This window comes from Hyperolius riggenbachi, chromosome 9, assembly GCF_040937935.1.
Source record: "Hyperolius riggenbachi isolate aHypRig1 chromosome 9, aHypRig1.pri, whole genome shotgun sequence".
Lineage (NCBI taxonomy): Eukaryota > Metazoa > Chordata > Amphibia > Anura > Hyperoliidae > Hyperolius > Hyperolius riggenbachi.
The window spans coordinates 63,284,170-63,416,855 of NC_090654.1; the positions used below are offsets into that span (position 1 = coordinate 63,284,170).

General features: G+C 45.8%; 1 protein-coding gene and 1 pseudogene across 1 annotated transcript; both read left to right on the forward strand.

The window, feature by feature from the left end:
• Positions 1 to 11,584: 11,584 nt before the first annotated feature.
• Positions 11,585 to 52,552, forward strand: LOC137532444 (E3 ubiquitin-protein ligase TRAIP-like). Its single transcript, XM_068252932.1, has 15 exons — positions 11,585 to 11,723; positions 21,239 to 21,296; positions 25,140 to 25,223; positions 26,301 to 26,340; positions 33,514 to 33,641; positions 33,723 to 33,817; positions 33,896 to 34,009; positions 35,329 to 35,408; positions 39,134 to 39,231; positions 40,977 to 41,065; positions 41,204 to 41,344; positions 41,434 to 41,488; positions 43,005 to 43,109; positions 50,776 to 50,826; positions 52,350 to 52,552. The coding sequence occupies exons 1-15, from the start codon at positions 11,626 to 11,628 to the stop codon at positions 52,467 to 52,469; spliced, it is 1,356 nt and encodes a 451-aa protein (XP_068109033.1). The 5' UTR covers positions 11,585 to 11,625; the 3' UTR covers positions 52,470 to 52,552.
• Positions 52,553 to 71,867: 19,315 nt separating this feature from the next.
• LOC137531615 (E3 ubiquitin-protein ligase TRAIP-like) lies at positions 71,868 to 118,003 on the forward strand (annotated as a pseudogene).
• The last annotated feature ends 14,683 nt before the right edge of the window (positions 118,004 to 132,686 follow it).

Below are 132,686 nucleotides of genomic sequence, written 5' to 3' on the forward strand. Positions count from 1 at the left end.
GCTGGGTAGTGGCTGGATAGTGTAGTGACTTGGCCTCTGACACAGGAGACCTGGGTTCAAATCTCGGCTCTTCCTGTTCAATAAGCTGCACCTATTCAGTGAGGAGACCTTGGGCAAGACACTGCTACTGACTATAGAGCATGCACTAGTGGCTTCAGCTCTGGTGCTTTGAGTCCATCAGGAGAAGAGCGTAATATAAATGTTATTTGTCTTGTCTATTATAAATTGGAAGTCGTCTTTAAAGACCATGTCCAGTCAAACTTTTTATAATACGTACGACTTCAAATGGAAATGATTATTTTCCCACTCTTTTCTCTCCAAGTTAAACTGCACTTTCAGTCACTATTCACATCTAGCTATCTTCAACCTAAAAGCATTTCCTACATTTGTCCATTCTTCATATGTGACAACCGAAATGCTAGTCCATGACATTGTTATATACCATTATATGGGGGTAGTACGGTAGCGTAGTGGTTAGCATTCTCACCTTACAGCGCTGGAGCTATCTGAAAGGTGTTTGTATGTTCTCCCTGTGTCTGCGTGGCACTTTGGTTTCCTCCCACATTCCAAAAACATACAGATAAGTTAATTGGCTTCTCCCTAAATTAGCCCCAGAGTACGATACATACTGTATATGTTAGAGTATAAGTCTAGAAATGTAGGTCTGATTCACTTCATAAAAGTATAGGGGTCGACTTATACACGGGTCACAGGCAACACTAAGCACACTGAGTTATGTGTGTACTGTTCTCTGGTTGAACTCAATGGACGCATGTCTTTTTTCAACCAAAATAACTATGTAACTATATGTAATAGTGACATTCCCATTTGCAGCAATTTACCCAGTGGTAAGTGATATGTTGAGGAGAGGAAATGCCAGGAAAACACAGGTCTGAAAGTCCTGGCCACAACAATTAACAAGGAAAGGGGCAGGGGGAAATACTTGGCTACATAAAAGGGAGTAAATAATGGAGCACTTGGGGGCTTGGAGGAGTTATTGGCTGCACTTAAGGGAGAGGAGGGGTTAATGGCTGCAATACTGTATGCAGTGCAGTCATTAACCCCTCCTGGGCCCCAAGTGCAGCCATTAACTTTGCTGAGTAGACTTATACTTAGAGTTCATAAAAAAAATCCAGCTTAAGTGGGTTGAATATTGGAGTCGACTTATACACGAGGTCAACTTGTATTCGAGTATATACGGTACATAGACATATGACTATGGTAAGGGACAGTTACAGTAAGTGACAAGACAATATACTCTGTACAGTGCTGCAGAAGATGTTGGCGCTATATAAATACCAAATAATAATACCACCTTGATTACAGTCAACTTCTGCTTTGTGGCCTTCTTCCTCGGAGAATTGCACAACTTCAGTCCATACTGAAACTGACTGCACTACTCATCCACCTCTCCTCTCACTCCTCAAGTTCTGCTCCGCACTGTCGAGCTCACCACTGGCTATGATTTGCCTAACAGATCAAGTTCAAACTTCCAACTCTAACCTACAAAGCTCTTCATGACCTTTCTCCTGCATATATCTATTCACTAATTTCCAGGGCCGGACTTGTACTCTTTACCGCCCAAGGCCGCTGTCACCAGACGCCCCCTTCTGTATAGGTAGCCAGATGACCCCTCCCCCTTCCCTCCAGTATAGGTAGCCAGATGACTCCCTTAATACCCCCCGACCCCCCCCCCCCTTCAGTATAGGTAGCCAGCTTTCCTTCACACCGCAGCAGCCATCAGTGTCACTCATTTCTCCGCTCGTCTCCAGTGCAGAAGCTTCCTCTTTCTTTCCGTCTCCAATGCTGCCCAAGTCCATCGCCGCTGGCCACAATGCAAACATGCACAGAGAGCAAGGAGGCTGCTGCACAGGCCGCTGGCAGCAGAGTACTGATATCCCTGCATTGCAGAATTTGCAAGCTTGCATGAGTTTAGCCTGCTGCTTTGGTGCCCTTACTCCTGTGGTGCCCTAGGCCATGGCCTAGGTGGCCTTGCCCTAAATCCGGCCCTGCTAATTTCCAAGTATGACCACCATCCAAAACATACGTTGTGAAATATCAGGGCTCCCTTTACAATTGTTTCTTCCAACTGCTGTATATTTATAGGGCACTAGTCTGTAGTAATCTTCTGAGGTAGGCATCCCACTTGAGTACACGGAAAACTGCTGCTCTTTTCTACAGCTGATCATTTGCAGTCTCAGCACACTTGGCCGACAGCGATGGACTTGTCTAGTATCAAGTCTAGTATCTAGTCTAGTATCAAGTATAGGAAAAGTGGAAAATCGCTCTGAAAAGCGCTGAAGAGCATTTTCAAAAAGTTTTTTTGCAAAAAGCTGTTCACTTTCAGAACAAAGTTTACAAGAACTAGAAAATCACTACAACACAACGCTCCAAAATCGCTAAGTATAAATAGGAAATCGTTAGGCACATGCCCAATTGTCCGCATCACAGGGGCTCCCGGCATACCCGTACGCGTGCCGCTGCATACTGCGCAGCCGCACGCGTAAGGGTATGGAGGGAGCCCCTGCTCATGCGGACATTTGGCCGCGTCCGCCGGAAGTGACGGGATCCAGGAAGCGGAGGATGGCGGCGTGGGAGCGATGCAGGCTTATGGGGCTGGAAGAAGCCCCAGGTATGTATAAAATCTTTTTTTCTTTTTAGGATTCCGGCGTCTCTGGTTCCCTTTAATATACAAGCAAGAAAAAAAGTAAAAAAGCGTCACGTCAGCACAACTGAGCTGATAGTTCTTCTCCCTTTGGCGCTGCAGGATTATACTTAAAGGACACCCCGAGGCGAAAATAAATGAATGAAATAAACAATTATATCTATCGTTCTTCTCCTAAAAATGACTTAAGATATTCCACAGTTTTATTTTATGTTTAAATCTACTTTTGAAGTTTTAACTGTTTTATAGTTTTTGCTCAATGACACATTCATTAAAGTATGCCACAGCTAAAATCTATGAACTATTGACCCTTTTTATCTCTTTCCTGCTCTCATAAGCTATTTTCTGCTAGGAAAATGTTTTATAGATGGAATTTCTTATCAGTGAGGGTCACACTGTAGTCATTTCCTGTCTGAGGCCCAGTGCACACCAAGCGGTTTTTGGAGCGATCCGCCGACCGCATCCGCCTCTAAAAATGCTTGTCTAATGTATTGCAATGGGATGGTGCACACCGGCGGTTTGCGGTTTTTGCCAAGCCGCAAACGCGCCTCCTGCTGCGCGTTGGCGGTTTTCGGAAGCGTTTCGTCCTCAATGTAAAGTATAGGAAAAACGCAAACCGCTCTGAAAAACGCTAGTTCAGAACGGTTTGCCAGGCATTTTTGTTACAGTAGCTGTTCAGTAACAGCTTTTACTGTAACAATATGTGTAATCTGCTACACAAAAGCGCACGCAAAACCGCTAGGTATGTTTAGAAAACCTCTCTAAACATACCTAGAATCGCTCTGAAATCAGCTCCCAAAACCGCTAGCGTATTGCGGATCTGCTAGCGGTTTTGGTGTGCACTGGCCTGAGTCAGGACTGAGTCAGCCACTTACATACCTGATATTTAACTCTTTTAGGCACAGAAAGAAAAAAATGAACACAACATAGTTATTTGTGTGCTAGCCCTGTACATACCCATGTCCATCTCATCATGTCACATGTCACCTCGGGTATCCTTTAAAGTCAATGGGAACAGTGTGTAAAAAAAAAAGAAAAGAAAAGCCAGGTCCTCTCCTGGTGACCTCGGTGTAGTGCTGTCCCTGGAAGCAGTATTTGACCAATTTGGTCAAATACTGCTCTCTCCGTTGCCGATGGGGGCTTCGGAAAGTCTTCGGGAGCCCGAGTGCTCCCGAAGACGGGCCACACCATATTGCGCATGTGCGAGCGCCCACTCACGCGTGCGCAGAATGGAAGCGCCTGTGTTCAGGAGGGCTCGGCTCCCGAAGACTTCCAAAGTCCCCCGCGGCGGGGGATTTAACCACGGGAGCCAGCGCTGCACCGAGGGCACCAGGAGAGGAGAGGCAAGGCTCTACAGGACCCAGAGCCTTCCCTCTCCTTAGGTAAGTATCAGTTTTTGTTTTTTTGTTTTGTTTAGATGGTTCCGATTCACTTTATTTGTACTGTTTCCGTAACAAATTATGCTTGCAATTATGCATTCGTTTATTGAGGTACATCAGCAGACATGTATGTAGTGTCTGGAAAACCGCCACCAGGCCCTAAATGGAAATTCAGCTGTTCTGTAAACTAACAAAGAATATCATATTCTTCCCATCCAAGCAGAATCTCTTGTTCTTCAATGTGATACTTCACTTTAGATCTGTTAGTCAAGCAAAGACTAAAGTTGGCCACACATCAGGCGACTTGGCAGCCGATCGATCAACCGGTTCCGCCAAGTGCATGCCCAACCGAAAAAGCAACCAACTTCGGAACGAATTTTGGTTCGCATTGTCGATCACACATGCTGCAAGATGTCGGGCCAAATTTGGTTGGTAGGGTTTGCGGTGGTACGGCAGCCGATTCGGAACAAGCGACGAAAACCCCAGCGCTGCCACTGTATTGTATAAATGTGCCCTCCCAGTGTATGCATTTTTTACATTACCTGTCCTGTAGCAGCCTCTGCACTGTCTGTCTGGGTTCTGCATCCACGCTGGCAGCGCATTTTGTCTGACATCAGACGCTATGCGCCAACGTCTACGAAATGTATGCAGCTGTTCGAACCCGGAGATATGGACGGACACCACTTGGAGGCTACTACAGGACAGGTAATGTATAAATGCACACACTGGGGGGCAGCGGCGGGGTGTACGGGGCAGGCTCAGCCGATTCCCTGAAGATTTCATGCTGAAATAGGATGGGAATCGGCCTGTAGTAAATGGGCAGCTTTGACAAAGAGACAAATTTATCTCTTATCAGATTTGATTAGAGATGAATTTGTCTCTTTGTCGAATCTGCCCATAATCGTCAGGTGTATTACTACGTTAAAGCCTGGTACACACTTTCAATTATAATTATGACAGTTTACCTACACAATCTACTTACTGCTGACCCTCAAAAGCATTGAGGTGGTAAAATTGGTCAGTGACTGGTAGGGCTGATCGGAACAGCTGAATGCCAATTTTGTCGAAATTTCGTGTACCGCATGCGAAAACCGAATTTCGTGTTCCGAATTTTCGTGTTCCAAGTGCATTTCTATTGAAGTCAATAGTGCCAACTTCTGCGGTTAATTGTCAAGCCCCCTTACATGCTATCATCACCAAATTTGGCATGTATATTAAGCAGGTGAGTAGGAACATGGTAAAAAAAATATTTTGTGAAAAGACCTTATTGTTTTTGAGCAAATAGATTTCAAAGTTTCATAGGAAAAATGGTTTTTAAACTGTGTAAAATGACACTGCTGCAGAACAGGTTACTGCATTCTGAGTTCTGTATACATATTGTATACATTTCATGAAAACAGACAGCATGGGGTCCCCCCCCTTCCAAGCCTCCTTAACTCCTTGTCTCCCATGCAGGCTGGGATAGCCAGAATGCGGAGTCCCGGCCACGTGGGGCTTCGCACCATGAGCTATACCAGCCCGCATGGTCCATGGTATGGGGGGGCTCTGGAGGAGAGGGGCGGTCAACCTCCCCTTCTCCCCCAGAGCCCTTGTCCAATCCATGGACAAGGGGCTCTTCCCCACCTCCGGTGCCCCAGGAGGAGGTGGGGGCCGCCGACGTCCTGAGGGGTTCATGGTGCCATTCGGGGTTCCCCTTTAACAAGCGGACCCTGGAGGCCGCCCCCCCCAGGAGAAATTAGTATAGGGGTACATGGTACCCCTTACCCATTTCAGCAGAGTTAAAAAAAGAAATAAAAACATGACAACGAAAAAAGTCCTTTATTGTTCTAAATTAACCAGGGATACTTACCTTGGGATAATCTCACGCCAGTAACCTCAGGAGTGGTCCCACGCCAGTATCCTCTTAGGACATCTCACCACCCTCCTACACCGACGACTTCCTGCCACTGAATGGTCACAGTCAGCCTCTGTCTGTGGCTGTCTATAGCCATTCAGCCCCAGGAGTTGGGCGGGTGCCTGGGACCACTCCTGAGGATACTGGCGTGGGACCACTCCTGAGGATACTGGCGTGGGACCACTCCTGAGGATACTGGCGTGGGACCACTCCTGAGGATACTGGCGTGGGACCACTCCTGAGGATACTGGCGTGGGATCAGTGGCGGCTCCAGGAATTTTTTTTAGTGGGAGCTATGCAGGTGCTGGACCAATTTCTGGGGGAGCTGACGACCTGTGGCGCGCAAAGTGCGCCGCGGCAAAAAATGGGTGAGGCTACAACCTGCGGCGCGCAAAGTGCGCCGCGGTGAAAAATGGGCGTGGTCATGACCGGATGAGGGCGGGGCTAACTGTACTTTAAAGTGAGCCCAGGGTGAGAGTGATATGATGGATGCCATATTTATTTCCTTTTAAACAATTCTAGTTGCCTGGCAGCCCTGCTGATCTATTTGGCTGCAGTAGTGAACTGAATTACACCAGAAACAAGCATGCAGCTAATCTTGTCAGTTCTGACAATATTGTCAGAAACCCCTGACCTGCTGCATGCTTGTTCAGGGTCTATGGTTGAAAGAATTAGAGGCAGAGGACCAACACGGCAGCCAGGCAGCTGGTATTGCTTAAAAGGAGATAACTATGGCAGTCTCAATATTATTCTCACCTCGGGTTCCCTTTAAAAGTGCAACGCAAAGACAGAGGGCCCAAGATTTGGTGACCCTTTCCCCAGAAAATTCACATCATTGTGCAGGTTTTCTCAAGAAAATACACGAAATGTGAGCAGATTTGAACAAAAAACACGTTCAATAACCCAAATATGCACAATCGTTATCAGATATGACCCCAATATGCACAAACGTTATCAGATATGACCCCAATATGCACAACCGTTATCAGATATGACCCCAATATGCACAACCGTTATCAGATATGACCCAAATATGCACAACCGTTATCAGATATGACCCCAATATGCACAATCGTTATCAGATATGACCCCAATATGTACAATCCTCAGCGGTTCTGACCCCAATATGCACAATGCTCAGCAGTTCTGACCCCAATATGCACAATGCTCAGCAGTTCTGTCCCCAATATGCACAATGCTCAGCAGTTCTGACCCCAATATGCACAATGCTCAGCAGTTCTGACCCCAATATGCACAATGCTCAGCAGATTTGACCCCAATATGCACAATGCTCAGCAGTTCTGACCACAATCAGCAGCACCACCTGAAAAAGAAAAGAAAAACCCATTTACTCACCTAGTCAGAAGACCTCCTGTTCCGACTTCCTCCTCTCCCGACCTCCTTGTGGCGCGCAGCTCCCACGATCCTCTTCCTTCACCTGACTTCCTGCCTGCAGCCTGCATTACCCGGCGAGCAGGGCTACGGGAAAATGGCCGCCCGAAGCCCTGCTCTGCAAACTCCAAGTCTGCAGAGCAGGGCTTCGGGCGGCCATCTTACCGTAGCCCTGCTCTGCTGCTTCGGAGCTGCCGCTGTGAACTGACTCGGCGTCTCTTAGACGCCTGAAGTCAGTTCACGCCAGGTTGTGCTTTGGGGGTGCTTGGACAAATTTAGGGGGTGCAAGCACCCCCCTGGCGCCGCCACTGCGTAAAGGACTTTTTTCGTTGTCGTGTTTTTATTTCTTTTTTTAACTCTGCTGAAATGGGTAAGGGGTACCGTGTACCCCTATACTAATTTCTCCTGGGGAGGGGGCGGCTTCCGGAGTCTGCTTGTTAAAGGGGAACCCCGGATGGCACCATGAACCCCCCAGGACGTCGGCGGCCCCCACCTACTCCTGGGGCACCGGAGGTGGGGAAGAGCCCCTTATCCATGGATTGGACAAGGGCTCTGGGGGAGAGGGGGCGGTTGGCCGCCCCTCTCCTCCAGAGCCCCCCCATACCTAGGACCATGCGGGCTGGTATAGCTCAGGGTGCGAAGTCCCATGTGGCCGGGACTCCACATTCTGGCTATCCCAGCCTGCATGGGGGACAAGGGGTTGAGGAGGCTTGGGAGGGGGGACCCCACACTGTCTATTTTCATGAAATGTATACAATATGTATACAGAACTCGGAATGCAGTAACCTGTACTGCAGCAGTGTCATTTTACACAGTTCAAAAACCATTTTTCCTATGAAACTTTAAAATCGTTTATTTCAAAAACTATAAGGTCTTTTCACAAAATTTTTTTTTTACCATGTTCCTACTCATCTGCTTAATATACATGCCAAATTTGGTGATGATTGCATGTAAGGGGGCTTGACAATTAACCTCGGAATTTAGCACTATTGACTTCAATGTAAACGCGAATTCGGTACTCGGAATTGCCGAATTTTCGAGTTTTGAGTGCTTACTCAGAACTGCCAAATTCTGCTGGCAAACTTGAAATTCGGAATCCGAGAGCTCAGCCCTAATCGCTTCGGCCATAGGAAGTGAGTGTCATTTCCTGCTTTGCCGGCTGCCAGATAGGAGTTACTGCGTACTAACACAGTAATCCCCGAAGTATGCTGGCGGCAGTGCGGCCGCCAGGCTTCCGCCAACATTCAGAGTGAAACCGGCCTGAATTTGCCAGAGACTAATACTGCACTTTGGAAGCCCGATTGATTTACGTTCAGACTGGCATCAATCTGGCATGCTCGAAAAGGCTCGGTTAGATGTGTGGCAGTAGCGGCTTCCTGACTCCCTGTGTGTAATGCGTACCCACAAAACGCACAAAATTAAAGTCAATGGGAACGCAATGGTATGCGTTTTTTCCCCAAAATATTTTATTTTGCTGTATTTTGGTTTCTTGCTGTCTTCCAAGTGATTTGCATGAATGGAAATCTAAAAACGCATGAAAAACGCATATGCGTTTTGTATATGCAAACGCATTAAAACACATGGAAAATGCATTGCAAACGCACCACAAACACCGCACACAACATTAACTTACAACATGACATAAAACGCAGTGTTTCACGCTATGTCCTATGTGAACCCAGCCTTACATGTGCTGTCAGTGCAGATTAAGGATTAGTGCATTAGGGCCTGTACAAACAGACTGCGTTGCGCTGTGTTCTTATAACATCATGCATTTTTTTTCAATTGCAAAGCCTTTTTAAAAATAATGAAAATTGTGATGAATTGTACACAGTAGTATGATGCGATTTTAGAAACTTGCAATCGTAGTGACTGCATTAGAAAATCGCATACAAAAAAGGCAAGGAGATCGCATTTTTTCGAGGTCAAATCCCAGGAGACCTTGCAACTTCCTGTCGAAGGACTTTAAAGAGACTCAGAGACGAACAATACTAAAACTCTGATAGTTACCCGGGGATTCCTCCCGCCCCATAAACACGTCTAAGTCCCACGCCGTCCTTCCGCAGTCAGCCGTTCAGCTGCGGTGAGCCCCGGTAACAGGCTCAGTTACATCAGCCGCTCTGCTGGACGCGTAATACAAAAGTACCTTCTCCATCATTATTTCATTCATACATAGATTATATACACCATGGGTTTGAATCACAAAAGAGTGCTAACTGTTAGCACGGCCGTTTTCGCACAAATTTTCGCGTTTGCGCGCAATCGCGAATTTTCACGTGCAATTAAATGTTTTCACGCGCAAGCGTGAATTTTCGCGTGAAATCGCTATTGTTTTCACGCGCAAATTCGAGTTTGCGCACAAAACGATAACGATTTCGCTGAGCGCAAAAACGTTTAATTGCGCGCAAAAATGCGCACACACGTGAAAATTTGCGCGAAAACGGCTGTGCTAACAGTTAGCACTCTTTTGTGATTCAAGCCCCCGGTATTTGTCCAGATCCTGACAAGCAACGCAACATGTGAAAACAAACATGATGTATTGATATAGATCCACAGGGTAGCATCAGGAGGAGGCGGGGTTATGCAAAATAGTCACAGGTACATTGCTCTGGCCAGTTTTGCCTGTTAAGGGCCATCGTTTCTAATTTTCATTAGATTTAGGCTACATATTCAGGATCAAGACTTCTTTAATGAATCTGTGTAGCCTGGGGGTTGTAAAACTACGTGTGGGTTGTAAAACTAAATATCTCGCCATAAGGTGAAAACTGCAGACATATGGGGGTATAAATAGCAATTGACTCGTCATAAAAAGTAGATATGTGGGTGTGATGGGAGAGGTGCGTCACTGGCAACAGGGATGTCTCCCATCCAATGGGTCCCAAAAAAAAAAAAAAAAAAAAAAAAAAAAGGGACTACATCCACATACGTTTTTTTTATACTGACGCAGTGCGACTTTATGTGACGGAAGTGACGTTTTTGCTGCAGCCCTCACTTGACTGCATACGTTTGTCACCACGCGGTTCCTGCGGAGGACCGGAAGCCACGCAAGTCACGTTAGGCACGCAAGTTTTATGCATTGCGCGGAAGCGTATTTTTGATTACGCTTCTGAGCAGGTGATCGCTTGACTGGCCAATTATAATTGAAAGTGTGTAGCAGGCAAATTCAAGTTTGGTGGGCCAGTTACTATTCCTCCATGTTAGAGTACGGCCACACTGCGGAGGCGCCAGTAATTTTTGCACATGCACAGTAGCAGAGGAAAAAGCCATGCACAAGTGGTTCCGTGCTACTGCGCAGACGGCACCTTGTTCGCCACGCTTACTCATAAAGGTGAAACACGGCTGCCAGCAATATTCAACATTGATGTAAAAGAGGCAGGGAACACACTTGCAGGGCCGTTTTCCCCTGCGTTTCTGGGTTTTGCGATCGCATCTAACGCGTGCGTTTTTACGCGTGCGTTTCCGCGATTGCATGGCGTGTACTGCCATGCAACGTGCGGGAAAAAGCAGAAAACTGCGTTTTGAAAACGCGGAGAAAATGCGAATGCAAACGCGCAGAAACGCATGCGGCACAGCGTTTCCTGCGCTAGGCTATTAATTTCAATAGCCTCTAAAATCGTGCGCGTTATGCCGTTCGCGGCAAAACGCGCAAAAACGCATGTAGTGTGTTCCCTGCCTCAGAAGGTCCCAGCGCAGGGTCAGAGGGGCGTAAGGAGATCCGAGAACACTGAGATATCTATCCTTTTTTTTTTTTATGCACTTTTTTTGAGATACACTTTCAGTCAGTCTGAACACTATTCAGAAGTTCTTGTGCTGACATCGGACAAAACCAAAAGGCACACATGACAAACGGTATCTGATGTAATTCCCAGTGCAGTGACACGTTTCATACTACCTCCGTCACATAACGAAATGGAATATAGGATAGTCAATCTGGAGGTGACATAACAAAGTTGCACCATGAAGACAGTCCCTTCTGCGTGAGGTAGTACTGTGTACTCGCCGTGGTAACATATGTGCGCCTGCGCTGCGCGCCTTTCAGCCTGTCAATACACGCTCAGCGCGTAACGCTCCCATTCACCAGCCTCATAACTCCGCCTCCCTATGCAATGAGAACTACTGTCGTCTGTCAGTCGCTGCTGCGCTTGCGTACGGGACATAGACGACTCTTATTGACCAATAGCTTGAGACGTTCTGTGCCGTCCTGACGTAATGACTCCTATGGATGGTTCACATCGCGGTAAATACAAACGGGAAAGTCGCAATTGTGGAGGCTGAAGTTGCTGGAGGGCGGCGCTATGCCGATCCGGGCCCTCTGCACCATCTGTTCCGATTACTTTGATCACCAACATGATGTGGCGGCCATTCACTGCGGGCACACCTTCCACTACCAGTGGTATATATATAGATCTCTTCCATTGTTTGCAAAGCATTGCTTTCTGTTTTATTTTCATTCATGTTGTGTCCCAGTTTCCGTGTGTAAGAGAAGGTGTGTATATACATTATTGTTATATGCTATCCCTTATTCGCTGAGGGTAACTGGTATAAACCGGAAAATTGTATACTTACCTTCCGTAATTTTCCTTTCCTGGATCAGATAATGGCGGCATACTCCTGGGTTCAACTCCACCCCCTGAACCCGATTGGACAGATCTTTATTATAAATTAAAGGAATCCAGGCCCCCCTGCCATTCTCGTGAAAATCAGTCCTCGAATGGACAAGAGGGAGGGATTCGTATGCCGCCATTATCTGATCCAGGAAAGGAAAATTACGGAAGGTAAGTATACAATTTTCCGGTTTCCTGGACAGAAATGGCGGCATACTCCTGGGACATAACAAATCAGGAGCCGAGGGAGGGAAATGCAAAAATTTATTTATAAGAAGCAGATAGAACAGCTTTTCCAAACTCTAATGAAGTCAAACATGCAGGGTTGACATGATAATGGGCTAAGAATGTGTGAGGTGACGACCAGCTAGCTGCTTTACAAATTGTTTCGACAGAAACTTTTGAGAATGATGCCCATGATGCTGCCATACCTCGAGTTGAGTGGGCACTGACCTCTCTTGGTATCTCTAGCCCTTTCATCTTATAGCTTAGCTGTATCAATTTTACTAACCAGCTTGCAATAGTTCTTGTAGCAAGAGGCTGGCCTTTCCTTGCTCCCTGAACATTGATAAAGAGATGTTCTGACTGTCTGAATGAGGCTGTTTTTTTCAGGTAAGCTTTAATACTGTTGCCTACATCAAGCGGATGACAACCATTTTCTACAGAAAAAGTGGGTAAGGTTAGTTCCTGGTTAATATGGAAGGATGATGCAACCTTTGGAATATGTGATAATACAGGCCTGATTACCACTCTATCGGGAAAAAACTGTAACAAATGTTCTGTACAACCTAGCGCTTGTAAGTCTGACACTCTTTTTGCGGATGAAATAGCGGTTAAGAACAGGGTTTTTAAAGCTGTATTCCATATTGAAGATGTTTCTATCGGATGAAAAGGAGCATTGGACAGTACTTCTAATATGACACATAAATCCCATTGGGGAAAAAATGGTTTCCTCGGCGGTCTTAATTTCTGCACCGCTTGTATAAACTGAATTATCAGCGGATGAAGAGCCCATTTTTCATTAGTGAGGGCTGATAAAGCTGATACTTGTACTTTTATTGCCGATAGGCTTAGTCCCTTGTCTACTCCAGTCTGTAAGAAACCTAAAACATCTTGAACTTGAGGTAAAAGTGGTTCAATTCCCCTGCTTGCTGCGTAGGTTATAAATCTTTCCCAGACTCTATGATATGTCGAGTTGGTTGACATCTTCCTTGACTTTAGCATAGTAGAGACCACTTCTTCTGAACACCCTAATGCTATCAGCTTCCTCCTTTCAATTTCCAGGCCATTAAATTCAGTTTGTCGACCTCCGGGTGTAATAATTTCCCTTGATGTAACAGATCCGGAATCGTTGGAAGTACTAGTGGATCCTCGACACTCATCTCTTTCACCAGAGTGAACCATGGTCTTCTCGGCCAGTAAGGCAGTATAAGGATGATCGTGCACGATTCTCTCAACAGTCTGCGTAGCAAATTCGTGATTAATGGGAATGGGAGAAATGCATAACCGAGATTGAACTTCCACTTCTGCAACAGACAATCCGTCCCCTCTGACAATGGATGTGGGCACCTCGTGAAGAATCTGCGTACTTTCGTGTTCGATTGTGACGCACATAGATCTATCTGTGGAATTCCCCATTTGTGGACTATTTCTTGAAAGACTTTGTCGTTCAATGACCATTCGTGTGGGTCCGCAAATGTTCTGCTTAGGTGATCTGCTAATATATTTCGGACTCCCGGCAGGTACACTGCTGTCAGATTCTGCAGATTTTCCTGAGCCCAGGACATCATTTGCGATGTTTCTCTGAGCAATGACCGACTCCTGGTCCCACCCTGTTTCTTTACATAAGATACTGCTGTGGTGTTGTCTATCTGTAAGCTGACTGCTTTCTGGACTACAAGGTGCTTGAAGCCCCTTAGAGCTAGATAGGCTGCTCTTAATTCTAGAATGTTCGAGGATACCCCTGTCTGAGGAAGCCTCCACTTTTCCTGGATCCAGGTGTTCTGACAGTGTGCTCCCCAACCAGTTAGGCTGGCATCGGTTGTCACTTGTATCGGCTCCTCCTGTTGTAACTGATGACAGTTCTGCAAATGGTCTCTCCTGAGCCACCATTGTAAGGAGATCTTCACATCTATTGGTAACACCAATTTCTGGAACATGTTCCTCTTGTTCCAATGAGAAAGAAAGAATGCTTGCAACTTCCTCAGATTCCAGTGGGCCCACTTGACCAGAGGGATTGTAGATGAAAAGGTCCCTAGCAAGCTCAAGATTTGTTTGACCGAAAGCGTCCTTTGTGATAAAGCTGTCTTTACTTTCTTTTGAATTAATGATAACTTCTCGTCTGGTAGGCAGACTTTGTTCTGGTAAGTGATAAACCGAGCCCCCAGGAAGATCATGTCTTGTGACGGTATTAATTGACTTTTCTGATAATTGATTATCCATCCTAGCTTCTGTAATTCGTTTAACAGTATTTTTAGATGATGTTGTAGCGTTGATTGATTTTGGCTTACCAACAGAATATCGTCTAGATAATGGTATGTTCTTAAACCTTTCTCTCTCAGATGAGCTATTACAGGCAATAGTATTTTCGAAAAAGTCCGAGGAGCTGTAGATATTCCGAACGGGAGACTTTGGAACTGAAAGTGTTGATTGTTGAATGCAAACCTCAGGAATTTCTGGAAAGACTTCTTTATTGGGATGTGTAAGTAGGCGTCTGTTAGATCTACTGTTGTCATCCAATCTCCCACTCTTACCATCTTTATGATTGTTTGCAACGATTCCATCTTGAAATGGCGTATTATTATGAACTTGTTCAGAAATTTCAGGTCCAACACTGGTCTCCAACCGCCTGACATTTTTGGAACTAAGAATAATGGAGAATAAATTCCCATTCCTCTTTGATTCAATGGCACTGGAACCACTGCATTCATTTCCACTAAAGAATCTATGTATTGCTGTAGGATTTGACATTTTTGAAGATCCTGTGGAGGACGAGTTTCTCTGAATCTTGACAATGGGGGGGATTTTCTGAATTTCCAAGCATGTCCTTTTTTTATTGTTTTTATCACCCATGGATCTTGTACTGTCTCCACCCAGACATTCCAGAAGGCCTGTAGTCTCGACCCCACTTGTATTGTCTGTGTGGACGCACCCTCAAAAAGGCCTGGACTTCTGCTGTGCTCCTCCTGTAGCCTTTGACTTATTGTTCTTGAGAAAGGAGGACTGTGTTCCCCTCCAATTTTTATTGAATTGCCTTCCCGGCTTGTATGATCTAGCCTGTTGAAATCTATTCGGGAACGATTTCTTTACCGTTTGCTGATTGGATGATCGTGTCTTCCTGTCTTGGGGAAGCAGACCTGATTTCCCTCCAGTCACCTTAGCAATGGCTCCATCCATTTTGCTTCCGAAGAGATGGACCCCATCGTATGGAATACGGCACCAGTTATTTCTAGAGGATTGGTCAGCTGACCAAGGTTTCAACCATAATGCTCTTTTTGCCGTTATATTATGTAACATGGACCTTGCTGATGCCCTAATCGTGTCAATGGCTGCCTCTCCAATAAAATCTCCGGCCAATTTGAGCTCATCCAGTGCCTTTATAATTTCTGACTTGTCTGTATTGGCGTTAATAGCGGTTTCTATATTTTCAACCCAGACCTTAATAGCCTGGGCTAATGATGTAAGGGCCACTGCCGGCTTGCATGCTGCACCAGACGACAAAAAGGCTTTCCTCATATCCGCATCTATTTTTCTGTCTAAAGGATCCGCAAATAATACACCATCATCCATGGGTAACGTCACATGTCGGGCCAATCTCATTATTGAAGCATCCACTATAGGAGCTGATTCCATCAATTTTGAATCTTCTGTACTTAACGGATACATTTTTGAGAAACGATTAGATAGTGAAGGCTTTTGATCCACCTTGGCCCACTCCTTGATGAAGATATCCTTAATAATATTCATTAATGGGAAGTTATTAGGTTGCCTATTTAGGTGAGGGTAATATTTATCAGGTTGTTGCTCTGATTCTTCACCCTCCTCCCAACCTATTGCTTCTTTAATTGCCGAGATAAATGCTGGTACTAAGGCAAAATCAAAACCTAGAGCAGTAGCTCCTCCATGTTCCCCAGATTCCTCTGCGATTGTTAGCTGAGCCGATAAGGTAGGTTGTGTGGAGGCCATTTTAGAAAAAGTTTCTTGAACTGCCTGCTGTATATATGACATAACCTGCTGATTATCCACTTCCTTATCTCTGCCTAGTTCCGCAAAGCAGGATTCGCACACCATCTTGTCCGGCAATGCTGGCTGTGCGCATGACCAACATAAAGATTTTGCCGGTTGCTGATATCTCTGCTCCCTGATATCTTGCTGTTTTGATGGAACTGGGGAATAACGTCTCTCTGACCTGTAATATCTGTCAGGAGAGTAATATCTACTACTTTCATAGTGTCTTCTCCTAGGAGATCTACTCCTATGAGGGTTATAATCATCATAATGTCTTTCATGAGATCTTTCTCTCCTGTGCGGGGAACGGCGCCTGGAAGACTGTCTCTCAGGAGACTTCTTCTTCCCTTTGCATGATGATTTCTTATGTTTCTTTGGTGAATCTCTCCTAGATGATCTTGCATCCTGAGAGGAAGTATTAGCCTTGGATCTTGATTTAGATCTTGAGTGATGCTCTGCTGAGGATGTATGTCCTTTAGACATATCACTCTCCTCTCGTCTCTCTTGCGGACTGTGGAGACATAAAGAAAAAAATAGATATGTTCCACAAAGAACATCCGCATCTTCTAAGAGAGATGGCACTCTTTTTAACTAGAAAGACCTGACACCAGTGATCAGTCAGCTTTAAATTACACACCCATAGTGTAATAGGTAAATAATGGTGTCCTTTAGACCCCAGTTACCTGTCCACCTCCTCCACACTGCCTTCCCCTTGCCTAGAGTCATCCATCCTGTAATACATATGTATACATTAGGTCTGCCTCTACTATGTTTAAGCACGTAATGAATATACATCCAGTATATCGGATAGCATCCCACACATACCTGCTCCTGCAGTCTTAGGGTTTATGTTCCCTCTTGCTGAGCCTGACGCTTACTGCCGCTGAATCCAGAGCGGTCCCAACAGCTGAAACGCTGTCACCACGCTCCTTGCCGCTTGCCACTGAACGCTCTTCCGTGTTTGGTATATCCGTGTTGGGCGGAAATGACGTCAGCCGCCCTCTCCGCCAATCCAACTAGTCTCCCGACGTCCCGCGAGATTTTGGCCGGCGAAGGGGGATGAATGAGATGGAGGAAGCCGCTCCGAGTCCTAAGGAGGCATAAAGGCAGAGGAGTGGTGGTAAGATGCATTTTTAGCCACTATTTAAGCAGCGCAATGCATTATAAGCGGGAGAGGCTGAACCCGCGGATAAAAAATAAAAACGGGCGCCAAGTACCTTCCAAACAAAAAACGGACACCCAAAACCATAAGAAAAAGTTAAAGACCTTGTCCATCGAGGACAGAAAAAAAAGAGAATGGCAGGGGGGCCTGGATTCCTTTAATTTATAATAAAGATCTGTCCAATCGGGTTCAGGGGGTGGAGTTGAACCCAGGAGTATGCCGCCATTTCTGTCCAGGAGGGTAACTGGTATAAATTGTATTCCAATGCATATATGCTATAACCTTTTGGCATCACTACCTGTAGCTCTATCAGTGCCAATGCACACTTTTCCTTAAAGTGGACCTGAACTCAGAACGTCCTCTGCTCTAAAAGATACACAATAGCAAACGTTCTTTAAAGGGAGTGGCCAGGCAAAAAATAAAATAAACAAAAATCAACTTACCGCGTGCTTACTCCAGCCCCTGGCAACCGTCATGTGCCCTCGCCGCAGCTCCGGTGGCTCCCAGTCTCCTCTGATGTAGATGTCGACCTCGCCGGGTCCGCATCTACTTGCGCTTTAATGTGCGGCGCATTGACGTCATCCAGATTGTACTGCGTATGCGTAGAACTACTGTGCCTGTACAGTCCGGATGATATGAGACGCACAGTGGAACGCAGCGTGGCCTGTGATACCAGAGGGGAGCCTGGGCCACTGGCGGGAAGCGGAGCTGCGGCGAGGACACAGTCCGGCAGCCAGGGGCTGGAGGAAGCCCGAGGTAAGTTGATTTTTGTATATTTTTTAGCCTGGATGTTTCCTTTAAACAAAATGCTGCGGACAACGCCATGTTGATTGACACTAGCGCTTCACGGTTGTCCTCTGCACCGTGCGGGGAGCCTGGGACGGTGGCGCAGAGTGGAGCTGTCAGTGTGGGACAGTCTGCTGCAAGGGGCTGGAGAAAGCCCCAGGTGAGTAAAGCTGATTATTTTTAGCCTGATGATTCCTTTAAAGGTTATTATGCTGTTGTGTATTTTTTAAAGCAGAGAGGACATTCTGAGTTCAGGTCCGCTTTAACATCTAGTGCTTTCAAATGAGCTTATCTGCTGTGGCAGTCATGTCGTTAGAAGCCCCAGATAAGTGACACTTTTTGTTTTTATAAACAGCAATAGAACTCCTTTAACACTGAATTAAATTATGTATCCTTCTGTACAGTGGGGTAGCTAGAGATCATGGGGCCCCATAGCAAAACTTTCATGGTGCCCTCAGATGGAGGCACTCTCAAGAAATGCCACCTGCCCCTACCCTATGGGTATGAGTTAATTGGGCAATTTATAATCAACTCAGAAAAAGTTGGAGGGTGGAAGAACGCAAAGTTAATGGTGAATACATTAAAGCATACATCTCAAACTCCAGTCCCTCAGAGCCATGACATTTGGCCCTCAAGTGGTTTTCCCACTTTGCATTATGCTTGGCCCGCTCTACACAACCAGGGAAACTATATTGGAGGTGAAGCACTAGAACACTAGGAAGCCATATGGGCAGGTTAGGGAAAAGCACTAAACCTTAGGAAACTGTAAAGGGGAGGGTGGGGGTCTCTAGACACCAGGGAACTGTATAGGGGAGGGAGGACTACTAGACACCAGAGAACTTTATAAGGGAGGAAGGTGGCCAGTAGACCTTGAAGTTAGCCCACGACTAGGTCCCAGTGTACAAATTCGTCTCACAGCTAGGTCCCTTTGTACAATTTGGCCCTCTTTGTATGAGTCTGAAGCGGAATTAAAAAAAAAGAGATGCCTAAAGAGAGGGAAGGAGTCCTATAGAACCTTCCCGGGCTCCTGACAGTGTCCTCGTTCCCCCGTTGCCCCCCCCCCCCCTATTTGAATCTCCTGCCACGGGAGACTTCGGCAGTCTTTGGAACACTCGAGCCCCTGAAGCCTGGTGGCTCGGTACTGCACGTGTGAGTGAGCGAGAGAGTGCGTTTGTGTGTGCGCTGTACAGAGTGGCCTGTCTTCGAAATCTCAAGTGCTTCCGAAGACTGCCGAAGCCCAGGGGAAGCAGAAAAGGGCAGTCTACAATGGACTGGCTGCAGACTGCTAACGGGGGAGCCTGCGGGAGAACGCAGAGAACGGGAAGGCTCTATAGGACCCAGAGCCTTCTCTTTCCTTAGGTGAGTATCTGTTCTTTATTTTAATTTTCGCTTCAGGCTCGCTTTAAGTACCACCTGGCCCCCTATGCTCCAGGGACCCATAGCAGTTGCTATTGCTATGCCTCTGCTTCCATATACACTATGAACTTTATTCATTGTGAGCATGTCTGCCATTACTAGTATAGGTACTTGCGTAATATGCCGTCCATGCAGTTAGGGCCTGTTTCCATTAGCGCGGTTTCCGCTGCAAATCCGTAGTTTCAGGCGGGGAAACTGCCATAGGAAACAATGGCACCTCTGGCCGAATCGCTTGCGCTAGCGATTCGGCCGACATTGGCATCCGTTTCCATGCTGGAGGCTGGAATCCCATAACAAATTGCATGGCTGATGGGATTCATCTGCCTACCCGCAGACCAGGAGGAGCCGCCTCGCGCAGCACAAGTGGAAACGGGCCCTTACACACTCAAGTAAAGCGTATACAATATTTCAATCCCTTCGGCGTCAATGTCTGATTATAGCCTGGAATCTTTCTTTTCTTGCTGTGGCTGTGCACAGCGAACACATTTACTCACATAATAAATTACAGTACATAACTAAAGTATCAGGAAAAAAAAAGTTTACGTAAAATTAGTAACCATTAACCCCTAACCTTAACCCTTCACATTCCCCCTCCTTAACTCCTAACTTTAACCTTCATCCTCCTTAACCTTCCCCTTAACTATCCCCACCTTAACCCCTAACCCTTCACCTCCCCTCTCAGCACCTAACCTTCCCCACTCCTTAACCACCCCCTCCTTAACCACAAACCTTAGCCCTGACCCTTTACTTCCCCCTCAACTCCTAACCTTAACTTCCCCCCCTCTCCTTAACCCCTAACCTTAACCTCCTTGCCTCCCCTCCTTAACACTTAACCCTAACCCTTAAGTTCTCCTCCTTAAAGGGACACTTAAGCCAGGAATAAAAAAATCAGTTTTGCTTGCCTGGGGCTTCTACCAGCCCCTGCAGCCATCCTGTGCCCTCGCAGTCACCCATGGAGCCTCCGGTCCCCTGCCCGCCAGCTAGTTTTGTTTTCCCTGACAGGCCTTGACAGGGAGTCAGCGGGCTTTCTGCGCCTGCGCAGGCCTGGCCACGCATATCCTTCTTCATGTTCCCATCCTCAATCACATCCTGCACAGGCGCAGGACGCTGTTGCGGACAGGAATGCAAAGAAAATTACGCGTGGCCAGGCCTGTCGGGCCTGTCAGCGAAAACGAAACTAGCTGGGGACCGGAGGCTCTGTGAGTGACTGTGAAGGCACGGGATGGCTGGAGGGGGTAGTAGAAGCCCCAGGCAAGTAAAACTGATTTATTTTTTTTATTCCTGGCTTAAGTGTCCCTTTAACTCCTAACCCTTAACTTATCCCCCTTAACTCCTAACCTTATCCTCTCTGTCCCTCTCCTTAATCCTAACCCTAATACCACCTCCTTAACTCATAAACTTAACCCTAACCTCCTCCCCAAGGTTAGGAGCTATGGAGGGAGCGAAAGTTAAGGTTAGGCGTTAAAGGACAACTGAAGCAAGATGAATATGGAGGCTGCCATATTTATTTCTCTCTAGACAATACTAGTTCCCTGGCTGTCCTGCGGATCCTTTGCCTCTAATACTTTTAGCCATAGACTTTATATACAAGTTACCACATGCGCTATTTTATTTGCTGCACTTCTTAGTTTGCTTTGTTTCATAGCCATTATAACTGCTGAAATTGTGTGTATTGCATTTGGACATCCAGTGTAACATTTATTTCCTCTTCAGTCTGCAGCAATGGTTCAGCTCTGCTCCAAACCGCACATGTCCACAGTGTCGCATCCAGGTAAATAAATTATGATTCACACATGGCTTCTTTTATTTCAGTTCTTGGCTTACACTTTAGTGCAGCTTTCCCAACTGCAGATGAAGAAGGAATACCGCTTCTCCCCAAACAATCCTAGGGCAATGCTTGACCAGGTCAGCAAAACCTATGCAATGTACAAAAGAGAGGATGGTCTGCACATAACCACAAGGGCTGCTTTATTTCTGGACGTATCCAGGTTCCACACAAATCAGACAGATGACATTTTTCGGACAATCTAGTTCATAATCGTAGTTCCTGATTAAGGACCAGATTGTCCGAAACATGTGAGCTGTCTGATTTGTGGGGATCCTGGATATGTCCAGAAATAAAGCAGCCCTTGTGGTTATGTGCTGACCATCCTCTTTCTCAACTGCGCCTTGCAGAGAACATTGAGGCTAGGCTTACAGTGGGATGATATGGTCCAGCGCTATAAAGTCTTATAACGTTGCTTACCGCACTTTACGGTGTAATGTGTTGCGTTATGGTAACGCACTGTTTTTTACCACTTCAGGTTACCAATAAAAGCCCATATTCACTCATTCAGATTCACTATGGATCTTTAGTTGGAGCCTGGATATGATCCCTGTGTTACAAATACAAGTGCCAGGGAGTACACAGATTCCACCCCCCAAAAAAATATATAATAGTGTTCTCCCTAGCCACCTGACTATTTATGGTGAGCACCCGGCAGTTGTCAGCTCTCCTCCTCTGTTGTAACCCGAGTTGTGCAGAAAAGCACCAGCTTTGAGTGACTATGCTTCCTCCTTCAACCCTCCTTCAAATCTCTGCTAAGACTCTCTAAAGCTACCTTCACACTATATCTGTTGCAGAAAATTAGGATTGCAGCTATTCTGTAACGTTGCATCACACAACTTCAGTGCGATGTGACACAGTGCAGCATACAGTCCATAGACTTATGCTTGCACCGCACCCAGAATCGGGTGCTTCGCCTGGTAACGCAGTGCAACCACTGCATTGACAGAATGCACCACACCACAAGCATTACAGCGTGAAAGTGACATTGTAATGTAATTGCATCGCGTTTTGATGTGATATTTTCATTGTCTGCACTGCTCAGAGGGAATCTGGCATCTTGTTACTGGGGGTATTTATACTTACCTGGAGCTTTCTCCAGCCCAATGAGATGCGTCCTCCCCGGCGGCTCCATTACCTTGTAATCTCCTCTGGAAATCTTGCCAGCTCTTCTGCGCTTACACCCACTGCCGCGTTCTGTGCTTGCATGGCCACACATGCGCAGAATCGCACAACTAGCCAGATTACCGGAGGAGATTACGAGGCAAAGGAGCGGCCACAGAGGACGCACCTCATGGGGCTGGAGGAAACCCCAGGTAAGTATAAATACTCACAGTAACGAGATCTCATGTACACTTTAAAGAGACTCTGTAAATAAATAAATAAAACCTCTGGGGGATACTTACCTGTGGAGGAGGATGCCTCGGGGTCTCAGTGAGGCTTCCCCCTCCCTTGTACAGTCAGGGAATCCAGTGATGACTTCCCGGAATCCTCCCCAACAAGCTTGACAAGGAATGATTTATTTACCTCTCTGGGATCCAGTGCAGTAGCAGCTCTTTGTTCGGGCTAGGCGGAAACAGCCGAGCCCGATCGTATCCTCTCTACTGCGCAGACGCAAAAGGACTCGCACCTGTGTAGTAGAGCGGATCAATCGGGTTCAGCTATTTCCGCCTTAACCCAAATGAAGAGCGGCTAGTGCGCCTGGGCAGGATCACGGTGGGTAAATATTTACCTCACCGCACTTCGGGGGACCCTGGCATTTGAACGGAGGGACGGGGGAAGCCTCTTTAGGATCCAGAGGCTTCCCGCTCCAAAGGTAAGTATCCCCCAGAGTGATTTTCTTTTATTTTTTTATTGCAGATTCTCGTTAAGTGTCTTCTACCACTACAAAGAATATATAAAGTATCCCTTTATTTTATTTTGAACGTAATAGTAAAAGGGGTACAACAATTGTTTGCAACCCTGCTATGCAAGGAGAAAGGTGGAGGTTTTTATTCAATGGTGTTTCTAGTGAAAAACTAAACATAAAAACATACCTATTCACTCACGGACCCACAGTTCTAAGTGGAAATGGAGCAATTTCTGTCTACTGGTCTGTTATTGGACTTTCTTCGGCTCCCAGGATTTTTACAAATCTGGGGTATTGACTCCATTCAGAGACCAAGCAATTCAGGTAATTCCATACCCAGAAGACTTATGCTACATACACATTTGAAAAATTAATGAAAGATCTTAAACCAATTTTACCACCTTCCATGTAGTATGAGGGTATACTCTACACAGTCTATTCTATGGAGCTGAACTCCCCATCAGATAAAAAAAATCTTTGCAAAATGCTGCACACAAAGATGCTGTACACCTGCAACAGATCAGTATCTGCAAAAGATCTGTTCCTGCAAAAGATCCGTTCCTGCAAAATGCATTCATAGTCTATATCTGCAGATCCTCATACACACCTTGTTTAACAGACATTCATCTGCAGATCTGAAGATCTATCCTGGTGGATCTGATCTGCAGGTAATCTGCAGATGAATGTCTGTTAAACCTCCTGGCGGTCTATTAAAAACCGCCAGGGGGCAGCGCAGTGTTTTTTTTTTTTTAGTTTGTTTTTTTTTAAATCATGTAGCGAGCCTAGGACTCACTACATGATAGCCGCTGTGCAGCAGCATCCCCCTATCCTCCCCGATCGCCATCGGCGATCAGGAAATCCCGTTCAAAGAACGGGATTTCCTGGAGAGCTTCCCTCGTTGCCATCGTGACGGGGCGGGATGACGTCATGGGCGTCGTGATGTCTAAGGGAGTCCCGATCCACCCCTCAGCGCTGCCTGGCGCTGATAGGCCAGGCAGCGCACGGGTCTGTGGGGGGGGGGGCTCTGCGGCGCGGCGGATAACGGTGAATCGGCGTGGGGCGGCGGCGATCGGTGTGCTCATGCAGCTAGCAAAGTTACGCAAATCGTCCCAGCAGGGCCTGAGAAAACCTCCTGCACGGCCAGGAAGGTTAAACAAGGTGTGTATTAGGATCTGCAGATATAGACTCTGAATGCATTTTGCAGGAACGGATCTTTTACAGGAACGGATCTTTTGCAGATACTGATCTGTTGCATGTGTACAGCATCTTTGTGTGCAGCATTTTGCAAAGATTTCTGTCTGATGGGGAGTTCAGCTCCATAGGATAGACTGTGTGTAGAGTATGGCTCTTATACTACATAGAAGGTGGTAAAATTGGTCTAAGATCTTTCATTAATCTTTCAAGTGTGTGCACACCATTATTTTTGGCCGAGCTTTAGGAAACTCATAGAGTTCACCTGGCTGTGGAGATAAATCATCTAGAATCTCTGGTCTGAATTTCTCAAAATCCAGTTTATCCCCCTCCCAGAGAGTATGTTATGTGGGGATAGAGGTGGTCAGTGAGATGCAGATAATTCCAGCTTGCATGCAGAGTTAATGTAAATTGTATTTTGCAATTGGGCCAATCTAAAATGTTTGTTTTTATTGCCCTACAACCAAGCTGCATACAAATTACATGAAATATGCATGTAAGCCAAAATTATGAGCATTTCATTAATGATGGTAGACGTGCACACTGCAATTTTCCTGTAAAAGGAACAATGTAAAGAGAAGCTAAGGATTTTAGGCAGCAGTCACTAAAAGATCTTTTTGGAAACATAACATATTTGGTCAGTCCTTCAGTTATGCTTTTCTCCTCCCACAATGCACTGGGAAAATAAAAATGGGGCTTCTAATTCACCAGCCGTAACAGCTTTAACAAATATTGTTTGATTATTGTAGGTGAGCAACCGGCAAATTATCAACAAACTTTTCTATGACGTTGGCTTAGAGGAGGACACAACGCTAGATGCGGAATCGCTGAAGGTAATGGTTCTTATTGTAGTTTGTTTCTGTGTCAGTGTTCCCCCTGCTTCCCATCATGAAAGGTATGGGTCGGTCCACACTAGACCCGGTTGCAGAACGCAATCTGTGGTCCGGGCTCATGTTTTCAGAAACCGGAACGCAACCGGATCTGTGTTGCCCTTTTCCAGCTAAGTAAGGTGCTTCCCTGCTCGCTTATTTTACTTTTTCCGCACATAGCTGGAGGGGATGCGGGGATGGGTGGACCCAGTAGAGGGGAGGCCCAGTTGAGGGCGGGGGGCAACCCCTCCCCCCCTTCCCAGCCGCTGTGCCAGCAGCCCCCCCCCCCCCCCTTGTCCTGGCTGCTACCCCCTCGGGCTACCTGGCGGGACACTTATAGGGGGAAGGGGCAGGCAGTAGGCAATGTGGATCTCCCTCCGTTTTGTGTGCAAAGTTTTCTGTGTAGAGGGAGATCCGTTTTTGCATTGCCCGTCGCTACTTCTCTGTGTATCAGGGATCGATCCAGATCTGCACGAGTTGGGGACACTCCGTTCAGTTTTTGTATCCGGATCCGTTTTTGAAGTATGTAAAGACTGCTGCTATTTAACATAGGTATCCGTGTCTCCGGTTTTGATCCGGGCCCAAAGACAGAGACACGGATACGTATTTAAAACAATTGTGAACCGTCACTAAGGCTGTACATTGAACCTGTCGCTATTCAAAATATGTTCCTAATCACCAACAATGTGAGGAGCACATATACTGAAATTTCTCACTACAAACTAGTGGTAAGCGCTGACTACCAAGCAGCACCTAGCTTATACATTGCTGTCGGGAACAGCCTCCTGGCAAATTTAAAGGCACGGAACGTGCAACTGCGGATGCGTGGCCCACAGAAGCCTGTGGTAGAAACGCATCTGCTCTTAAATGCAAGCAGATGCACAATGTCATTGGAGCAGACACTGCACTGTCCGCTCCGAACATGCTGTTTGTGTTCCAGCTCAATGTGAACTGAGCCTAACTACAATGAAGAAGGTGGTATATTCTGTTGTGCTTTTAGATTTCCTTGGAGTCATGTTCTGCTGTCTTCTCTTGCTGCAGAATGAAGTGGACAGAGTGAAAGCCAGTCTTCACATAAAAGGTGAGTAACATTTTTTTTTTATGGTTTCAACATTCAGGCTCTAGCATGGAAATCTCACCGTGTGGGCGGGGAAAATACCCATACTAGTGCAGGGATACTTCATTATTCCCCAAGCCAGGGATGTCAAACTTTAGTCCACAAGGGCTGAAGTCCTTGCCTTTTTTTTTGGCACAACTCAAATTGATGGGACTGAATCAGGAAAGGTGTGGTTCATGAAGTAGAACACATCTCCATTTCTCGTTCCATCCTAAACACTGGCATGGCTGTGACCCTTGAGTACTAGGTTTGACACTTGTGGCCCAAGGTGTGAAGGTATACGTTACTGCAGGAAAACTTCACCAGCGTGGGATGGGAGGAGACTCAAAATACTGCAGAGTAATCTCTTCATTGAGGAAGTGGAGGGGACTCAAACTAGTGCAGGGAATTCTCACTAGTATGGGTAGGAATGAGACTGCTGGGATATCTTATTGCAATAGAGGTAAAGATTCAAGTAACTTCAGGACAACTTCATCTCCGGGATGTGAGGAGACACAAACAACTGCAAAGATATATCATTATGGGAGGAGACACAAAGCAAACACGGGGGTTGCTGAGCTGGGCCTCACCACCAGGTATGTCACCTGGTCTGCCGGTGCACAATCCCTCCGTGGGTCACCACTCCACCATATAGATGCAAACAGCTGAAATGAAGGAGGCACTCAATTGGCGTATAAACTTGCGTTTATAAAATAAGTAGTAAACACGACATGTTTCGGGGTTTCCCCCTTCCTCAAGTGTACCTTGAGGAAGGGGGAAACCCCGAAACATGTCGTGTTTGCTACTTATTTTATAAACGCAAGTTTATACGCCAATTGAGTGCCTCCTTCATTTCAGCTGAGGAGACACAAAGCCAGCATTCACAAAGCTTTACTGCTTGCAGGAATGCAGAAAACAGCTGATTTCACAGATCAGTCAGTAAATGATTCACTAAGGCTGTTACTGCATGGCAGGCTGAAATCTCCCACCAGTGAGGTAAATTACCGACTTGTGTGGTGAATACCTCAACACGTCAGTAAATGTCAATTCATAAAGATTAGAACATGCGGTAAAGCCAGGAGAGATGTTTGGTAATTACCTCCAGCTCTGAGCTATCGAAAAATAGCAAGTACCATTGGCTAGCACATGATGGACAACAGAGAGCAAATAGGAAAAGCGTCCCCCACATCCTCCTCACCCTATTTGCTCCAACACACGCAAGACAAAGGTGCCTGGCTCTTCTACTGTCCACATATGCTATTGCTCCGTTGTTATTGCCTGATGAAGTGGGATTAAACCTGCGAAATGCGTTGCATTGTCCTCCGGAGTATGTAAATGAACTTGTTGTATTTGACAAACACATTGGCAATTTTTGTGTCTGCTTGGAGGGGGTAGGTCCACCACTGCCTCCTTATGTTTTAAACTTTTTAGATTATTTTATCCTTTTGGCACCTCTGTATCCATACTACACTATATTAAGTCCACCCCTGGTGGAGGGGTGTTACCCCCTTTTTTCCTTATCTACGGAGAGCGACTTCTTAATCCTGAGTGAGGTCAGGTCTAATTTCCCCACCTGCTATTACAGTGGTTGCCTTGGAGGTAACGCTGATTTGTGAGTATAGCTTATTACTCATTATTGCAAAGACGAGCAACAAAATTGATGCGTGGGATGGAAGGTCTCACTTATCGAGAAAGGTTAGATAAACTGGGTTTATTTAGTCTAGAGAAAAGATGCCTTAGAGGGGATCTATAATACCTTGGCAGATGAGCTTTTTGTCCCTAGGCCTTCTCAAAGGACTAGAGGACATGATCTGCGCATGGAGGAAAAACGTTTTAGCCATTTATTTAGGAAAGGGTTCTTTACAGTTAGAGTGATTAAGATGTGGAATGCATTGCCACAGGAAGTCGTTATGGCAAACTCTATACCTGCATTTAAAGGGGGCTTAGATGCTTTCCTTGCGTTGAAAGACATCCATGGCTACAATTACTAGGTAATGCCTAATGATGTTGATCCAGGGATTTTATCTGATTGCCATCTGGAGTCGGGAAGGAATTTTTCCCTTTAGGGGCTAATTGGACCATGCCTTGTAAGGGTTTTTTCGCCTTCCTCTGGATCAACAGGGATATGTGAGGGAGCAGGCTGGTGTTGTACTTTATACTGGTTGAACTCGATAGACGTATGTCTTTTTTCAACCAAAATAACTATGTAACTATGTAACTCTATCATACTTCATTTCAACTACCAGTACATACTACACTATATTTGGCTCTTGGTGTCCCTACTCTGTGTTCTATTTGCTCCAACACTCTGGAAGTGTGTTCTTCCGAGCGGCAGAGGAGAAGGAGACAGGCTTTTCTGCATCACTTTAGATGTGCAGAAATATATATATATATATATATATATAGTATTATAGTCCATGAGTAATAGTGAGGGCACAGAGCTGGCACTGCAGGAGGCGCAGAAAAACAAACAACGTGGATTAAATAGGGGTAGTAAACAAACTGGCAGTGCTTCTACTCCTATGAGTCGATGATTGTGCTCAGGATCTCAGTAGCAAGTAAGCAACATTACCAATCCAAGAAGAGAAAGCTGTCCGGCACTATTCCAAATCTCATAAAACTGCTTTATTACAAAATCTGCTTAGTGCTGATAATTCAGTACAAAAAGTCCATAAAAGCAGGAAAACATACCAGTTGTGATGAGACTGCGGGGCAGCGTGGCAGTAGATCCCGCCTAAAAAATGTTTTGCGTATCCTGCGTCTTCAGAGACTTTGCAGCGGGGCGCAATCCCTAATGGGTGTATTTATACTTTGGACTCCCTCCAACATCATGCGCCACGCCCCGTCGCTCACTCAACTGCACTGCAAGAGACTTCCTGGTTAGATCGCATCTCTAATAATAGCAGATTTATTTTAAAGGGACACTGAAGCAATAAAAAAAAATTATGATTAGTACAGATAATAAAACATTAGGACTAGAGACATAAGTCTAATATTGTTTCCAGTACAGGAAGAGTTGAGAAACTCCAGTTATCTATGCAAAAGAGCCATTGAGTATGGTCTGGGCCTGCGCAGTATGCTCCTGGTGACATCAGCAGATGCAAGGACACAGCAACGCAGGCGCAGTGGTTTTCAGACTATAAAGTCTGAAATTCCTGAAGTGAACCGAAGGCGGGGCCGAAGCATCAGTGAGTGGCTGCGCGGGCACAGGATGTTTGCGGGGGACCATTAGAAGCCCCGGGTAAGTTCAACTCATTTTCACCCTTTTTAAGCCTCCTGAAGCATATGGTTTTAAATACTTTTGTTTTTGAGCAGCGGTTTTGACAGACTGGTTGCTAAGCAACCATGTGTGGACAGGTTCATTAGTATGCGTACCCTATAGCGATGCATCTCATGGCTTTGTTGATATGCATCGCTAGGGGGAGCCAGCGTGGACGTGCGTGTAATGACGTAATTAGTTTCAAAGAATTTTATTAAGCAATTCAATAGAAAACTTACAGCTTTTAGTTTTTTCCCTTAGCAAAGGGTATATTTCAGTTTAGCAACATAACATACAAACATATAAACAAACAAAAAATAGTGTGCAGGTCAGTTTGTTATCTAACAATGCAGGACAACCGCAAGGGCGGGCATAGCCCCTAGAAGGTGAGAGCACAGGACCTCAGTCCCAGAGACCCAGAGGCTGAGAGCCATGGTTGCCACGTGCGTGTAAAGGACAACGTTGTATCATTTATTATTGCTAGCAATCTTTCAGATATAAGTATATCCATAGTGATGGCATCCGTCATTTCGAATGAAAGATTGGGTTTTAACCACTGGCGAGCTACGTGTAGACGAGCCGCCTTTGCCACATGCTGAGCCAATCTGTGCTGTGGGTATTTCCATCTCTGGGGTTTATGTCCTAATAATAATTGGAGGGGATCTGGAGGTATGGATATCTCAAGAGCTGTGCCTATGGCTGAAGCCACCTGGGCCCAATACTTCTTTGCTGTTGGGCAGAACCACCATATATGCGCAAAATCGCCTACCTGTCCACACCCTCTAAAGCATAAGCGGGAGTTTTCCTTGGATATAATATGCAGTTTCTGAGGGGTTATATAGGTTCGATGTAAAATTTTATAATTGGTCTCAATGTGTGTGAAGTAATTACTTCCCCTAGCCAGTGTAAGACAACATTTGGACCATTGTTTTAACTTAAGTTCCTGTCCCAGATCCTCCTCCCAGGCTATCATAGATGGAAGTTTGTATATTTCCAGAGGTTGGGATATGATGGAATATAGATAAGATATAAGTCCGCCCTCCAGCGGTCTCCGACCACACCAGTGCTCATATATAGTGCGCGTTGTAGGAATAGGGTTCGATTGTATGAGAGCTTTTAGATAGTGGTAAATCTGAACAGCTCTAAAGCTTTCAGTAGGTGAAAATGTAGTGTGCGAGCAGAATGTAGACCAATCTGGAAATTTTTCGTTGATAAGAAAATTTGCCAATGTGAGGAAGTTATGGGAGACCCACCAATGGAATGGACGTGGGTCCCATCCCGGCGGGAAATCCGGATTGCCAAACACTGGCATTTGGGTAGGAATCACAGATTGCAGTTTTTTATTAAATCTCAGCCTTTGCCAAATAGAGAGTGAATGGGCTGATAGGGGTGATTGTTTTTTGTATTTTACCGGAGATAGGCGTGGAGACCACTGAAGGGCCGCTAGACTAATTGGTGATAATAGATCATCTTCTATTTCAGCCCAGAGTGGCCTGTTATGGGTAGCATGTATCTGTGCCATCTGGGCTATTTGAGCCACTCTATAGTAACTGAAAAGATAAAAAAAAAGACACACGTCCATCGAGTTCGACCTAGAGACCAATCTCTTTCTAATCGAATCTGATTAGAGAGAGAGATTGGTCGGCTGCCCATATACCGCAGGCCGATTCCCAATCGATTTTAAACAGTACCGATCCTCCCTCCGTATAAATAATACTGGAGTTGTGCGGGAGGGGAGTCTGTGGAGATCACTAGATGGAGGCTTGGTGAGTAGTGGCTGGATCAGGGGTGGGGGGCACCTATACTAGATAGCCTATTACTAGCGAACATCTACTGCAGCCCCTACAATGAAGAAACTTTTACTGGTGAACACCTGTGCATCGCAAAACTTCCTGAGCGGCATGCCTGACACTGTCGGGGATATCACTTTTTGCATTTTCTTGCCCGACAGTGTCTGGCATACCGCTGAGGAGGTTGGAAGCAAATCTGAAGTGAATATAAACTTGAGAGTAATTATATGTGTAGCGCGTATAATAAATAGAACATTAGTAGCAAAGAAAAGTTGTATTTTCAGTTCTATAGCTTTATTCATAACATTGTATCACTGTTACAGTTGCAGCGTAGAATCCACACTCACTCTTTTTAAGCTGTGAAGCAAAGCAGAAATAATGACCCTTTGAACTTTCCTGCAGTAGAACCTTATCTCGAGGTCTATCATGCCTGATGCACACCATGCAATTTCCCGTCAGGTAAAAGGGTGAATCGATAATTTCCGACAGGTTTGATCATTTTTCTCATTGATTTTTGTATAGAACTGACCGGAAAAGTGATCAGACCTGTCGGAAATTATCGATGTGACACCTCTACCTGACGGTAAGTTGCATGGTTTCTTGGCTGTTTAAGCTCTTCGGAAAATGGGACTAAGTTAACCAAGTTGGTCGACAAATCATAAAAGTTCTTTCTCCATAGATAACCGCACCAATTTTTATTTTTAACTCCCTATACTGGCAAACAGAAAGGGACTTCACATAATTTCTTAGTAGGGCTAGTATCATGTCAGTATGTTTATGTCATCATGTCACATGTTGCTTCACATTCACTTTATGTTCTTGGTCCAGAATAGGCATGCAGATCAAATGCAACTAAAGCCGAATTCTCAGCATGACAGCCAGGCAGCTTGCGTTGTTTATAAGGGAATGAGGATGGCAGTCTCCATATTCCTCTCACTTTAACTCTTTGGGGACCGGATGCCTAATTTCCCTTAAGGACCAGGCCTTTTTATGTGCAGGTGAGAGGGTTCATTTGGGTGGGGGTGGGGGGTAGTCAGGCAGCTGGATCCCTAGTATGGCTAGTTAGGCATGGTTTCCCCAGTGTGGCCGAGTGTCCCCCGTATTGCCAGCAGCCTTTACTTCCCTCCCAGGCTCCAGCAATGAGCAGCTCTAGCCCCCTCCGCTCTGGCAGGTATCCTCGCTCGCACCGCCGTTAAGTTCCGGGTCGCAGCTTGATGACGTCATCAAGCCGGGACCCGACACTTAATGCAGAGCGAACGGGGATGCTGGCCAGAGCGGAGTGATCATGAGCCAATCGCGATGGCTCCTGATCACTGAGGGGAGATGTCAGCTGTCATATGAGAGTTTAATCTCCCCTCTCGGGTGCGCACGATCACGCCGGGAGTGGATATGGCAGGTGGTATAACTCCTAAGTGCGGCGTAGGATTTACGATCAGCTGTCCCCAAAAGGTTAAAGTGAGAACTCATGTGAGCCGATTGGCGTGAAAGCGGCCTTAGGACCACTCCATTCCGATTGGCGTGTATGGCTGTTTATGGGGCTTGCAGCGCGCATCTCCGCTTCGAAAGCGGAGCGATCTCCGCTCGGAGACTGGTAGATGACAAAACCGCTGTCTAATAACCCTGTACAGCGCTGCACTCTAAGGCCCCTCTGTAGATATTTTATATCGCTCCCTCCCCCCGCCAGCCAATCGGCATGCCTATGACAGTCGATCACGCTGATTGGCTGGTGGGGGGAGGGAGGGTGGGATATAAAATAAATTAAAAAGGTTACATTTATTAAAAAAATCATCAGATATTCATAAATAAATAAAAAAAAAATAGGGAGCGATCAGACACCACCAACAGAGAGCTCTGTTGGTGGGGAGAAAAGAAGGGAGGGGGTGAATCACTTGTGTGCTGAGTTGTGCAGCCCTGCAGCGAGCCCTTGAAGCTGCAGTGGCCCAATTAGTAAAAAAATGGCCTGGTCACTAGGGGGGGGTTTAACACCGCGGTCCTCAAGTGGTTAAACCAGCCAGCCATTACCAAAGCCATAATGTTACTTGCACTCCTTTTCATAAGAATTTAGACACAAGATGTAAGAAATAAATGCATCTTTCCATTTCCTGGCAGAAAAGGAGAAGCGAGAATGCCAGACATTGGTGGACTCCCTTCGGGACATGCTGGATGTCAGAAACGTCACTATAGAATGTCTGGAGAAGAAGATTGGGGACTTGGAAATGCTGTGCACATCGCTGAAGGTTTGTTGCTTGGAGATAGAGAGGGCTGCTTTTATTATTTCCTTCCTGACTGACCTTTTCATATGATCCATTCACTTTTAGAAACAAATGAAATTCTTCGATCTGCAGCAGATAGAGGCCGAAACTGCCAAAGAAGAGGCCCGGAAACTGCGAAATAAACTGCGGTCCCTCGAGAGGTCAGTGTGATGGAGCAACTGGTAGGATGGGGGGTTATGATCCGAGCTGTAACTTGTACTTTCTTTATTTCATTTCAGCGTTGAGGTTCTGCTTCAGTCTCGGCGGCAGGAAGTGGAAGAGATGATTAGGAATATGGGGTCCGGACAAGCTGCGGTGGAGCAACTAGCCATATATTGCGTGTCTTTAAAGAAGTAAGCTATGGTTGTTCCCATCCTGGCTGGAGAGGGCAGCTTTCTATAGTCAGATATAAATCGGTAATGTCTGCATCTTATGAAGGTGCATAAGATAGCCATTCAAGGGTCACTCCACACAGAATTCGTTTAGAGTTTGCCTAGGCAAGCCAATGAGGAATGGGGGGAGGGGGGGGGGTTATAGGTGTGTGTAGTTTTGATCATTGTAGAATAGGTTAAAACCTTTTTAGCGGGATTTATTGCAATCTCTGACCAGGACTCCTGACCGGGTACTTTAAAAAGTGAATTATTTGATGGCTTATTGCAGAACATCTACACTAGCGCTGGGCAAATTATGGCCCACGGGCCGATGGGGTTAAAACCCCTGGTGCACTATCTTTTCCTCCCTCCCTGCAGAGTTGCGAGCGGGCGATGAGTGGGTTAAAACTCACCTGATTGCCGATTCCAGCATCTACATAGCATCACGTGACCTGCTGTCAGCATATTACACGCTGGCACGTCCTGACGGCATGTCATATCACGCTGGCACGTCCTGACGGCATGTCATATCAAACATGCCATATTTCTTTCATTCAAACAATACCAACTGCCTGGTGAGCTTTCTGGCATCACACACCTGGAGCAAGCATGCAGCTAATCCAGTCAGAAAGATCTGAACTGCATGCTTGTTCAGGGTCATTGGCTAAAAGGATTAGAGGCAGAGGATCAACAGAACGATCTTCATTGTCTAAAGGGAAATAAACACCTCAGCCTCCATATTCCTCTCACTTTAGGAGTTCTGTGGATTTCCACAAAACATGCTTTGCAGGTGGGCCTAGAGGAGAGGGTTGGTGAACACTAAGCTAGAGCTATGATGATGACTTTAGGTAAAACTCTAGAAAACGCTGTGAATGTTCTTTTGCACTTTCGCGAGTTTCATCTTTGGTGAGTGATTGTGAGGATAACATAGGAGGCCACACATGTGTGCCAGCGCCCGTGTCTGTGTAATATAATAACCAAGAAATATACTCTACCAGGTTTATATGCTGCTGGTCTCTGCTGTGTGTTCAGCATACAGGTGGCGAGACTGCACTCTATAAACAGTTTATGTTCTTTCCTCGCCGCTGACACCCGATAAAACACTTGTGTCTGACACTTGTGGGGTCGCTGGGGTCACCAGAACCTCGTTTAAGTAAATAATTTATATTAGAGCGCTAAGCTCACATCCCATCCACATATACTCTGTGAGAGAGAGCGGAAGCAAGGTGTGTAGGATGGAACGCAGCCGGGGCCAGGAGGATGTAACTGCTATTAACCCCGTCTGAACCTTCTCTCCCCAGAGAGTATGAGAACCTGAAAGAGGCACGCAGATCCACCACAGAAATGACAGAGAAGCTGAAGAAGGAATTATTCTCCTCCACAGGGCTGTGGAGTCGGAGTCGTGGAGTCGGGCAATTTTGGGTGCCTGGAGTCGGAGTCGGGAAAAAATGCACCGACTCCGACTCCTAATGAATTTGTAACTGTAATTAAAATAGAAAATATGATAAAATGTTCTATTTCTCAGATAATAGTCATTAAAAATAATGTATATATACAGTATATATACAGTAATAGCTGTGCTTAGTCCACAAAAATGAAACAAACCAATCAAAATTAGTTACTTGTGCTGCTTCAATAAAGTATTCCCCGTATTTTTAAGGTCAGATCTGATTGTGACTGTATGTATGATGTGTACACAGGAATCTCTTATATATACTAAATAACATCTATGCTGTAAGAGTAAAGCCTGATGTGTAGCTGTGTCACTAATAGAGATGGTCAATGAGATGGAAATAATTCTGCACTGATGCTGATTTATGCAAATGTATGCACTCCCTTTGCTGATGAAATAAAATAATTTGATATGTTGTTAAAATTTGGTTTGGTGACTACAAATTAAAGGGTACCTGAGATGGATGAAAAGTAAAGTTTTATACATACCTGGGGCTTCCTCCAGCCCCCTTCAGGCTAATGAGTCCCTCGCTGTCCTCCACCACCCGGATCTTCCGAAATGAGTCCTGGTAATTCAGCGAGTCAGCGCTGTCTGGCCGCATGCCGCTCCCACAGCCAGGAACATTCTGCACCTGCGCAATAGTGCTGCACAGGTGTAGTATGCTCCTGGCGGCATGCGCACTACGCCCGACTGGCTCAAGTACCTGGACTCATAGCAGAAGATCCAGGTGGTGGAGGAGGACAACGAGGGACTGATTATCCTGAAGGCGGCTGGAGGAAGCCCCAGGTATGTATAAAACTTTAATTTCATCTGTCTCAGGTTTACTTTGTTACACAGTAGTACTATACTCTACATATGCACTCCCCACAGAGCTGCAGGGAATCCACTGAGAATGCTGTGCACATTGAACACAGAGGTGTTGTCTGTCACCCATAAACCTTGTTCAGATTGTGCATGAAGAATGTGTAATAGAGGAGGAGTCTCCTCATTCCCCTGCAGAGTACCTGCACATCATTCTTACATGCACCCACACTTACATTGCCTAGGGCCTGATAGATGTTCTTTGTTCCGGTTTGTACCTTTTTACAAGTACTCTTACCAAGGACTAGTTTTAGTCTAAAGGGAATAAATATAGTAGTCTTCATATCCTTCTCACTTCCGTTGTCTTGTAAAATTCCTAAGCGTTGGCAGTTAAGAGACGAATTTCATGTTACATACTTTTAATCAACAAAATTGTAATATGCAAATTAGAGGAGTCGGAGTCGGTGGAATCCTAAACTGAGGAGTCGGCGGATTTTTGGACCGACTCCACAGCCCTGCTCCTCCACCCACAAGGTCGGCACAATCATTTTAGTTTTTGGTTTAGGTGATTATTTTTATTTTTTTTTGTGTGAATCGCATAGCTGTCCTGATTCTAGTTTAAAGAGACTCCGTAACAAAAATTGCAACCTGTTTTTTTTATCATCCTACAACTTCCAAAAGCTATTCTAATGTGTTCTGGCTTACTGCAGCACTTTCTACTATAACAGTATCTGTAATAAATCAATGTATCTTTCCCCTGTCAGACTTGTCGGCCTGTGTCTGGAAGGCTGCCAAGTTCTTCAGTGTTGTGGTTCTGCTATGAACTCCCCCTTCCAGGCCCCTCTATGCACACTGCCTGTGTATTATTTAGATTAGGGCAGCTTCTATCTTATCTTTTACAAGCTGGATAAATCGTCCTCTGAGCTGGCTGGGCTTTCACATACTGAGGACTTACAGACAAGGGCAAAGCTGTTTGCAGGATGAAACGAGCAGCCTGAAACTTCAGTGCATGAAAGATGCAGGGGGAAAGAAACACACAAATGATCTCTTGAGATTCAGAAGGAATGCTGTATACAGCCTGCTTGTGTATGGATTTATTTTCTATGTGTGGACATACTGTACATCATCCTACTTCCTGTTTTGGTGGCCATTTTGTTTGTTTATAAACAAATTTTTTAAAACTGTTTTTAACCACTTTTAATGCAGCGGGGAGCGGCGAAATTGTGACAGAGGGTAAGAGGAGATGTCCCCTAACGCACTGGTATGTTTACTTTTGTGCGATTTTAACAATACAGATTCTCTTTAAAGGACCACGATCGCAAAAAAAGTTAAAAATGTAAAATGCTTGTTATACATATGTGTAATATATGCATTTCTGCAGGCACTTTAAATTACTTTTCACCTTTGTCGCTGTCACTTACAGTAATTAGGAAAATGCTGACAGGGTTTGGACTTGTCCATCTCCTCATGGGGGGATCCTTAGGATTTCCTTTATTTTCATACTGAACAGCAGTTGTTCAGTCTAACTGCCATAATAATGTGCAAATATGTTGGGAGGCTGGCTGACTGACTGATGAATAAACGGGACAATGGGAAAATCGTGATCGAGCGTGACATTTGCACATTCATTTGAATGGGCAGTGCTTAAAGGGACACTTAAGTCAAACAAAAAAAATTAGTTTTACTAACCTGGGGCTTCCAATAGCCCCCTGCAGCTGTCTGGTGCACTTGCCGTCTCACTCCGATCCTCCTGGCCCCGCCAGAAGCCACTTCCTGTTTCGGTGACAGGAGCTGACAGGCTGGGGACGCGAGTGATTCTTCGCGTTCCTGGCCACAATAGCGCCATCTATGCTACTATAGCATATAATATATGCTATAGTAGCATAGATGGCGCTATTGTAGCCAGGAACGCGAAGAATCACTCGTGTCCCCAGCCTGTCAGCTCCTGTCACCGAAACAGGAAGTGGCTGCCGGCGGGGCCAGGAGGATCGGAGGGAGACGGCGAGGGCACCGGACAGCTGCAGGGGGCTATTGGAAGCCCTAGGTGAGTAAACGCATTTGTTTTTGTTTGACTTAAGTGTCCCTTTAAGTAACGAGCTCTATAGCTGTCGTTTAGCGCCCGTGTGAACTGGCCCTTACTTCCCATCTGCTGGAAGCGACCATTTTCGAATTCACAAACTGCATGCTCAAAGTAATGCAGACAGCTATTAGCACTATTGCAGCTTGGGATACAGACTTCTGCTGTTTGTCCTTTAGGGCTCAATCACACTTGAGTTTGCAAAACGGCAGCGATTTTTGCCGGTGTTTTGCAGGAGTGATTTTTCCGCAATTTCACACGGAAAAATCGCTGAACACTGCGGCAGTTTTTCCGCGATCGCAATTAGCGCTTCTATAGCACTGAAATGCAAATCGCCTGAAAATGGTGCAGGCGACGCGTTCGCGTTTCGTGGTTTTGGCCGCTTTGTGGCGATCAGCGCAAATTGCCCAAGTAAGAACAGGTCCAGAGACTTTTATTACACTAGCGCTTTGAAAAGCACTAGCGTTTGAGCGTTTTGCTGAAATCGCCGGCAAAACGCTCAAGTGGGAATGGGCTCTTAAAGTGATGCTAAAGTGAGTAGACAGGTACTCCATAATTTTAAGCATTTCCAACTTGGCATCCTTGCCCTCTGTTACTAGCGAGGGTTTTCTAAGGCCCAATAGCTCACTGAGGGTGGAAGATTTAACAGCAGACCTGATATTTTCACCCCCTCCCCGCTGTTACCCCAGTGTGTCCACTTTCTGGACTTTGTAATACAAGAATTAACTTTAGTTGTATTCATACTCCGTTCATGCGATCTAAACATTTCACTTTCATTCCCAGGCCCAGAAAACTGAGCTGGAACTGCAGAAGGTGAGAGAAGAGCTGAACGCCTCCCAGAAGGAGCTGCACAACGCTGACAAGGAAATAATGGTGAGGACCAGTGCTGCCCCCTGGTGTCTGATAACACCGTATGTAAAGGCGGACGCACATGATACCATAAAATCATCCATTTTATGGATTTCCTAAAAAATCAAAAGCCTTTATCGAGCAAGAAATTCAATCGGACTTCCTGTTTTTTATTCGATAAATTGATCAGACGTGGTGGATTTTTCTGATCGATTTTTTTTTTTTTTTTTTATGAAAATTGAATGGTGTGTGGTAGATTGTCAATGTATTACTATGTACACCTAGGCAGTTTTCTCAGTTTTTAATTATTATTTTTTTTCCATAATTGGGGAAAGATTGAACGTGTGGTACATTGGTCATATTTTTGAAATGTTAGTCAAAAAATGTATTGTAATTCTTGAATTGGAAAGATATTTCAAAAATTGTGTAGTGTGGGGCCACCTTAAAGTAATGTAACCCCCTTACAGTAGGGGGGAAAAATAGTTGAACTTACCTGGGGCTTCTAATGGTCCCCCGCAGACGTCCTGTGCCTGCGCAGTCAGTCACCAATGCTCCTGTCCCCGCCTCCAGTTCACCTCCAGAATTTGGGACCTAAATGTCGCAAACCACTGCGCATATACAGCCGATTCCTCGCTCCTGCTGACGTCACCGTCCGCGCATGTCAAATACAGTGACCAGTCTCTATTGGTGCCACTGCGCTGCCTTCTGCTCTCTCGTTCCACTGCTCCCGCTGCCGATCCTTAGATCAATGAATGGGAACATTTGTTCCCATTCATTCATCTCCCCTCTAGGCCTCTGATCGCAGGCATCAATGAAATGCCTGCGTCACTTCCGAGTAACACAGCTACGCATTACTTCCTATTAAGTATACTTCTTGTCCTCGCGCATTATTTCCTATAAGCGTACATTTTATTTGGAAATAAAGGTGCATTTTTTTTCAGTTTTGCGTCCATCCCTAATTACAAGCCCATAGTTTATAAAGTAACAGTGTTATACCCTCTTGACATAAATATTTAAAGAGTTCAATCCTTGAGGTAACTATGTATTTTTTTTTTTTTAATTGTAATTTTTTTTTTTTTATTACAAAAAAAAAAAATTGGGGAGTGTGGGAGGTAATGAGTTAATGTATAATGTAAAACTAGGTATTTATATATGAAAAATGTTTTTGGATGTAGTTTTATTATTTGGCCACAAGATAAGTAATTTTTTTGTGCATGCGACCTGTAAGCGTAGGAAGTACGCTTACAAGGACGTTCAGGGAGGCTGGGAAACTTATTTTTTTAAATTTTATTTATTTTTTTCTTTACAATGATCGCGCTGCTTCTCATAGAAGTAGCCGATCATTGCTGGGGGGCTAAGATCAACGAACGGGAATGGTTTTTCCCGTTCATTGTTCTCCGAGCGGGCAGCGTGCGGGAGCGCGGACAGCAGCGGTAGGGGCGGTACGTGTATCTACGCCTTTGGTGGGGAAGTGGTTAAACATTGCAATAACCGGGACAAATGGGCAAATAAAATGTGTGGCTTTTATCCACCGTAGAACAGTTTATTTTAAAACTATAATGGCCAAAAACAGAGAAATGATGAGGCCATCAGTCTGTGAAAGTGCTGTACAGTACCTACAGGACAGAGGCCATCAGTCTGTGAAAGTGCTGTACAGCTGTTCTCGATGTGCTGTTGTGGATAAACTCACATTTAGTTCTGAACTGGCACAGTTGTTACTCTAAACCTAGTTTGTTATTTTATAATCAGTAACACACTTTGTTTTTCAGAGTCTGAAGAAGAAAGTGGAATTCTTGCAGAAGACTCTGAGTACTCCAAATGCAACAAATGAAGCCATCAGCCGCCTAATATTTGAGAGGTTTGTTCCCATGATGCTTGATCCCTCCATATAAGGAATTCATTACATTACGACATAATACTCCGTGTCGCAGTTTGGTTGTGTATTCATGAATGAGTTGATTTCTGATACATCTTTTCATTTTTTTTTCCCGATTAGCCCAGCCCCTCTTGGTATGGAAAGACCAAAACTCCGCCCGCCAATGATGGGTAATGATGTTAATCTGGACATCACCTTTGATATTGACACACCTGAACCAAACTTGCCTCCCTTTAAGAGATTGAAGCTTGATCAGAGCGTGTAAGTAATGATGGTCTGTCTAACAGGTCTTTATCTGTGTCTGATGCTGTTTCTTCATCTCCTTTCTTTTTTATAAATTGTGCTCACAGTTCCCCTGTGAAAAGTCAGGCTAAGAACACATTACTGGAATCCAAAGGGTTAAAGGTGAGTTGAGTTTCCCATAAGTTTAGAAATGTAATCTTTTTGTTTTGTCAGCTCTGTTGAAAAATCCCGATTATTGCTGCTGCCTCCGAATCACGTAGCGCCACATTTTGAAATTTATCACAAGTGGTGACCTCTTTATTCCTGTCAGGTGCAGCTCTGTGGAATGTTTGTATACTCTGTTTTCCGAAAGCTAGTACAAATAATTCCTGGCCTCCCAGAATGCTTTGAGGGGGATAATTACGCATAACTAAACAGCCTAGACTAAGCATCACTGGGAGGGTGGGATTTCATACACTATACAGTAAGGCTGCATTTCCACTTGTGCGGTGTGAATCGCCGCGATAAAAATTCGCATGCGGATGCAAATTTCGCATGCGGGTCTATGCGAATTCGCATGGATGACGATGTATGCGAATTTAACCATGGCAGTGCTGGTGTGCTTTTCCATTGTTTCTATGCGAATTCGCATGAAAATTCGCATACCCAAACCTCATGCGAATTTCCTATAAAATACATTGTATGCGATTCGCATAGCAGTATGCGGTATGCAAATTCTGATGGCTCTGCCATGCGAATATTTTCTGCACAGAAAAACGCAAAGGAATCCTGACAAGTGGAAACAGTCCCATTCACTTGTATTGCTATGCGAATTTGCATGTGAAAAACGCATAGTGGAAATGAGCCCTAATACATAGAGGAAATATTTCTGATCTTAAAACCAGGATAAATAATGTAAAATTGTGTATCCTGAATAATTTACTACATTCTACTATTTATCACTATGCTTCCTCTTTAACTACTTTAAAAGCCTTTTTATAATTCTCTACTTCCTGACCATTGTGATTGGCTCACAGTGATTAGGGGGTCAGGAGCCAATGAAAACTGACGGATGTATGGAACTCAGGTGGGGATGCGGTATTGCATCCCGTGCATGGGAGCAACCAGCGTTAAATCTACGCCGCACAAGCAGCCACAAATGCAGCGTAGTTTTAACTAGAGGTGGTCCTGAAGTATGAAATGTGCTTGTAGGCAATTAAGCGGTGTGGTATTGCATGTGCAACAGCTCAAATGTAGCCTGTGTGTACATCAGTGCCAGTACATGCAGAGTAGTGTACAGTGTGATTGTGTGCAGAGGATCATGGGAGCCAGAGACACTGGGAGTCGCAGTGGGCACCTAATTGCATAGGTCACACAGGGAGAGCCATTCACATTGTCCAAGTACTGGTGAGGCGCTAAGAAAAATTGCTTTAAATCCAGGGAGCATTTTAATCACTTCTCACCAAGAAATCAGATAGAATGGATGTTTGGCTGAGAAGTTTTAAACTTAATTTTATCTGAATTTCAAGAAGAGCTAGTGATACATGGCTGCCTTTTACTGCCACAGAAGGCTAAAAAAAAAAGAGCCCCAACCTCAACCCTTTTCCTTCAGACAGGATTTCTTGTGTTGTGTTTAGTACAGCTGTAGTACCACTATGTTGTCTATTTGACTTTCTCTTTATCTGTCATGTGTTGCCAGACATATGAGGAAGATGATCCGGTCTTGCCATCATTTATAAAGAACTCGCTCCTGCGCAAGAAGCCCATCGGAAGCATGTTATCAGCTCATCACAACACTGGGGTAGTGAGTATCTCCTTGTAATCTGCTGCGTTTTATGCTGATCTCTCCGCCCACTCCATCACCAGATCCCAAATCACTACAGCTGGTGATACATGCTACATTTATTATTATTATTATTATTATTATTATGATTACTTTTTATTGTGATTTCAAAAAGAAAAAATTTAGTATAACATATTAATACATCATTCAAGGGCTAAAAAAACAAAACAAAACAGGTGCTACAACATTTAAAGAGACACTGAAGCGAAAAAAATATGATATAGTGAATTGGTTGTGTACTATGAATAATTATTAGAAGATTAGCAGCAAAGAAAATATTCTCATATTGTTATTTTCAGGTATATAGTGTTTTTTCTAACATTGCATCATTCTATAATATGTGCATATTACACAACACTCAGCATTCAAAATGATTCAGAGCAGTCTGTGAACTAATGACCTCTCCTCTGGCAGAGAAAAAGTAAATAGTTCAGGAACAGTTGAGATAATAAAAGTCAGAAAACAGCCCTCTCCACGACTTTGAAAGTCATAGAGATTAATGGCTTTTTTGCATAGAGATAACAACTGGAGTTTTTTAACTCTTCCTGTACTGGAAACAATTAGACTGATGTGTCTGATCTTAATGTTTTATTTCTTAGCTGTACTACACATACAAATCATAATATCATAATATTTTTTTTTGCTTCAGTGTCTCTTTAACCACTTCAGGACCACAGTCTTTTCGCCCCTTAAGGACCAGAGCCTTTTTCTCCATTCAGACCACTGCAGCTTTCACGGTTTATTGCTCGGTCATACAACCTACCACCTAAATGAATTTTACCTCCTTTTCTTGTCACTAATACAGCTTTCTTTTGCTGCTATTTAATTGCTGCTGCGAGTTTTAGTTTTTATTATATTCATCAAAAAAGACATGAATTTTGGCAAAAAAATGACTTTTTTAACTTGCTGTGCTGACATTTTTCAAATAAAGTAAAATTTCCTATACATTTGAGCGCGAAAGTTATTCTGCTACATGTCTTTGATAAAAAAAAAACCATTCAGTGTATATTTATTGGATTTGGTAAAAGTTATAGCGTTTACAAACTATGGTGCCAAAAGTGAATTTTCCCATTTTCAAGCATCTCTGACTTTTCTGCGCACCTGTCAGGTTTCATGAGGGGCTAAAATTCCAGGATAGTACAAATACCCCCCAAATGACCCCATTTTGGAAAGAAGACATTTCAAAGTATTCAGTGAGAGGCATGGTGAGTTCATAGAAGATTTTATTTTTTGTCACAAGTTAGCGGAAAATGACACTTTCTGACAAAAAAAAGAAAAAAAAAAAGTTTCCATTTCTTCTAACTTGCGACAAAAAAAAATGAAATCTGCCACAGACTCACTATGCTCCTCTCTGAATACCTTGAAGTGTCTACTTTCCAAAATGGGGTCATTTGTGGGGTGTGTTCACTGTCCTGGCATTTTGGGGGGTGCCTAATTGTAAGCACCCCTGTAAAGCCTAAAGATGCTCATTGGACTTTTGGCCCCTTAGCGCAGTTAGGCTGCAAAAAAGTGCCACACATGTGGTATTGCCGTACTCAGGAGAAGTAGTATAATGTGTTTTGGGGTGTATTTTTACACATACCCATGCTGGGTGGGAGAAATATCTCCGTAAATGACAATTGTTTAATTTTTTTTTACACACAATTGTCTATTTATAGAGATATTTCTCCCACTCAGCATGGGTATGTGTAAAAATACACCCCAAAACACATTATACTACTTCTCCTGAGTACGGCGATACCACATGTGTGGCACTTTTTTGCACCCTAACTGCGCTAAGGGGCCCAAAGTTCAATGAGTACCTTTAGGATTTCACAGGTCATTTTGAGAAATTTCGTTTCAAGACTACTCCTCACGGTTTAGGGCCCCTAAAATGCCAGGACAGTATAGGAACCCCACAAATTACCCCATTTTAGAAAGAAGACACCCCAAGGTATTCCGTTAGGAGGATGGTGAGTTCATAGAAGATTTTTTTTTTTTTTTGTCACAAGTTAGCGGAAATTGATTTTAATTGTTTTTTTTCACAAAGTGTCATTTTCCGCTAACTTGTGACAAAAAATAAAATCTTCTATGAACTCACCATACTCCTAACGGAATACCTTGGGGTGTCTTCTTTCTAAAATGGGGTCATTTGTGGGGTTCCTATACTGCCCTGGCATTTTAGGGGCCCTAAACCGTGAGGAGTAGTCTTGAAACCAAATGTCGCAAAATGACCTGTGAAATCCTAAAGGTACTCATTGGACTTTGGGCCTCTTAGCGCACTTAGGGTGCAAAAAAGTGCCACACATGTGGTACTGCCGTACTTAGGAGAAGTAGTATAATGTGTTTTGGGGTGTATTTTTACACATACCCATGCTGGGTGGGAGAAATATCTCTGTAAATGACAATTGTTTGATTTTTTTTACACACAATTGTCCATTTACAGAGAGATTTCTCCCACCCAGCATGGGTATGTGTAAAAATACACCCCAAAACACAATATACTACTTCTTCTGAGTACGGCGATACCACATGTGTGACACTTTTTTGCAACCTAGGTGCGCTAAGGGGCCTAACGTCCTATTCACAGGTCATTTTGAGGCATTTGGATTCTAGACTACTGCTCACGGTTTAGGGCCCCTAAAATGCCAGGGCAGTATAGGAACCCCACAAGTGACCCCATTTTAGAAAGAAGACACCCCAAGGTATTCTGTTAGGAGTATGGTGAGTTCATAGAAGATTTTTTTTTTTGTCACAAGTTAGCGGAAAATGACACTTTTGTGAAAAAAAAAACAATACATATCAATTTCCGCTAACTTGTGACAAAAAATAAAATCTTCTATGAACTCATCATACACCTAACAGAATACCTTGGGTGTCTTCTTTCTAAAATGGGGTCACTTGTGGGGTTCCTATACTGCCCTGGCATTTTAGGGGCCCTAAACCGTGAGGAGTAGTCTTGAACCCAAATGTCTCAAAATGACCTGTGAAATCCTAAAGGTACTCATTGGACTTTGGGCCCCTTAGCACAGTTAGGCTGCAAAAAAGTGTCACACATGTGGTATCGCCGTACTCAGAAGAAGTAGTATAATGTGTTTTGTGGTGTATTTTTACATATAACCATGCTGGGTGGGAGAAATATCTCTGTAAATGACACATTTTTGATTTTTTTTACACACAATTGTCCATTTACAGAGAGATTTCTCCCACCCAGCATGGGTATGTGTAAAAATACACCACAAAACACATTATACTACTTCTCCTGAGTATGGCGATACTACATGTGTGACACTTTTTTGCAGCCTAGGTGCGCTAAGGGGCCCAACGTCCTATTCACAGGTCATTTTGAGGCATTTGTTTTCTAGACTACTCCTCACGGTTTAGGGCCCCTAAAATGCCAGGGCAGTATAGGAACCCCACAAGTGACCCCATTTTAGAAAGAAGACACCCCAAGGTATTCCGTTAGGGGTATGCTGAGTTCATAGAAGATTTTATTTTTTTGTCACAAGTTAGTGAAAAATGACACTTTGTGAAAAAAACAATAAAAATCCAATTTCCGCTAACTTTTGACAAAAAATAAAATCTTCTATGAACTCATCATACACCTAACAGAATACCTTGGGGTGTCTTCTTTCTAAAATGGGGTCACTTGTGGGGTTCCTATACTGCCCTGGCATTTTACGGGCCCAAAACTGTGAGTAGTCTGGAAACCAAATTTCTCAAAATGACTGTTCAGGGGTATAAGCATCTGCAAATTTTGATGACAGGTGGTCTATGAGGGGGCAAATTTTGTGGAACCTTTCATAAGCAGGGTGGCCTCTTAGATGACAGGATGTTTTGGGCCTGATCTGATGGATAGGAGTGCTAGGGGGGGTGACAGGAGGTGATTGATGGGTGTCTCAGGGGGCGGTTAGAGGGGAAAATAGATGCAATCAATGCACTGGGGAGGTGTTCGGAAGGGGGTCTGAGGGGGATCTGAGGGTTTGGCCGAGTGATCAGGAGCCCACACAGGGCAAATTAGGGCCTGATCTGATGGGTAGGTGTGCTAGGGGGTGACAGGAGGTGATTGATGGGTGTCTCAAGGTGTGATTAGAGGGGGGAAATAGATGCAAGCAATGCACTAGCGAGGTGATCAGGGCTGGGGTCTGAGGACGTTCTGAGGTGTGGGCGGGTGATTGGGTGCCCGCAAGGGGCAGATTAGGGTCTAATCTGATGGGTAACCGTGACAGGTGGTGATAGGGGGTGATTGATGGGTAATTAGTGGGTGTTTAGAGGAGAGAAGAGATGTAAACACTGCACTTGGGAGGTGATCTGATGTCGGATCTGCGGGCGATCTATTGGTGTGGGTGGGTGATCAGATTGCCCGCAAGGGGCAGGTTAGGGGCTGATTGATGGGTGGCAGTGACAGGGGGTGATTGATGGGTGGCAGTGACAGGGGGTGATTGATAGGTGATTGACAGGTGATCAGTGGGTTATTACAGGGAATAACAGATGTAAATATTGCACTGGCGAATTGATAAGGGGGGGTGACAGATAGATAGATAGTGACAGGGAGTGATTGATGGGTGATTAGGGGGGTGACTGGGTGCAAACAGTGGTCTGGGGGGTGGGCAGGGGGGGGTCTGAGGGGTGCTGTGGGCGATCAGGGGGCAGGGGGGGGGGGAATCAGTGTGCTTGGGTGCAGACTAGGGTGGCTGCAGCCTGCCCTGGTGGTCCCTCGGACACTGGGACCACCAGGGCAGGAGGCAGCCAGTATAATAGGCTTTGTATACATTACAAAGCCTATTATACATATGTGCAGCGGCGATCCGGGTGCTAGTAACCCGCCGGCGCTTCCGAACGGCCGGCGGGTTACTACGAGCGGTGGGCGGAGCCAGTCCCCGGCGGCTGATCGCGTCACGAATGACGCGATCGCCGCATAGCCACTCCCGCAGCCGCCCCCGCCGATGGGCGTATTGCGGTCGTTTGGGCCCGGACTTTGCCGCCGCCCATCGGCTGGGGGCGGTCCTCAAGTGGTTAAAAGAATTGATTTAGCAATTCAATCAGTAAATAGTGATTAGTGAGGTATCTGCAAGCAATAGTAATTTTCTAGCAGTTTAGACATGTTTGCTGGAGAGGCAAGGGTGATCGAAAGATCGTTCGCCACCAAAGGTATTCGCTTTAAAGCGGACCTGAACTCAGAACCTCATCTCTGCTATAAAAGATATGCAACAGCATAATAACCTTTAAAGAAAAACATTTGTTACAGCTGATATAAATCCTGCAATAAATCTGCAGTGTTTCTACTTACTGCTTTCATGGAAGCAGACATATTAACATCCTGTGCTTTCAAAAGAGCCTGTCTGCCATGGCAGTCAGGTGACACAGGGGAGAGATCAAATTACAACTTGTGATTAGTCACAGATGAGGGGGAATCAGGCTAAACTCGCTAAATACATACAGGGTGCAATTCTCTGTTTTCCTTGTGCAAGAGTTCAGGTCCACTTTAATATTGAGCCAATGGAAATATTTAATGGAAATATATTCTTGTCAGTTTTTGAAAACTGGGTCAATACACAGCACTGGTTAAGTTGGGGAACATGGATAAGAAGTGGATGGAGATTCAATGTGAGCAGGGCGTAAAGTACTCCTGAATTGAAAAAATAAAAACGACCAAACACCTACAACGAATACTTGCCTTCCGTAGATTCAAACCGCACATTTTCTTTGTCCTTTGGTGTCCCGATTGTCCGCTGTTCGTCAGAAAAAGAAAATTGGCGTATTACACTGGATCTGCCCAGCCACTTGCTCTTTTGTGCAGACTTTCATGAACTTGTTTTGGACTTAGAGCACTCCAGTGAGCTGACATAGTGTATCCTGTGCACAGCTTCTCTGCTTTACTACGGATTTAAACTGCCTCTTCCTTTTCGCTCATATTCAAGGGAGGAGCCAGTCGAGTACTTAAAGGAGTCATCAGGCAAACAAAATATTCCCCCACTCTACTTACTGGAGGCTTCCTCCAGTCCCTTGCAGCTGACATGTCCCACGCCGCAGCTCCGCGCTCAGCTGCCGCCCCGGGAGAGGTCGTCTCTACTACACCTGCATGAGCGCTGCTGTCAATCAAGTCCACGGTGTACTGCGCCTGCCTGCAAACAACATTAACTTGATTGACAGCGGTGCTCGCACAGGCGCACTAGAGGTCGGGCTCTGCACCAGCGGGGACCCCGGGCCGACAGCTGAGCGCAGAGCTGCAGTGTGGGACATGTCAGCTGCAAGAGGCTTGGGGAAGCCCTGAGTAAGTAGAGCCGGGATTTTCCTAATGACTCCTTTAATGTGCCGATTGTGTGGGGGGGCACATGCTGAAGAGGAGAGGTCACAGGAGCATAAAAGGGGTGTGTAATGCATCAGAAAGGGGTGTGTTATGGGCAGAACGGGGTGTCAACAGACTGCGGGGGGGGGGGGGGGTTGGCTTCGGGAGGGTACTGTCAGTTCAGGACACATACCTGTATGCTGAAATTGTATTGTGAGACCTCGGCTCAGGGGTACTTTATCTGGTTCTGGACCACCTGTACTTAACACTACACTGCACTTGTCCCTGCTTAAAGGGATCCTTAAAGAGAACCCGAGGTGGGAATTACTAATACTATTGGGGCACAGAGGCTGGTTGCGCACACTAAGACCAGCCTCTGTTGCCCCATTGTGTGCCTCCATGTCCCCCTTGCTCGCCGCTATAGACCACGCAGTGCTGGCGACACGCAGCGTGTCGCCAGCACAATGTTTACCTTAGAGCTGTCTGTCAGCGCCGCTCCTCCGCCTCTTCCGCATCGGCGCACCCGCCCGTGTCCCTTCCCTCCCGCTGATAGGAGGGAAGTGACGCGGGCGGGGGAGCGGCGCTGACTGACAGCGCTAAGGTAAACATTGTGCTGGCGACACGCTGCGTGTCGCCAGCACTGCGGGGTCTATAGCGGCGAGCAGGGGGGACATGGAGGCACACGATGGGGCAACAGAGGCTGGTCTTAGTGTGCGCAACCAGCCTCTGTGCCCCAATAGTATTAGTAATTTCCACCTCGGATTCTCTTTAACTAAAAGGGGATATGGATGTTTCTTCTTAAACAATACCAGTTGCCTGGCAGCCCTGCTGGTCTATTTGGCTGCAGTAGTGGCTGAATCTCACACCCGAAACAAGCATGCAGCTAATCCAGTCTGACTTCAGTCAGAGCAACCCATCCGCCCCAAAACGCTGACATTACTTGTCGCCGTCTTGGAGGTAGACACAGGGGAGAGGGAATCCCTGTTCAACAGGTCCGCCAGGGGTGTTCCTACAGGGTTTCACAGTTCTCTCCCTGGCTGCGCCCCCTGCCACTCCCCCGCCTCCCTGCACGCTGTGAAGGAGAGACGGTCTCTCATTCCAGCGTCATGATCCAGAGGTCACGAAAGTGAAAGTGGGCCATTGCAGCCCACAGGAGCTGTGGATAGCTGCAGCTTTTGCTGCTACCTGACCCGCTCTGCCCCCCTTAGCCTACTTTTTTTCTTTCTTTCTTCTTTTTTTTTTTTTTTTTTAATGAGCCCTCCTCGGGCTCTCTTTAATGAAGGGGGGAGCATCTTTTTCTTAAAAAAATTGGGGTATTATCACTAATTCCATGTTTGTTTGTTTTTTTTCTTTTTCCAGGTGAGGACTGGATTTGATGGTTTAGGTTGGCGAACAAAGTTTATTCAGCCTGTATCCTTTATATTGCTGAGCAATCTGTAACTCTCTAGGTGTTTAATGTCCTACCCCATAAAGACATATTAATCCATGCCATGCACTGATGATCAACCAGTCCGAAGCAGTCTGTATGCATGTTGGATAAGTTTGGCTCTGTAATATTAACAAGCTGACACATCGTTGCATTTCTGCGGTCATGGAGGCGTAGTCAGCTATCCGAGACAACAAAGATGATTTGCATATTCAGCAGTGATGCATTGTGGGAGGTCTCATAACTCACTTCAACCTGAATAATCGCAAATACCTTCTGTTTTAAGAAGGCAAACTTCTGTTTTGCTTAGTATTTTAGTAAGGAGGCTTTTTGGTCTCTTTCAGCCCTTCACAAACTCCTGGGAGTTCTGGTTCACCATGAGCTTGCTGGGCAATCTGTAACTCCTTTTCTCGCTAGAATAGAGATGAGCCATAAAAATGCAAATTTTATCAAGTTGATGCAAATCTGGTTGCAATTTATGTATGCTGAATGCAATGGCGGACTATTTTCATCGGTACAATTTCAACCTGTATATAAATTGCAGCATCATTTGCATGAACTCTGAAAAACTAGCATCTCATGAATCATCTCTAGAGATGGTCAATGCCATGCTCACTAACCACTTGGGGACCGGCCAATTTATCCCCCTTCGGGACCAGAGCCATTTGCCTGGCTCAGGTCCCTCTGGTTTAGATAGCCAGAGATAGGTATTCCCTGTATAGTCAGGCAAGGTTGTCCCCCGGATAGGTATGTGTCCCCAGCGCAGGCAGCCTCCATCACTGGAGGTTGTGGGTTTTGCTGCCCGGGAGAGGCATGGCTTTGCGCTGTAGCTCTGCCTCCAGTTCTCCAGTCAATCTCTGCGGATTTCCGCCTCTCCCTGCCCCTCTCAGTGAAAGAAGACTGAGATGGGCGGGAGGAGGCGGAGATTGACATGACTGCAAGCCGAGCTACTGCACAAACTTCTGCCTCTACCAAATTTTGCCCCGGGGATTTCGGGAGTATTAATTGATCATTCTGTCGCGTCAATGCAGTGTTTCAGCTATGACCTTATTGTTGAACAGGACTGCCTAGTAAAAGGAGGTATTTTTTTGTAGGCTTCAGACTCTTCCTGTAGTTTTGCCTGAGGAAGCAGGTGACAGACCTGCGAAACGCAGATAACGGTGTAAGAGACACTCACACACACTGTCACTACTTTATGCGCCTCTGGAATTTTTAGTCCCAAAGAGGTTAATTTTGGCCTACCTACAAATGTAATGTAACGTGTATCTGCTTAGAATTGACCCACTCAAGAACACTTCCTGTCGCTTTTCGTTTGGCCTAGGAGCTCACAGCATCATAACATTTGCATGCAATTTGGGATTATTTGCATCTCATTTACCATCCTAACCATCTGTGCTGGAGAATTGACCCCCCCCCCCCCCCCCCCCCCCCCCCCGGGGTCACATTTCAGATGCTGTATGTACAGCTTGTATTTGCACACTTTGCTTTCCATAACTCCCCTCCACAGAGTTCTATGTCTGACATCCGGCCTTTACCTCCAAAGCTGAAGAGGAAGAAGGTTTCCAGACCGCCCGCTACATCTACCAGCACTTTCAACCAGCCCCGGCTGGAGGACTTCCTGAAGTGACAAATCATTCTACTCCTCCCCAGAACTGAGACACACGGGTCGCTGTTACGGCCGACGATGAATTAAACGTCTTTTTATTGAAATGCCATTATGTTCCTTTTGCTTCCATTCTATGGGGGTGACTTTTGAAACCTTTAACCCCTCTCCGTATTGGTGAAGAGTGTGATACTCACAAGGAGCTTTTACCCTGTGGTAATTCTTGGCAATGAGGAGCCTGTAGGTGTCGCTCTACATTTTCTGTGCACCTACACTATGACTGCCGGAGGTCTCCCCGCTATGACAGAGTACAGTGGTGACTTGTGATATTGTGACTGGCAAGCAACATGAGAGCCATGCATGCTCTCGCCTTTCTTTTTTTGTGGCTCTCGGACAGTGACAGGATATCTTTTTGTTCTTTGTAACACAACACCATAATTCATATTTAATTTTATCTTTCAGCTTTTTCTGTATAGGAAGAAATTATGAGTTTTGTGTATTGGTGACCTTCACTGTGTGTGATTTTTGTGCCAATAAATGTATGTATATGTGGGATGTGTGCACCTACCGCCTGCTGTCGCTCACTGGGGGATGTTTAAGGGCTTCTGGAGACCTTGTTCAGCTCCAGGATTAGCTGGGGTGCTTCATCTGACTGACTCAGGAAATTGATCAGGTCAATTGGGCACTACAATTGGCAGGTGTCTAGCCTAGGTAGTAGTCGATCGCCTACTACAAAGTATTTAATGGTTGTACATTGTCGGCTACAACTGTCTATCGTTTGGGGGACTGGTTTTAGGTTAGTGTTGCTCACCGGGGGGATTAAGGATAGGCGGGGGGGGGGGTTAATTCTAGGCTCTTACAGAAGAGGGAGAGGCATTAGGTAGGGGGCCTTCTTTTTAGGCACTTACAGGGGAGGCTAGGGTTACGTATTAGGTGGGCACATTAGGGTTAGGCACCTAGAGGTGGGGCTAGGGTTAGGTATTAGGTGGAAGGGTTATGCACTTAGAGCAGAGGCTTGAGGTCAGAATAGGTGCTGGGTAGTGCACAGTAAAATATCTGTTTTTGTCATTTAAAATCTGTAATTTATATCACCAATATTTTACTACTGGTGGCGCCCAACTATTGTGGCAGCGCCACAATGTTTTACTTGAGGAACTGATTGACTGTCTTGTTTAGTTCCAGCCAAGTCCTTTCAGCAAGCTATAGTTCAGTGTGTCAGGGCAGCCTCAGGTATGTTTTTTTGCCTCTCGCTCTGCCTCCGCCGGAACAGAGGCGGAGAAGTGGGGGAGGAGACAGCGCGGGAACACATGGAGCTGGTGAGTGAGCCGCCACCAGCACATGCTTGTGGGGGCACCTATAGCTGGCTGCCTATACTGAGGGCACCTACGTCTGGCTACCTATACTGGGGTCACCTATAACTGGCTACCTATACTGGGGTCACCTATAGCTGGCTGCCTATACTGAGGGCACCTACGTCTGGCTACCTATACTGGGATCACCTATGCTTGGATTTTTATACTATGGACACCTACACCTGACTTCCTATACTGTGGGCACCTATACCTGGATACCTACCCACCTTTACTGAGTCTCTAAAGCCGTTTTTTGGGGGAGAGGTGCAAATTGTCTGCTGTGCAATCATTCCAAATTGGGGGGGGGCAGCTAACTGTCCCGCTGATTGTAGGCTGCTTTTATTTTCAGCAGATTCGACCATCAGATTTCTGTCAGATGCCTGTCAAGTCGAATCTGACAGTAATCTATCTGATGTACCACACACTAGGAACAGATTTCCAATAGATTTCAGAATTAAATCTATTGGGAATAGATCTAAATAACTATTACATCCAAAGCAACTCTATGTGCCATCAATCTGCTGCCAGCAGCAGACCGATCTTAATTTTTCTATCGAGTTAGATAGATCAAATCGATCTAAATCAGCCGCAAATCGATGGATCGGCTGATTTGATATAATCTATTTCCAGTCGATCGATTCTATCAAATCGATCGATTGATGGCTGAAATCTGCCAGTGTATGGGCCCCTTAACTTTATGTGCTTGACTGCTTTCTTTATTTGATGTTAGTTCTGTTAACTCTCCCCCCATGTTGTAAAGTCAGAGCAGGCCCTATGCTTTTGCCTCTTGGAGGTCACACAATCATTGTGGCACACACATAACACCTTGGATTGGCCAGACCTCCTCATCGCAGACGCTAGACCCAGAATAATAACAAAGGCTCAGTCATAATGACATAAAGCAAACACTGCAGTGCCGTGTCTGAGCGTGCTCTGTCTGTCTTCCTCTTTTTGAATCCTGACTCCCCCCATCACCCCTCCAAACATTGCCAACGTCTGCCTAAGTGCTGTGTGTGTTTGCTCAATAATTTATTTGCAACTCAAGTGGACTTTAACACACATGACTATTGTCTTGTTTAAATTTTCCGCCAGGAAAAAAAAAGGGAAGAAGTATGATTATTGGCTGTGTGTTCTGCCATCTGTCAGCTCAGCCCACACCCACCTCTACCTGCCAGGCAGGGCCTCACCTGTGCTGACAAAGTGGAGGGTGCGGCAGCCATCTGCCCAGCACAAGAGGCAGTTAACCCTTTCTCACAGAAAGACGCTGCAGAGTCTGGACGCCCAGCCTGAAGAAGCTGTGCAATGTATGTCCTAAGAGCTTGTCACTGCGAGTTCTAGGCCCCTGTGGATGTACTGCAGGCCACACTGTACAATGCAGTGTTCCCCAACCCTCTCCTCAGGGCACACCAACAGTGCATGTTTTGTAGAAATCCAAAGAGGTAGTTAATCAGCTCTGCTGCAACTTATTACCTTACCTGTGCAGGTTTGTGGTTTCCTGCAAAACATGCACTGTTGGTGGGCCTTGAGGACAAGGTTGGGGAACACTGAATTTTCTAGAGGACATCAGACCTGAGTTAAAGTGGATCTGAACTCTAGCTCAGGACAGAAGGAAAACACAGAAATTCACCCTGTATGTATTTAGAGAGTTTAGCCTGTCTAATTCCCCCTCATCTGTGACTAATCACAAGTTGTAATTTGATCCCTCAGCTGTGTCCGCTACCTGCCGCGCCAGAGAGCTAATTGGTAAACGCAGAATGTTGACAATATGTCTGCTTCTGTGAAAAGCAGGAAGTAGACATTCTACAGATTTATTGCAGGATTTGTATCAGCTGTAACAAAAATGTTTTTCTAAAGGTTATTATGCTGTTGTGTATCTTATAAAGCAGAAAGGAAGTTCTGAGTTCAGGTATCCTTTAAGTTAAAGTTTTGAAGCTATAGACACACATTCCAGTATTTCCCTCTGAAGGGATCATTGGGGATCGCTTTCCATGAACAAGTTCAGACTTTACAGATGTGTGGCTGGGTTCCCAGCCAAGCTGCATGTTCTGCTGTATGTAGAAGGTCCAGGGTAGGATGCAAAGAGCAGTGTCTACTGTATAAACATTAAAGGGATCATCAAGCTAATTAACGTACCCCACAATCTACTTACCTGGGGTTTCCTCCTTCCCCTTGCAGCTGACATGTCCCACGCCGCATCTCCACTCTGCCGCTGGCCCGGTTGCCCGCCAGTGCAGAGGGTGACCTCAAGGTTGTCCTGTACTGTGCCTGCGCGAGCGCCGCTGTGAATCAAGTCTGTATTGCGCAGGCTCCATAGTTCTGCGCCTGCACAGTACAGTCCGGACAACATAGACTTGATTGACAGTGGCGCTCGCGCAGGCGCAGTAGAGGACAGCCTGGCAAGACACTGTGCATGGACCCCGGGCCAGCGGCTTACAGCAGAGCTGCGGCGTGGGACACGTCAGCTGCAAAGGGCTGGAGGAAGTCCCAGGTAAGTAGATGAGGGGTAGGTTAGTCATTAACAATCCATCCTTTTTGCTCGGCTTAGGGCTCATTTCCAAATAGTGCGCTTTCGTGCGCCCATATGGAAACGCGATCGCATGGACAGCAAACAGTGCATAGACTGCACTATCTGCCATTTCCATTCATGCGTGACGATTCACCGCTGAATCGTCGCGCAAGGTTTGCTGCATTTCCGGGCGCTTCAGTCTGCGATCCCATTCAGTTTAATGAAGGTGATCGCAAGTCCCACCCCCCGGCCGGGAGTGACATGCAACACAGATCTACAGCATGGAAACGAGCCCTTACACCTCCTTAGAGAGCCAGGGTTTGTGGTCTGTACCATTCAGGATCTTAATGTGAAAAGTTTGTATAAACTTTATCCAGACCTGCTGCTGTGATTTTTTTTTTTTTTGGGGGGGGGGGGGGGCTTTTAATGTTTTTTTGTTTTGTTTTTAATCATATTTAATTGATGGTTTTGATTCATTTTTGAACGCTAATTTCTAATCAGAATATTTTCATATTCAAACATCCTTTTAAATATTATGCGAGGGTTCAAACACTATTTATTTATTATACCTACTGTATACATTAATTTCAATGAATTTGGTAAGGTAAATGACTGTGAGTGGTCTGGTGTATCCCGCTCAGGACTGTACTGGGAAGATGTGACAAGCATACTATTATGCTGCGCAATGTCCCATGTAGCTCTCCTCATATCTGGCGTTCATCCCCCCCCCCCCCACCTCCTCCTCCCAGCCAAATCATCAACACTCAGGTTGTGCTCAGCGTGTTAGCTTATCTGTAATGCATTTCCTGCCTAGCTTCCTGCCACTGCCTGGAGCAGATAAGAGGCTGTAGATTGTGACACAGCTCAGCGCAGCGGTGCTAACCCACGTCTGAGGAATTGCTAATCGGTCCCCTTAGATTGTGTTCTCTGCTATAGCTGTGAATGATATGGGGAGGGTTCAATCTGGGGCCCTTTTCAGCAGCGTTTCAGCATTTTACTGATCGCCAATGTAGTGAAATATTTTGAGACCCCGCAGATTTTGCAACTTGCCATTCGGCGCAAGCACGCTGTACGTACTGCACATAACTGCACATGCCTGGCTTCTTTTCGTAATCCCGGCTGTAATTATTTGCAACTGATATTTTTTGTTTTTTTGGGTGTGTGGATGGGAGTGGGGGTGGTTAAGGTTAGATGTTGGTAGGGGAAATTTTAAGGTTAGGTGTTGGTGGCGAGCTCTTCTAAAACAGCGCAGGAGATTTGGCCGCAGCCAGCGACACCATAGGCCATAATAGGAATTATGGCAATAGCAGTGCTCAGTGAGTAAAGGGGAATAGTAATTAACGCCGCCATGACTTGTACAGGAGCAGGGTAAGCTGTATATCGGCTTTATCTTGCGCCCAACACTCCCGGCGGCAGATTCATAGGTATGTGTTAGTGTGTGTGTGTGTGGGGGGGGGGGGGGGGGGGCGGTTAAGGTTAGGCATCAGCAGGGATGGGATGTGGTTAGGGTTATGCATAAATAATTGCAGCTGGTTGCAAAATCTGACAAAGTTGCAAAAATCTCCACTACACCAGCGATCAGCAAAGTGTTGTTTCAATGCATCCCTATGGGACCATTCTCACTGCTACGATTTGTATACATGGCAAACAAAACAAACAAGCAGAGCCTTCCTATGATGCATCTGCGAGGACATTTGTATAGCTCATAAACTAAAGAAAAAAGTGTCCATGACATAATAAATATACTGTACATCAACACTGGGTAGTCAAAAATAGTAACACCGTTTACTAGGGACTTATCCCAAAAACATGAATATAATTTCACATCATATAGTATACAGTGGTTTGCAAAAGTATTCGGCCCCCTTGAAGTTTTCCACATTTTGTCACATTACTGCCACAAACCTGAATCAATTTTATTGGAATTCCACGTGAAAGACCAATACAAAGTAGTGTACACGTGAGAAGTGGAATGAAAAGCATACATCATTCCAAACATTTTTTACAAATAAATCACTGCAAAGTGGGGTGTGCGTAATTATTCAGCCCCCTGAGTCAATACTTTGTAGAACCACCTTTTGCTGCAATTACAGCTGCCAGTCTTTTAGGGTGTGTCTTTACACATCTAGAGACTGAAATCTTTGCCCATTCATCTTTGCAAAACAGCTCCAGCTCAGTCAGATTAGATGGACAGCGTTTGTGAACCACAGTTTTCAGATCTTGCCACAGATTCTCGATTGAATTTAGATCTGGACTTTGACTGGGCCATTCTAACACATGGATATGTTTTTGTTTTAAACCATTCCATTGTTGCCCTGGCTTAATGTTTAGGGTAGTTGTCCTGCTGGAAGGTGAACCTCCGCCCCAGTCTCAAGTCTTTTGCAGACTCCAAGAGGTTTTCTTCCAAGATTCCCCTGTATTTGGCTCCATCCATCTTCCCATCAACTCTGACCAGCTTCCCTGTCCCTGCTGAAGAGAAGCACCCCCAGAGCATGATGCTGCCATCACCATATTTGACAGTGGGGATGGTGTGTTCAGAGTGATGTGCAGTGTTAGTTTTCCGCCACACATAGCGTTTTGCATTTTGGCCAAAAAGTTCCATTTTGGTCTCATCTGACCAGAGCACCTTCTTCCACACGGTTGCTGTGTTCCCCACATGGCTTGTGGCAAACTGCAAATGGGACTTCTTATGCTTTTCTGTTAACAATGCCTTTCTTCTTGCCACTCTTCCATAAAGGCCAGCTTTGTGCAGTGCACAACTAATAGTTGTCCTATGGACAGAGTCTCCCACCTGAGCTGTAGATCTCTGCAGCTCGTCCAGAGTCACCATGGGCCTCTTGACTGAATTTCTGATCAGTGCTCTCCTTGTTCGGCCTGTGAGTTTAGGTGGACGGCCTTGTCTTGGTAGGTTTACAGTTGTGCCATACTCCCTGAATAGTAATCAGTGTGACAACTCGGGTGGAAGAGATGGAGGGCACACTTTAGTGTCTCAGCCTTGGGTGCTGGAGGACCTTGTCCTGGCTCTGGCGCCTGATTTTTGGTCCTGTTAATTTTGAAAGACTTGAACCAATGTAGCCCGCTGGCATTGCTAGACCCCCCCCCCCCCCAAGTTACTTTTGCCCCGGGGCCCTGTTGTAGCTAGAACCGGCCCTGCAGGGAGTATGCAATGGCATAACTCCCAACCTTTTGAGATCAGAAAGAGGGACACTCCCTCAAAAAAAAGGGACAGTTGGGAGCTGTGTGCAATGATGCACAAATGAGTGCTGCATGTGACTGTGTATACTGTATCTGCCATTATCAGGGATCAGTGGTGCAGCTCTGCGTATGGTGATATCTTCCCTCCCCCTGATAGGCAGCACAGGATATGGTGAGCAGAAAACAGCCAAACATTGTTATTTCTTCTTTTTTTAAATAATGCTTCCTCTTCGACATTCTCTCTCTGCCTTCTGAAAGTTATTTTGTCACCATCAACGGCCAGAGAGACGCTTTCCAAATTCCTGTGTATATGTTCTCTGCTCCCCTTCCCCGTTCTGCAACTTTCTCCCGTATACCCCCATTGCCTCCCCCCACCCCACTTCCTCTGTAACTATATACAGTGGCAGACTTGCGCAGGCCGCCCGCAGGGTTACCCTGATTAGTAGCAGATGGGGAACCTCACTGCTGCCAGAGATGGCCTTTCCCTGCTCACTTCTCTCTCTATAAATGTATATCATTGTATTTTTACACATACCCATGCTGGGTGGGAGAAATATCTCCGTAAATGACAATTTTTTGATTTTTTTTTTACACACAATTGTGTATTTACAGAGATATTTCTCCCACTCAGCATGGGTACGTGTAAAAATACACCCCAAAACACATTATACTACTTCTCCTGAATATGGCGATACCACATGTGTGGCACTTTTTTGCACCCTAACTGCGCTAAGGGGCCCAAAGTCCAATGAGTACCTTTAGGATTTCACAGGTCATTTTGCGACATTTGGTTTCAAGACTACTCCTCACGGTTTAGGGCCCCTAAAATGCCAGGGCAGTATAGGAACCCCACAAATGACCCCATTTTAGAAAGAAGACACGCCAAGGTATTCCGTTAGGAATATGGTGAGTTCATAGAACATTTTTTTTTGTCACAAGTTAGCGGAAATTGATTTTAATTGTGTTTTTTCACAAAGTGTCATTTTCCGCTAACTTGTGACAAAAAATAAAATCTTCTATGAACTCACCATACTCCTAACGGAATACCTTGGGGTGTCTTCTTTCTAAAATGGGGTCATTTGTGGGGTTCCTATACTGCCCTGGCATTTTAGGGGCCCTAAACCGTGAGGAGTAGTCTTGAAACCAAATGTCGCAAAATGACCTGTGAAATCCTAAAGGTACTCATTGGACTTTGGGCCCCTTAGCGCACTTAAGGTGCAAAAAAATGCCACACATGTGGTACCGCCGTACTCAGGAGAAGTAGTATAATGTGTTTTGCGGATCGCTCCCACGCCGCCCTCCTCCGCTTCCTGTATCCGGCGGTACCGGGTCAGGACTGAGTCAGCCACTTACATACCTGATATTTAACTCTTTTAGGCACAGAAAGAAAAAAATGAACACAACATAGTTATTTGTGTGCTAGCCCTGTACATACCCATGTCCATCTCATCATGTCACATGTCACCTCGGGTATCCTTTAAAGTCAATGGGAACAGTGTGTAAAAAAAAAAGAAAAGAAAAGCCAGGTCCTCTCCTGGTGACCTCGGTGTAGTGCTGTCCCTGGAAGCAGTATTTGACCAATTTGGTCAAATACTGCTCTCTCCGTTGCCGATGGGGGCTTCGGATAGTCTTCGGGAGCCCGAGTGCTCCCGAAGACGGGCCACACCATATTGCGCATGTGCGAGCGCCCACTCACGCGTGCGCAGAATGGAAGCGCCTGTGTTCAGGAGGGCTCGGCTCCCGAAGACTTCCAGAGTCCCCCGCGGCGGGGGATTTAACCACGGGAGCCAGCGCTGCACCGAGGGCACCAGGAGAGGAGAGGCAAGGCTCTACAGGACCCAGAGCCTTCCCTCTCCTTAGGTAAGTATCAGTTTTTGTTTTTTTGTTTTGTGTAGATGGTTCCGATTCACTTTATTTGTACTGTTTCCGTAACAAATTATGCTTGCAATTATGCATTCGTTTATTGAGGTAGGTGAACAGAGGCGCCAGTAGAATAAAAGTACATAAAATTTTTTAAAAATTGCTGGGAGGAAGTGGTGGACTTGCCTCCGTTAAAGCAGACACCAAGGACTGTGATTAAATAAATAAATACACATTTATTGAAGATACCCCAAGGATGCAACGCGTTTCGCGGGCACAGCCCACTTCTTCAGGCAATAAACGGGATAAACAACAGCAATTCTGTTACAGCAAGCAGAGCACCTGTTTATCCCCTGTTTATTGCCTGAAGAAGTGGGCTGTGCCCGCGAAATTTTATGTACTTTTATTCTACTGGCGCCTCTGTTCACCTACCAGTATATTCAAGTCCACCCCAGGTGGAGGGGTGATCTACCCTTTTTCTCCTATCTACAGAGAGCGACTTCTTAATCCTGAGTGAGGACAGGTCTAATCTCCTCACCTGCCTATTGAGTGGTTACCTGAGCGATAACCCATGTTTGTGAGTATTACCATCTCACTGTCTCAATTATTCAATCTGTCTTGACATACTACACCATATTGGGCTCTCGATTTCTTTTCAATTCGTTTATTGAGGAACATCAGCAGACATGTATGTAGTGTCTGGAAAACCGCCACCAGGCCCTAAATGGAAATTCAGCTGTACTGTAAACTAACAAAGAATATCAAATTCTTCCCATCCAAGCAGAATCTCTTGTTCTTCAATGTGATACTTCACTTTAGATCTGTTAGTCAAGCAAAGACTAAAGTTGGCCACACATCAGGCGACTTGGCAGCCGATCGATCAACCTGTTCCGCCAAGTGCATGCCCAACCGAAAAAGCAACCAACTTCGGAACGAATTTTGGTTCGCATTGTCGATCACACATGCTGCAAGATGTCGGGCCAAAGTTGGTTGGTAGGGTTTGCGGCGGTACGGCAGCCGATTCGGAACAAGCGACGAAAACCCCAGCGCTGCCACTGTATTGTATAAATGTGCCCTCCCAGTGTATGCATTTTTTACATTACCTGTCCTGTAGCAGCCTCTGCACTGTCTGTCTGGGTTCTGCATCCACGCTGGCAGCGCATTTTGTCTGACATCAGACGCTATGCGCCAACGTCTACGAAATGTATGCAGCTGTTCGAACCCGGAGATATGGACGGACACCACTTGGAGGCTACTACAGGACAGGTAATGTATAAATGCACACACTGGGGGGCAGCGGCGGGGTGTACGGGGCAGGCTCAGCCGATTCCCTGAAGATTTCATGCTGAAATAGGATGGGAATCGGCCTGTAGTAAATGGGCAGCTTTGACAAAGAGACAAATTTATCTCTTATCAGATTTGATTAGAGATGAATTTGTCTCTTTGTCGAATCTGCCCATAATCGTCAGGTGTATTACTACGTTAAAGCCTGGTACACACTTTCAATTATAATTATGACAGTTTACCTACACAATCTACTTACTGCTGACCCTCAAAAGCATTGAGGTGGTAAAATTGGTCAGTGACTGGTAGGGCTGATCGGAACAGCTGAATGCCAATTTTGTCAAAATTTCGTGTACCGCATGCGAAAACCGAATTTCGTGTTCTGAATTTTCGTGTTCCAAGTGCATTTCTATTGAAGTCAATAGTGCCAACTTCTGCGGTTAATTGTCAAGCCCCCTTACATGCTATCATCACCAAATTTGGCATGTATATTAAGCAGGTGAGTAGGAACATGGTAAAAAAATATTTTGTGAAAAGACTTTATCGTTTTTGAGCAAATAGATTTCAAAGTTTCATAGGAAAAATGGTTTTTAAACTGTGTAAAATGACACTGCTGCAGAACAGGTTACTGCATTCTGAGTTCTGTATACATATTGTATACATTTCATGAAAACAGACAGCATGGGGTCCCCCCCTTCCAAGCCTCCTTAACTCCTTGTCTCCCATGCAGGCTGGGATAGCCAGAATGCGGAGTCCCGGCCACGTGGGGCTTCGCACCATGAGCTATACCAGCTCGCATGGTCCATGGTATGGGGGGGGCTCTGGAGGAGAGGGGCGGTCAACCTCCCCTTCTCCCCCAGAGCCCTTGTCCAATCCATGGACAAGGGGCTCTTCCCCACCTCCGGTGCCCCAGGAGGAGGTGGGGGCCGCCGACGTCCTGAGGGGTTCATGGTGCCATTCGGGGTTCCCCTTTAACAAGCGGACCCTGAAGGCCGCCCCCCCCCCCCCCCCCAGGAGAAATTAGTATAGGGGTACACGGTACCCCTTACCCATTTCAGCAGAGTTAAAAAAAGAAATAAAAACATGACAACGAAAAAAAGTGATGCGACCAAAATGGCCACTGGGAAATCCCGGAACACTGGAGGCCACACTAGAGTGGCGAAACCAGCCATTTTTCACATAGATGGTGGGTCCAGGTGACCAGAGCAGGAGGTGCCCTGGTCCCCTGGACCCACCTATTTATGTGAAATAACGCTCAGTCTGACACTCTGAGGTGGCCTCCGGGGAACGGGAATTCCAGAGCAGCCATTTTGTTTATGACACTGTTTGCCGAAAATTCTTGTTTTAGCAAACAATTTTCGTGTTTCTAGCTTATGCAATACAGATTGCAGAGGCTGTCTATAGCCATTCAGCCCTAGGAGTTGGCCGGGTGCCTGGGACCACTCCTGAGGATACTGGCGTGGGACCACTCCTGAGGATACTGGCGTGGGACCACTCCTGAGGATACTGGCGTGGGATCAGTGGCGGCTCCAGGAATTTTTTTTAGTGGGAGCTATGCAGGTGCTGGACCAATTTCTGGGGGAGCTGACGACCTGTGGCGCGCAAAGTGCGCCGCGGCAAAAAATGGGTGAGGCTACAACCTGCGGCGCGCAAAGTGCGCCGCGGTGAAAAATGGGCGTGGTCATGACCGGATGAGGGCGGGGCTAACTGTACTTTAAAGTGAGCCCAGGGTGAGAGTGATATGATGGATGCCATATTTATTTCCTTTTAAACAATTCTAGTTGCCTGGCAGCCCTGCTGATCTATTTGGCTGCAGTAGTGAACTGAATTACACCAGAAACAAGCATGCAGCTAATCTTGTCAGTTCTGACAATATTGTCAGAAACCCCTGACCTGCTGCATGCTTGTTCAGGGTCTATGGTTGAAAGAATTAGAGGCAGAGGACCAACACGGCAGCCAAGCAGCTGGTATTGCTTAAAAGGAGATAACTATGGCAGTCTCAATATTATTCTCACCTCGGGTTCCCTTTAACCAGTTCACCCCCAAGGGTTTTTATCCTAACGGACCAGAGCAATTTTCAGTTGTCAGCGCTCCTCCCTTTTATTCCCTAATAACTTTATTACTACTTATCACAAGAAAATGATCTATACCTCGTTTTTTTCGCCACCAATTAGGCTTTCTGTGGGTAGTACATTTTGCTAAGAATTTTTTTATTCTAAATGCATTTTAATGAGAAAAAAAGAAAAAAAATCATTATTTCTCAGTGTTCAGCCTTTATAGTTTTAAAATTAAACATTCTCCTGTGGATAAAACAAACACGTTTTATTTGCCCAGTGGTCCCGATAATTAAACCGTTTAGATTATGTCCCTACCACAATGTATGGCGACAGTATATTATTTTGAAATATAAGTGGTTATTTTTCTGTTTGTTCTGGCCATAATTACAAGCCCCTATGTAATAAATTAAAATTAATTTTCCCCCATAAAATATAGAATAAAAAAAGCTGAGTCCCTAAGGAAACTATTTATTTTTTTTAAGCTGATTTTTTTTTTTTTTTTACAAGTGTTTTTTTTGGGGGGGAGGGTTGGAAGGGTAATTTTATTAATGATGTGTATATACTTGAAAATGTATGTATTTTGTAGGTGTAATATACTTTTTGGCCACAAGATGGCGCTAGTGAACACTCATAGGACGTGTTCACTTTTTTTTTTTTTTTTTTTTTTTTTTACACTTTATTAAACTGTTACATTTCCTGTTTATGTGAATGGACGTAGCCGCTCTTCGCGGTCACGTCCATTCACTCCAGGCACTGCGATTGGGTAGAGGACCGTTCGGTCCTCTTCCCCAATCACCCAGCACGGGATCCCGACGGTAATGGCGGCGGTAGCGGCGGACACACGGCGGTAGCAGCGGCGGGAATGCGCGACGTATTAAAACGTCATGTTGCTGTTAATAGCGGTAAGCATGACGTTTTAATACGTTAGGATGGCGGTAAATGGTTAAAAGTGCAACGCAAAGACAGAGGGCCCAAGATTTGGTGACCCTTTCCCCAGAAAATTCACATAATTGTGCAGGTTTTCTCAAGAAAATACACAAAATGTGAGCAGATTTGAACAAAAAACACGTTCAATAACCCAAATATGCACAATCGTTATCAGATATGACCCCAATATGCACAAACGTTATCAGATATGACCCCAATATGCACAACCGTTATCAGATATGACCCCAATATGCACATCCGTTATAAGATATGACCCCAATATGCACAACCGTTATCAGATATGACCCCAATATGCACAACCGTTATCAGATATGACCCCAATATGCACAACCGTTATCAGATATGACCCCAATATGCACAACCGTTATCAGATATGACCCCAATATGCACAATCGTTATCAGATATGACCCCAATATGTACAATCCTCAGCAGATCTGACCCCAATATGCACAATGCTCAGCAGTTCTGACCCCAATATGCACAATGCTCAGCAGTTTTGACCCCAATATGCACAATGCTCAGCAGTTCTGACCCCAATATGCACAATGCTCAGCAGTTCTGACCCCAATATGCACAATGCTCAGCAGATTTGACCCCAATATGCACAATGCTCATTAGTTCTGACCAGGGCTGTGGAGTCGGAGTCGTGGAGTCGGGCAATTTTGGGTGCCTGGAGTCGGAGTCGGGAAAAAATGCACCGACTCCGACTCCTAATGAATTTGTAACTGTAATTAAAATAGAAAATATGATAAAATGTTCTATTTCTCAGATAATAGTCATTAAAAATAATGTATATATACAGTATATATACAGTAATAGCTGTGCTTAGTCCACAAAAATGAAATAAACCAATCAAAATTAGTTACTTGTGCTGCTTCAATAAAGCAGTCCCCGTATTTTTAAGGTCAGATATACATATCTGATTGTGACTGTATACATGATGTGTACACTGGAATCTTTTATATATACTAAATAACATCTATGCTGTAAGAATAAAGCCTGATGTGTAGCTGTGTCACTAATAGAGATGGTAAACGAGATGGAAATAATTATGCATTGATGCTGATTTATGCAAATGTATGCACTTCCTTTGCTGATGAAATCAAATAATTTGATATGTTGTTAAAATTTGGTGTGGTGACTACAAATTAAAGGGTACCTGAGACGGATGAAAAGTAAAGTTTTATACATACCTGGGGCTTCCTCCAGCCCCCTTCAGGCTAATCAGTCCCTCGCTGTCCTTCACCACCCGGATCTTCTGCTATGAGTCCTGGTAATTCAGCCAGTCAGCGCTGTCCGGCCGCATGCCGCTCCCACAGCCAGGAACATTCTGCACCTGCGCAATAGTGCTGCACAGGTGTAGTATGCTCCTGGCGGCGGAGTGTGTGCATGCGCACTACGCCTGACTGGCTCAAGTATTTGGACTCATAGCAGAAGATCCAGGTGGCGGAGGAGGACAACGAGGGAATGATTATCCTGAAGGCGGCTGGAGGAAGCCCCAGGTACGTATAAAACTTTAATTTCATCTGTCTCAGGTTTACTTTGTTACACAGTAGTACTATACTCTACATATGCACTCCCCACAGAGCTGCAGGGAATCCACTGAGAATGCTGTGCACATTGAACACAGAGGTGTTGTCTGTTTACAATCTCCTCATTCCCCTGCAGAGTACCTGCACATCATTCTTACATGTACCCACACTTACATTGCCTAGGGCCTGATAGATGTTCTTTGTTCCGGTTTGTACCTTTTACAAGTACTCTTACCAAGGACTAGTTTTAGTCTAAAGGGAATAAATATAGTAGTCTACATATCCTTCTCACTTCAGTTGTCTTGTAAAATTCCTAAGCGTTGGCAGTTAAGAGACGAATTTCATGTTACATACTTTTAATCAACAAAATTTTAATATGCAAATTAGAGGAGTCGGAGTCGTGGAGTCGGAGTCGTGGAGTCGGAGTCGGTGGAATCCTAAACTGAGGAGTCGGAGTCGGTGGATTTTTGGACCGACTCCACAGCCCTGGTTCTGACCACAATCAGCAGCACCACCTGAAAAAGAAAAACCCATTTACTCACCTAGTCAGAAGACCTCCTGTTCCGACTTCCTCCTCTCCCGACCTCCTTGTGGCGCGCAGCTCTCACGATCCTCTTCCTTCACCTGACTTCCTGCCTGCAGCCTGCATTACCCGGCGAGCAGGGCTACGGGAAAATGGCCGCCCGAAGCCCTGCTCTGCAAACTCCAAGTCTGCAGAGCAGGGCTTCGGGCGGCCATCTTACCGTAGCCCTGCTCTGCTGCTTCGGAGCTGCCGCTGTGAACTGACTCGGCGTCTCTTAGACGCCTGAAGTCAGTTCACGCCAGGTTGTGCTTTGGGGGTGCTTGGACAAATTTAGGGGGTGCAAGCACCCCCCTGGCGCCGCCACTGCGTAAAGGACTTTTTTCGTTGTCGTGTTTTTATTTCTTTTTTTAACTCTGCTGAAATGGGTAAGGGGTACCGTGTACCCCTATACTAATTTATCCTGGGGAGGGGGCGGCTTCCGGAGTCTGCTTGTTAAAGGGGAACCCCGGATGGCACCATGAACCCCCCAGGACGTCGGCGGCCCCCACCTACTCCTGGGGCACCGGAGGTGGGGAAGAGCCCCTTATCCATGGATTGGACAAGGGCTCTGGGGGAGAGGGGGCGGTTGGCCGCCCCTCTCCTCCAGAGCCCCCCCATACCTAGGACCATGCGGGCTGGTATAGCTCAGGGTGCGAAGTCCCATGTGGCCGGGACTCCACATTCTGGCTATCCCAGCCTGCATGGGGGACAAGGGGTTAAGGAGGCTTGGGAGGGGGGACCCCACACTGTCTATTTTCATGAAATTTATACAATATGTATACAGAACTCGGAATGCAGTAACCTGTACTGCAGCAGTGTCATTTTACACAGTTCAAAAACCATTTTTCCTATGAAACTTTAAAATCGTTTATTTCAAAAACTATAAGGTCTTTTCACAAAAAATTTTTTTTACCATGTTCCTACTCATCTGCTTAATATACATGCCAAATTTGGTGATGATTGCATGTAAGGGGGCTTGACAATTAACCTCGGAATTGCCGAATTTTCGAGTTTTGAGTGCTTACTCAGAACTGCCAAATTCTGATGGCAAACTTGAAATTCGGAATCCGAGAGCTCAGCCCTAATCGCTTCGGCCATAGGAAGTGAGTGTCATTTCCTGCTTTGCCGGCTGCCAGATAGGAGTTACTGCATACTGACACAGTAATCCCCGAAGTATGCAGCCGGCAGTGCGGCCGCCAGGCTTCCGCCAACATTCAGAGTGAAACCGGCCTGAATTTGCCAGAGACTAATACTGCACTTTGGAAGCCCGATTGATTTACGTTCAGACTGGCATCAATCTGGCATGCTCGAAAAGGCTCGGTTAGATGTGTGGCAGTAGCGGCTTCCTGACTCCCTGTGTGTAATGCGTACCCACAAAACGCACAAAATTAAAGTCAATGGGAACGCAATGGTATGCGTTTTTTCCCCAAAATATTTTATTTTGCTGTATTTTGGTTTCTTGCTGTCTTCCAAGTGATTTGCATGAATGGAAATCTAAAAACGCATGAAAAACGCATATGCGTTTTGTATATGCAAACGCATTAAAACACATGGAAAATGCATTGCAAACGCACCACAAACACCGCACACAACATTAACTTACAACATGACATAAAACGCAGTGTTTCACGCTATGTCCTATGTGAACCCAGCCTTACATGTGCTGTCAGTGCAGATTAAGGATTAGTGCATTAGGGCCTGTACAAACAGACTGCGTTGCGCTGTGTTCTTATAACATCATGCATTTTTTTTCAATTGCAAAGCCTTTTTAAAAATAATGAAAATTGTGATGAATTGTACACAGTAGTATGATGCGATTTTAGAAACTTGCAATCGTAGTGACTGCATTAGAAAATCGCATACAAAAAAGGCAAGGAGATCGCATTTTTTCTAGGTCAAATCCCAGGAGACCTTGCAACTTCCTGTCGAAAGACTTTAAAGAGACTCAGAGACGAACAATACTAAAACTCTGATAGTTACCCGGGGATTCCTCCCGCCCCATAAACACGTCTAAGTCCCACGCCGTCCTTCCGCAGTCAGCCGTTCAGCTGCGGTGAGCCCCGGTAACAGGCTCAGTTACATCAGCCGCTCTGCTGGACGCGTAATACAAAAGTACCTTCTCCATCATTATTTCATTCATACATAGATTATATACACCATGGGTTTGAATCACAAAAGAGTGCTAACTGTTAGCACGGCCGTTTTCGCACAAATTTTCGCGTTTGCGCGCAATCACGAATTTTCACGTGCAATTAAATGTTTTCACGCGCAAGCGTGAATTTTCGCGTGAAATCGCTATTGTTTTCACGCGCAAATTCGAGTTTGCGCACAAAACGATAACGATTTCGCTGAGCGCAAAAACGTTTAATTGCGTGCAAAAATGCGCACACACGTGAAAATTTGCGCGAAAACGGCTGTGCTAACAGTTAGCACTCTTTTGTGATTCAAGCCCCCGGTATTTGTCCAGATCCTGACAAGCAACGCAACATGTGAAAACAAACATGATGTATTGATATAGATCCACAGGGTAGCATCAGGAGGAGGCGGGGTTATGCAAAATAGTCACAGGTACATTGCTCTGGCCAGTTTTGCCTGTTAAGGGCCATCGTTTCTAATTTTCATTAGATTTAGGCTACATATTCAGGATCAAGACTTCTTTAATGAATCTGTGTAGCCTGGGGGTTGTAAAACTACGTGTGGGTTGTAAAACTAAATATCTCGCCATAAGGTGAAAACTGCAGACATATGGGGGTATAAATAGCAATTGACTCGTCATAAAAAGTAGATATGTGGGTGTGATGGGAGAGGTGCGTCACTGGCAACAGGGATGTCTCCCATCCAATGGGTCCCAAAAAAAAAAAAAAAAAAAAAAAAAAAGGGACTACATCCACATACGTTTTTTTTATACTGACGCAGTGCGACTTTATGTGACGGAAGTGACGTTTTTGCTGCAGCCCTCACTTGACTGCATACGTTTGTCACCACGCGGTTCCTGCGGAGGACCGGAAGCCACGCAAGTCACGTTAGCCACGCAAGTTTTATGCATTGCGCGAAGCGTATTTTTGATTACGCTTCTGAGCAGGTGATCGCTTGACTGGCCAATTATAATTGAAAGTGTGTAGCAGGCAAATTCAAGTTTGGTGGGCCAGTTACTATTCCTCCATGTTAGAGTACGGCCACACTGCGGAGGCGCCAGTAATTTTTGCACATGCACAGTAGCAGAGGAAAAAGCCATGCACAAGTGGTTCCGTGCTACTGCGCAGACGGCACCTTGTTCGCCACGCTTACTCATAAAGGTGAAACACGGCTGCCAGCAATATTCAACATTGATGTAAAAGAGGCAGGGAACACACTTGCAGGGCCGTTTTCCCCTGCGTTTCTGGGTTTTGCGATCGCATCTAACGCGTGCGTTTTTACGCGTGCGTTTCCGCGATTGCATGGCGTGTACTGCCATGCAACGTGCGGGAAAAAGCAGAAAACTGCGTTTTGAAAACGCGGAGAAAATGCGAATGCAAACGCGCACAAACGCATGCGGCACAGCGTTTCCTGCGCTAGGCTATTAATTTCAATAGCCTCTAAAATCGTGCGCGTTATGCCGTTCGCGGCAAAACGCGCAAAAACGCATGTAGTGTGTTCCCTGCCTCAGAAGGTCCCAGCGCAGGGTCAGAGGGGCGTAAGGAGATCTGAGAACACTGAGATATCTATCCTTTTTTTTTTTTTATGCACTTCAGATACACTTTCAGTCAGTCTGAACACTATTCAGAAGTTCTTGTGCTGACATCGGACAAAACCAAAAGGCACACGTGACAAACGGTATCTGATGTAATTCCCAGTGCAGTGACACGTTTCATACTACCTCCGTCACATAACGAAATGGAATATAGGATAGTCAATCTGGAGGTGACACAACAAAGTTGCAACATGAAGACAGTCCCTTCTGCGTGAGGTAGGTAGTACTGTACTCGCCGTGGTAACAAATGTGCGCCTGCGCTGCGCGCCTTTCCGCCTGTCAATACACGCTCAGCGCGTAATAACGCTCCCATTCACCAGCCTCATAACTCCGCCTCCCTATGCAATGAGAACTACTGTCGTCTGTCAGTCGCTGCTGCGCTTGCGTACGGGACATAGACGACTCTTATTGACCAATAGCTTGAGACGTTCTGTGCCGTCCTGACGTAATGACTCCTATAGTACTATGGATGGTTGTACATCGCGGTAAATACAAACGGGAAAGTCGCGATTGTGGAGGCTGAAGTTGCTGTAGGGCGGCGCTATGCCGATCCGGGCCCTCTGCACCATCTGTTCCGATTACTTTGATCACCAACATGATGTGGCGGCCATTCACTGCGGGCACACCTTCCACTACCAGTGGTATATATATATATAGATCTCTTCCATTGTTTGCAAAGCATTGCTTTCTGTTTTATTTTCATTCATGTTGTGTCCCAGTTTCCGTGTGTAAGAGAAGGTGTGTATATACATTATTGTTATATGCTATCCCTTATTCGCTGAGGGTAACTGGTATAAATTGTATTCCAATGCATATATGCTATAACCTTTTGGCATCATTACCTGTAGCTCTATCAGTGCCAATGCACACTTTTCCTTAAAGTGGACCTGAACTCAGAACGTCCTCTCTGCTCTAAAAGATACACAATAGCATACGTTCTTTAAAGGGAGTGGCCTGGCAAAAAAAATAAACAAAAATTAACCTACCGCGGGCTTACTCCAGCCCCTGGCAACCGTCATGTGCCCTCGCCGCAGCTCCGGTGGCTGCAAGTCTCCTCTGATGTAGATGTCGACCTCGCCGGGTCGGCATCTACTTGCGCTTTAATGTGCGGCGCATGGAGTCGCATTGACGTCATCCAGATTGTACTGCGTATGCGTAGAACTACTGTGCCTGTACAGTCCGGATGATATGAGACGCACAGTGGAACGCAGCGTGGCCTGTGATACCAGAGGGGAGCCTGGGCCACTGGCGGGAAGCGGAGCTGCGGCGAGGACACAGTACGGCAGCCAGGGGCTGGAGGAAGCCCGAGGTAAGTTGATTTTTGTATATTTTTTAGCCTGGATGTTTCCTTTAAACAAAATGCTGCGGACAACGCCATGTTGATTGACACTGGCGCTTCACGGTTGTCCTCTGCACCGTGCGGGGAGCCTGGGACGGTGGCGAAGAGTGGAGCTGTCAGTGTGGGACAGTCTGCTGCAAGGGGCTGGAGAAAGCCCCAGGTGAGTAAAGCTGATTATTTTTAGCCTGATGATTCAAGGTTATTATGCTGTTGTGTATTTTTTAAAGCAGAGAGGACATTCTGAGTTCAGGTCCGCTTTAACATCTAGTGCTTTCAAATGAGCTTATCTGCTGTGGCAGTCATGTCGTTAGAAGCCCCAGATAAGTGACACTTTTTGTTTTTATAAACAGCAATAGAACTCCTTTAACACTGAATTAAATTATGTATCCTTCTGTACAGTGGGATAGCTAGAGATCATGGGGCCCTATAGCAAAACTTTCATGGTGCCCTCAGATGGAGGCACTCTCAAGAAATGCCACCTGCCCCTACCCTATGGGTATGAGTTAATTGGGCAATTTATAATCAACTCAGAAAAAGTTGGAGGGTGGAAGAACGCAAAGTTAATGGTGAATACATTAAAGCATACATCTCAAACTCCAGTCCCTCAGAGCCATGACATTTGGCCCTCAAGTGGTTTTCCCACTTTGCATTATGCTTGGCCCGCTCTACACAACCAGGGAAACTATATTGGAGGTGAAGCACTAGAACACTAGGAAGCCATATGGGCAGGTTAGGGAAAAGCACTAAACCTTAGGAAACTGTAAAGGGGAGGGTGGGGGTCTCTAGACACCAGGGAACTGTATAGGGGAGGGAGGACTACTAGACACCAGAGAACTTTATAAGGGAGGAAGGTGGCCAGTAGACCTTGAAGTTAGCCCACGACTAGGTCCCAGTGTACAAATTCGTCTCACAGCTAGGTCCCTTTGTACAATTTGGCCCTCTTTGTATGAGTCTGAAGCGGAATTCAAAAAAAAGAGATGCCTAAAGAGAGGGAAGGAGTCCTATAGAACCTTCCCGGGCTCCTGACAGTGTCCTCGTTGCCCCCCCCCCCCCCCTATTTGAATCTCCTGCCACGGGAGACTTCGGCAGTCTTTGGAACACTCGAGCCCCTGAAGCCTGGTGGCTCGGTACTGCACGTGTGAGTGAGCGAGAGAGTGCGTTTGTGTGTGCGCAGTACAGAGTGGCCTGTCTTCGAAATCTCAAGTGCTTCCGAAGACTGCCGAAGCCCAGGGGAAGCAGAAAAGGGCAGTCTACAATGGACTGGCTGCAGACTGCTAACGGGGGAGCCTGCGGGAGAACGCAGAGAACGGGAAGGCTCTATAGGACCCAGAGCCTTCTCTTTCCTTAGGTGAGTATCTGTTCTTTATTTTAATTTTCGCTTCAGGCTCGCTTTAAGTACCACCTGGCCCCCTATGCTCCAGGGACCCATAGCAGTTGCTATTGCTATGCCTCTGCTTCCATATACACTATGAACTTTATTCATTGTGAGCACGTCTGCCATTACTAGTATAGGTACTTGCGTAATATGCCGTCCATGCAGTTAGGGCCTGTTTCCATTAGCGCGGTTTCCGCTGCAAATCCGTAGTTTCAGGCGGGGAAACTGCCATAGGAAACAATGGCACCTCTGGCCGAATCGCTTGCGCTAGCGATTCGGCCGACATTGGCATCCGTTTCCATGCTGGAGGCTGGAATCCCATAACAAATTGCATGGCTGATGGGATTCATCTGCCTACCCGCAGACCAGGAGGAGCCGCCTCGCGCAGCACAAGTGGAAACGGGCCCTTACACACTCAGGTAAAGCGTATACAATATTTCAATCCCTTCGGCGTCAATGTCTGATTATAGCCTGGAATCTTTCTTTTCTTGCTGTGGCTGTGCACAGCGAACACATTTACTCACATAATAAATTACAGTACATAACTAAAGTATCAGGAAAAAAAAGTTTACGTAAAATTAGTAACCATTAACCCCTAACCTTAACCCTTCACATTCCCCCTCCTTAACTCCTAACTTTAACCTTCATCCTCCTTAACCTTCCCCTTAACTTTCCCCACCTTAACCCCTAACCCTTCACCTCCCCTCTCAGCACCTAACCTTCCCCACTCCTTAACCACCCCCTCCTTAACCACAAACCTTAGCCCTGACCCTTTACTTCCCCCTCAACTCCTAACCTTAACTTCCCCCCCTCTCCTTAACCCCTAACCTTAACCTCCTTGCCTCCCCTCCTTAACACTTAACCCTAACCCTTAAGTTCTCCTCCTTAAAGGGACACTTAAGCCAGGAATAAAAAAATCAGTTTTGCTTGCCTGGGGCTTCTACCAGCCCCTGCAGCCATCCTGTGCCCTCGCAGTCACCCATGGAGCCTCCGGTCCCCTGCCCGCCAGCTAGTTTTGTTTTCCCTGACAGGCCTTGACAGGGAGTCAGCGGGCTTTCTGCGCCTGCGCAGGCCTGGCCACGCATATCCTTCTTCATGTTCCCATCCTCAATCACATCCTGCACAGGCGCAGGACGCTGTTGCGGACAGGAATGCAAAGAAAATTACTAGTTCCCTGGCTGTCCTGCCGATCCTTTGCCTCTAATACTTTTAGCCATAGACTTTATATACAAGTTACCACATGCGCTATTTTATTTGCTGCACTTCTTGGTTTGTTTTGTTTCATAGCCATTATAACTGCTGAAATTGTGTGTATTGCATTTGGACATCCAGTGTAACATTTATTTCCTCTTCAGTCTGCAGCAATGGTTCAGCTCTGCTCCAAACCGCACATGTCCACAGTGTCGCATCCAGGTAAATAAATTATGATTCACACATGGCTTCTTTTATTTCAGTTCTTGGCTTACACTTTAGTGCAGCTTTCCCAACTGCAGATGAAGAAGGAATACCGCTTCTCCCCAAACAATCCTAGGGCAATGCTTGACCAGATCAGCAAAACCTATGCAATGTACAAAAGAGAGGATGGTCTGCACATAACCACAAGGGCTGCTTTATTTCTGGACGTATCCAGGTTCCACACAAATCAGACAGATGACATGTTTCGGACAATCTAGTTCATAATCGTAGTTCCTGATTAAGGACCAGATTGTCCGAAACATGTGAGCTGTCTGATTTGTGGGGATCCTGGATATGTCCAGAAATAAAGCAGCCCTTGTGGTTATGTGCTGACCATCCTCTTTCTCAACTGCGCCTTGCAGAGAACATTGAGGCTAGGCTTACAGTGGGATGATATGGTCCAGCGCTATGAAGTCTTATAACGTTGCTTACCGCACTTTACGGTGTAATGTGTTGCGTTATGGTAACGCACTGTTTTTTATCACTTCAGGTTACCATTAAAAGCCCATATTCCCTCATTCAGATTCACTATGGATCTTTAGTTGGAGCCTGGATATGATCCCTGTGTTACAAATACAAGTGCCAGGGAGTACACAGATTCCACCCCCCAAAAAAATATATAATAGTGTTCTCGCTAGGCTCTTTTAGCAGGGTGCTCCACCTGACTATGGTGAGCACCCGGCAGTTGTCAGCTCTCCTCCTCCTCTGTTGTAACCCGAGTTGTGCAGAAAAGCACCAGCTTTGAGTGACTATGCTTCCTCCTTCAACCCTCCTTCAAATCTCAGCTAAGACTCTCTAAAGCTACCTTCACACTAGATCTGTTGCAGAAAATTAGGATTGCAGCTATTCTGTAACGTTGCATCACACAACTTCAGTGCGATGTGACACAGTGCAGCATACAGTCCATAGACTTATGCTTGCACCGCACCCAGAATCGGGTGCTTCGCCTGGTAACGCAGTGCAACCACTGCATTATCCTGACAGAATGCACCACACCACAAGCATTACAGCGTGAAAGTGACATTGTAATGTAATTGCATCACGTTTTGATGTGATATTTTCATTGTCTGCACTGCTCAGAGGGAATCTGGCATCTTGTTACTGGGGGTATTTATACTTACCTGGAGCTTTCTCCAGCCCAATGAGATGCGTCCTCCCCGGCGGCTCCATTACCTTGTAATCTCCTCTGGAAATCTTGCCAGCTCTTCTGCGCTTACACCCACTGCCGCGTTCTGTGCTTGCATGGCCACACATGCGCAGAATCGCACAACTAGCCAGATTACCGGAGGAGATTACAAGGCAAAGGAGCGGCCACAGAGGACGCACCTCATGGGGCTGGAGGAAACCCCAGGTAAGTATAAATACTCCCAGTAACGAGATCTCATGTACACTTTAAAGAGACTCTGCAAATAAATAAATAAAAAAACCTCTGGGGGATACTTACCTGTGGAGGAGGATGCCTCGGGGTCTCAGTGAGGCTTCCCCCTCCCCTGTACAGTCAGGGAATCCAGTGATGACTTCCCGGAATCCTCCCCAACAAGCTTGACAAGGAATGATTTATTTACCTCTCTGGGATCCAGTGCAGTAGCAGCTCTTTGTTCGGGCTAGGCGGAAACAGCCGAGCCCGATCGTATCCTCTCTACTGCGCAGACACAAAAGGACTCGCACCTGTGCAGTGGAGCGGATCAATCGGGTTCAGCTATTTCCGCCTTAACCCAAATGAAGAGCGGCTAGTGCGCCTGGGCAGGACCACGGTGGGTAAATATTTACCTCACCGCACTTCGGGGGACCCTGGCATTTGAACGGAGGGACGGGGGAAGCCTCTTTAGGATCCAGAGGCTTCCCCCTCCCGAGGTAAGTATCCCCCAGAGTGATTTTCTTTTATTTTTTATTGCAGATTCTCGTTAAGTGTCTTCTACCACTACAAAGAATATATAAAGTATCCCTTTATTTTATTTTGAACGTAATAGTAAAAGGGGTACAACAATTGTTTGCAACCCTGCTATGCAAGGAGAAAGGTGGAGGTTTTTATTCAATGGTGTTTCTAGTGAAAAACTAAACATAAAAACATACCTATTCACTCACGGAGCCACAGTTCTAAGTGTAAATGGAGCAATTTCTGTCTACTGGTCTGTTGTTGGACTTTCTTCGGCTCCCAGGATTTTTACAAATCTGGGGTATTGACTCCATTCAGAGACCAAGCAATTCAGGTAATTCCATACCCAGAAGACTTATGCTACATACACATTTGAAAAATTAATGAAAGATCTTAGACCAATTTTACCACCTTCCATGTGGTATGAGGGTATACTCTACACAGTCTAATTTATGGAGCTGAACTCCCCATCAGATAAAAAAAATCTTTGCAAAATGCTGCACACAAAGATGCTGTACACCTGCAACAGATCAGTATCTGCAAAAGATCTGTTCCTGCAAAAGATCCGTTCCTGCAAAATGCATTCATAGTCTATATCTGCAGATCCTCATACACACCTTGTTTAACAGACATTCATCTGCAGATCTGAAGATCTATCCTGGTGGATCTGATCTGCAGGTAATCTGCAGATGAATGTCTGTTAACCCTCCTGGCGGTCTATTAAAAACCGCCAGGGGGCAGCGCAGTGTTTTTGTTTTTTTTTGTTTGTTTTTTTTTAAATCATGTAGCGAGCCTAGGACTTGCTACATGATAGCCGCTGTGCAGCAGCATCCCCCTATCCTCCCCGATCGCCATCGGCGATCAGGAAATCCCGTTCAAAGAACGGGATTTCCTGGAGGGCTTCCCTCGTTGCCATGGTGACGGGGCGGGATGACGTCATGGGCGTCGTGACGTCTAAGGGAGTCCCGATCCACCCCTCAGCGCTGCCTGGCGCTGATAGGCCAGGCAGCGCACGGGTCGGGGGGGGGGGGGCTCTGCGGCGCGGCGGATAGCGGTGAATCGGCGTGGGGCGGCGGCGATCGGTGTGCTCATGCAGCTAGCAAAGTTACGCAAATCGTCCCAGCAGGGCCTGAGAAAACCTCCTGCACGGCCAGGAAGGTTAAACAAGGTGTGTATTAGGATCTGCAGATATAGACTCTGAATGCATTTTGCAGGAACAGATCTTTTACAGGAACGGATCTTTTGCAGATACTGATCTGTTGCATGTGTACAGCATCTTTGTTTGCAGCATTTTGCAAAGATTTCTGACTGATGGGGAGTTCAGCTCCATAGGATAGACTGTGTGTAGAGTATGGCTCTTATACTACATGGAAGGTGGTAAAATTGGTCTAAGATCTTTCATTAATCTTTCAAGTGTGTGCACACCATTATTTTTGGCCGAGCTTTAGGAAACGCATAGAGTTCACCTGGCTGTGGAGATAAATCATCTAGAATCTCTGGTCTGAATTTCTCAAAATCCAGTTTATCCCCCTCCCAGAGAGTGTTATGTGGGGATAGAGGTGGTCAGTGAGATGCAGATAATTCCAGCTTGCATGCAGAGTTAATGTAAATTGTATTTTGCAATTGGGCCAATCTAAAATGTTTGTTTTTATTGTTCTACAACCAAGCTGCATACAAATTACATGAAATATGCATGTAAGCCAAAATTATGAGCATTTCATTAATGATGGTAGACGTGCACACTGCAATTTTCCTGTAAAAGGAACAATGTAAAGAGAAGCTAAGGATTTTAGGCAGCAGTCACTAAAAGATCTTTTTGGAAACATAACATATTTGGTCAGTCCTTCAGTTATGCTTTTCTCCTCCCACAATGCACTGGGAAAATAAAAATGGGGCTTCTAATTCACCTGCCGTAACAGCTTTAACAAATATTGTTTGATTATTGTAGGTGAGCAACCGGCAAATTATCAACAAACTTTTCTATGACGTTGGCTTAGAGGAGGACACAACGCTAGATGCGGAATCGCTGAAGGTAATGGTTCTTATTGTAGTTTGTTTCTGTGTCAGTGTTCCCCCTGCTTCCCATCATGAAAGGTATGGGTCGGTCCACACTAGACCCGGTTGCAGAACGCAATCTGTGGTCCGGGCTCATGTTTTCAGAAACCGGAACGCAACCGGATCTGTGTTGCCCTTTTCCAGCTAAGTAAGGTGCTTCCCTGCTCGCTTATTTTACTTTTTCCGCACATAGCTGGAGGGGATGCGGGGATGGGTGGACCCAGTAGAGGGGGGGCCCAGTTGAGGGTGGGGGGGCGACCCCTCCCCCCCTTCCCAGCCGCTGTGCCAGCAGCCCCCCCTTGTCCTGGCTGCTACCCCCTCGGGCTACCTGGCGGGACACTTATAGGGGGAAGGGGCAGGCAGTAGGCAATGTGGATCTCCCTCCGTTTTGTGTGCAAAGTTTTCTGTGTAGAGGGAGATCCGTTTTTGCATTGCCCGTCGCTACTTCTCTGTGTATCAGGGATCGATCCAGGTCTGCACGAGTTGGGGACACTCCGTTCAGTTTTTGTATCCGGATCCGTTTTTGAAGTAAGTAAAGACTGCTGCTATTTAACATGGGTATCCGTGTCTCCGGTTTTGATCCGGGCCCAAAGACAGAGACACGGATACGTATTTAAAACAATTGTGAACCGTCACTAAGGCTGTACATTGAACCTGTCGCTATTCAAAATATGTTCCTAATCACCAACAATGTGAGGAGCACATATACTGAAATTTCTCACTACAAACTAGTGGTAAGCGCTGACTACCAAGCAGCACCTAGCTTATACATTGCTGTCGGGAACAGCCTCCTGGCAAATTTAAAGGCACGGAACGTGCAACTGCGGATGCGTGGCCCACAGAAGCCTGTGGTAGAAACGCATCTGCTCTTAAATGCAAGCAGATGCACAATGTCATTGGAGCAGACACTGCACTGTCCGCTCCGAACATGCTGTTTGTGTTCCAGCTCGATGTGAACTGAGCCTAACTACAATGAAGAAGGTGGTATATTCTGTTGTGCTTTTAGATTTCCTTGGAGTCATGTTCTGCTGTCTTCTCTTGCTGCAGAATGAAGTGGACAGAGTGAAAGCCAGTCTTCACATAAAAGGTAAATAACTTTTTTTTTTTATGGTTTCAACATTCAGGCTCTAGCATGGAAATCTCACCGTGTGGGCGGGGAAAATACCCATACTAGTGCAGGGATACTTCATTATTCCCCAAGCCAGGGATGTCAAACTTTAGTCCACAAGGGCTGAAGTCCTTGCCTTTTTTTTTGGCACAACTCAAATTGATGGGACTGAATCAGGAAAGGTGCTGTTCATGAAGTAGAACACATCTCCATTTCTCGTTCCATCCTAAACACTGGCATGGCTGTGACCCTTGAGTACTAGGTTTGACACTTGTGGCCCAAGGTGTGAAGGTATACGTTACTGCAGGAAAACTTCACCAGCGTGGGATGGGAGGAGACTCAAAATACTTCAGAGTAATCTCTTCATTGAGGAAGTGAAGGGGACTCAAACTAGTGTAGGGAATTCTCACTAGTATGGGTAGGAATGAGACTGCTGGGATATCTTATTGCAATAGAGGTAAAGATTCAAGTAACTTCAGGACAACTTCATCTCCGGGATGTGAGGAGACACAAACAACTGCAAAGATATATCATTATGGGAGGAGACACAAAGCAAACAGGGGGGTTGCTGAGCTGGGCCTCACCACCAGGTATGTCACCTGGTCTGCCGGTGCACAATCCCTCCGTGGGTCACCACTCCACCATATAGATGCAAACAGCTGAAATGAAGGAGGCACTCAATTGGCGTATAAACTTGCGTTTATAAAATAAGTAGTAAACACGACATGTTTCGGGGTTTCCCCCTTCCTCAAGTGTACCTTGAGGAAGGGGGAAACCCCGAAACATGTCGTGTTTGCTACTTATTTTATAAACGCAAGTTTATACGCCAATTGAGTGCCTCCTTCATTTCAGCTGAGGAGACACAAAGCCAGCATTCACAAAGCTTTACTGCTTGCAGGAATGCAGAAAACAGCTGATTTCACAGATCAGTCAGTAAATGATTCACTAAGGCTGTTACTGCAGGGCAGGCTGAAATCTCCCACCAGTGAGGTAAATTACCGACTTGTGTGGTGAATACCTCAACACGTCAGTAAATGTCAATTCATAAAGATTAGAACATGCGGTAAAGCCAGGAGAGATGTTCGGTAATTACCTCCAGCTCTGAGCTATCGAAAAATAGCAAGTACCATTGGCTAGCACATGATGGACAACGCAGAGCAAATAGGAAAAGCCTCCCCCACATCCTCCTCACCCTATTTGCTCCAACACACACAAGACAAAGGTGCCTGGCTCTTCTACTGTCCACATATGCTATTGCTCCGTTGTTATTGCCTGATGAAGTGGGATTAAACCTGCGAAATGCGTTGCATTGTCCTCCGGAGTATGTAATCGAACTTGTTGTATTTGACAAACACATTGGCAATTTTTGTGTCTGCTTGGAGGGGGTAGGTCCACCACTGCCTCCTTATGTTTTAAACTTTTTAGATTATTTTATCCTTTTGGCACCTCTGTATCCATACTACACTATATTAAGTCCACCCCTGGTGGAGGGGTGTTACCCCCTTTTTTCCTTATCTACGGAGAGCGACTTCTTAATCCTGAGTGAGGTCAGGTCTAATTTCCCCACCTGCTATTACAGTGGTTGCCTTGGAGCTGATTTGTGAGTATAGCTTATTACTCTATCATACTTCATTTCAACTACCAGTACATACTACACTATATTTGGCTCTTGGTGTCCCTACTCTGTGTTCTATTTGCTCCAACACTCTGGAAGTGTGTTCTTCCGAGCGGCAGAGGAGAAGGAGACAGGCTTTTCTGCATCACTTTAGATGTGCAGATATATATAGGATTATAGTCCATGAGTAATAGTGAGGGCACAGAGCTGGCACTGCAGGAGGCGCAGAAAAACAAACAACGTGGATTAAATAGGGGTAGTAAACAAACTGGCAGTGCTTCTACTCCTATGAGTCGATGATTGTGCTCAGGATCTCAGTAGCAAGTAAGCAACATTACCAATCCAAGAAGAGAAAGCTGTCCGGCACTATTCCAAATCTCATAAAACTGCTTTATTACAAAATCTGCTTAGTGCTGATAATTCAGTACAAAAAGTCCATAAAAGCAGGAAAACATACCAGTTGTGATGAGACTGCGAAGCAGCGTGGCAGTAGATCCCGCCTAAAAAATGTTTTGCGTATCCTGCGTCTTCAGAGACTTTGCAGCGGGGCGCAATCCCTAATGGGTGTATTTATACTTTGGACTCCCCCCAACATCATGCGCCACGCCCCGTCGCTCACTCAACTGCACTGCAAGAGACTTCCTGGTTAGATCGCATCTCTAATAATAGCAGATTTATTTTAAAGGGACACTGAAGCAATAAAAAAAATTATGATTAGTACAGATAAGAAATAAAACATTAGGAGTAGAGACATAAGTCTAATATTGTTTCCAGTACAGGAAGAGTTAAGAAACTCCAGTTATCTATGCAAAAGAGCCATTGAGTATGGTCTGGGCCTGCGCAGTATGCTCCTGGTGACATCAGCAGATGCAAGGACACAGCAACGCAGGCGCAGTGGTTTTCAGACTATAAAGTCTGAAATTCCTGAAGTGAACCGAAGGCGGGGCCGAAGCATCAGTGAGTGGCTGCGCGGGCACAGGATGTTTGCGGGGGACCATTAGAAGCCCCGGGTAAGTTCAACTCATTTTCACCCTTTTTAAGCCTCCTGAAGCATATGGTTTTAAATACTTTTGTTTTTGAGCAGCGGTTTTGACAGACTGGTTGCTAAGCAACATGTGTGGACAGGTTCATTAGTATGCGTACCCTATAGCGATGCATCTCATGGCTTTGTTGATATGCATCGCTAGGGGGAGCCAGCGTGGACGTGCGTGTAATGACGTAATTAGTTTCAAAGAATTTTATTAAGAAATTCAATAGAAAACTTACAGCTTTTAGTTTTTTCCCTTAGCAAAGGGTATATTTCAGTTTAGCAACATAACATACAAACATATAAACAAACAAAAAATAGTGTGCAGGTCAGTTTGTTATCTAACAATGCAGGACAACCGCAAGGGCGGGCATAGCCCCTAGAAGGTGAGAGCACAGGACCTCAGTCCCAGAGACCCAGAGGCTGAGAGCCATGGTTGCCACGTGCGTGTAAAGGACAACGTTGAATCATTTATTATTGCTAGCAATCTTTCAGATATAAGTATATCCATAGTGATGGCATCCGTCATTTCGAATGAAAGATTGGGTTTTAACCACTGGCGAGCTACGTGTAGACGAGCCGCCTTTGCCACATGCTGAGCCAATCTGTGCTGTGGGTATTTCCATCTCTGGGGTTTATGTCCTAATAATAATTGGAGGGGATCTGGAGGTATGGATATCTCAAGAGCTGTGCCTATGGCTGAAGCCACCTGGGCCCAATACTTCTTTGCTGTTGGGCAGAACCACCATATATGCGCAAAATCGCCTACCTGTCCACACCCTCTAAAGCAGTGGTCCTCAAACTAAGGCCCGCGGGCCGAATGTGGCCCCCTGACGCTTTTTTACCGGCCCCCGACACACAAATAGTATTATAGATTAGGTCAGCTACATCTTTAAATATTGGTGGTCTGCATATAGAATGAAGCCAGAAAGCAGTAATTCGCTGGTTTTCAATCAAATTCCACATCAGGTGAAACTGCTGTCCATTTGGACTGAAGGTTGTCACCTTAGTATGCATCACTGTCTGGCCAGCAAAGACTTCTATGTATACACCGGCCCCCCAGCAGTCTGAAGTATGTTGACCCGGCCCCCGACCCAAAACGTTTGGGGACCCTTGCTCTAAAGCATAAGCGGGAGTTTTCCTTGGATATAATATGCAGTTTCTGAGGGGTTATATAGGTTCGATGTAAAATTTTATAATTGGTCTCAATGTGTGTGAAGTAATTACTTCCCCTAGCCAGTGTAAGACAACATTTGGACCATTGTTTTAAGTTAAGTTCCTGTCCCAGATCCTCCTCCCAGGCTATCATAGATGGAAGTTTGTATATTTCCAGAGGTTGGGATATGATGGAATACAGGGGCGTTTCTAGGGTCCCTGGAGATCAGTGGCACCTGTGGGCACCAGGAGGGGAGGTACATGGCAAAAAAATGGGCGTGGCCATGCGGTGAGTGGGCGTGGCCATGGGTGGGGCCAAATGTACATGAACTTAGCAGCGGTGTAAGCTACGGATAACGGGCCTGCCCATCGAAATATTGGACGGAGCCCCCTGTCCTTTATTTCGATCATTTACAATCAGTATAGGCATAGATCAAAGATGTATACGCACATACAATTTTGATTGGTCAATCACTGACCCCCAATTTCCCACCCCCGTGCAGTAAGTGGGCCAACAGACAATGAATTTTATGAACAGAGCTAAAATTGGCTAATCAAAATTGTATGTGTGTACCAGGCTTTACAGCTAATACTGTACATACTGAAAGTAGCAGGGATCAGCATACAATACAGCTGGTTTACAATCAATAAAGGCACAGAGTAACACCTTACACTGTACACACTGGAGGTAAATCAGCACACAGTGCAAGCACTAGAGAACAGCGTATACTGTACATACTGTAGGCAGCAGAATTCAGCACACTGCAGCTAGCGTGCCAAAAATATGACGATCACGTTGTGTGGCGTGCTTATCGCGCCGCACCAAAAAATGGGTGGGCCATGGACCAGAATATAGGTGTGGTAACGGGTGGAGACAAATTTACATGAACCTAGCAATGGTGGGACATCAGATTAGGACAGTGGTGGCGAACCTTTTGGAGGCCGAGTGCCCAAACTGCAACCCAAAAGTCACTTACCGGTATCTATCGCAAAGTGGCAACAGCAATTTAAACTAAATACTGTACAAATGTTTTAACTCATACATGAACATTATGGAAAATCCAAGTTGAAAATAAACTGTGAAGATAAACAATTTCATCCATCCTACTCCTGAAAAATGTATTCAATTTTTTAGAACCTCCCAGTTTTATTTTCTGTTTTAAAACGCTAAAAAAGTAGGTTTAATGCTATTGTCTCATATGATAAGGATTCAGCTTTTCCCATAGTCTCGCAGTTAGCAATCATGTGACCCCCAACAAGACATATTCAGCAATCATGAGGCCCCCAACAAATCAGGAGGCCCCCAACAAGACAAATTCAGCAATCATGAGGCCTCCAACAAATCATGAGGCCCCCAACAAGACAAATTCAGCAATCATGAGGCCCCCAACAAGACAAATTCAGCAATCATGAGGCCCCCAACAAATCATGAGGCCCCCAACAAGACAAATTCAGCAATCATGAGGCCCCCAACAAATCATAAGGCTCCCAACAAGACACATTCAGCAGTCATGAGGCACATAAATAGACAGCATTTCACATAAATAGGCAGAATGCCCCCTTAATATGGTAGCCCCCCCAAGTTAGGTAGTGAGTGACAGGGACCCCCAGGTTAGCTAGTGAGTGACAGGCGCCTCCAGTTAGGTAGTGAGTGACAGGGACCCCGATAGTGAGTGCCAGGGAGCCCCTTTAGGCAGTGAGTGAGTGCCAGGAAGCCCCTTTAGGCAGTGAGTGAGTGCCAGGAAGCCCCTTTAGGCAGTGAGTGAGTGCCAGGAAGCCCCTTTAGGCAGTGAGTGAGTGCCAGGAAGCCCCTTTAGGCAGTGAGTGAGTGCCAGGGAGCCCCTTTAGGCAGTGAGTGAGTGACAGGAAGCCCCTTTAGGCAGTGAGTGAGTGACAGGAAGCCCCTTTAGGCAGTGAGTGAGTGACAGGGAGCCCCTTTAGGCAGTGAGTGAGTGACAGGGAGCCCCTTTAGGCAGTGAGTGAGTGACAGGGAGCCCCTTTAGTGAGTGAGTGAGTGACAGGGAGCCCCTTTAGTGAGTGAGTGAGTGACAGGGAGGCCCTTTAGGGAGTGAGTGAGTGCCAGGGAGCCCCTTTAGTGAGTGAGTGCGTGCCAGGGAGCCCCTTTAGTGAGTGAGTGCGTGCCAGGGAGCTCCTTTAGTGAGTGAGTGCGTGCCAGGGAGCCCCTTTAGTGAGTGCGTGCCAGGGAGCCCCTTTAGGGAGTGGGTGCGTGCCAGGGAGCCCCTTTAGGGAGTGGGTGCGTGCCAGGGGAGCCCCTTTAGGGAGTGAGTGAGTGCTAGGGGAGCCCCTTTAGGGAGTGAGTGAGTGAGTGCCAGGGGAGCCCCTTTAGTGAGTGAGTGCCAGGGGAGCCCCTTTAGGGAGTGAGTGAGTGCCAGGGGAGCCCCTTTAGGGAGTGAGTGAGTGCCAGGGGAGCCCCTTTAGGGAGTGAGTGAGTGCCAGGGAGCCCCTTTAGGGAGTGAGTGAGTGCCAGGGAGCCCCTTTAGGGAGTGAGTGAGTGACAGGGAGCCCCTTTAGGGAGTAAGTGAGTGACAGGGAGCCCCTTTAGGGAGTGAGTGAGTGACAGGGAGCCCCTTTAGGGAGTGGGTGCGTGCCAGGGAGCCCCTTTAGGGAGTGGGTGTGTGCCAGGGAGCCCCTTTAGGGAGTGGGTGTGTGCCAGGGAGCCCCTTTAGGGAGTGGGTGCGTGCCAGGGGAGCCCCTTTAGGGAGTGAGTGAGTGCCAGGGGAGCCCCTTTAGGGAGTGAGTGAGTGCCAGGGGAGCCCCTTTAGGGAGTGAGTGAGTGCCAGGGGAGCCCCTTTAGGGAGTGAGTGAGTGCCAGGGGAGCCCCTTTAGGGAGTGAGTGAGTGACAGGGAGCCTCTTTAGGGAGTGAGTGAGTGACAGGGAGCCCCTTTAGGGAGTGAGTGAGTGACAGGGAGCCCCTTTAGGGAGTGAGTGCCAGGGAGCCCCTTTAGGGAGTGAGTGAGTGCCAGGGAGCCCCTTTAGGGAGTGAGTGAGTGCCAGGGAGCCCCTTTAGTGAGTGAGTGCCAGGGAGCCCCTTTAGTGAGTGAGTGACAGGTAGCCCCTTTAGGGAGTGAATGAGTGACAGGGAGCCCCTTTAGGGAGTGAGTGAGTGCCAGGGAGCCCCTTTAGGGAGTGAGTGAGTGACAGGGAGCCCCTTTAGTGAGTGAGTGACAGGGAGCCCCTTTAGGGAGTGAATGAGTGACAGGGAGCCCCTTTAGAGAGTGAGTGAGTGCCAGGGAGCCCCTTTAGGGAGTGAGTGAGTGACAGGGAGCCCCTTTAGTGAGTGAGTGACAGGGAGCCCCTTTAGGGAGTGAATGAGTGACAGGGAGGCCCTTTAGGGAGTGAGTGCGTGCCAGGGGAGCCCCTTTAGGGAGTGAGTGAGTGCCAGGGAGCCCCTTTAGGGAGTGAGTGACAGGGAGGCCCCCTCTCTAGCCGCCGCCGCTCCCCCCCCCTACCTCTCAGCAGACCTCAGGATCAGCGGCGACCCGACCAGATGTACGAGCGGGCACTGGACGCACCCGCTCGATATGCGGAAGTGATGTCACTTCCGCATATCAGTGCGGGCGCTGGGTCCTAGCGCCCGCACGATTGGTCGCCGGCTCGCCGCCTGATCCTGAGGTCTGAGACGCGGCGGCTGGAGGGAGCCGCTGACAGAGGGGGCAGCGGCGGCCGGGAGATCCGTGGCACCCCAGGAAAGATTGGGGGCACGTGCCCCCCTAAAACAGGGCTAGCGACGCCCCTGATGGAATATAGATAAGATATAAGTCCGCCCTCCAGCGGTCTCCGACCACACCAGTGCTCATATATAGTGCGCGTTGTAGGAATAGGGTTCGATTGTATGAGAGCTTTTAGATAGTGGTAAATCTGAACAGCTCTAAAGCTTTCAGTAGGTGACAATGTAGTGTGCGAGCAGAATGTAGACCAATCTGGAAATTTTTCGTTGATAAGAAAATTTGCCAATGTGAGGAAGTTATGGGAGGCCCACCAATGGAATGGACGTGGGTCTCATCCCGGCGGGAAATCCGGATTGCCAAACACTGGCATTTGGGTAGGAATCACAGATTGCAGTTTTTTATTAAATCTCAGCCTTTGCCAAATAGAGAGTGAATGGGCTGATAGGGGTGATTGTTTTTTGTATTTTACCGGAGATAGGCGTGGAGACCACTGAAGGGCCGCTAGACTAATTGGTGATAATAGATCATCTTCTATTTCAGCCCAGAGTGGCCTGTTATGGGTAGCATGTATCTGTGCCATCTGGGCTATTTGAGCCGCTCTATAGTAACTGAAAAGATCAGGGACCCCCATTCCCCCCCTCTCCCTATTAAGATACATAACTGATTGTCTTATTCTACTCTTTTTATTATTCGAGATGAACTTAAAAATTGAAGTTTGGAGGTCTTTTAAGGAGGCTTTAGTTACCTGTATCGGGAGCTATCTGAATAGGTAGAGGATTCGTGGCAAAAGGTTCATACGTATTGATTGAATGCGTCCAGACCATGAAATCGAGGATGAATTCCACCTCAGCATATCCCCCCTCAGCTCAGACAGGATCGGTTTATAATTTAATGCAAATAGGTCGGATGGTTTGGTAGATATTTTTATGCCTAAATATGTAATATACTTGGGTTGGAGGGATAGGCCTAGTTTAGAAGCCAGAGCCTCTGCACTGTGTTTATGGAGATTCGCAAAAAGTACCTCTGATTTATTGATATTCAAAATAAGACCGGAGAGCTGCCCAAATTGTTTGACTGTTTGAAGTAAATTTGGGATAGATGTATGTGGGGAAGAGAGAGTTAAAAGTAAGTCATCTGCGAAGAGATTGGCTTTGTATTCGGAGTTCTTAATTTTTATGCCCTGAATGTCAGGGGATGACCTAATTTTATTCGCTAGGGGCTCGATTATTAATGCGAATAAGGCTGGGGATAGGGGGCAGCCTTGCCTAGTGCCTCTTCGGATAGGTATTGGAGCAGGGGAATCAGTGGGGAGCTTTAGGTGTGCCACTGGGTTAGAATATAAAGAGGTGACAGCATTTAGAAAGGAACCGCCTATTCCGGCCCTCGACAAGGTGGCGTGCATAAAGGACCAGTCTATTGTGTCAAACGCCTTTTCCATGTCGAGGGATAGCAAGGCAAATGGGGTTCTGGAGGATTTAACTATGTGCAGTATATTAATCACTTTTCTAAGATTATCGGGGGCTTGGCGATGGAGTACAAAACCTACCTGGTCTCTATGAGTGAGTGGACCTAAGACCTTGTTTAACCGGGCCACTAGGATTGCTGTAAAAATTTTGTAGTCGAGGTTTAAGAGGGATATAGGTCTATAATTTTTAATGTCTAATGAGTCTCGTTTAGGCTTTGGAATCACTACTATTGTGGATTGGAGGAATTCAGGTGCCGGGGTTTTACCTTCTAAGATAAAATTAAATATCCTTTTGAGGTAAGGTATGAGTATTTTCTTACATTTCTTATAATAGATGGCTGAGAAGCCATCTGGGCCAGGGGCCTTTCCATTTTTTAACCTTTTGATGGCAAGGAAGATTTCAAGGTCTGAAATTGGGATGTTCAAAGCCGAGGCTTTGTCCGGGAGGAGGACTGGCGTCCTTAGATTATGAAAAAAATCATTATTCACAGCGGCAGGTGCTTCTGTAGATTTAGGAGCATATAGAGTTTTATAGTAGTCTGCAAATGCTGAATGAATTTTAAGTGGGTCCGAGGTAATCTCGCCTTTTTTGGTTCTTATTTGTAGGATTTTGTTAGAGGAGTGGTTTTGCCTAAGTTTTCTAGCAAGCCAAGTATTTGGTTTATTATATTGTGCCTAGACTTTAGATCTTGTCCATCTAATGGCCTTTTCCGTCCGAGCTGAAAGGAGGACATTACTCTGGTTTTGAATATCCTGGATTTGCTTATAGAGGTATTCCGAGGGGGAGGAGGCATGCGCCATCTGAAGCAGAGACAGCTTATGCTCAAGATTGAGCTGCCTTTCATTTTTGAGTTTTTTCCTTTGCGAGGCAATGTTTATAAGTTGCCCTCTAATGGTTGGTTTGTGGGCCATCCATAGTATGTCAGGCCTGATTTGATCAGTATCATTGCTCTGGAAGTAATTATTGAGCTGCTCCTCGACCTCTAGGACTACCTCTCCATCTGCCAGCAGGCTTTCATTAAGCCTCCAGGGTGGTCTAGCGATAGGTGTAGTTAAGGATGAACATGCCGTCCATACTATGTCGTGATCTGACCATGAACTAATCATATGTCTTGCAAAGATTAATTTAGGTATTAAAGTTGCTGATAATAAAATTGTGTCGATTCTAGAGTAGCTATGGTGTGCCGTGGAGAAAAAGGTATAACTTCGTAGGGCTGGGTTATGTTCTCTCCACGAATCAACGAGGTGAAAATCTGTGTAAACTCTATTCAGGGATCTGAAGAGTTGCTTTTGTCTTGATGACGGGGGCTGCTGTGATCTATCCACAATGGGGTTAGGGGCAATATTGAAATCACCTGCCCATATAATAGAATGGGTTGGGAGTTTTTCAATTTGTTTAAGAATTGCATTGATTGGAGTCATCGGAGCTTCCGGGGGGCGTAAAGATTAATTATGCATATTTTTTGCGCTTGGATGGTGCCCATTAGCATAGTATAGCAACCCTCGTCATCTGTAAACGTGTTCTCAAGGACAAGGGGGAACGTGTTTTGGAGCGTAAGGACTCCTCTGTGCTTAGTAGTGGCTGACGATGCAAAGTGTCGTTGGTATTGCGTATGAAAGTATTTAGGGAAAGAGGTTTTTGAAAAATGTGTTTCCTGAATACATATTACATCTGGACTGCACTTTTGATAGTCCAAAAAGGCCTTTCTTCTTTTAGACGGGGAATTTAGCCCCTTTGCATTATGAGATATTATATTGACCTGGGTCATATTATAAAGCAGGTTGGGTTGCCCTTATTAGCCTCCACAAGTTCTAGTAGTCCCGCTATCTCCCCCCACCCAGGCGCCACCGCCCACCCTCCCCAGGCCGACCAGCATCGTGTATTCCTGCATATATAACTGACATTTAAAGAACAACAAAAAAAAAAATGGCCAACGTGGCCCAATAACATAGTTAGCATAATTAAAGATCAATAGGGAGGAGAACATCCTCAGAAAAATGAAGAGAGGAGAGAGCACTATTATATTACTCTCAACTCTGTTCATTTATGGGGGACAGCACTATATCCTCGGCTGCCACCGACTTCCTGAAAAAAAAAAGAAAGTAGTTATATTATAGACGTTTTGAGAATAAACATTTATGGTCCTGCAGCACCATCTAGTGGTTATTTATTGCTAGGACTTGTTCCTTATTTTCAAGGGAATGAAAAGGGAGCAGTAGAGGCCTATTAAGTATAAAGATACACCTAAGCATAAAGAGGAACGTCAATACTGAAAGATATGTCTATTTTGTAGCCCATATATCAACGTAAGTCTTTAGTGAGACATTAAATATAATTCTCAAGCCCTCTTCAGCGTTATAGAGAAAACCTGTAGCTTAAAAATTCGCTTATGGTGTTGTAATAGTTATCGAGAGTTTATGAGTTCCATAGATTTTTAGTTGGCTCCTTTTTCTGAGCTTCCATATAATATAAAGGTAAGGGCCTACGTCCTATGTTTCTGTGTAAAGGGAGGTTTATGGCCCGTTTATGTAAAACAGTACTCACAGTTCCGGGTTCAAAGAGGGAAATCCGCGTCGGGGTCTATCCCTCATGATGCGATAGTTTTGCTCATTCGCACCTAGAGAAAGAAATTAGAAGAAGCCGACCCATGGGGCCCTGGCTTCACCTTACATGTGGAACCGAGGTTGTTCTATTGAACAAGAAAATGGATCAGATGTTAGATCTTGAAAGCTGTGCAGGGCGGAGGCGTGTTTTTTTTTTTTTTTTTTTTTTTTTTTTTTTTTTTTTTTTTTCTGGACGCCCAGACCCTAGCTGGGCGTGAGGTCCTCTGTGGTAGCGAGGCGATTGGCGTCGGTTCCATCTGTATGCCTGCTTGCTCCAGGTGTCTACGTGCCTCTTCCAGGGTATGGCTGGCATATGTGATGCCATTGTGCGTAAAGATTAGGGAAAAGGGGAACCCCCATTTGTATCTCACCAATGCCTTCTGGAGGGATAGTGTGGCAGGACGGAGGTTTCTGCGGCGTTGAATAGTTGCTGGGGCGAGGTCAGCATATAGCTGGACACTGGCAGGGGCTCCCGGTAAGGTTGTGAGGTTGCGGGCTGCCTCCAGTATTAGGTCACGTACCTCTTCGTGTTGTAATTTCAATATTACATCTTTGGGTAGATCTGGGTTGCGGACCTTAGCGAGGGCCCGATGAATCCGGACCATGCGAAATTGAGCCGGGTCCTCATGAGGCAGGAGTGCTCTAAAGATGTTTAAGGCCGCAGGCTTCAGGTCTGTGACCGTATCTGGTAGGCCCTTATGCGGAGATTGGCCCTTCTGCTGCGATTTTCTACGTCCTCTAATTTAAGTTCAAGCATTTCTATTTTCTCAGCCTGCTGGTCTATTTGTAACTTATCTGCTTCCTGGGCTTCAGCCATCTCATCTACTTGATGCTCCATCTCGTCCACTCGGGTCCCCAGATCCTTGATCTGGTCTGTGATGCTTTTTACCGCCTCCTTCAGCTCAAGTCTAAATACTCGTTGTATGTGTGTAATCAGGTCTTCTTGGTGAGGAGGTAGCTGAGGGGTCGCGTCCAAGTCTGGATTAAAGTGCCCTGGTGAAGAGGGCTGCCTGTCCGGAGTTGATGGAGCGCTCCGGGAGGCCTGGTTGTGCTCGTCCGCCATCTTGGTTTTGTCCGGGCGGAGTCCCATCTGTGGCGGACTTTTGTTTGCGGGTGAGGAGGCGTCCTTTTTTTTGCCCATTCTTCTCCTTTCCCTTTCCACCCATGTTGGTGGAGTAGGCTCTGCCGGTTAGAAGGCTGCAGGACCGCTAGTGCTCGTTAAAAATAAGGTCGGGGTACAGCCAAGGTGCGGAGCGGCAAGGTATCACATGCGTCCTCGCCGGCGCCGCGCATGCGCCCTCGTAATGACGTAATTAAATGAGCAAGTCTGCTATTGGTTAGAGACGTTATCTAACCAGGAATTCTCTTGCAGCGCAGTTGAGTGAGCGACGGGGTGTGGCGGATGATGTTGGGAGTCCAAATTATAAATACACCCATTAGGGATGGCGTTCCCCACCGCAAAGCCTCTGAAGACGCAGGATACGCAAAACATTTGTTAGGCAGGCTCTACTGCCAAACTGCCCCGCAGTCTCATCATCACAACTGGTATGTGTAACCGCTTTTATGGCCTTTTTGTAATGAAATAGATGTTGTAATAAAAAGGTTTTATTAGATTTGGAATAGTGCCAGACAGCTTTCTCTTCTTGGATTGGCTATATAGGTTTATGCAGAAGAGTGGCTTCTAGTGTCATGTAAGCACATCTGAAGGGGTCCATGAAGCCCTTTTCCTCTCTTATAAACTGTCACAGACAGAGGAATTTCTGCAAAGCTTGCTGCAGAGACTTCTGTACTACCGAGCAGGGTTTGGTGAATGCTGAAAAAAAGGAAAAATACCGGATCCCGCTACACTGCGGGGTCGAGTAAAAGTCCAATGTTTATTGTGACATCTCTGGATACACAAAAACTTGCGTGTATCGGAGCAGACATGGCTCCTTAAAGCAGGGGTCCCCAACCACTGCCGGTCCATGGGACGTTTGCAGTTGGGCCGCGGGACTGTCCTCTTGAATCCCCCAGCCGCCCCAAACCTCCCCCCCGCGCGCGCCGCTGTTGGTACCTTAGCGGCCGCTTCCTCTATATTTCATTCTCCTGCCTGTGCAACTGATTCACAGCAGCGCTGCTGTGAGGAGGCAGGAAGCAGGAGAGAGCGGTTCCCATAGTAACGGCGATACAGGAAGCCGCTGCCCCGCTTCCTGCCTCCTCACAGCAGCCGCCGTGCTGTGAATCAGTAACACAGGCAGTAGAAGGGAATATAGAGGAAGCGGTCGCTGACTAAGGTAACGGGGGGGGGGGGGGGGCCTGGGGGGGAGACGGCTATACTTGGCCACTACCTGCCCATACTGGGGCACTATACTGGGGCACTACCTACCCATACTGGGGCACTATACTGGCTATACTGGGGCACTACCTACCCATACTGGGGCACTACCTGCCCATACTGGGGCACTACCTGCCCATACTGGGGCACTACCTGCCCATACTGGGGCACTACCTGCCCATACTGGGGCACTACCTGCCCATACTGGGGCACTACCTGCCCATACTGGGGCACTACCTGCCCATACTGGGGTACTACCTGCCCATACTGGGCACTACCTGCCCATACTGGGGCACTACCTGCCCATACTGGGGCACTACCTGCCCATACTGGGGCACTACCTGCCCATACTGGGGCACTACCTGCCCATACTGGGGCACTACCTGCCCATACTGGGGCACTATACTAGCTATACTGGGGCACTATACTAGCTATACTGGGGCACTATACTAGCTATACTGGGGCACTATACTAGCTATACTGGGGCACTACCTACCCATACTGGGCACTATACTGGGGCACTACCTACCCATACTGGGCACTATACTGGGGCACTACCTACCCATACTGGGCACTATACTGGGGCACTACCTACCCATACTGGGCACTATACTAGCTATACTGGGGCACTACCTACCTATACTGGGACTATGCTAGCTATACTGGGACACTATAGTAGCCATACTGGGGTAACTAAACTCCCTATACTGGGGCAACTATGCTAGCTATACTGGGACACTACCTACCCATACTGGGCACTATACTGGCTATACTGGGACACTACCTACCCATACTGGGCACTATACTGGCTATACTGGGACACTACCTACCCATACTGGGCACTATACTAGCTATACTGGGGCAACTATGCTAGCTATACTGGGACACTATGCTAGCTATACTGGGACACTACCTACCCATACTGGGCACTATACTAGCTATACTGGGGCAACTATGCTAGCTATGTCGCTGCACCCCAGCCCTCCAGGGAAGTGTCATCAAAGTGGACGGAGCAGTTTAATCTCACTAAAAAGGAACCTGAAGTGAGAGGAATACAGAGGCTGCCATCGTCATTCTCTAATAAACAATGCCGGTTGCCTGACTTCTGTGCTGATGCTCGGCTTCTAATACATAACCTCCCTGGCGTTCAGTTTCTGCTGGATTTCTGTGCAAAAAGTGATCCAATTAATTTTCATAACCTTTTTTCTTGTAACTTACCAAAATGTGTCAAGCAGGGGTCTCGTGTACATTTTGAGTTTAATAAAAGCTCGAAACACAAAATCTAAACTAAGTTTCAAGATTACTCCCCAAAAGCTCTGATTATTTATACTTTCAAGCTGCAGCTGCTCAACCTGCACTAATCCGAATGTAAAGGTAGCCTTACATCAAGCAATGATGGGCAGATGCTTTTACATCTTTTTACATAGTTACCCAGGTCTAAAAAAGACACACGTCCATCGAGTTCGACCTAGAGACAAATCTCTCTCTAATCGAATCTGATTAGAGAGAGATCGGTCGGCTGCCCATATACCGCAGGCCGATTCCCAATCGATTTAAACAGTACCGATCCTCCCTCCCTATAAATAATACTGGAGTCTGCGGTGATCACTAGATGGAGGCTTGGTGAGTAGCGGCTGGATCAGGGGTGGGGGGCACCTATACTAGATAGCCTATTACTAGCTAACATCTACTTCAGCCCCTACAATGAAGAAACTTTTACTGGTGAACACCTGTGCATCGCAAAACTTCCTGAGCGGCATGCCCAACACTGTAGGGGATATCACTTTTTGCATTTTATTGCCCGACAGTGTCTGGCATACCGCTGAGGAGGTTGGAAGCAAATCTGAAGTGAATATAAACTTGAGAGTAATTGTATGTGTAGCGCGTATAATAAATAGAACATTAGTAGCAAAGAAAAGTCGTATTTTCAGTTCTATAGCTTTATTCATAACATTGTATCACTGTTACAGTTGCAGCGTAGAATCCACACTCACTCTTTTTAAGCTGTGAAGCAAAGCAGAAATAATGACCCTTTGAACTTTCCTGCAGTAGAACCTTATCTCGAGGTCTCTCATGCCTGATGCACACCATGCAATTTCCCGTCAGGTAAAAGGGTGAATCGATAATTTCCGACAGGTTTGATCATTTTTCTCATTGATTTTTGTATAGAACTGACCGGAAAAGTGATCAGACCTGTCGGAAATTATCGATGTGACACCTCTACCTGACGGTAAGTTGCATGGTTTCTTGGCTGTTTAAGCTCTTCGGAAAATGGGACTAAGTTAACCAAGTTGGTCGACAAATCATAAAAGTTCTTTCTCCATAGATAACCGCGCCAATTTTTATTTTTAACTCCCTATACTGGCAAACAGAAAGGGACTTCACATAATTTCTTAGTAGGGCTAGTATCATGTCAGTATGTTTATGTCATCATGTCACATGTTGCTTCACATTCACTTTATGTTCTTGGTCCAGAATAGGCATGCAGATCAAATGCAACTAAAGCCTAATTCTCAGCATGACAGCCAGGCAGCTGGCGTTGTTTATAAGGGAATGAGGATGGCAGTCTCCATATTCCTCTCACTTTAACTCTTTGGGGACCGGATGCCTAATTTCCCTTAAGGACCAGGCCTTTTTATGTGCGGGTGGGGGGGTTCATTTGGGTGGGGGTGGGGGGGGGGGTAGTCAGGCAGCTGGATCCCTAGTATGGCTAGTTAGGCATGGTTTCCCCAGTGTGGCCGAGTGTCCCCCGTATTGCCAGCAGCCTTTACTTACCTCCCAGGCTCCAGCAATGAGCAGCTCTAGCCCCCTCCGCTCTGGCAGGTATCCTCACTCGCACCGCCGTTAAGTTCCGGGTCACAGCTTGATGACGTCATCATGCCGGGACCCGACACTTAATGCAGAGCGAACGGGGATGCTGGCCAGAGCGGTGTGATCACGAGCCAATCGCGATGGCTCCTGATCACTGAGGGGAGATGTCAGCTGTCATATGAGATTTTAATCTCCCCTCTTGGGTGCGCACGATCACGTCGGGAGTGGATATGGCAGGTGGCATAAATCCTAAGTGCGGCGTAGGATTTACGATCAGCTGTCCCCAAAAGGTTAAAGTGAGAACTCATGTGAGCCGATTGGCGTGAAAGTGGCCTTAGGACCACTCCATGCCGATTGGCGTGAATGGCTGTTTATGGGGCTTGCAGCGCGCATCTCCGCTTCGAAAGCGGAGCAATCTGCGCTCGGAGACTGGTAGATGACAAAACCGCCGTCTAATAACCCTGTACAGCGCTGCCCTCTAAGGCCCCTCTGTAGATATTTTATATCGCTCCCTCCCCCCGCCAGCCAATCGGCATGCCTATGACAGTCGATCGCGCTGATTGGCTGGTGGGGGGAGGGAGGGTGGGATATAAAATAAATTAAAAAGGTTACATTTATTAAAAAAATCATCAGATATTTATAAATAAATAAAAAAAAAATAGGGAGCGATCAGACACCACCAACAGAGAGCTCTGTTGGTGGGGAGAAAAGAAGGGAGGGGGTGAGTCACTTGTGTGCTGAGTTGTGCAGCCCTGCAGTGAGCCCTTGAAGCTGCAGTGGCCCAATTAGTAAAAAAATGGCCTGGTCACTAGGGGGGGTTTAACACCGCGGCCCTCAAGTGGTTAAACCAGCCAGCCATTACATAAGCCATAAAGTTACTTGCACTCCTTTTCATAAGAATTTAGACACAAGATGTAAGAAATAAATGCATCTTTCCATTTCCTGGCAGAAAAGGAGAAGCGAGAATGCCAGACATTGGTGGACTCCCTTCGGGACATGCTGGATGTCAGAAACGTCACCATAGAATGTCTGGAGAAGAAGATTGGGGACTTGGAAATGCTGTGCACATCGCTGAAGGTTTGTTGCTTGGAGATAGAGAGGGCTGCTTTTATTATTTCCTTCCTGACTGACCTTTTCATATGATCCATTCACTTTTAGAAACAAATGAAATTCTTCGATCTGCAGCAGATAGAGGCTGAAACTGCCAAAGAAGAGGCCCGGAAACTGCGAAATAAACTGCGGTCCCTCGAGAGGTCAGTGTGATAGAGCAACTGGTAGGATGGGGGGTTATGATCCGAGCTGTAACTTGTACTTTCTTTATTTCATTTCAGCGTTGAGGTTCTGCTTCAGTCGCGGCGGCAGGAAGTGGAGGAGATGATTAGGAATATGGGGTCCGGACAAGCTGCAGTGGAGCAACTAGCCATATATTGCGTGTCTTTAAAGAAGTAAGCTATGGTTGTTCCCATCCTGGCTGGAGAGGGCAGCTTTCTATACAGTCAGATATTAATCAGTAATGTCTGCATTTTATGAAAGTGCATAAGATAGCCATTCAAGGGTCACTCCACACAGAATTCGTTTAGAGTTTGCCTAGGCAAGCCAATGAGTAAAGGGGGGGGGGGGTTGTTTATGGGTGTCTGTAGTTTTGATCATTGTAGAATAGGTTAAAACCTTTTTAGGGGGATTTATTGCAATCTCTGACCAGGACTCCTGACCGGGTACTTTAAAAAGTGAATTATTTGATGGCTTATTGCAGAACATCTACACTAGCGCTGGGCAAATTATGGCCCACGGGCCGATGGGGTTAAAACCCCTGGTGCACTATCTTTTCCTCCCTCCCTGCAGAGTTGCGAGCGGGCGATGAGTGGGTTAAAACTCACCTGATTGCCGATTCCAGCATCTACATAGCATCACGTGACCTGCTGTCAGCATATTACACGCTGGCACGTCCTGACGGCATGTCATATCACGCTGGCACGTCCTGACGGCATGTCATATCACACATGCCATATTTCTTTCATTCAAACAATACCAACTGCCTGGTGAGCTTTCTGGCATCACACACCTGGAGCAAGCATGCAGCTAATCCAGTCAGAAAGATCTGAACTGCATGCTTGTTCAGGGTCATTGGCTAAAAGGATTAGAGGCAGAGGATCAGCAGAACAACGATCTTCATTGTCTAAAGGGAAATAAACACCTCAGCCTCCATATTCCTCTCACTTTAGGAGTTCTGTGGATTTCCACAAAACATGCTTTGCAGGTGGGCCTTGAGGAGAGGGTTGGTGAACACTAAGCTAGAGCTATGATGATGACTTTTTAGGTAAAACTCTAGAAAACGCTGTGAATGTTCTTTTGCACTTTCGCGAGTTTCATCTTTGGTGAGTGATTGTGAGGATAACATAGGAGGCCACACATGTGTGCCAGCGCCCGTGTCTGTGTAATATAATAACCAAGAAATATACTCTACCAGGTTTATATGCTGCTGGTCTCTGCTGTGTGTTCAGCATACAGGTGGCGAGACTGCACTCTATAAACAGTTTATGTTCTTTCCTCGCCGCTGACACCCGATAAAACACTTGTGTCTGACACTTGTGGGGTCGCTGGGGTCACCAGAACCTCGTTTAAGTAAATAATTTATATTAGAGCGCTAAGCTCACATCCCATCCACATATACTCTGTGAGAGAGAGCGGAAGCAAGGTGTGTAGGATGGAACGCAGCCGGGGCCAGGAGGATGTAACTGCTATTAACCCCGTCTGAACCTTCTCTCCCCAGAGAGTATGAGAACCTGAAAGAGGCACGCAGATCCACCACAGAAATGACAGAGAAGCTGAAGAAGGAATTATTCTCCTCCACAGGGCTGTGGAGTCGTGGAGTCGGGCAATTTTGGGTGCCTGGAGTCGGGAAAAAATGCACCGACTCCGACTCCTAATGAATTTGTAACTGTAATTAAAATAGAAAATATGATAAAATGTTCTATTTCTCAGATAATAGTCATTAAAAATAATGTATATATACAGTATATATACAGTAATAGCTGTGCTTAGTCCACAAAAATGAAACAAACCAATCAAAATTAGTTACTTGTGCTGCTTCAATAAAGTATTCCCCGTATTTTTAAGGTCAGATATACATATCTGATTGTGACTGTATGTATGATGTGTACACAGGAATCTCTTATATATACTAAATAACATCTATGCTGTAAGAGTAAAGCCTGATGTGTAGCTGTGTCACTAATAGAGATGGTCAATGAGATGGAAATAATTCTGCACTGATGCTGATTTATGCAAATGTATGCACTCCCTTTGCTGATGAAATAAAATAATTTGATATGTTGTTAAAATTTGGTTTGGTGACTACAAATTAAAGGGTACCTGAGATGGATGAAAAGTAAAGTTTTATACATACCTGGGGCTTCCTCCAGCCCCCTTCAGGCTAATGAGTCCCTCGCTGTCCCCCACCACCCGGATCTTCTGATATGAGTCCTGGTAATTCAGCGAGTCAGCGCTGTCCGGCCGCATGCCGCTCCCACAGCCAGGAACATTCTGCACCTGCGCAATAGTGCTGCACAGGTGTAGTATGCTCCTGGCGGCATGCGCACTACGCCCGACTGGCTCAAGTACCTGGACTCATAGCAGAAGATCCAGGTGGTGGAGGAGGACAACGAGGGACTGATTATCCTGAAGGCGGCTGGAGGAAGCCCCAGGTATGTATAAAACTTTAATTTCATCTGTCTCAGGTTTACTTTGTTACACAGTAGTACTATACTCTACATATGCACTCCCCACAGAGCTGCAGGGAATCCACTGAGAATGCTGTGCACATTGAACACAGAGGTGTTGTCTGTCACCCATAAACCTTGTTCAGATTGTGCATGAAGAATGTGTAATAGAGGAGGAGTCTCCTCATTCCCCTGCAGAGTACCTGCACATCATTCTTACATGCACCCACACTTACATTGCCTAGGGCCTGATAGATGTTCTTTGTTCCGGTTTGTACCTTTTTACAAGTACTCTTACCAAGGACTAGTTTTAGTCTAAAGGGAATAAATATAGTAGTCTTTATATCCTTCTCACTTCCGTTGTCTTGTAAAATTCCTAAGCGTTGGCAGTTAAGAGACGAATTTCATGTTACATACTTTTAATCAACAAAATTGTAATATGCAAATTAGAGGAGTCGGAGTCGGTGGAATCCTAAACTGAGGAGTCGGAGTCGGCGGATTTTTGGACCGACTCCACAGCCCTGCTCCTCCACCCACAAGGTCGGCACAATCATTTTAGTTTTTGGTTTAGGTGATTATTTTTTTTTTTTTTTTGTGAATCGCATAGCTGTCCTGATTCTAGTTTAACCACTTGAGGACCACAGTCTTTCTACCCCTTAAGGACCGGCCACTTTTTTTCCATTCAGACCACTGCAGCTTTCACGGTTTATTGCTCGCTCATACAACCTACCACCTAAATGAATTTTGGCTCCTTTTCTTGTCACTAATAAAGCTTTCTTTTGGTGCTATTTGATTGCTCCTGCGATTTTTACTTTTTATTATATTCATCAAAAAAGACATGAATTTTGGCAAAAAAATGATTTTTTTAACTTTCTGTGCTGACAATTTTCAAATAAAGTAAAATTTCTGTATACATGCAGCGCGAAAAATGTGGACAAACATGTTTTTGATAAAAAAAAAACCATTCAGTGTATATTTATTGGTTTGGGTAAAAGTTATAGCGTTTACAAACTATGGTGCAAAAAGTGAATTTTGCCATTTTCAAGCATCTATGACTTTTCTGCCCCCCTGTCATGTTTCATGAGGGGCTAGAATTCCAGGATAGTATAAATACCCCCCAAATGACCCCATTTTGGAAAGAAGACATCCCAAAGTATTCACTGAGAGGCATAGTGAGTTCATAGAAGATATTATTTTTTGTCACAAGTAAGCGGAAAATGACACTTTGTGACAAAAAAAAAGAATCCATTTCTTCTAACTTGCGACAAAAAAAAATGAAATCTGCCACGGACTCACCATGCCCCTCTCTGAATACCTTGAAGTGTCTACTTTCCAAAATGGGGTCATTTGTGGGGTGTGTTTACTGTCCTCGCATTTTGGGGGGTGCTAATTTGTAAGCACCCCTGTAAAGCCTAAAGGTGCTCATTGGACTTTGGGCCCCTTAGCGCAGTTAGGCTGCAAAAAAGTGCCACACATGTGGTATTGCCGTACTCAAGAGAAGTAGTAGAATGTGTTTTGGGGTGTATTTTTACACATACCCATGCTGGGTGGGAGAAATATCTCTGTAAATGACAATTTTTTCATTTTTTTTACACACAATTGTCCATTTACAGAGTTATTTCTCCCACCCAGCATGGGTATGTGTAAAAATACACCCCAAAACACATTGTACTACTTCTCCCGAGTACGGCGATACCACATGTGTGGCACTTTTTTGCACCCTAACTGCGCTAAAGGGCCCAAAGTCCAATGAGTACCTTTAGGATTTCACAAGTCATTTTGCGGAATTTGATTTCCAGACTACTCCTCACGGTTTAGGGCCCCTAAAATGCCAGGGCAGTATAGGAACCCCACAAATGACCCCATTCTAGAAAGAAGACACCCCAAGGTATTCCGTTAGGAGTATGGTGAGTTCATAGAAGATTTTTTTTGTCAAAAGTTAGCGGAAAATTGATTTTTATTGTTTTTTTCACAAAGTGTTATTTTCCACTAACTTGTGACAAAAAATAAAATCTTCTATGAACTCACCATACTCCTAACGGAATACCTTGAGGTGTCTTCTTTCTAAAATGGGGTCATTTGTGGGGTTCCTATACTGCCCTGGCATTTTAGGGGCCCTAAACCGTGAGGAGTAGTCTGGAAATCAAATTCCGCAAAATGACCTGTGAAATCCTAAAGGTACTCATTGGACTTTGGGCCCTTTAGCGCAGTTAGGGTGCAAAAAAGTGCCACACATGTGGTATCGCCGTACTCGGGAGAAGTAGTACAATGTGTTTTGGGGTGTATTTTTACACATACCCATGCTGGGTGGGAGAAATAACTCTGTAAATGGACAATTGTGTGTAAAAAAATCAAAAGATTGTCATTTACAGAGGTATTTCTCTCACCCAGCATGGGTATGTGTAAAAATACACCCCAAAACACATTGTACTACTTCTCCCGAGTATGGCAATACCACATGTGTGGCACTTTTTTGCACCCTAACTGCGCTAAAGGGTCCAATGAGTACCTTTAGGATGTCACAGGTCATTTTGCGAAATTTGATTTCCAGACTACTCCTCACGGTTTAGGGCCCCTAAAATGCCAGTTCAGTATAGGAACCCCACAAATGACCCCATTTTAGAAAGAAGACACCCCAAGGTATTCCGTTAGGAGTATGGTGAGTTCATAGAAGATTTTATTTTTTGTCACAAGTTAGTGGAAAATGACACTTTGTGAAAAAAACAATAAAAATCAATTTTCTCCCACCCAGCATGGGTATGTGTAAAAATACACCCCAAAACACATTATACTACTTTTCCTGAGTACGGCGGTACCACATGTGTGACACTTTTTTGCAGCCTAGGTGCGCTAAGGGGCCCAACGTCCTATTCACGGGTCATTTTGAGGCATTTGTTTTCTAGACTACTCCTCGCGGTTTAGGGCCCCTAAAATGCCAGGGCAGTATAGGAACCCCACAAGTGACCCCATTTTAGAAAGAAGACACCCCAAGGTATTCCGTTAGGTGTATGGCGAGTTCATAGAAGATTTTATTTTTTGTCACAAGTTAGTGAAAAATGACACTTTGTGAAAAAAACAATAAAAATCCAATTTCCGCTAACTTTTGACAAAAAATAAAATCTTCTATGAACTCGTCATACACCTAACAGAATACCTTGGGGTGTCTTTTTTTCTAAAATGGGGTCACTTGTGGGGTTCCTATACCGCCCTGGCATTTTACGGGCCCAAAACCGTGAGTAGTCTGGAAACCAAATGTCTCAAAATGACTGTTCAGGGGTATAAGCATCTGCAAATTTTGATGACAGGTGGTCTATGAGGGGGCGAATTTTGTGGAACCGGTCATAAGCAGGGTGGCCTTTTAGATGACAGGTTGTATTGGGCCTGATCTGATGGATAGGAGTGCTAGGGGGGTGACAGGAGGTGATTGATGGGTGTCTCAGGGGGTGGTTAGAGGGGAAAATAGATGCAATCAATGCACTGGGGAGGTGATCGGAAGGGGTTCTGAGGGGGATCTTAGGGTTTGGCCGAGTGTTTAGGAGCCCACACGGGGCAAATTAGGGCCTGATCTGATGGGTAGGTGTGCTAGGGGGTGACAGGAGGTGATTGATGGGTGTCTCAAGGTGTGATTAGAGGGGGAATAGATGCAAGCAATGCACTGGCGAGGTGATCAGGGCTGGGGTCTGAGGGCATTCTGAGGGTGTGGGCGGGTGATTGAGTGCCCTAGGGGCAGATAGGGGTCTAATCTGATAGGTAGCAGTGACAGGGGGTGATTGATGGGTAATTAGTGGGTGTTTAGGGTAGAGAACAGATGTGAACACTGCACTTGGGAGGTGATCGGACGTCGGATCTGCGGGTGATCTATTGGTGTGGGTGGGTGATCAGATTGCCCGCAAGGGGCAGGTTAGGGGCTGATTGATGGGTGGCAGTGACAGCGGGTGATTGATGGGTGGCAGTGACAGGGGGTGATTGATAGGTTATTGACAGGTGATCAGTGGGTTATTACAGGGAAGGACAGATGTAAATAATGCCCTGGCGAATTGATAAGGGGGGGTCTGAGGGCAATCTGAGTGTGTAGGCGGGTGATTGGGTGCCCGCAAGGGCAAGGAGCAGATTAGGGTCTGATCTGATGGGTAACAGTGACAGGTGGTGATAGGGGGTGATTGATGGGTAATTAGTGGGTGTTTAGAGGAGAGAATAGATGGAAACACTGCGCTTGGGTGGTGATCTGATGTCGGATCTGCGGGCGATCTATTGGTGTGGGTGGGTGATCAGTTTGCCCGCAAGGGGCAGGTTAGGGGCTGATTGTTGGGTGGCAGTGACAGGGGGTGATTGATAGGTGATTGACAGGTGATCAGTGGGTTATTACAGGGAAGGACAGATGTAATTAATGCACTGGTGAATTGATAAGGGGGGGGGGTCTGAGGGCAATCTGAGCGTGTGGGCGGGTGATTGGGTGCCCGCAAGGGGCAGCTTAGGGTCTGATCTGATAGGTAACAGTGACAGGTGGTGATAGGGGGTGATTGATGGGTGATTGATGGGTAATTAGTGGGTGTTTAGAGAAGATAACAGATGTAAACAATACATTTGGGAGGTAATCTGACGGCGGGTTTGCGGGCGATCTAATGGTGTGGGTGGGTGATCAGATTGCCCGCAAGGGGCAGGTTAGGGGCTGATTGATGGGTGGCAGTGACAGGGGGTGATTGATGGGTGATAGGTGATTGGCAGGTGATTGACAGGTGATCAGTGGGTTATTACAGGGAAGAACAGATGTAATTAATGCACTGGCGAATTGATAAGGGGGGGTCAGAGGGCAATCTGAGCGTGTTGGCGGGTGATTGGGTGCCCGCAAGGGGCAGATTAGGGTCTGATCTGATAGGTAAAAGTGACAGGTGGTGATAGGGGGTGATTGATGGGTAATTAGTGGGTGTTTAGAGGAGAGAATAGATGTAAACAATGGATTTGGGAGGTGATCTGATGTCGGATCTGCGGGCAATCTATTGGTGTGGGTGGGTGATCAGATTGCCCGCAAGGGGCAGGTTAGGGGCTGATTGTTGGGTGGCAGTGACAGGGGGTGATTGATGGGTGATTGACGGGTGATTGACAGGTTATCAGGGAAGATAGATGCATACAGTACACAGGGGGGGGGGGGGGGGGGGTCTGGGGAGAATCTGAGGGGTGGGGGGGTGATCAGGAGGGGGCAGGGGGCAGGGGGGGGGGATAAAAAAAATAGCGTTGACAGATAGTGACAGGGAGTGATTGATGGGTTATTAGGGGGGTGATTGGGTGCAAACAGGGGTCTGGGGGGTGGGCAGGGGGGGGTCTGAGGGGTGCTGTGGGCGATCAGTGGGCGGGGGGGGGGCAGATCAGTGTGTTTGGGTGCAGACTAGGGTGGCTGCAGCCTGCCCTGGTGGTCCCTCGGACACTGGGACCACCAGGGCAGGAGGCAGCCTGTATAATACACTTTGTATACATTACAAAGTGTATTATACACTTTGTAGCGGCGATCGCGGGGTTAACATCCCGCCGGCGCTTCCGTATGGCCGGCGGGATGTTACGGCGGGTGGGCGGAGCCAGTTGCCGGGGGAAGCGCGCGTCATCAATGACGCGATCGCTCCCCCGGCATGCCTAAAGGACGCGCCGCCTGAAGGCGTATTGCGGTCCTTTAGGCGTCCACTTTGCCGCCGCCCATGGGCTGTGGGCGGTCGGCAAGTGGTTAAAGAGACTCCGTAACAAAAATTGCAACCTGTTTTTTATCATCCTACAAGTTCCAAAAGCTATTCTAATGTGTTCTGGCTTACTGCAGCACTTTCTACTATAACAGTATCTGTAATAAATCAATGTATCTTTCCCCTGTCAGACTTGTCGGCCCGTGTCTGGAAGGCTGCCAAGTTCTTCAGTGTTGTGGTTCTGCTATGAACTCCCCCTTCCAGGCCCCTCTATGCACACTGCCTGTGTATTATTTAGATTAGGGCAGCTTCTATCTTATCTTTTACAAGCTGGATAAATCGTCCTCTGAGCTGGCTGGGCTTTCACATACTGAGGACTTACAGACAAGGGCAAAGCTGTTTGCAGGATGAAACGAGCAGCCTGAAACTTCAGTGCATGAGAGATGCAGGGGGAAAGAAACACACAAATGATCTCTTGAGATTCAGAAGGAATGCTGCATACAGCCTGCTTGTGTATGGATTTATTTTCTATGTGTGGACATACTGTACATCAACCTACTTCCTGTTTTGGTGGCCATTTTGTTTGTTTATAAACAAACTTTTTAAAACTGTTTTTAACCACTTTTAATGCAGCGGGGAGCGGCGAAATTGTGACAGAGGGTAAGAGGAGATGTCCCCTAACGCACTGGTATGTTTACTTTTGTGCGATTTTAACAATACAGATTCTCTTTAAAGGACCACGATCGCAAAAAAAGTTAAACATGTAAAATGCTTGTTATACATATGTGTAATATATGCATTTCTGCAGGCACTTTAAATTACTTTTCACCTTTTGTCGCTGTCACTTACAGTAATTAGGAAAATGCTGACAGGGTTTGGACTTGTCCATCTCCTCATGGGGGGATCCTTAGGATTTCCTTTATTTTCAAACTGAACAGCAGTTGTTCAGTCTAACTGCCATAATAATGTGCAAATATGTTGGGAGGCTGGCTGACTGACTGATGAATAAACGGGACAATGGGAAAATCGTGATCGAGCGTGACATTTGCACATTCATTTGAATGGGCAGTGCTTAAGTAACGAGCTCTATAGCTGTCGTTTAGCGCCCGTGTGAACTGGCCCTTACTTCCCATCTGCTGGAAGCGACCATTTTCGAATTCACAAACTGCATGCTCAAAGTAATGCAGACAGCTATTAGCACTATTGCAGCTTGGGATACAGACTTCTGCTGTTTATGTCCTTTAGGGCTCAATCACACTTGAGTTTGCAAAACGGCAGCGATTTTTGCCGGCGTTTTGCAGGAGTGATTTTTCCGCAATTTCACACGGAAAAATCGCTGAACACTGCGGCAGTTTTTCCGCGATCGCAATTAGCGCTTCTATAGCACTGAAATGCAAATCGACTGAAAATGGTGCAGGCTACGCGTTCGCGTTTCGTGGTTTTGGCCGCTTTGTGGCGATTAGCGCAAATTGCCCAAGTAAGAACAGGCCCAGAGACTTTTATTACACTAGCGCTTTGAAAAGCACTAGCGTTTGAGCGTTTTGCTGAAATCGCCGGCAAAACGCTCAAGTGGGAATGGGCTCTTAAAGTGATGCTAAAGTGAGTAGACAGGTACTCCATAATTTTTAGCATTAACAACTTGGCATCCTTGCCCTCTGTTACTAGCGAGGGTTTTCTAAGGCCCAATAGCTCACTGAGGGTGGAAGATTTAACAGCAGACCTGATATTTTCACCCCCTCCCGCTGTTACCCCAGTGTGTCCACTTTCTGGACTTTGTAATACAAGAATTAACTTTAGTTGTATTCATACTCTGTTCATGCGATCTAAACATTTCACTTTCATTCCCAGGCCCAGAAAACTGAGCTGGAACTGCAGAAGGTGAGAGAAGAGCTGAACGCCTCCCAGAAGGAGCTGCACAACGCTGACAAGGAAATAATGGTGAGGACCAGTGCTGCCCCCTGGTGTCTGATAACACCGTATGTAAAGGCGGACGCACATGATACCATAAAATCATCCATTTTATGGATTTCCTAAAAAATCAAAAGCCTTTATCGAGCAAGAAATTCAATCGGACTTCCTGTTTTTTATTCGATAAATTGATCAGACGTGGTGGATTTTTCTGATCGATTTTTTTTTTTTTTTATGAAAATTGAATGGTGTGTGGTAGATTGTCAATGTATTACTATGTACACCTAGGCAGTTTTCTCAGTTTTAATTATTATTTTTTTTCCATAATTGGGGAAAGATTGAACGTGTGGTACATTGGTCATATTTTTGAAATGTTAGTCAAAAAATGTATTGTAATTCTTGAATTGGAAAGATATTTCAAAAATTGTGTAGTGTGGGGCCACCTTAAAGTAATGTAACCCCCTTACAGTAGGGGGGAAAAATAGTTGAACTTACCTGGGGCTTCTAATGGTCCCCCGCAGACGTCCTGTGCCTGCGCAGTCAGTCACCAATGCTCCTGTCCCCGCCTCCAGTTCACCTCCAGAATTTGGGACCTAAATGTCGCAAACCACTGCGCATATACAGCCGATTCCTCGCTCCTGCTGACGTCACCGTCCGCGCATGTCAAATACAGTGACCAGTCTCTATTGGTGCCACTGCGCTGCCTTCTGCTCTCTCGTTCCACTGCTCCCGCTGCCGATCCTTAGATCAATGAATGGGAACATTTGTTCCCATTCATTCATCTCCCCTCTAGGCCTCTGATCGCAGGCATCAATGAAATGCCTGCGTCACTTCCGAGTAACACAGCTACGCATTACTTCCTATTAAGTATACTTCTTGTCCTCGCGCATTATTTCCTATAAGCGTACATCTTTTGGCCAAATAATAATATTTTTAATATGTATGTCAAGAAGGTATGTTATTATTACATTTTGGGCTTGTGAATTGTGATGGATGTAAAACTGAAAAATGCAACTTTATTTCCAAATAAAATATAGTCGCCATACATTGTAGTAGGGATATACAGTAATTTAACCACTTGAGCACCAGAGCAATTTTCACCTTTCAGCGCTCCTTCCATTCATTCTTGTATAACTTTATCATTACTTATCGCAATGAAATGAACTATCTTGGTTTTTTTTCGCCACCAATTAGGATTTCTTTAGGTGGGACATTATGCCAAGAATTATTTTATGTTTTCGGCCATTATAGTTTTTAAATAATGCATGCTACTGTAATTAAAATCCATGACCTTTATTTGCCCATTTGTCCCGGTTATTACACCGTTTAAATTATGTCCCTATCACAATGTTTGGCGCCAATATTTTATTTGGAAATAAAGGTGCATTTTTTTCAGTTTTGCGTCCATCCCTAATTACAAGCCCATAGTTTATAAAGTAACAGTGTTATACCCTCTTGACATAAATATTTAAAGAGTTCAATCCTTGAGGTAACTATGTATTTTTTTTTTTTAATTGTAATTTTTTTTTTTTATTACAAAAAAAAAAAATTGGGGAGTGTGGGAGGTAATGAGTTAATGTATAATGTAAAACTAGGTATTTATATATGAAAAATGTTTTTGGATGTAGTTTTATTATTTGGCCACAAGATAAGTAATTTTTTTGTGCATGCGACCTGTAAGCGTAGGAAGTACGCTTACAAGGACGTTCAGGGAGGCTGGGAAACTTATTTTTTTTAAATTTTATTTATATATTTTTTTCTTTACAATGATCGCGCTGCTTCTCATAGAAGTAGCCGATCATTGCTGGGGGGCTAAGATCAACGAACGGGAATGGTTTTTCCCGTTCATTGTTCTCCGAGCGGGCGGCGGCAGCGTGCGGGAGCGCGGACAGCAGCGGTAGGGGCGGTACGTGTATCTACGCCTTTGGTGGGGAAGTGGTTAAACATTGCAATAACCGGGACAAATGGGCAAATAAAATGTGTGGCTTTTATCCACAGTAGAACAGTTTATTTTAAAACTATAATGGCCAAAAACAGAGAAATGAGGCCATCAGTCTGTGAAAGTGCTGTACAGTACCTACAGGACAGAGGCCATCAGTCTGTGAAAGTGCTGTACAGCTGTTCTCGATGTGCTGTTGTGGATAAACTCACATTTAGTTCTGAACTGGCACAGTTGTTGCTCTAAACCTAGTTTGTTCTTTTATAATCAGTAACACACTTTGTTTTTCAGAGTCTGAAGAAGAAAGTGGAATTCTTGCAGAAGACTCTGAGCACTCCAAATGCAACAAATGAAGCCATCAGCCGCCTTATATTTGAGAGGTTTGTTCCCATGATGCTTGATCCCTCCATATAAGGAATTCATTACATTACGACATAATACTCCGTGTCGCAGTTTGGTTGTGTATTCATGAATGAGTTGATTTCTGATACATCTTTTCATTTTTTTTTCCAGATTAGCCCAGCCCCTCTTGGTGTGGAAAGACCAAAACTCCGCCCGCCAATGATGGGTAATGATGTTAATCTGGACATCACCTTTGATATTGACACACCTGAACCAAACTTGCCTCCCTTTAAGAGATTGAAGCTTGATCTGAGCGTGTAAGTAATGATGGTCTGTCTAACAGGTCTTTATCTGTGTCTGATGCTGTTTCTTCATCTTCTTTCTTTTTTATAAATTGTGCTCACAGTTCCCCTGTGAAAAGTCCGGCTAAGAACACATTACTGGAATCCAAAGGGTTAAAGGTGAGTTGAGTTTCCCATAAGTTTAGAAATGTAATCTTTTTGTTTTGTCAGCTCTGTTGAAAAATCCCGATTATTGCTGCTGCCTCCGAATCACGTAGCGCCACATTTTGAAATTTATCACAAGTGGTGACCTCTTTATTCCTGTCAGGTGCAGCTCTGTGGAATGTTTGTATACTCTGTTTTCCGAAAGCTAGTACAAATAATTCCTGGCCTCCCAGAATGCTCTGAGGGGGATAATTACGCATAACTAAACAGCCTAGACTAAGCATCACTGGGAGGGTGGGATTTCATACACTATACAGTAAGGCTGCATTTCCACTTGTGCGGTGTGAATCGCCGCGATAAAAATTCGCATGCGGATGCAAATTTCGCATGCGGGTCTATGCAAATTTTTATGCGAATTCGCATGGATGACTATGTATGCGAATTTAACCATGGCAGTGCTGGTGTGCTTTTCCATTGTTTCTATGCGAATTCGCATGAAAATTCGCATACCCAAACCTCATGCGAATTTCCTATAAAATACATTGTATGCGATTCGCATAGCGGTATGCGGTATGCAAATTCTGATGGCTCTGCCATGCGAATTTTTTCTGCACAGAAAATCGCAAAGGAATCCTGACAAGTGGAAACAGTCCCATTCACTTGTATTGCTATGCGAATTTGCATGTGAAAAACGCATAGTGGAAATGAGCCCTAATACATAGAGGAAGTATTTCTGATCTTAAAACCAGGATAAATAATGTAAAATTGTGTATCCTGAATAATTTACTACATTCTACTATTTATCACTATGCTTCCTCTTTAACTACTTTAAAAGCCTTTTTATAATTCTCTACTTCCTGATCATTGTGATTGGCTTACAGTGATTAGGGGGTCAGGAGCCAATGAAAACTGACGGATGTATGGAACTCAGTTGAGATGCGGTATTGCATCCCGTGCATGGGAGCAACCAGCATTAAATCTACGCCGCACAAGCAGCCACAAATGCAGCGTAGTTTTAACTAGAGGTGGTCCTGAAGTATGAAATGTGCTTGTAGGCAATTAAGCGGTGTGGTATTGCATGTGCAACAGCTCAAATGTAGCCTGTGTGTACATCAGTGCCAGTACATGCAGAGTAATGTACGGTGTGATTGTGTGCAGAGGATCATGGGAGCCAGAGACACTGGGAGTCGCAGTGGGCACCTAATTGCATAGGTCACACAGGGAGAGCCATTCACATTGTCCAAGTACTGGTGAGGCGCTAAGAAAAATTGCTTTAAATCCAGGGAGCATTTTAATCACTTCTCACCAAGAAATCAGATAGAATGGATGTTTGGCTGAGAAGTTTTAAACTTAATTTTATCTGAATTTCAAGAAGAGCTAGTGATACATGGCTGCCTTTTACTGCCAGAGAAGGCTAAAAAAAGAGCCCCGACCTCAACCCTTTTCCTTCAGACAGGATTTCTTGTGTTGTGTTTAGTACAGCTGTAGTACCGCTATGTTGTCTATTTGACTTTCTCTTTATCTGTCATGTGTTGCCAGACATATGAGGAAGATGATCCGGTCTTGCCATCATTTATAAAGAACTCGCTCCTGCGCAAGAAGCCCATCGGAAGCATGTTATCAGCTCATCACAACACTGGGGTAGTGAGTATCTCCTTGTAATCTGCTGCGTTTTATGCTGATCTCTCCGCCCACTCCACCCCCATCACCAGATCCCAAATCACTACAGCTGGTTATACATGCTACATTTATTATTATTATTATGATTACTTTTTATTGTGATTTCAAAAAGAAAAAATTTAGTATAACATATTAATACATCATACAAGGGCTAAAAAAACAAAACAAAACAGGTGCTACAACATTTAAAGAGACACTGAAGCGAAAAAAAATATGATATAGTGAATTGGTTGTGTACTATGAATAATTATTAGAAGATTAGCAGCAAAGAAAATATTCTCATATTGTTATTTTCAGCTATATAGTGTTTTTTCTAACATTGCATCATTCTATAATATGTGCATATTACACAACACTCAGCATTCAAAATGATTCAGAGCAGTCTGTGAACTAATGACCTCTCCTCTGGCAGAGAAAAAGTAAATAGTTCAGGAACAGTTGAGATAATAAAAGTCAGAAAACAGCCCTCTCCACGACTTAGAAAGTCGTAGAGATTAATGGCTTTTTTGCATAGAGATAACTGGAGTTTTTTAACTCTTCCTGTACTGGAAACAATTAGACTGATGTGTCTGATCTTAATGTTTTATTTCTTAGCTGTACTACACATACAAATCATAATATCATAATTTTTTTTCCGCTTCAGTGTCTCTTTAAAACAATTGATTTAGCAATTCAATCAGTAAATAGTGATTAGTGAGGTATCTGCAAGCAATAGTAATTTTCTAGCAGTTTAGACATGTTTGCTGGAGAGGCAAGGGTGATCGAAAGATCGTTCGTCACCAAAGGTATTCGCTTTAAAGCGGACCTGAACTCAGAACCTCATCTCTGCTATAAAAGATATGCAACAGCATAATAACCTTTAAAGAAAAACATTTGTTACAGCTGATATAAATCCTGCAATAAATCTGCAGTGTTTCTACTTACTGCTTTCATGGAAGCAGACATATTAACATCCTGTGCTTTCAAAAGAGCCTGTCTGCCATGGCAGTCAGGTGACACAGGGGAGAGATCAAATTACAACTTGTGATTAGTCACAGATGAGGGGGAATCAGGCTAAACTCGCTAAATACATACAGGGTGCAATTCTCTGTTTTCCTTGTGCAAGAGTTCAGGTCCACTTTAATATTGAGCCAATGGAAATATTTAATGGAAATATATTCTTGTCAGTTTTTGAAAACTGGGTCAATACACAGCACTGGTTAAGTTGGGGAACATGGATAAGAAGTGGATGGAGATTCAATGTGAGCAGGGCGTAAAGTACTCCTGAATTGAAAAAATAAAAACGACCAAACAACTACAACGAATACTTGCCTTCCGTAGATTCAAACCGCACATTTTCTTTGTCCTTTGGTGTCCCGATTGTCCGCTGTTTGTCAGAAAAAGAAAATTGGCGTATTACACTGGATCTGCCCAGCCACTTGCTCTTTTGTGCAGACTTTCATGAACTTGTTTTGGACTTAGAGCACTCCAGTGAGCTGACATAGTGTATCCTGTGCACAGCTTCTCTGCTTTACTAAGGATTTAAACTGCCTCTTCCTTTTCGCTCATATTCAAGGGAGGAGCCAGTCGAGTACTTAAAGGAGTCATCAGGCAAACAAAATATTCCCCCACTCTACTTACTGGAGGCTTCCTCCAGTCCCTTGCAGCTGACATGTCCCACGCCGCAGCTCCGCGCTCAGCTGCCGCCCCGGGAGAGGTCGTCTCTACTACACCTGCATGAGCGCTGCTGTCAATCAAGTCCACGGTGTACTGTGCCTGCCTGCAAACATTAACTTGATTGACAGCGGTGCTCGCACAGGCGCACTAGAGGTCGGGCTCTGCACCAGCGGGGACCCCGGGCCGACAGCTGAGCGCAGAGCTGCAGCGTGGGACATGTCAGCTGCAAGAGGCTTGGGGAAGCCCTGAGTAAGTAGAGCCGGGATTTGCCTGATGACTCCTTTAATGTGCCGATTGTGTGGGGGGGCACATGCTGAAGAGGAGAGGTCACAGGAGCATAAAAGGGGTGTGTAATGCATCAGAAAGGGGTGTGTTATGGGCAGAACGGGGTGTCAACAGACTGCGGGGGGGGGGGGGGGGGGGTTGGCTTCGGGAGGGTACTGTCAGTTCAGGACACATACCTGTATGCTGAAATTGTATTGTGAGACCTCGGCTCAGGGGTACTTTATCTGGTTCTGGACCACCTGTACTTAACACTACACTGCACTTGTCCCTGCTTAAAGGGATCCTTAAAGAGAACCCGAGGTGGGAATTACTAATACTATTGGGGCACAGAGGCTGGTTGCGCACACTAAGACCAGCCTCTGTTGCCCCATTGTGTGCCTCCATGTCCCCCCTGCTCGCCGCTATAGACCACGCAGTGCTGGCGACACGCAGCGTGTTGCCAGCACAATGTTTACCTTAGAGCTGTCTGTCAGCGCCGCTCCTCCGCCTCTTCCGCATCGGCGCACCCGCCCGTGTCCCTTCCCTCCCGCTGATAGGAGGGAAGTGACGCGGGCGGGGGAGCGGCGCTGACTGACAGCGCTAAGGTAAACATTGTGCTGGCGACACGCTGCGTGTCGCCAGCACTGCGGGGTCTATAGCGGCGAGCAGGGGGGACATGGAGGCACACGATGGGGCAACAGAGGCTGGTCTTAGTGTGCGCAACCAGCCTCTGTGCCCCAATAGTATTAGTAATTCCCACCTCGGATTCTCTTTAACTAAAAGGGGATATGGATGTTTCTTCTTAAACAATACCAGTTGCCTGGCAGCCCTGCTGGTCTATTTGGCTGCAGTAGTGGCTGAATCTCACACCCGAAACAAGCATGCAGCTAATCCAGTCTGACTTCAGTCAGAGCAACCCATCCGCCCCAAAACGCTGACATTACTTGTCGCCGTCTTGGAAGTAGACACAGGGGAGAGGGAATCCCTGTTCAACAGGTCCGCCAGGGGTGTTCCTACAGGGTTTCACAGTTCTCTCCCTGGCTGCGCCCCTGCCACTCCCCCGCCTCCCTGCCACGCTGTGAAGGAGAGACGGTCTCTCATTCCAGCGTCATGATCCAGAGGTCACGAAAGTGAAAGTGGGCCATTGCAGCCCACAGGAGCTGTGGATAGCTGCAGCTTTTGCTGCTACCTGACCCGCTCTGCCCCCCTTAGCCTACTTTTTTTTTGGGCTCTCTTTAATGAAGGGGGGAGCATCTGTTTCTTAAAAAAATTGGGGTATTATCACTAATTCCATGTTTGTTTGTTTTTTTCTTTTTCCAGGTGAGAACTGGATTTGATGGTTTAGGTGGCGAACAAAGTTTATTCAGCCTGTATCCTTTATATTGCTGAGCAATCTGTAACTCTCTAGGTGTTTAATGTCCTACCCCATAAAGACATATAATCCATGCCATGCACTGATGATCAACCAGTCCGAAGCAGTCTGTATGCATGTTGGATTAGTTTGGCTCTGTAATATTAACAAGCTGACACATCGTTGCATTTCTGCGGTCATGGAGGCGTAGTCAGCTATCCGAGACAACAAAGATGATTTGCATATTCAGCAGTGATGCATTGTGGGAGGTCTCATAACTCACTTCAACCTGAATAATCGCAAATACCTTCTGTTTTAAGAAGGCAAACTTCTGTTTTGCTTAGTATTTAGTAAGGAGGCTTTTTGGTCTCTTTCAGCCCTTCACAAACTTCTGGGAGTTCTGGTTCACCATGAGCTTGCTGGGCAATCTGTAACTCCTTTTCTCGCTAGAATAGAGATGAGCCATAAAAATGCAAATTTTATCAAGTTGATGCAAATCTGGTTGCAATTTATGTATGCTGAATGCAATGGCGGACTATTTTCATCGGTACAATTTTAACCTGTATATAAATTGCAGCATCATTTTGCATGAACTCTGAAAAACTAGCATCTCATGAATCATCTCTAGAGATGGTCAATGGCCATGCTCACTAACCACTTGGGACCGGCCAATTTATCCCCCTTCGGACCAGAGCCATTTGCCTGGCTCAGGTCCCTCTGGTTTAGATAGCCAGAGATAGGTATTCCCTGTATAGATAGTCAGGCAAGGTTGTCCCCGGATAGGTATGTGTCCCCAGCGCAGGCAGCCTCCATCACTGGAGGTTGTGGGTTTTGCTGCCCGGGAGAGGCATGGCTTTGCGCTGTAGCTCTGCCTCCAGTTCTCCAGTCAATCTCTGCGGATTTCCGCCTCTCCCTGCCCCTCTCAGTGAAAGAAGACTGAGATGGGCGGGAGGAGGCGGAGATTGACATGACTGCAAGCAGAGCTACTGCACAAACTTCTGCCTCTACCAAATTTTGCCCCCGGGGATTTCGGGAGTATTAATTGATCATTCTGTCGCGTCAATGCAGTGTTTCAGCTATGACCTTATTGTTGAACAGGATTGCCTAGTAAAAGGAGGTATTTTTTTGTAGGCTACAGACTCTTCCTGTAGTTTTGCCTGAGGAAGCAGGTGACAGACCTGCGAAACGCAGATAACTGTGTAAGAGACACTCACACATTGTCACTACTTTATGCGCCTCTGGAATTTTTAGTCCCAAAGAGGTTAATTTTGGCCTACCTACAAATGTAATGTAACGTGTACCTGCTTAGAATTGACCCACTCAAGAACACTTCCTGTCGCTTTTCGTTTGGCCTAGGAGCTCACAGCATCATAACATTTGCATGCAATTTGGGATTATTTGCATCTCATTTACCATCCTAACCATCTGTGCTGGAGAATTGCCTCCCCCCCCCCCCCCCCCCCCCCCGGGTCACATTTCAGATGCTGTATGTACAGCTTGTATTTGCACACTTTGCTTTCCATAACTCCCCTCCACAGAGTTCTATGTCTGACATCCGGCCTTTACCTCCAAGCTGAAGAGGAAGAAGGTTTCCAGACCGCCCGCTACATCTACCAGCACTTTCAACCAGCCCCGGCTGGAGGACTTCCTGAAGTGACAAATCATTCTACTCCTCCCAGAACTGAGACACACGGGCCGCTGTTACGGCCGACGATGAATTAAACGTCTTTTTATTGAAATGTCATTATGTTCTTTTGCTTCCATTCTATGGGGGTGACTTTTGAAACCTTTAACCCCTCTCAGTATTGGTGAAGAGTGTGATACTCACAAGGAGCTTTTACCCTGTGGTAATTCTTGGCAATGAGGAGCCTGTAGGTGTCGCTCTACATTTTCTGTGCACCTACACTATGACTGCCGGAGGTCTCCCCGCTATGAACAGAGTACAGTGGTGACTTGTGATATTGTGACTGGCAAGCAACATGAGAGCCATGCATGCTCTCGCCTTTCTTTTTCTGTGGCTCTCGGACAGTGACAGGATATCTTTTTGTTCTTTTTAACACAACACCATAATTCATATTTAATTTTATCTTTCAGCTTTTTCTGTATAGGAAGAAATTATGAGTTTTGTGTATTGGTGACCTTCACTGTGTGTGATTTTTGTGCCAATAAATGTATGTATATGTGGGATGTGTGCACCTACCACCTGCTGTCGCTCACTGGGGGATGTTTAAGGGCTTCTGGAGACCTTTGTTCAGCTCCAGGAATAGCTGGGGTGCTTCATCTGACTGACTCAGGAAATTGATCAGGTCAATTGGGCACTACAATTGGCAGGTGTCTAGCCTAGGTAGTAGTCGATCGCCTACTACAAAGTATTTAATGGTTGTACATTGTCGGCTACAACTGTCTATCGTTTGGGTGACTGGTTTTAGGTTAGTGTTGCTCACCGGGGGGATTAAGGATAGGCAGGGGGGGGGGGGGGGGTTTAATTCTAGGCTCTTACAGAAGAGGGGAGAGGCATTAGGTAGGGGGCCTTCTTTTTAGGCACTTACAGGGGAGGCTAGGGTTACGTATTAGGTGGGCACATTAGGGTTAGGCACCTAGGGGTGGGGCTAGGGTTAGGTATTAGGTGGAAGGGTTATGCACTTAGAGCAGAGGCTTGAGGTTAGAATAGGTGCTGGGTAGTGCACAGTAAAATATCTGTTTTTGTCATTTAAAATCTGTAATTTATATTACCAATATTTTACTACTGGTGGCACCCAATTATTGTGGCAGCGCCACAATGTTTTACTTGAGGAACTGATTGACTGTCTTGTTTAGTTCCAGCCAAGTCCTTTCAGCAAGCTATAGTTCAGTGTGTCAGGGCAGCCTCAGGTATGTTTTTTTGCCTCTCGCTCTGCCTCCGCCGGAGCAGAGGCGGAGAAGTGGGGGAGGAGACAGCGCGGGAACACATGGAGCTGGTGAGTGAGCCAGCACATGCTTGTGGGGGCACCTATAGCTGGCTACCTATACTGGGATCACCTATAACTGGCTACCTATACTGGGGTCACCTATAGCTGGCTACCTATACTGGGATCACCTATAACTGGCTACCTATACTGGGGTCACCTATAACTGGCTACCTATACTGGGGTCACCTATAACTGGCTACCTATACTGGGATCACCCATGCTTGGATTTTTATACTATGGACACCTACACCTGACTTCCTATACTGTGGGCACCTATACCTGGATACCTACCCACCTTTACTGAGTCTCTAAAGCCGTTTTTTGGGGGAGAGGTGCAAATTGTCTGCTGTGCAATCATTCCAAATTGGGGGGGGGGGGGGCAGCTAACTGTTCCGCTGATTGTAGGCTGCTTTTATTTTTTTTACAGTATAACAGGCTTCTTTTTAACTATATTAAGGATAATGCACTATTTCCATTCATTGCGTGGTTATTATTAGTATTTTCTATTATACATATGTGATGTATCACGGAGATCTGAGCGTTTCTTGTGATGTCTCATGGTTTCAAAAAGGTTGGAAACCACTGCTATAGTCTAGGCCTCTTAATACTTTTAGCCATAGCCCCTGAACAAGCATGATCAAATGTTTGAGTGAAGTGTGACACTGTTTTCCACGTGCTTGTTTGTGATTCAGACACTTCGAACCAGAAAAATCAAGGGAATGCCAGGCAACTGGTATTGTTTAAAAGGAAACAAATATGGCCGCCGCCATATCTCTCATACTTCAGGTGGCTAAGATTTTTTTTTTTTTAAATTTCCAGCCCCCCAAACTCTGAATATACATTTACCTTTTGATGTCATGTAGCCTGATCTGGCCTTGGTCTTTATCATCTGGAGAATACCTGTAGTGCATGCTGGGAGGTGAGACTGATGCATACTCACCCTCCCAACTGCAGTTATTTTAAGGGACAGGGTTGGATAGTCATAACCACATTTCCCATTTCTGGTTATAGGAGGAGGTGTGACTGAGAGCCTCCAAAGAAGATCCTGGGATGTGTCACAGGAACTTGTGGACAAGTTCGCAAGTACACACACACACACCAGGGCTGTGGAGTCGGTACAAAAATCTTCCGACTCCTCAGTTTATGAAACCACGACTCTGACTCCGGGTACCTAAAATGGCCCCGACTCAGACTCCTCGACTTCCGACTCCTTAGTCTAATACTTAACAGGGCTGTGGATTTTGTACAAAAATCATCCGACTCCTCCGTTTATGAAATCAACGACTCCAACTCCGGGTGCCCAAAATTACTTCGACTCCTCAACTTCGACTCCACAATGTAAATACACACAAACACTCACTCACTCACACTCTCTCTCTAAAAAAAAAAAAAACGAAAGCTAATATGAGTTGTCAGTGCTGCCAAAGTCAACAACCAGTTCAGTTTGCAGCCAACTATCAGGCTAGGATGAATACATAAATATATGGATGAGTAAATGCAGTTGTAAATCTTAGTGTATTAATACATTTTCAGAAGATACAGTATTCCTATTTACAATATGTATTATTGGTCCCAGATGTCTATTGCCATCTAGTGGTAAAAAACAAGATTGCACAATATTGTTATTGCGCCATATAAATATACTGTATGTATGAAATTTGGCACACACATAGTACATTACCTGAAATAACATATAGGATACTTTTTATTCCCATAACCAAAATGTGAGCAGAAACTAATACAAATTTCACAGTAAAATGCAGCCATTCTTACACTGTTAATGGCAGGGTTCTCAAACTTTGCACAGTTGGTCACTGGGTGACTGGGATTAATAATCAGAAAAGTGGGTGGAGCCTACAAAAGCCAATCAAAATTCACCTATTGATTTTCAAGAGGAATATTTCATTGCTGCCATTCTTGCACTGTTAATGGCCTCAAACCTGGTACAGTTGGTCATAGGGTGACTAGGGTTCAAATTCAGAGAAGGGATGGAGCCTCAGCCAATTAGATTTGTTTCATTTCAATGCAAATTCTTGATGGCAAAGACCGCAAAGCTCACAAACCTGGTTGAGTAACTGTGTCAGTAAGGAGGATCATGACGCTCTACCCCCAGCCATCATACCGGTCGGTGCAGGATCAGGCAAGCCAGGCCATGGTAGTAGAGAAGTGCAAAAGGGATCCGCAAACCAGAACAGGTTGAGGTAGAAAAAGGCTGAAATGTTTATTTGAAAATCCACAGACAAGGCAATAAAATCAGAGGGTCAACTAACGCGTATCGGGCCTACCATCCGCCCTTAATCGTAGTTAAGAGTGTACCTGTGCAAGAGGAAATTTATATGAAACCAGGGGAGAGAAAACTCCGCCCCCGGGAACACACAAACCGCCTCTTAAAGAGACATACATCCCCAAAGAATACAATGTAAAAATACAATAACAACATTGAAAATATTACATAAAAATATGTAAAAAAGAGTTATCACTGACAAACCATGCAAGTAGAAATGGACAGGAAAGGAGAGAGGACAGCAGCGGCAAATCACATAAATTGTTATCTAAGCACAACATATATGGTTATGGAGAGGAAAAAGGCCTCAATGGGCTCTATTCTCAAAGAGCCAAAAGTACCGCAAAATTTTAGCGCTAAATTCCCGCCAGCGGTAAACTCCGCATTTTTTCAGCATTCACTAACATTTTCCGCATGTTTGCCGCATGCGGGAAAAAAGATGCGGAAACAGCCATTATTCATGCGGGAATCATGCGGTAAAAAGGTCGCATGAAAAAGTGTTTAAAAAAAAAAAGTTAAAGACCACCAAGCACAGCCCTTAAGCCTCCACACTTCATTAAAGTCAATGGGATGCGGAATATATCACCTACTACTTGTAGGTGATAAAAATTCGGTAATTAACGAAGAAATGATGCGCCTGAACATCTTTGAGAATTGATCTTTTATTGCGGAAAATACCGACTTTTGCGGAAATTTTACCGCATGAATCCCGCACTTTTATCACACTTTTTCCGCATGCGGAAAAAACATGCGGAACATTTTGAGAATCCCAACTTGCCGGTATTTTGGGTGCAAACTTCCCGCATGTACTTTACCGCATGCGGGAAGTCTTTGAGAATAGAGCCCAATGTGTGTAAACCAGGCTCAGATCCCATCTCCTATTTAAACCTTGTGGCATACGGGTGCCTAACCTGTGAATCCAAAAAGCTTCACGTTTTTAAAACAATCTCTGCAGATCACCTCCCCTGACTGGACATACCACCCGCTCCACTCCCTGAAAGGCAAAGGAAGAGAGATCTCTCTCATGTACTGTTTCAAAATGTTTGGAGACCGCAGATTTGCGAAAAGTGTTCCAGTTGGTGCCACAGTAGTGTTCCGCTATTCGGGCTCTGAGGTGACGAGTAGTACACCCTACATATTGTATACGACATGTCATGCAAGAAATAACATAAATTAGGCCTGAACGATTTATCGTTTGGGGATCGAAATCGCGATCACGGAAATGACGATTCCGTGATCGTCAAAGCAGCGATTTTTAAGGTATCCCCTCTGCTCTCTGCAGCCAGCAGTCCCTTGTCCCACTATGCACAGCTCGCCGCTCCGTGCACCGGCTGCACAGCAGCTGTCAGTCGCAGCGGCGGCAGCTCGATCTCTCCCCGTTTCTGCATAAAACTTGCAGCCTATCAGGTGTGCGGGCAGCAGTCTCTCTATCTTGGCAGCAGCTTACTCCGCCTTGTGCCTTACATCATCAGCAGGGGGCGGGTGCGAACCGGCTCACACGCCTATCAAGGAGGCCGCTCTCATTCTCGGAGGCTGCTCACTCCACCCAGCCCCTCATTCCTCCTCACGTCATTCAGCTGGGCGGGCCCGCACGCCTGTCAGTCCTCCCTCCACCTGCTTTGCACAGGCACTAAGATATCCTTAACGTAAGTTCTAATTTCTTGTTTAACTGGTTAGAAAAACGACTATTTGAAATTAGAGTTTCAGCCGCAGTTTGGATAGGCAAAAGATACAAGGGAAGAGTCCTGTAGAAAGTATGACATGTTTAGTTATAGCAAAACAGGAAAGCATGTCTGATAAGTGGATTTATATCTGCCTGTCGCACACAGTCCAGTGACAGTCTATTCTGGCCTCCACATTCCTTTTTCTCTGTGCATTTTTTTCAGTTTGATGACATTTTACAGTACTCTAGACATGTCATATTTTCATAGCAGTCAGAGTCAGACCACCAATTTGCTATTGTCCCTTACTTTTTCACTGTTACTGGACATAAAAAAAAAAGTATTAAAAGATGTGGAACCATTAGCCGGCTGTGGGGCCCGGGGGGGGGGGGGGTGGACACAATACTTTCTGGGGTGGAAGGGGAGGGACAAACTGGGTACCTAACGCTATCTTCCACAGCAAAACAGTTTTTTCTGTCGACGTATGTTTGTACATTGAGAATTTAGTGCTAAAGCTTGATTTGAAAAAAAATAAATCGTGAATCGAAATCGCAATTCCTGAAGGAAATCGTGTGATTCAATCTTTTCCTAAAATCGTTCAGGCCTAACATAAATCGTGTATTTCCCAGAACGTCATTTCGGACAGCACCCCTGGATGAGACTTGTCTCCTTCTCCACTGTGGACAGGAAACTGTTAAAAGAAGAATTTGCATAAGCAATAGGCAGCCACATATAAGATACTACACCTGCCACAGTACCTCAGTTTAGTTTCCTGTCCCGGACGGGATGCATGGGAGAGGTCTCCAGGAGTGCCATCCGTGGCAGGGGCAGCGGTTTCCAGGGCTCCAAGCAGCACTGTTCAGTGAACAGTCGGAGCCCTGCAGCGTGGAGGAGGCTTCTCCATCGGAGGCAGCAACTTTATGCGCGCAGGTGCGTGCATTGGAGAGACTTCACTTCCGGTTGAACCGGAGGTAGTCACGCGCTGGCGTCCCGCGCGATCTGAAGTCTGAGCCGGGCGGCAGGGGCCGCGGCGGTGATTAGGAATCGGCATACAGCTGATTCCTTAAAGTGAACATCCGGACTAAAAATCAACTCAGCAGCACTGAAAAGGCTTTGTGTTTCTTTAACAGTTTCACAGCATAAGAACTTTGTTTCTCTTATACAAACCTCATTTTTAGCTGCACAGAAGAAAACTGCCCGGGCAGTTTTCCCCTTATGGTGTGCAAAGCATGATGGGATTTCTGATTTTGTTGTTCTCTTTCTGCTGTTTTGGTGCAATTTTTTTTTTTTTTTACATTTTGAATTTGACATTTGAAGCCTAGCGTGTGCAGCTAGGAGGGGTAATCAGGACACAGGACAGTTGGAACTGTGTCTCCTGCTCCTTGTCACCTCCTTTCAACCAAAAAGATGGCTGCTCCATGACAAAGATGGCAGCCCCCATGAATCACAAACATTTGCTTGTTCTTTTAAAACACGGTGGGTAAGAGATTATATTACCTATCTATTCTAATTAACATAACTAATGTAACTTGTTGACAGTATGTTTGTTTAGGCTGAAGTTTCCCTTTAAGGTAAGAAGCTGATTAAGCATATGCTTAGCCGGCAGGGGCTGCATGCATAATTGGATCAGCTGCATCAAATCAGCAGCACAGGTATAAGTTTGTAGAGTCCATGATGCACTCTGGTTTGTGGCTGGGATCATGGAGGACGCCTCTGGGTCAGCTCCTGCACAATATGCTGAATTTGCCCAGGATCCCTCTCTGGCAAGTAGATGTGATTAGGTTTCTTCTGCTTGGCTGGATGTATGTTATGTATAGAGGGATTTGTCTAATGGTTGGCTATCGTTTATTATGTTTTATACCCAAAAGACATAAGACTGAGAAGGTTGAAAAGTCTGAAAAATCTTCAACTCAGTCCAGTCAGCATGGATTGGCAACTCTGAATGGAAATTGTGCCAGTATTGTACAGAGAATGTCCACAGCAATAGGAAATTAAAGATTCTGCTATTGTTTCTACCGCCTCAGCTGCTTCAGATGGGCCTGGGACTAGTACTGCTATGGCTTATCTACCTGTTATAGCTAATCCATCATCTCCTATGTAGTCTGCACCTCCAACTATGCCTCCTGCTTCCAAGAGACATAGGCCTCTATTTGAGCATTCCTGCATGCGGTAATGCTCAAAACAGCTGACTTTAGGGCTCGTTCCCACTATCGTGAATCCGCATGCGTCCAATGCATGCGGATTCGCACATGTAATGCAAGTGGATGGGCCTGTTTCCACTGTAGCGTTGTTGAGGTGCGTTTTTTTTCAGCGGTAAAAAAACGCACAAAAGAGCCAACGAATTCGCCCGCGAGTGGAATGCATGCGAATCGCCGCTAATGTATTTAATAGTAAAAAACGCATGCGTTTGTTACATGCGTTTTTACCCGCGATTTCGCGTGCGATTTTGCACCTTTTTCAATTTTATTTTGCCCTGGCAGTGTCATGGTTAATTTCGCATGGCACCCTGCCATGCGAAATCGCGGGTAAAAACGCATGTGGAAACGCATCCGCATGCGTTTTTACAAGCGTCGGAATGCCGGCGAAATCGCGTCGCAACAGTGGAAACAAGCCCTCACCCACCATTTAGCAAAGTGTGCATTCATAAAACCTGTGTCCGCATGAAAATCCATAATTCCTGAGCAGGTGCGGGAAATTACTGCCTTGTGCGGAGATTATCACAACACAGGTCATTGAAGGTTAATTCATAAAAATTAAAGCAGGCAAAAACCGAACCAAGATTGATGCGTTGCAGTGGAAAATGAGCACCAGAATTTACATGCGGTGCTCTAGCAACTAGAAAAATGGCTGCGATCCGCTTTTTAAATTGGATTGCAGCCAGCGGAAAAGGGCCCTAACTACTCTGCCCAGAGTGGCCTTCGCCCACCTAGTGACAGCCCAACTCAACAACTCCCCCCCCCCCCACACACACACACACACACACACACACACACACACACTGAAATCTATGCACAGTGTCAGTGTACTGAATAGATTAAGGCTTACTTTGGAGATTCCCAGCATTACACAGTTTGCATAAAATACATACACATAATGCTTACATTACTTGTTGAACATGTATTGCTATTTGTGTAGTGCATTACACAAGCAATGTGCGCAGTGTGTAGGTAACATTTACATGCACTTCGTACGCACATACTGTACATTTTTACCATCCAATAATGAATATACCGGAACAGTTAAAGTAAACCTGAGCCGAAGCTCTGGTTCAGAAAGAGATACCTAGAGAGAGGGAAGCCTCTGGAACCTGTTGAGGCTTCCCTCGCTGTCCAATAGTCCCCTGCCGCTGAGCGCGGACCCACTTCCTGCACATTGGGGCTGTGCTCCTCTTTGTTACCAGCACAGTCATGCTGCTAGCTGCACAGGTGCAGCTGCACTTGGTGACAAAAGAGGACTGTGACCCCAATTAGATGACCAACTAGCCCTTGTCCGCAATCGTCCGGGGGTCTGGGCTCAGCTACAAGGGACCAGAGGATCCAGAAGCTTCCTTATCTTTAGGTAAGTATCTTTGGCTCAGGAGTACTGTAGGGGGGGGGGGGGGGGGGGGGGGAATGAGTTGAACTTACCCGGGGCTTCTAATAGTCCCCCGCAGACATTCTGTGCCCGCGCAGCCACTTCCCAATGCTCCGGGCCCCCCTCCGGTTCACTTCTGGAATTTCTGACTTTAAAGTCGGAAAACCACTGCGCCTGCGGTGCCGTGTCCTCGCTCCCGCTGATGTCACCGGGAGTGTATTGTGCAGGTCCAGTATGGTCTGTGCCTGCGCAGTACGCTCCTGGTGACAGCAGCAAGAGTGAGGACACGGCCGTGCAGGCGCAGTGGTTTTCCGACATTAAAGTCAGAAATTCCAGAAGTGAACCGGAGCATCGGTGAGTGGCTGCGCGGGCACAGGACGTCTGCGGGTGATCACTAGAAGCCCCAGGTAAGTCTGTTTTTCCCCCACTACAGTAGTCCTTTAAAATGGGCTCCTGACATGCCCGGTTATTAGGGTGCTGCCACAGGCTTCAATGCAACATGCCGATATGGCGGCACTGAGTGCGTAATTTAGGTGCCAGCATTCTGCCATTGTATTGCCAATCTCAGTCTAGTTGTATGGGGATTTCAGAGAGGCACAGCAAAGATTTTATCTGTAATAATTCCTCTGCTATATTATAGCCAAGCAATATTCGGTGGTGTCAGTTTGGCAATCAGGAATGGGTGCTCAGCTATACTATAAATGAGCGCCAGGGGTTAGTTTGGGTTGGAAATGTGTGATAGGCTATAGTATAGCTAAGCACTTTTTGGCTGCATCGGTTTGGAGATCAGGGATTAGCATACTCAGATAAAAAGCTTGGTGTGCATGTGTGTGTATGTACTCTGTGCATGCGTTTGTGTCTGTATACTATGCAAATGTGTTTGTATGTGTGCGTGTGCTTCCCATACAATGCCCTGCATACCTCTAGACTGTCTGCTTCTGAATGATCTCTGCAGGTTGTTGGTGGAATGTCCTACAGACAGTAATCAGATGAGAGTCTTTTCATTTGTCTTCTGCCATCCCCAGACCTGGCATATCACCTCTGGCTTCCCTTCAGTAGCTGTAATTCCATGGGTGGGGGGGGGGGGGGCAGGGGGAGTCAGCTCAGGACAGGCACACACAGGGGTCAATAGTTCAGGTAGAGCAGAGACACGGACAGCAGTATGTGTGTCTTCTGCATTGACGCTGCTTCCTGTGGTTCTATCAGTGTTTAGGACAGGGCAGATGACCCACAGGGAGGAGGGAGGGCAGTGGGGGGTGCTGGAGACTACAGCTATTTCATGAACTAATGAAGTACTGCCAGTGCCAGGCAGCGTGCAATGAGTGGAGGCATGTGAGCAGCGTCCCCCCAGATGCTGTACCTGAGGACAGATGGAATCTCCCCCACCTTATGCCTCTGCATGTCTGGCAGCAGCAGATCTCCTCCTGTAGGTTTAAACCTCGCGCTGGGCTGAGCAATGAGAAAGAGGCTGTGTGTGTGACACAGCCGGGGAGAGACAGGGGGCGGGGCAGCCAAGTGCCGAGCTCTGCAGCTGCTGATACATAGCAGATACTCTGGCTAGTAAATTATAGCATTGGCTTCACTGCCAAAGCGCTCCCCAAGATGCTGTACCTGCAGACAGATGTCCCACCCTCCCTATGCCTCTGTCGCTCTGAGTGAAGAGGGAAGGGGGCGGTCCAGTAGGCGGCACAGCTGAGCTGAGCTGAGCTGCCTGTCATAGAGGCGGCCAGCATGAAGGAAGAAAAAACACACTAGCTGCATAAGCAGCTGCGGCGAGTGGCCTCCCTGCTTTGCGCCCTTCCCCCACCCATGCCGCTCTAGGCAAATATTTATAGTTGCCTAATGACTGAGACGGCTCTGGTGGTGTACCTTGTGAAGGGGGTCTGCTGTTTGAGTCAGCTAGACAACCCTCTAGACAGAACGGCAGACACACACCTATAATAAAAAAAAAAAAGTATTCTATCGATTCACATATTTTCAATTGACACAGGAATTGTTTGGGAAGTGTTGCTAAGTACTGGTGTATACATTTTAGTAGCAACCTCTTTGTTTACTGTTATCAAAATGCTTTCAAACTTTACTGACAAAACTGACTCTGAGCCATGAGGAGAGGGGAAATTCCCCTCACACTTGATCAGTTAACTCTGTGTAACTGTGTGTGACCGAGAGAACAGCTGCAGCTTCTGTGTCCTGTTTCGGTCGAAGGGTCTGTAGAGAGCAGAGGAAATGTAACTAATTGTTACAGCTTTTCATACTGTTTTTTGCTTTCAGAGTTTGTTTGATATTTGCTTTCTGTAGTCCGATATGCAACTCTGGCTGTGCATTGAAGTAGACACCCTTTCTGCAATTGATTTGTCCCAATATAGATAATCCTACCCTCAGTAAATTACAGCTTTTGCCTCTGATATTTAACATGAAAGGTAGGAAAATGTTTACACAGCAACTTAGACATTATTTGTACATTGTCATTTTGGAACACTTGGGTATTGATAGTATTCCTTTAAGAACGGACCTTTTCAAAGTAAACGGTCCTTTCGTCCCTCCTTCTAAGAATAAGTCAGATCCCTAGTCCTCTAAGGGCAGGAGATGGGCTCTCTACAAGTCACAGAAGCCTAAGGGCCCGTTCAGACTGCACACGTTTCCAGCTGCATTTGGAAACGCGTGCAGAAGGCCAACTCACACGACATCAGACAGTGCATAGAGTGCACTGTCTGATGTTCACACTGCATGCGTTCCGGACCTGTGCGGTCCGGGAACGCATGCTGCACGCAGATTTAGCAAAAACGCGCGGCTGTCCCATTCACTTTTCAGTGATGGGATCAGCCACGCAACGTATACAAGCGCAGAGTGCGTGCGTTCGTACGCGTTGCATTCCGCATGCGTGGCCATACGCGTTTGTAATGTGAACCGGCCCTAAGTCCAACTTCACTTTTACCAAGAAGTCAGATAAGCAATGACGCTAGTATTCCAGTGAGATGGAGAATTGCAAATTTCAAAACATGGCAACTACAGTGCACAAAATGATTATTTAGGCTTCTTTCACAGTGGGACGTTACAGGCGCAGGTTAGAGCAGCTTGTAACGCAGCCCAGCTCACAGTAATGAAAAATCAATAGGCTGTTCACAGTGCCCACGTTGTGTTACACTGTAACGCTGGACGTTTAAAGAAAGTGCATCATGCTGTGCGTTATACACGGTTTTAGCCGCATTAGACTGTTTGCATATGCTCAATAATGTGTGTTTTTGTTTTTTCTTGCAGGAGAGGAGGGGAGAGTCCGCTGTTGTGGCCAGCCACATGACTAATTAATATGCACTGCAGTGTTAACTTCCTGGAGTGGCCGCTTATTGGCTGGCAGGACCACGTGATGCGGAGTTCTCCGATCACATGCTCTCCAGTCTTTTGCCGCATGCGCCGTTTTCGTCCGATAGTATGCGTCAAAAAGTACGCATCACAGACCCATCAGGAGACGCATAACGTGGCTCTAAATAGCATCCAACTTCAAAGCTCACATGCGTTGCGGGCACGTTATGTGACCTTAGCGTCGCATCTAACGCAACGTCTTAGTGGGAAAGAGCCTTTAAAGGATACCACAACTGAAATGTGACATAATGAGATAGACATGTGTATGTACAGTGCCTAGCACACAGATAACTATGCTGTGTTCCTTTTTTTCTTTCTCTGCCTGAAAGAGTTAAATATCAGGTATGTAAGTGGCTGACTCAGTCCTGACTCAGACAGGAAGTGACTACATTGTGACCCTCACTGATAAGAAATTCCCCCTTTTTACCTCTTTCTTGCTCTCAGAAGCCATTTTATGCTAGGAAAGTGTTTTATAGTTGGAATTTCTTATCAGTGAGGGTCACACTGTAGTCACTTCCTGTCTGAGTCAGGACTGAGTCAGCCACTTACATACCTGATTTTTAACTCTTTCAGGCAGAGAAAGAAAAAAAGGAACACAGCATAGTTATCTGTGTGCTAGGCACTGTACATACACATGTCTATCTCATTATGTCACATTTCAGTTGTGGTATCCTTTAAGGTGTTTTTTTTGGAGGGATACAGAATAGAGTTCAGCCAGCCTCCTTTTAAGAGCTTTTGCATTACTCCCCGCTTGCAGGACCAAATAAAGTTTTCAGCCCTACAATCGGAAGTCCTTTCCCTGTTTAGAAAAAAAGGGTAATTCGAGAAGTACCGAAATGTCAGAGGACAGGGATTCTATTGCCCTGTGTTTTCTAGTAAAGGAGCTACAGGGAAATTATCAGTTCATACTAAATTTAAAGAGTCTAAACCAGAAGGTAAACTACAGAAAATTCAGGATGGATTTGATCTATTATTCATCTCTTACAGAAGGACGATTTCCTAGCCTTTCTAGACTGAAAAGATGCGTATCTTCAATTACCGATACATCTGTCTTCTCAATAATGCTTAAGGTTTGCCATCCAGATGGAGGAAGAGGTAAGAATGTATCAGTTTAATGCTTTGCCCTTCGGATTATCCTCAGCTCCAGGGTTGTTTATGAAGGTAATGTCTGGGGTTCTGGCTACACTTAGACAGAGAAAAGTTAACATTTTGGGTTACCTTGATTTTCTGTTTTGGTGGACATCTCCCAATTCGGTAAGAGATCAGATTGTTACGACAATAGTCTTACTACAAGATCTAGGTTGGATCATTAATTGGGAGAAATCTTCCTTAATTAAATCCTACACAGATTATACATTTGTTTGGGCTATTTCATTAGCATATCAGACATAGGGGAAGCAATTAAATTCTATCATGGCTCATTCCACAAGAGGAATTTCGACTTCTTGGGCAGAGAGGGCAGGGGCCTCTATAGATCAGATTTGCAGAGCTGCGACCTGGTCAAGTCACAATACGCTTGTAAAGCACTATCGCCTTAATGTATCTGCCTCTGCAGGTTTATCCTTCAGAAGGAAAGTTTTGCAAGCTGTGGTCCCACCCTAAGGTTTTAACTCTTGTATATCGTGTCATCCAGGGGTGCTGTCCGAAATGACGTTCTGGGAAAGACCACTTTACTTACGGTAAAGTCTTTTCCAGTAGTCATGAGGACAGCACCCCTGCAACCCGCCCTTATTTGGGTAGGAAAGAGAAATAAGTTTGTGTAAGCATCATTAAATGTCCGTGTTATCTTTTTATTAACTGAGGTACTGTGGCAGGTGTAGTATCTTATATGTGGCTGCCTATTGCTTATGCAAATTCTTCTTTTAACAGTTTCCTGTCCACAGTGGGGAAGGAGACAAGTCTCATCCAGGGGTGCTGTCCTCATGACTAATGGAAAAGACTTTACCGTAAGTAAAGTGGTCTTTAGTGTCGCAGTTTACATACTGCTTGATAGGAAAACTTTTATTGTAAGCAAAGAAAAATATTGAATTGCTTTTTTTGTGGCACTGACAGTAATTACATGTGGAAAACCCACAAGGATAGGAACCCACTGTGGCTAGCCATGTCGGGGTGCGGGAAGAGGAGGGAGACCGGAAAAAACTGGGTGAAAGGATGGACCCCAGTGTACGGGCCCTCCTGGCAGAAAAGCGACATCCTTTGTCCAGGATGGTTTTGAGTTTTGTATCCGGATACAGCACAGGAATATACTTTCTAATAATGCTTGTAATTTTGTTAAACTCAAGGCTGTAGTCAGTGACAAAAGTGACCCGATCCTCTCCGGCCTCTCTCGCCACCCTATTCCTCAATAGATCTGAACGTGGTCTATTTGTACCCTTTTGGCGCCCCACAGCCAACTGTCTTCTAGTATAGCCTCTTTGTTTAAGTCTGGTCTCCACCAGGTTACACTCCTGTTCTAGATCAACTGGATCCGAGCAGTTGCGTGCAGCCCTGATGAATTCCCCCATGGGGATAGCATTTAGGGTATGTCT

What these genes read in the sequence shown, in the direction of transcription:
- LOC137532444 (XM_068252932.1), top strand. Translation starts at nt 11,626, where the DNA reads ATGCCGATCCGGGCCCTCTGCACCATCTGTTCCGATTACTTTGATCAC. An exon ending in TAGATGCGGAATCGCTGAAG is followed by an intron (nt 25,224 to 26,300) that starts GTAATGGTTCTT and finishes CTCTTGCTGCAG; the next exon opens with AATGAAGTGGACAGAGTGAA. An exon ending in AAACTGCGGTCCCTCGAGAG is followed by an intron (nt 33,818 to 33,895) that starts GTCAGTGTGATG and finishes ATTTCATTTCAG; the next exon opens with CGTTGAGGTTCTGCTTCAGT.